The 144,179-nt window shown below is 45.8% G+C and overlaps 1 protein-coding gene across 2 annotated transcripts; it reads left to right on the top strand.

Moving 5' to 3' along the window:
* Window positions 1-71,913: 71,913 nt before the first annotated feature.
* On the top strand, window positions 71,914-143,001 carry JAG1 (jagged canonical Notch ligand 1). Of its 2 annotated transcripts, XM_033142863.1 has the most exons (26): window positions 71,914-72,232; window positions 73,020-73,325; window positions 90,424-90,475; window positions 101,140-101,394; window positions 102,661-102,721; window positions 109,818-109,948; window positions 110,169-110,288; window positions 111,178-111,291; window positions 112,148-112,261; window positions 115,096-115,209; window positions 115,695-115,741; window positions 118,164-118,337; window positions 119,867-120,020; window positions 121,907-122,071; window positions 125,781-125,894; window positions 127,924-128,037; window positions 129,884-129,997; window positions 130,885-131,001; window positions 131,992-132,019; window positions 133,533-133,618; window positions 135,128-135,241; window positions 135,635-135,744; window positions 135,830-136,066; window positions 139,339-139,470; window positions 140,544-140,694; window positions 141,962-143,001. In XM_033142863.1, exons 1-26 carry the CDS (start codon window positions 72,155-72,157, stop codon window positions 142,417-142,419), a joined length of 3,660 nt encoding a protein of 1,219 aa, XP_032998754.1. In that variant the 5' UTR covers window positions 71,914-72,154; the 3' UTR covers window positions 142,420-143,001. The 2 variants fall into 2 exon arrangements, with proteins under 2 accessions (XP_032998754.1, XP_032998756.1); XM_033142865.1 differs by lacking the exon at window positions 111,178-111,291.
* Window positions 143,002-144,179: the final 1,178 nt, after the last annotated feature.

The following is a 144,179-nucleotide window of genomic DNA, read 5'->3' as shown; positions in this document are numbered from 1 at the left end:
GTTCATTGGTTCATTGCTGAGCCATACTGCATGGGGAAAGGAGGCCCAATGCTCTTACCACAGGGTGCTAGCAGTTGGAAGCAGAGATGCTACTTCCCCAGTACTGTGCAATCACATAAAGTGTTCTGCCCGGACACTGAGGTTCAGCGCCGAGGGCCTTCTGGCGGTTCCCTCGCTGCAAGAAGCCAAGTTGCAGGGAACCAGGCAGAGGGCCTTCTTGGTGGTGGCACCTGCCCTGTGGAACACCCTCCCACCAGATGTCAAAGAGAAAAATAACTGCCAGACTTTTAGAAGACGTCTGAAGGCAGCCCTGTTTAGGGAAGCTTTTAATGTTTGACGGACTATTGTATTTTAATATTTTGTTGGAAGCCGCCCAGAGTGGCTAGGGAAACCCAGCCAGATGGGCAGGGGGTACATAATAAATTACTACTACTACTACTACTACTACTACTACTACTACAGCTTTCCCCACCCACTCTGGCACCACCCTGGCCTCATGATCCAGTAAAGACATTGAGCATCTCCCATGCACAACAGCACTTAGGGCTTATCTTTCCTCTTCTCTTTCCACACCCTGTCTGCACTTTAAAGCTCGGTGTCCAATGAATCTTCCCCCCACCCCCTCTGGAGCTTTCCCCATGAATAGCCACTCTTTAAAGCTCAATTGGAGCAAACAGCAATCGGCAGAAAACCCAAATTGACATTTGCTCCAATTAAGCGCTAAGTAACAGATTGGGCACAGAGCTTTTAAGTAAGGACCTGTGCCTGGAAAAAGCAGAGCAATATTTCTGGTGTGCTTGGTAAAAGCATTTATTTTTGCAGGTAACATTAGGTAGGTATATGTTCTGTTTAATTTGTGAGTGTGTTTGTGTCACCAAATAGATATTGTAGGTTCTTTTGACCAAACTTTTTAGAGAAGCAAGATATTTTAAAAGGGTATTCAATGCAACTGCATGTTGGGGGACTTTAAAAAATACACTCCAAGCCTAAGATTCTTATTCCTCAGCTGAGTCATGTGTTGATCAGAAAAAAGGTCAAATGTCCCTATGTAACTCCTGCCAGTAGCAGCTGGAAATTATGACATTACTTCCTTTTCTTGTCACTTATTTTAGTGGCAGTGCTGTTTTGTATCAAAGCTGAAGCCTCTAGCAGTCAGAATACCCAAAAGATTTTCTCAGCTCCATCTAGTCTCTCAAAAAGGATTTTTGAAAAATGGCATGAATCTTTCTATTCATAGTTTCGCACAGACATTATCTCAAACAGATAATTGGGGAGCCATTTGAGAGTCGATTGAAACAATAATCTGTCAGGCATTATGCTTACCCCTCAGTGACAAAATCAGACATTCTCTAGTTATTGCAGAGTGAATGGTTTGGGGAGATTAGCCAAAATCTACTCTGTGTGTGTGTGTGTGTGTGTGTGTGTGTGTGTGTGTGTGTGTACACATACATATACAGATAATTTCCCACAGGTTTCATATCTGGCATGTTTTTTTTTTTTAAATGATGTTTTACACATGAGCAAAACAACCAGAAGAGTGACACGAAGATGACTCAGAATTTCTCCATTCCCATCCCCCTAAAGTTCAGAAAATAGACAATGGATTGATGGCCCTTTATAGTGACGATAGTTTTTGTTTTTTGTTTTCATTTGGTGAACTGACAAGAGATGTTATAGTAGGAACAAAATCAGATGATCTTAGGACAGTAAATAAATCATGGGCTCAATTAAAAGAAAATCAGATCAGTTTCCAATCTGTTAGCTGCTGAAAAGCCCAAAATGCAAGAGCCTCTTACAGCACTGGGTGCTGTTTGGCAGGTACCAAGTTGCACATTCTCTTACTTTTAACCGCATTCTGGTTTGATAAATGTGACTAACTTCAGAACAGAGGCAAGTGACAGGAGCATCTCGGGAGAAGTGATTGTGTAAACAAGTCTCCTGGAAAAAGAACAATTTTCTCTATCTAAGAACTGTCAACGCCAAGGATGGTCATGAAATACACTGTGTCATCTTGTTCTTGGCAGTTATTTTTTCTTGAGATGTACACTATCCAGTATATCTCCTTCCTGTGCCTAGGAATATTTTTGAAGTTCCAAGATGGATAATTCTGGAGTTAGTTTTCCTCTTCAGTTTACCTACCTGCAGTTCCTTTTTTGCTCTTTGAAAACACCGAGGCCATTTGTTTGGGAATCTTTGCTTTCCCCTGTTTCCCTTTAAAATGTTGCAAACTAATTTCCTCAAAAACGTATACAGTCATACCTTGGAAGTCAAACTAAATCCGTTTCGGAAATCTGTTCGACTTCCAAAACGTTTGGAAACCAAAGTGCAGCTTCCGATTGGCTGCAGGAAGCTCCTGCAGCCAATCGGAAGCTGTGGAAGCCCCATCGGATGTTCAGCTTCCAAAAATAGTTCGCAAACTGGAACAGTCACTTCCGGGTTTGCGGTGTTCAGGAGCCAAAACGTCCGAGAACTAAGCTGTTCGAAAACCAAGGTACAACTGTATTGGGCATCTGGCTCAATAGCCGTAAATCACCCACCCTCACTTCAACCATCTTAATTAAACTTGGAAGCATTATTTTAACTATTTTGGCATTAAGTGGTATGTATATAACTTAATCAATTTATCAGTTAATAATAAACCAGAGTTCAGTTTCTCAGCTGGCAAAAGCAGAATAGAAATGCGGCTAAAAATTGACCAGCAATGCATTTGGTTACTGGTGTGTAGCAAATTCTGTTTCAGGTATGTACAAGGAAAATACCTGGCAATCCCTTTGCTGAAATGGCGGCTTTTTTAAATTTACTTTTGTCATGCAAAGTATACTGGTGAGACATTCCTATCCTTCCATATACCCTGAAAATATCATGAGTCCCTGAAAGACCAATGACTCAGCTGGCAGTCCGTGCATTTCCTGGGCAAGAAGCCAGCCCTGACTTTCACACTACAGGTGAGAGAGATCCTGAGGATCAAATTTCAGGTAGCAAATAGGCCTAAGGCATTTCCCTTTTGGAGATAGTGGAAATGCTAAGGCTGAAGTCCTTTGCATGCTGCGGTGGGAACAAGTGCCACCAAGCTGACTTGGATGGCTGCAAAGAGTTGCATGCAGTTCATAGCAAATGCAACCTGGAAGAGAATGGGCCCCATTCTGTTTTGTTTGTATTTGTGACAAAATGAACATTATGGACATCACATGAATAAATAGGTGCTGCAGTGGGAACAAGTCCTTATCCATTTGTCAATCATTTGGGGAGGTGAAAGGTTACCCACCATCGGAAGCATTGGGTGGCAGGGATGGCAGTCACCAGTGGAGGTCACCATTTTTTCCCTCAGGTGGTCACCCTCAGTGGCGTAGCATGGGTTGCTGGTGCCTGGGGCTTTGTGGATGTGTAGATGGGAGGGAGAGAAATGGACAGAGTACACATGCGCATTCAACCGCCTAACAGTGTCCACATCACCCAGGAGATCACAGCTGCAGAAATAAGAAGCGTTCTTCCATTATCTGGAGAGGTCATTCCTGGTTCACTGGGAGAAGCCATTTTCTTCTTTTTTTAAATATGATTTTTATTAAATCTTCTGTTTTACAATTTCAGATAAACATTTTACATCCTTAAGATATCAATGACTTCCCTTCTTCTCTTTCCATGGTTCATTTTACATGTCTTATATCCCTGCATATTGTACAAAAATTATAACTATCGGTTTTCCATTACAGTGGTACCTCAGGTTACAGACGCTTCAGGTTACAGACTCTGCAGCAGCGGGAGGCCCCATTAGCTAAAGTGGTACCTCAGGTTAAGAACATTTTCAGGTTAAGAATGGACCTCCAGAACGAATTAAGTTCTTAAACCGAGGTACCACTGTATTACAACTATCAAAACTTATTTACACTGTTGACCTTATCTTAATGCTGCCAGCGTTTTTACCTGTACACAATTATTTTCCAGATGTTCAATAAAAAAATTCAAAACTTCTTTAGATTTATGTTCTTCTTGTTCCCTTATTCTATATGTTAAGTTTGCAAGTTGTGCATATTCTGTCAACTTAACTTGCCAATCTTCTTTGGTTGGGACCTCGCTCATTTTCCATTTGGGGGCTAACAAAACACGGGCTGCAGTTGTTGCATACATAAATAACCTTTTCTGACACCTGGGAATTTCAGTCTAAGTTATCCCCAACAGAAAGGACTCTGTTTTTTTGGGGGGGGGGGAGTAATTTTAAACATTTTTTTTCAATTCATTATAGATCATTTCCCAAAACTCCTTTACCCTTTTACAAGTCCACCACATATGAAATAATGTTCCCCCTACCTCTTTACACTTCCAGCATGGGGAGAAGCCATTTTCAACTGAGCCCAGTGACAGAAGTGTGCAGTTGTATTGAGGTAGCACTGGGAGTTGAATGTTATGCCGCTAAAAATTTTGTGCCTCGGGCAACCGTTTCTGTGACGCGTCTGATGCTATGCCACTGGTCACCCTCCCCATGCAGAAAACTTTTGAACTACAAAAAAAAGTGGTCGTGAGGATGTAACCATTGAAAAAAGCTTTGTTGCTGGACAAGCAGCAGCAAAAATACACATGATAAAACAAAGACAGACGAACGAGCCAAGAAATCACTTCATCATCTACATACACTAAGCTTGTTGCAGGCATGCAAAAGTATCAAGAGTTGATTATAATCTATTGCTAGGAAAGAACCCAAGACCCTTGTGTTTGTGGCAGATGAATTGATCCAGAATAAATCCAATATTTTGAGAAAAAAATCATTTCAAATGCTGAGAGACTGGGCAGGGTTTTAAGGAAAAGCAATTCTAGAAGACAAAACAACTTCAAAACATAAAAATAATCTGGTCTCTTTCTCACAACACATGACATTTGAGATGTGTGGGTTCTTGGGTTTTTTTGTGTTTGGAATAAGCAGTAACTACGACATAGCCGCAAAGATTATTTCATGAAATTAAAGGCAAAACCTGTGAGTTTTATTAAACACTTGCAGATGTCAGAATGGCAGTTTGCAGCGAAGAAATGGTTTCCAGTGATATTGCTGGGAAAGTGGCAAATGGGTTTTTGATTTGCATCATTTCAGCAATATTTCAAAAATCTGGAGCACAGGACTGATGGCATGGCATTGACTAAGCTTCTTCCATTAAAGTGTGTGTGTGTGTGTGTGTGTGTGTGTGTGTGTGTACACAGAGAGAGAGTGTGTGTTAAAAAGTTTTCACAAACTGGCAAAATGGAGAGGTGAGAGGAAAAGAGAGCTCACCCCTCTTCACCCCTCTGTTGCAGTCCCTATGAAAATTGATCCCTCGACAATGAAGCTTCATACTATATATTAGGGAAAAGATAAACGTAAAGGACCGCTTGACAGAAGTCCAGTCATAGGCAAATAGGGAGTGCAGCGCTCATCTTGTTGGTCCACAGACAGCATTCTGGGTCATGTGGCAACTTACAACATGTGCATTTAATGTGTGTGAAGGTTTGCACGCTTGGCCAAGAACATTTTCAAAAACTTTAAAGTGAGTGGGCATCTGGGAAGGGTGGGAGTTTGATAATGCCACCCAGCTTTGCAATCACCTTGGGAGACCATTTGGAGAGTGTACAGTGGCCCTGGGAGAGCATTCGGATGTGTGAGGCTCATGTGCTTTGACTAGTAGCAATTTTGGCTTTCTGTGCTGTCCCCAGAACACAACCGCAGTGTAAGTTGGGAATCAACTGTACCTGAAATCGTTCAGCAGTTGCCGTGCTGGATTTACGTATAAGCTAAACAAGCTATAGCTTAGGGCCCCACTCTCTTGTGGGCCACCAAAAAAAAATCGCTATTAATATACTTCTTCTTAACTGTATTTCAGTCCAACAATTACTTTGATAAAATACATATTTTGTTATGTGCAAATGGCTTTAGATACCTATTAGGTCCATAAATTACCATATAGCATATATTCAACACAAAAAACAGTGACAATTTGTTGTTGACAAAGGACAGCCGGACATATAAAGGGCCCCCCATTACCTTCAGTAGCTTAGGGCCTCATCAAACCTGAATCCGGCCCTGAGCGTGTGTCAGCTTTTCAGTTTAGGGTTTGAATTCTGAAACATGAATTGGGGAAGAAACAGAGTGAGTGGCATTGATTCTGTGGCTGCTGGTGTCCCAATAGCCTTTAACCGCCACAGCTCCCATGGACTCCCCAAACACGGCCTATTTATTCCCTTTCCATTCCTCTCAGCTTTCCTTCCTCGCCTCTTTTACTCGCACGGGTAAAGCAGTTCAGCAGGAGGAGACCGGCCGACAAACGCACTCGCTCGCAGGCAACTGGAATGCGATTACAGCCGCTGTTTGGGAACCACTGTTTTGTTTGATCCTCTGCGCATTTGTCAAAAGAGGCAGGTCAATTTGTGATACCGCTTCAGGTCTACACACTATTAGATTAAGAGTGGGAGAGGGGTTGAGATAAGGTTTCTCCGGAATGCTTTTACGGCGACAGGTGCAGGCTGGCCATGTGTCCTACTTTACGGAGGACAATCCTCCTTTTGAAGGAGTCCTCTATTTGAAGGGCCGTCTGGTCAAACAATTAAGAAGTGAAAGCTGGGGCTGAGGGACTTTGAAGGTGCCCAACCAGCAGTTAGTACCTGAGAATCAAACTGGGCAGGCACATAGGCCAGCTAGTCTCAGTGTGGCCAGGGGCGGAGGAAGGGGGTGCGATGGGGGTGGGCTGCCCTGGGTGTCATCACTGAGGGGGGGTGATAAAATGCCGGGCGGCACTCACCGCAGGGCCTGCAGCGTGCCCGAGCCACGCATCTCTCCTGGGAGTGACACAGTGGCTTGGGCACCCTCAGGCTCCGCACTGCCCCCAAACAATCCGCCCACCGCCTCTCCCTCAGCTGTAGGGCAGCTGAGTGGAAGGAAGCAGGTAGACTCCTCGGAGCGTCCATGGAGCATCCTGCCCCAACTCGCCCCGCCCCCGTGGGTGGCGGGGTGCAGGGCACGTCTGCCGCCTCAGGCGCCTGATCGTCTTGCTCTGCCGCTGAGTGTGGTCCACTGTGGTGAATTTAAATTACAGCAGTTGTTTCTAAATTTGCATCTATACGTATTAAATAAGCATATCCACATTTATTCAAATCTCCGCCCCCTTTTGTTCCCTTTCACTTTGGGGTAGGGGTGATGCATTTTCTCTCTTCTTCTTTTTTGTAAAATGTAACTGGCTCGCTTTCTGGAGTGGGTACAGTGGGACCTCTAGTTCCGAACTTAATTCGTTCCGGAGGTCCGTTCTTAACCTGAAACTGTTCTTAACCAGAGGCGTGCTTTCGCTAATGGGGCCTCTTGCTGCCGCTGCGCCGCCGGCACACGATTTCCGTTCTCATCCTGGGGCAAAGTCCTCAACTCGAGGTAACTCTTCCAGGTCAGCGGAGTTTGTAACCTGAAGCGTTTGTAACCTGAGGTGTTTGTAACTCGAGGTACCACTGTATCAGGAAACTAACAAACGCTTCTCACTGGCCCTCAAAGGATGCAGAATTGCAACCCAGGGTACCATTTATTGCAGAAATTGCTTTACAACACCTAGGCTGCAATCCAGCACACATGTTCCTGGGATTAAGACTCACCAAACACAGTGAGAATTACTTCTATATCTATGTATGATTGTGCTAGGTTGTTTTTTAAAATCTCTCTTACCCCTTAGCCATTTTCACCACCAATAGTTTCAGCTCCAAGTTTATCCACATGTAATAACAAGAGCATATATTTATATTACGAATCTCATGAAGGCATTATAGCGGGTGATTTCTGAACTATGCACTTGTAAGGAGACATGGGAGTATACACAACTGGGAATCTGTATCGGATTGTTTGGTCTATATTTCCCATTTAAAAGCAAAGGAATAAACACTGCCTACAGGAAAGCGAATCTTTCAACAAAACTGTCACTCATTGTTAAATAACATGGAGGAGATATCGAGCTAGTTAAGCTACGGTGTATGGGGGTGGGGAGGGGCCCACAAATATCTTAAATTCTCCCAAAATATTTCTTTAAGGCTCCGTAGTGAGCATCAACTGAGTTATCCCATCACAATATATTTCAGAGACGCCCATCAAAACATCATAGAATGTCTGTGCAGCAAAACACATATTTCCTTTATATTTAACAAACGTTTTAACTAGACCTCTGAAAAAATAAACCCAAAGCTAACCAAATCCACTGGTGTTGGTCTACAAAAAGAGATAAAAGTTATACCATGAGCACCAAACAGGAATCAGCTGGATAAATAGTTTACCTGCCTGAGATAGCAATAGCTAATGAAATAATCTCCCCGATGATTGCAATCAAAGCAGGACTACAGAGGGGGGAAGTTGATGGGGATTCGGGTTCCAAAAAATGGTTAAAAGGCAGAATTCTACCATTAAGAAACAAACAGGACAAACCTTTTTTTTTACCACTAAAGAGGATTTAAAAAGAAAATCCATCAGAACCATATATGTAACCAAATGCATCAAACTATTTTGATCAAGGGCAGAATCATATCCTGGTCAAACAAACCCATTAGTCACTTCGGCATAAATACATGCATTCATTGGAACATATCTGATGGACTATTGATTTTGATTTTGCAAATACAGTAGCAGGAGAGAGATAATCTGTGGGTGAACGTTCTTGGGCTACTGTCAGAGTTATGCACATGAATTTAGCAGGTGATGCTCCCCACTCCCAACTATGCCTCTGAATCATTTATCTCCCCTGCCATTACAAGAGGCAACGATTTGTCAGGCTGCTGTTAAAAGCCACCGGCCTGATGCAGGGCAGTATCAATGAACGCTGCTTTTTGTTTAGGTTCTGCTCTGGTTCGCCAGAAGCGGCTTTGTCATGCTGGCCACATGACCCGGAAGCTGTACACCGGCTCCCTCGGCCAGTAACGCGAGATGAGCGCCGCAACCCCAGAGTCGGACATGACTGGACCTAATGGTCAGGGGTCCCTTTACCTTTACCTAGTGTTCTTCCACGCAGAGAAATGTTTTTTCCTGTCTTGGCACAAGGTCTGTCTTTATATGAGAAAAGAGAACGGAAATCCAAAGGTGTGTTTCTGTTTGCATACAAGGCGTTGCACAATGTCTCAAGAACGCACAAGGTCTTTCTAGATACGTGCTAGCCCAAGGCCAGGGAAGTTTTTAACATTGGACGTTTTATTATGCTTTTATGTGTGTGGGAAGCCGCCCAGAGTGGCTGGGGCAAATTTTACTATTTACTGTGCATCACACCCATCTGACTGGGTTGCCCCAGCCACTCTGGGTGTCTTCCAACATATATAAAAACCATAATAAAACATTAGACATTTTTTTTAAAAAAAACCAACCTTCACTATACATGGCTGCCTTCAGATGGCTTGGGGGGGGGCAGATAATTCCATACCATCCAACATTTCTCTGATGATAATAGGGATGTTCTAAGGAAAAGCAGTGGGGACGTGGGTGGCGCTGTGGGTTAAATCACAGAGCCTGTGGCTTGCCGATCAGAAGGTCGGTGGTTCGAATCCCCGCGATGGAGTGAGCTCCCGTTGCTTGGTCCTGCTCATGCCCACCTAGCAGTTCGAAAGCATGTCAAAGTGCAGGTAGATAAATAGGTACCACTCCGGCAGGAAGGTAAATGCCGTTTCTGTGCGCTGCTCTGGTTCACCAGAAGCGGCTTAGTCATGCTGGCCACATGACCTGGAAGCTGTATGCCGGCTCCCTCGGCCAGTAAAGTGAGATGAGCACCACAAACCCAGAGTCGTCTGCAACTGGACCTAATGGTCAGGGGTCCCTTTACCTTTACCTGAAGGCCATATCCACCACTGGGTTTTGTACCAGGCCCTGATTCACTAGCCTTGGATCTCACTCTGTGTATCTACATCTGTTCCCTTTCTCTACCTCCTCAGATCTCAGCCTTACAGAATTGAACACTTCATTCCTTCGCAGGGATCCTGTTCTGTGTCACTTAAGCTGCCCCAATCTGGAAGGCCACCGAGGTCAAGGAAGTACTGCGAGTTAAGTTTCTTAAGTGCAATGTGTGAGACACTATCTGACACTGTTTATAGAAAGAGGTTTGCCTCTGATTGACCACAGGATAGAAGTTAAAAGCATCGGTCCGGGAGTTCAAACACGTTAACCTCTGAAGTGATGTTTGAATTAGTGCAATAAAAGGCTGAGCCGGCGACGGGAGGGGGTGTTGATATGATACCCAAAAAAGGAAGGCTGGACGAAAAAGGTTGGAAAATATTTTCGGAGGTGATGAGAGTGTCTAAAGGTGATGGTGCCAAATGCTACATTATCATGGACTCCGGGGTGGAATTTATTTATCAGTTTTGTGAATTATGAGACAAGGCTCCGGCAGTGACGGAATAACACAGCTGACAAAATACAGAGGGCACATTTTCGCAGGCTGTTGTAGGCCTCTAAAGGAGTCGGTAGCAAACATGTTTGGCAATTCCAGAGATCAGTCAGCCCTAAGAAGGGCAGTGTACATTGGATAATCTCCCAAATAATTCACTATTAGTTGCCAACACAAAGCAGAGAGGAAGACAGAGAGGTCTGATTCCGAAGGTTTGTTCACTCCTTGGCAGCCTGCTGCATCCCATAGATTAATGGATTGGCAAGGCAGGCCAATTTAAGAGCACTGGATCTAGTCAGCAACATACTTTGAAATGTTTTCAGATGACAGCACCCAAGATGTAACACACAGGCCAGCCAAAGGTGCGAGCTTGGAGCTTGGAGTTCAAGTGTTAACACAGCGAGACTCTGCTAGGCACCAGGAATCTCCCACCATTGAAAATCCACACTGATTTTCCCTTGGTGCTGAGGTCATTTGCAGACCGATCCCTTGCATGTTGTGTGTGTGGGGGGGAGGTCATTTACATATTGCCAATCATGCATCACAAAAAGAGGGCACAGATTTGCATTAAAATGTATATATGTGAAATTTGTGCAGTGGTGCAAATTTAGAAATAATCGCAATAGTTTAAATGGAAATGCAATATAACCCACTTTAATGAGGAGGACTGTGTCCTTGTTCACTTAGCTGTCCAGCTGCTAACTGCTGATGGGCAGATTCAAGACCCCTGCTTTCCATTCTTGTTTTATCCTTAGAACCAGACAGCCCTTAAAATACAGAATGCCTTCAGAGGACTGTCCTCTGTAAAGTTAGGGCACATGGTCACCCTGCTATGGATGCGGAGGCAGAAGCCACAAAGCCTTGAGGCTGACATCATTTGCAGTCTGATCCTATGCATGTTTACTCAGAAATAGTGACATCGACTCCAATGGCACTTGAACCCTGATCTGTGTGCTACAGCTTAGCAAAGCAAACAGAATCCTACACATCTTTGGCCTGCTTCGCAAGATCTTGGACTAATCCCCATTAAGACCGCTAACAACACCAACATCCGTTAACGTAAAAGGAAAAATTTTGCCTCACATGTTTCTGATGCCACTATCAGGCTAATGTTGAAATCTCAAGGTGCAGCTCCACTTGGACTGTAGCTGGAGAAAGGGGAGACAGAAAGGAAACTCCACACTTCCTGGTGTGTCTTTCTTGTGCTGATCTATCAATCTTCCTCCTGATACTCTTAAGGTTCCTGACATAACTGCACTTCCTTCTCCTCCCTCTGCTCCATGCCTCCCTCACGAGAGGAAACGTTTTGACATGCATGGCTTGTTCATCTTTACTTTAGCTAAGATAGAATTAGGATCTTTCCTACCAAGCATGCATTTCCTTTAATAAAGATAGTGTTCTTCTTTTGCTAACCCCAGTGTGATTATATTAGTGGCAGGCCTTGGGACCTCAAATTTCAGCCTTGTGAGATGCCAAATATTGGCATGCACAAACACACTTCTCTTTCCATCTGGAGGCTGTTGGAGGGTAGATGGCAGCTAACAGATTGAGGTTGAATCCTGACAAGACAGAAGTACTGTTTTGGGGGGACATGGGGCGGGCAGGTATGGGGGACTCCCTGGTCCTGAATGCGGTAACTGTGCCCCTGAAGGACCAGGTGCACAGCCGTTGAGTCATTTTGGACTCACAGCTGTCGATGGAAGTGCAGGTTAATTCTGTGTCCAGGGCGGCTGTCTACCAGCTCCATCTGGTACGCAGGCTGAGACCCTACCTGCCCGCGGACTGTCTCACCAGCGTGGTGCATGCTCTGGTTATCTCCCGCTTGGATTACTGCAATGCGCTCTACGTGGGGCTACCTTTGAAGGTGACCCGGAAACTACAACTAATCCAGAATGCGGCAGCTAGACTGGTGACTGGGAGTGGCTGCTGGGACCACATAACACCGGTCCTGAGAGATCTACATTGGCTCCCAGTACATTTCCGAGCACAATTCAAAGTGTTGGTGTTGACCTTTAAAGCCCTAAATGGCTTCGGTCCTGTATACCTGAAGGAGCGTCTCCAACCCCAGCCCGGACACTGAGATCCAGCACCTAGGGCCTTCTGGCGGTTCCCTCATTACGAGAGGTGAGGTTACAGGGAACCAGACAGAGAGCCTTTTCGGTAGTGGCACCCACCCTGTGGAACACCCTTCCATCAGATGTCAAGGAAATAAGCAGCTATGCTATTTTTAAGAGACACCTGAAGGCTGCCCTGTTTAGGGACATTTTAAATATCTAATGCTGTATTGTTTTAACATTCGTTTGGGAGCCGCCCAGAGTTGCTGGGGAAGCTCAGCCAGATGGGCGGGGTACAAATATATTATTATTATTATTATTATTATTATTATTATTATTATTATTATTATTATCATCATCATCATAGTTGCAGCGTCCCCCGAAGTGCCCCCAAGGCTCTGCGCCCAGTGAGACCAAATTGATTGCTCTTCCCTAAACCCGCCTCTGATGCTCCAGGAGGGGTTCAGTTCATATTCTGCTACGCATTTAACTCCAAATGCCATCACTTAATTCTGTGACATTAGAATAAACAGGCAGAGACTGGTGGTGCCATTATCACCAATCAGAATAATCTAGTACTCGAAGTATCAAAGATCTTTCTACCGTGGCCATTTTGTACTGAAGGGTGGCCTGGAAATTATACTTTAAACAAGACCTAATTATATTTTAAATAGGTTTAATGCCCTTTCCATGCATCTAGAGTACTTCTCTGTAAAACGGCATCCCATTTACTCCCTTCCCCCAGTTATTTTATTGGCCTTCTCATTATACCTTTCCATCTTGTAACCACTGGATGGAAGGCGAACCGCACCCTTCATCACAACCAAGATGAAGGGTTCTCCGTGACCCCCAAGCAACCGTTACTTGCGAATCCATTTTCCTCCAAAATAGTTTGGTGCTGCAAGTGGCACAATCCTGGAAGTGTCTCCAAAGGAGGATCCCTCATAGTCATGATTCCAGTCAAGCCAGTTCTTTCTTTCCCACCTAGCTTATCCAAAGAGCCATGAAGGAAGATTGCACTCTCTGTTTTATGAAATCACAGGAATTCCTTAGAACACGGGTGAGCTGGAGGTACAGAGGAATCCACTGGTAGACCTCCGGGTGATTTCCAGCACTTCAAACAGAGATTTCTGACTCACAGTTCTTTGGCAATAGCAGCAATGACATGACTCTCTGTGGGATGTAAAAGGACAGGGGCAGTCAAACCCAACTTCCTTATATGGAACTCTACAGTTGGGGGTGAACTCTACAGTTGGGAGCTTCCAACTGTAGTGTGTATGCCGAGTCTCTATGTCGCTGGTCAGTTGTGTTAATCTCTAAGACAGTTTAAAAGTAGCATTATTAAAATGCACCGTTGGCACTAGGCCAAAAGTATAAAGAGGGACTTTCTCTCAAAAGGAGAAAGTCACCATATGTATGTTATTTAGTAACTTTTAAGCCTGCCTCTAGGATCCTTATGTGACTAGATGATGATTACTTGTAAGTAAACGTTATACACTTTACCAAACACTGTGAAGTGTCTTATTGAAAGAGGGATAAAAAGGGGAAGACACCAGGACAATATTTTTAAGACTCTAGCGAGTCTATGCAAACTTTCTGCTGCGCATATGAAGTAAAAAGGGAATGTTAGCTCTGCTGATATTATCAAGCTTGTAAACGCAAGTTGGGATAGGATATCTAAAACAATATATCCTCTCCCACATCCCTCAACATTCCCACAAAGGGTTAGCGGGCCCAGAATTGCATATTTTTGTGTATTTTTAAAGGATTGCATCGGATTGCAATTTTGAGTTGAGTGGATTTTCCTGGTGAGCACAAGGCCTAAAGCATCCATTGTGCTGAAAAGGGGAATTAACTACCCCTCCCCTCCCTCAGTGTTCACAGTAATCCAAGGCAGTGAAGATTTGTTTAGAGATTTTTGCATTTTAAGATTTTTGAACATTTTTCAAAAATTTTGGATTTTAAGATGGCTAGTGCAAATTTTGATAGTGATACAAAACTAGGGATGATTGTGCTGAGTGAGAATAATTTTATGCACTGGAAGCAGCGCTTAATAGCATATCTAGATGCAAAGCATGTTTTGGAGGCTGTTGAAGATCCCATGCCTACTGGCACAAGTAGAGAGGATTTAGCCAAGATAGCAGCTTGGAAGCGCAAGAACAGTGAAGCTAGGCATATAATTCTATGTGCACTTCGCAATGAGCATCTATCATTAATAAATAGTAAAGATGATGCATCTCAGATCCTAAAAGACATTGAACGCATGTATGGAGAATCTTCCAGGAACTCCTACAGAAGCTTGATGTATAAATTAACCAGATTGAGAATGAATTCTAAAGAAGAATTCACAGCGCACATCAGCAAATTTACTGAGATTATTCAAAAGATTGACCTCACTCCTAAGCCTTTTGATGAAGAAACAAAGGTATCATTTTTGCTAGCATCCCTAGGACCGTGTTTTGATCCATTTGTCAGTCTAATGGACCATAGAGAAGGTCTAACTTTCAAAGACCTGACCAGTCATTTAAGAGAAGAGTGTAGAGAGAGAGCAGAGTCTCCAGTAAGAAATGCAAGAAGCAAGGACAGTAATTATGCGTCCAGGCAATTTACAAAGTCCAGAGAAATGCCCAAGAAAATAATTTGCTACAATTGCAACAAGGAAGGCCATATTTCTAGGAACTGTAAAGCTCCTCCTAAAGCAAAGAATTCCCAAACCTCTCAGCCAAAATGGCAAAAGAAGGGGAAATTTGAACGTACCATGCTACTTCAAGAAAGGAATTTAGCTGTTCATAACCGTGAAAATAAACGTAATATGTGGATTTTAGATTCAGGAGCCAGTTCACATTATTCATTTAAAAGAGAAAATTTTAATGAGATAAATGAAGATGAAGAATCTGAAATAGAGATAGCAGATGGCAGAGTTATTAAAGCAAAAGGTGCAGGTTCCATGGACTTGAAATTCAATATAAACAATGAACCTGTTAAGACCAAAGTGCTTAAAGTTTTGTACGTTCCAGAACTAAGTTGCAATTTACTCAGTGTGTCCAGTTTGGACAAGAAAGGTTTCCAAATCACATTTGGAAATGGAGAGTGTAATGTGACTAAAGATGGTGAACTGTATATTCAAGCAAAATTAATTAATGGTGTTTATGAGATTGATATTTCAGAGACCCAGTCTGCAAACGTAGCGCATTCTAGCCAGAAAGATGAAGCTGATATGCAACTATGGCATAGGAGACTAGGACACAGAGACACCACCACCATTATGAACCTACAAAAAGGTGATCTTGTAAGAGGTTTACAGGTAAAAGAAAGCAAAGAGGCTCTGACAAAATGCATAAGCTGCATTACTGAGAAGGCTGTGAAACCTTCTTTTCCACGTTGTGCAGAACAAAGAAGCACTAAAGTGCTTGATATCATATATTCGGATCTATGTGGTCCAATTAATGTTCCATCACTTGGCAACAACAAGTATATTCTAATTTTTATTGATGATTTTTCAAGATATTGTGTTGCATATTTCATCAGAGAGAAAAGTGAAACAGTGGAAATGTTCAAAGAATACATTGCCATGGTCAGAAACAAGTTCCAACGTGCTCCAGCTGTGTTGATGACTGACAATGGAGGTGAGTACTGCTCACGTGAAATGCAGACTCTCATGGCCAAGGAAGGAATTGTACACGTAACTACAATCGCTTTCACGCCTCAGCAGAACTCCATTGCAGAGAGAAAATTTAGATCCATTATGGAAATGACAAGGTGCATGCTAAAGGAAGCATCCTTGCCACAGAAGCTGTGGGGAAATGCAGCTGACACAGCAGTTTATTTGCAGAATAGATTGCCAACAAAAGGAGCAGAGCGCACACCATTTGAACTTTGGCATGGCAAAGTGCCTAATTTGTCACACATACGTGTGTTTGGAAGTCTGTGCTACTATCACGTGCCCAAAGAACACAGACAGAAGCTAGACTCCAGAGCACAAGCAGGTGTCTTTGTTGGATATGCATCTGGAGGGAAAGGCTACAGAGTAATGGACTTACAAAGTGGTAAAACCAGTGCGTACCATGCAATTTATTTTGATGAGCACGCGATGGTTAACACAAAGAATACAGTTATTGACTGTTCCAAGGAGTCAGAATGGACTCAAGAACTTATTGACTTTCCTTCTGAAACCCCAAGAAGTGCTAATCTGCGTTCTAATGTCATAGCACCCCCTACAGGGAATGCACCAGAACACGCAGAGGATCAAATTCCTACTGGCTTCAGAGATGAAGAGGACGACTTAGACATGCCACCATTGGAGGAGGATGAGGATGTTGATGCGGTTCCAGAACCAGAGATCAGACGCTCATCCAGAACCAACAGGGGTGTTCCAGCATCACGACTGTCCTATTTTGCAGGGTCGGCATCTCCACAGGAACCTTCCACATGGGAAGAGATACAGAAAATGCCACCTAAGGAAGCTAATCTCTGGAGGAAAGCCACGCAGGACGAAATGGATGCATTGCATCAAAACAAGACTTGGACCCTCACGGAACTACCTCTGGGTAAGAAAGCCATTGGCTGTAAATGGGTTTTCAAGATTAAGAAGGGGTCAGAAGGGGAAGTTCAACGCTACAAAGCTAGACTTGTGGCACAAGGATTTTCACAGAAATATGGTGAAGATTATGATGAAACGTTTGCACCAACTGTAAGATACAGTAGCGTGAGAATGCTTTTAAGCATTGCAGCATCCAAGCAGCTGAATGTAAAGCACATCGATATTGCCACTGCATTTTTGCATGGACAGATTTCCGAGGAAATTTATATGAGACAACCCAAAGGTTTTGTGAAACCACATGAGGAACATTTAGTGTGCAAGTTGCAGAAGGGACTGTATGGTTTGAGACAGGCTGCTAGAGCCTGGAACCAGAAATTGCACAAAATGTTAACGCAACTTGGCTACAAGCAAGGAAACGCTGACAAATGCTTGTACAGTAAGTCAGGTAATGGACAATTCTCATATATTTTGGCTTTTGTTGATGACTTGATTATCGCGACATCAAATAACAGAGAATATGTGCAGATTGTGAAACACCTCAGCAAAGAGGTGGGAGTCAAAGAACTAGGAGATGTCAAGTACTACCTAGGAATCCAGGTGGAAAGAGAGGAAGACGGATCGTTCCTTCTCAGCCAGCGACAGAAAATAAATGAACTGATTGAATGCATGCAGATGCAAGACGCAAACCCAGTTGCAACGCCCATGGCCACAGACTTTCTGAAGAATCAGCAGGATTCGAAGCTGTTGCCAGATAACAGTGAATATAGGTCGGTAATTGGTAAACTTTTGTATTTAGTTACCACATGTAGACCTGACATAGCCAATGCAGTGGGGATTCTTAGCAGGAAAGTGAGTTCTCCCACTGAGCATGATTGGGCTGGTGTGAAGAGGGTGGTGCGTTATCTGAAGGGTACAGTGAACTGTAAATTAAGGTTGCCAGCTGTCAGTGACCCTAAGTTGGTGGGCTACACTGATGCAGATTGGGCTGGGGATAATGCAGACTATAAGTCAACAAGTGGTTATGTTTTTATGTTTGGGGATGGACCTGTTGTATGGGGCAGTTATAAACAGAACTGTGTAGCATTATCTTCCACAGAAGCTGAATATATTTCTGCATCGGAAGCATGCCGAGAGATTGCCTGGCTCGATGAACTCATCAAGGACTTTGGTTTGGTGAGAAAGCAAGCTGTCAGTTTGCTGGAGGACAATCAGAGTTGCATAAAACTGACACAGAGTGAAAAGTTTCTTGCCAGGACAAAACATATAGGTGTGAGATACCATTTTATACGTCAGGCAGTTCAGGATGGACTTGTGGAACTGTCGTACTGCTGCACCAATGAGATGGCTGCGGACATCCTGACAAAACCCTTGCCTAGAGAGAGTTTCCAGAATCTACGAGTCAAGCTGGGACTCTGGGTGGTTGAATAAAGTTGAATTTGCCTGAGAAGGGGTATGTGGGATGTAAAAGGACAGGGGCAGTCAAACCCAACTTCCTTATATGGAACTCTACAGTTGGGGGTGAACTCTACAGTTGGGAGCTTCCAACTGTAGTGTGTATGCCGAGTCTCTATGTCGCTGGTCAGTTGTGTTAATCTCTAAGACAGTTTAAAAGTAGCATTATTAAAATGCACCGTTGGCACTAGGCCAAAAGTATAAAGAGGGACTTTCTCTCAAAAGGAGAAAGTCACCATATGTATGTTATTTAGTAACTTTTAAGCCTGCCTCTAGGATCCTTATGTGACTAGATGATGATTACTTGTAAGTAAACGTTATACACTTTACCAAACACTGTGAAGTGTCTTATTGAAAGAGGGATAAAAAGGGGAAGACACCAGGACAATATTTTTAAGACTCTAGCGAGTCTATGCAAACTTTCTGCTGCGCATATGAAGTAAAAAGGGAATGTTAGCTCTGCTGATATTATCAAGCTTGTAAACGCAAGTTGGGATAGGATATCTAAAACAATATATCCTCTCCCACATCCCTCAACATTCCCACACTCTCCACACACACACACACACACACACACACTTGACAGCTGAAAGAAGAACCAAGACTTGAGTTTTTCAGTTTTTCAGCTCTATTTAATTTCTGATATGCAAAACTAATCCTTAGGTTCTTCATTCTTTAAGTACGTCTTGCACCAGGCTCCGGTAGGTGGATCCTGGAGTCTTATCAACGAAACGAAAGTTGATCCCACAAGCCTGAATTGTGCCTACCTCTGCCTTAGGAAGTATGATATGACGACTTTGCATAATGGAACAGCATCTGCAGGGTTTATTGTAGGCACATCTGAATTTGGAAGGGCCAAAGATCAGCGGTAGAGCATCTGCTCCCAGGTTCGTTCCCCGGCATCTCCAGGTACGGCGGGGAATTACCTCTGTCTGAAATCCTGGAGAGCACCTGCCAATCAGTGTAGAAAATACTGAGCTAGGTGGACCAATCCTCTGACTTGGTTAGGGCAGCTTCCCGTCTTCCTTTGTGTGTCTTGGGGACCAACATCAATGTGGTAAGGAGCAACATTTGAAAGAGAAAAAGGGAAACTGGTCGATCTGACTGGGTTTTTCAGCAAAGTTTTACCTTCCAGGGGAAAATGGCTGACCGGAGCCAGTAGTTTTATCTCTCCATTCGAGACAATTTATTCCTTACTTGTACTAATAACCTTTTATGGTGATTTTGCTGTTGGAATCTGAGCTCAGTTTTGTTTTGTTTTGTTTTGGCAGTATATTTGCTTATCTCTCTAAGGAGAAACAAACCATTACTCTGTTTTGGATACCAGTGGGATAAGTTCACCGGAGAATCTTTATATCAATTTATATTAAAAAAGGGATACACGAATGTGAGACTTGAATGGGAGCTGGAGGCCTAGTTCCCACTGAACCGATAGGGTTTCACCTCGTCAGCCTGCAAGAAGGGGCTGACATGACTGAATGCTCCTCCATAATAAAAAAAAATATATAGACAAAAAAACACAACCATTTGTGTGCAAGCATGTCAGGAAGAAAGCTAGCCTAGAACCTTTCTCTCTGAATTACTTGCTTTCAGTGTCAAGGGATGAGAACGAGGATGATTTTGGATAGGGGAGCAGTACATCAACTGTGCCTCTCGCCACTACCAAGAAGGCCCTCCGCCTGGTTCCCTTTAACCTCACTTCTCGCAGTTCCCCTCCAACATTTCTCTGATGGAAATAGGGGTGGCAGCATGTTGGAGCTGTTTAAAAATGGCAATAGTAAATGCCTCAGAGGGTATGCAAGGCACAGCATTCTTCCAGACATTGGTGACATGCTTGTTTGTAATCGTAGTAGTTCCCGGAGCTCAAGGATCTCTAACCATCTTGGCTCAAGGTGCGAGAACTGCAGAAAATTCACAATGTATTGCTTATCCAGGGGTCAGCAAACTTTTTCAGCAGGGGGCCGCTCCACTGTCCCTCAGACCTTGTGGGGGGCCAGACTATATTTTTGGGGGGGGGGGATGAATGAATTCCTATGCCCCACAAATAACCCAGAGATGCATTTTAAATAAAAGCACACATTCTACTCGTGTAAAAACACCAGGCAGGCCCCACAAATAACCCAGAGATGCATTTTAAATAAAAGGGCACATTCTACTCATGTAAAAACATGCTGATTCCTGGACCGTCCGCGGGCTGGATTTAGAAGGCGATTGGGCCGGATCTGGCCCCCAGGCCTTAGTTTGCCTATCCATGGCTTATAATGCAGGATCCTTTGAGTTTAAAATGTCGTTTCTCTCTCTCTCTCTCTCTCTCTCTCTCTCTCTCTCTCTCTCTCTCACTCTTATGAGGAAGGGTGGGGGAATTAAACATGTGTTTAATTCTAAATGTGTTTCTCCAAGGCAGAGGCAGGTACCGCCTGTCAAGACCTCAGACAGAGCTTGGCTGCTGGTTCCCATGCAAGCCACGTTAATCTTTCTCCTAACTGCCCGTCTGTGCCTGCGTAATAAAAATATTGAGGCCAGGAAAGGCAAAGGGTAAACTGAGGGGAATGTTGTATGTCAAACAGCATTAAAAAAAATACCTGTGTATGTGTATAATAATAGGTTTATAATTTATTTTATCAGACAGCTTGCATCAAATTCAATGAATATCACTTGGCCTGAAGTGTCAAATGCATGTCAGTCATCCTAGTTCTTGCGCTCTTGTTGGCTAGAATCAAGCAGGAGTGTGTTTTATGCCGACTAAGCAATGGGACAGAATGCTGCCTGCACATTGTTCTTTATCAGAGTACAGACTTAGAGGAAGTCCAGTCCTTCACCACATCCCTTCCCCTCCTGCAAAACAAAATCATCTACATGTGACACCCCCCCCATTCCTTCCCCTCACAAACCAACACAGCCCATCACCAGAACATTGCTGTGTGTGAGTGTTGCCATGCGCAGGGAAAGCCAATGTTTGCCCTGATACCCAATCGCTTGTTTTTGCAAATATAAAACCCCCCTGAAAATTCAGGGAAGGAGCCTGTAATACAAGCCTGTGTGCATCAGGTTATTCTCTGATTGGGCAGTTTGACAGGAAATATACAAGGGAGAGGAAAGCTGCCCATAGCTTTTGGTCCCTTAAAATGGTCGCTCACCTTAAGGCTGGGGTCCAAAGTACCGCAACAAAGAGCTTGCCATATCTACCCACAGAGATTTTGGGCAGCACACCTTGCCTTATGGCAAACCTCTTTTGGAACTGGAGGAGAACTTCCCAAGCAACTGGCAACATGACCAGGAGTGGTGGTGAAAGCAGTGGCAACACTGAAGTGACCTCTCTGCCTGGGCTGCCCAGATGACAAAACACCCCCCTCAGCCTCACTGATGTGGTCCCAAAGCAAGGCAGAGTGATATGCTTGGCATCAGCTTGGCTATGGAATTGCTGGAAGGAGGCTTCAAGGCACTGTGCAGCCACCTTAGGAAGAAGAAGAGTTTGGATTTGATATCCCGCTTTATCACTACCTGAAGGAGTCTCAAAGCGGCTAACATTCTCCTTTCCCTTCCTCCCCCCCACAACAAACACTCTGTGAGGTGAGTGGGGCTGAGAGACTTCAAAGAAGTGTGACTAGCCCAAGGTCACCCAGCAGCTGCATGTGGAGGAGCGGAGACGCGAACCCGGTTCCCCAGATTACGAGTCTACCGCTCTTAACCACTACACCACACTGGCTCTCGCAGAGGGACTCTTCTCCTGAGGGACTCTTCTCCTGACTCTTCTCCAGAGGGACTATTCTCCTGATTTGTGTAGGGTTTACTCCTTAGCCTTTTCTTCAGCAGCAAGGCAGTGGGTAGGGATTCTTCCTCAGGGTTTACTCCTGAAGCCTTTCTCACAAATGAGCACAGCTGCAAGGAAGCAGAGGTTTAAGATCAGAGGTTTTCCTTCTAGCGTACAATAGTGAATCACTTGGGCCCAGGATACCTTAAGGAACACCATATCTTGTACAATCCAAATCGTTCACCGAGATCATCAGAGGAAGCACTGTTAGTGGTTTTCTATGGTCCAGAAGCAGGACTCGTGTCCAGTGGCGGAGCTTCATGCTCCAGCACCAGGGGGCGGAGAGCAGGCGGGGGTGGGGGGCACCTCCTGCAGGGGCATGGCGCATGTCCTGGGGCACCCAGCATGGGGGGGAGCCGCCATGGCACCCTGCCGGGAACGCGCTGATGGGGGCAGTGCACTCCCCCCGCACTCCTCTTCCTCCGCCAGTGCTCGTGTCAACAAGAGAAACCAGAAGCTTTTCTTTTAGGACCAGAGATCCTGAAGGACCGTACAATTCCAACCAAAGCAAAGTGGCAGACAAAATTGATGAACTCTGCTGAGATGGCAAAACTTACAGGAAGAGTTATAAACCAGGGAGAGTAGGTCTTTAATAAATAATGGGGAAAGTTTCTAATTTATTTGAGAAGCAATGGTAAACAATTATATACATTGGTAGGATTGACAGAAAACTTGTAAAATTTGAAACTATGGATTGACAAAGGATTTATAAAAATAGAGTTATGATAGAGATGCCGAGGGGAAAATCATTACATTAAGATCCACAAGGGGGGGAGGGAAGTCAGAAGGGATTATATGTTTGTGTATTTAATTCATTTGTTTATGTAAAATGGAAAATGCAAAAAATAAAATTTATTAATTTTTTTAAAAATAAGGATTCATGTCCACGAGAAGTCATGCTTTCGATGTGGGCCCAGCTCTGTGGAATTTTCTCCTGCAAGAATTAGGTGGACACCACCCCTACTGAGTTTTGGAGATGTGATCCAAACTGTTTTATTTAAGGAGGGCTTTGCACATCTGAATGCTTCTCAGATGATTCGCTTTAAAAAAAACAACTATTGGACGTTTTGAATTTTGTATACCACTTATTTTACTCTTGCCAGCTGCTTTTAGATCTACATGGTGAAAAGTGGGGTCTAAATTTTTCAACAAGTAAATAAAAACATTGCTGCTAGCAGTTATTTTTCAGCTGCCTGTGTCTGCATCTCCCCTGTGCAGCATATAACTATTAACCTCATATTAACGGCTGTCGGAAACCATTATCCCTTTTCTTTGCAGATGTTAGCAGAAAGATAATGACTTGCTCAAAAGCAAATCCAGCCAAGCACAGAATTAAACTCAGGTGTGATGTTGCTGCTCCTACTTCTACATTGGCCATTGCTTGCATCAAAGTGATCACCTCTGTTTGGGATCACCCAACTCTAAGATTGCTTCCTTTAATTATTTATTCATTCATTCATTCATTCATTCATTCCCACCCATCTGGCTGGGTTTCCCAAGCCACAATGGGCCGTTTCCAACAAAATATTAAAAATACAATAAAACACCAAACATTAAAAGCTTCCCTAAACAAGGCTGCCTTCAGATGTCTTCTAAAAGTCAGATAGTTGTTTATTTCCTTGATATCTGATGGGAGGGCGTTCCACAAGGCTGCCACTACCGAGAAGGCCCTCTGCCTGGTTTCCTGTAACCTCGCAGTGAGGGAAACGCCAGAAGGCCCTCAGAGCTGGACCTCAGCCACCGGGCTGAACGATGGGGGTGGAGACACTCCTTCAAGTTTACTGGGCTGAGGCTGTTTAGGGCTTTCAAGGTCAGCACCAACACTTTGAATTGTGCTCAGAAACGTACTGGGAGCCAATGTAGGTCATTCAAGACTGGTGTTATGTGGTCTTCCAAGCATTCATCCTGATTCATTTGCACAACGTTTGTGGGGAGGTTAGACAATGCCAGCCACTTATTGGGTATTCATTCTGATTTGTTTGTGGGGAGGTGAGATGACATTGCATCAGTGCCTTTTCCCACCCATTTACTTATCACATGAAAGTTGCGGGGCTTGTGGGCAGGGACTTGTTTCTCTCACAAGAGCTCAAAACCAACTTTAATTGCACGACCTGAATTTGCCAGTACTGTATGTGATTAAATCCCACCCGAAAACAGACAGTCTAGAAGTGCCCTAATATGCAGTGAGAAGGCTGGTCCTGTTCTAAGGCATTTCCTGAGCTTGTGTTTTCATAATCCTTCTCTCAAGGAACTGGGAATTGGATGGTTGTGCAGGGTTCCCGTGTGAATGCCTCTCTCTCCCACTAGCTTTGTAAAGCCAAAGGAATTCTTCAAAGGCTGGAAATATTCTCAATATAATAAGATAAAAATACAGCTTATTTTTGTTGTTCTATTTTAACTCTGCAGCTGGGTTTTAAATCAAGTGGAATGTTTCTTTACTTGAGCATACTACCCAAAATACTACCTTAACATTGAACGAGAATGACCAAAGCACTCTCAGTCCCACAATTGGGACTGAAGAGGGGTTGGAATGAGTCTAGACCAGGCATCCCCAAACTCGGCACTCCAGCTGTTTTGGGACTACAACTCCCATCATCCCTAGCTAACAGGACCAGTGGTCAGGGATGATGGGAGTTGTAGTCCAAAAACAGCTGGAGGGCCGAGTTTGGGGGTGCCTGGTCTAGATCATCTGTTTCGCCCAGGACTCTTGAAGCTGAGCGGCCACTACATGCTCAAGCGACTTGTCCCCAATTGGAAGATTTTAGACAGGTTGGAAATCATCCAGCACAGTGGGATAGAGAGAGAGGTCTGTATATTGCCCTGCCCTGCAACAAAGGTCTCACCGGAAACCATCTTCAGGATGTATAGAAGGAACTATGCCTTCCTTTAATGAGGCATATACTTTGCCCACTTGCCCAAACCTGCTCTGACTGTTTTAATGAGCCAGAAAGGACAAGAGGAAGTGTGACTGACTTCCCACTTCCAAGAAACCTATCTACAACTTCAGGCCATGCAAAAGGGAAATTATCGATTTCAAAAGGGATCAACAGCTGCCAAAGGTTGCTCCCTAGGACCTGCTATAATCATGGTATCCAAGTGAGATCAGTTGTAGGCAACTTTATCCACAAGTGTTTAGCAAAGGTGTCACAGCAGGTCACAGACTCCTTTTCCAGCAAGTTTTCCAGGCTCTTGGTGGTGATAGGCCTTTAACTTCTCAGAACAGCTCCACTGAATGGCTCTCTGTGGATGCAATGATGGTGCAAAAAATAAGATTTCTTGGCCATTATCACTGTCACAGATTGGACTCCCACACCAGAGCTTTCCACCATGGTTGCTCTTGTTTTCAGCTTTGCCACCATGTTATGTAGCGAACCTGGGGCCTTGGGAGCCAATGTGGTTACATATAATAAAATTTAAGTGCATCAGGAGGGTGAACAATAACAGCTTTTGGCCGTCACGTGAAATCAAGAGAGATTTTGCTGGGGGAGGGCTTACCTTAAAAGACAATGATACTGAAGGTTTTCTTTTCAAACATGGAAAAAAAGCCTTGCCATGGATTCAAGTAGCAACTAGGCAGCCCAGTGGTGCTGCCTTTGAATTTTGAGATGGAACGAAGCTACATCATGCTATGCCCAGGAATATTTGGGGGTTGGCAGATGGCTGCCCGCATTGGCCTTCTTCGTCTAGCAGCAGCTAGACTGGTGACTGGGAATGGCTGCCAAGACCACATAACACCAGTCCTGAAAGACCTACATTGTCTCCCAGTACGTTTCCAAGCACAATTCAAAGTGTTGGTGCTGATCTTTAAAGCCCTAAACTGCCTCGGCCCAGTATACCTGAAGGAGTGTCTCCACCCCCATCGTTCAGCCCGGTGGCTGAGGTCCAGCTCTGAGGGCCTTCTGGCGGTTTCCTCACTGCGAGAAGTGAAACTACAGGCAGAGGGCCTTCTCGGTAGTGGCACCCGCCCTGTGGAACGCCCTCCCATCAGATGCCAACGAAATAAACAACTACCTGACTTTTAGAAAACATCTGAAGGCAGCCCTGTTTAGGGAAGCTTTTTGATGTTTAATAGATTATTCTATTTTAATATTATGTTGGAAGCAGCCCAGAGTGGCTGGGGAAACCCAGCCAGATGGGCGGGGTATAAACAAACAAACAAACAAATAAGCAATCTTAGTTTTGGGTGATCCCAAACAGAGGCTATCACTTTGATGCAAGCAATGGCCATGGTAGAAGTAGGAGCAGCAACACTACACCTGGGTAAAAGAAGGCAACCTTGTTTCGGGAAGTTTTTAATGTTGATGTTCTATCACTTTAGTAGTAGTAGTAGTAGTAGTAGTAGTAGTAGTAATATTCTGCTTGGAGCTGCCCAGAGTGGCTGGGGAAATCCAGCCAGATGAGTGGGGTATAAATAAATGTTATTGATGATGATGATGATGGAGGGCAGAGAAAAGTAACAGGGAGAGTTTCATTGCCAGGATCCCATTGACACAAGAATCCCAAGGAAGAAAACAATTCAGGAAATAATTCTGCTCCTTCATCTGGAATGGAGGGATTTTGCCAGCTATGACAGCTAAGCTACTGACTCCAAAGATTGTCCAAAGGCGTCATGATTGGAGGAGCAACCAGCGATGCCCGAGGCATTGACACGCTGCTGAAACAAGTGAACATTACTGAAGACGTTTGGATGAATATTCATGGCGCACCCTTCGCAGCAACCTACCCTTGCCGAAATATCACGCGCGCGTCGCTTGAACTTTTGCTCGCGGAGAAAGATCTCCAGTTTTGAATGGTTCCTTTGCGGCTCAGTCTGTTTGTTTTAGTGTTGTGGACACAAACTTCTAAGCGAGCTGCGAAGAGTGGAAGGCCTCTCATGTCAATGTATTCGACTTCAGGGCGTTCGTCGCTACAGGACAAGAGGCAATTAAAAGACCTGGTGGAAAAGGGAAAGGGAACTTAATGGCCAGCTGTCCTTGTGTTTTGGAGTGTGAGTCTGTAGCAACTAATAATAGATGGAGTTTGACATGTTTTTCTTGTGTTTCGACTGGACCTGCTGTGCCATTTAATTCAGCTTGTGTCGGGATACTTGCAGCAAGTGATCCCTTTGTGGCCAATTCTACATGTGACCACATGTAAATGTGTCTTTTCTTTTTAATGGCCCTGTAATCTAGGGCTTTTAAAATTCTCCATCGCTTGAAGGCATACAGTGAGCCGGAGCCACACAAGCTAGTTAGTTCGGTGTGGAGTGCTTGAATTTTCGAGCCTTGTTCAAATTCTTGCCCAGGTTTTCGCCTTCTTTTTCAGCGAATGTAATACAGCGAAGATAAGATCTTTGCACTCAATTAACCCTGCAGGGCCTGCGAGCAAGCCTCATTAAGAAAACAGTCAAACACATTTATATTTAAGTGCCTTATTTATTTGGAATTTAGATCATATTTCTGAAAAAGAGATTTGTGTTCTTCCCATTCATTCTTTTAGCAATGCAAAACATGGCTATAAATATAATTGTATGGGGCTCTTCCATTTTTCAATCCACTGAATTATTTGGGGTCAACTTTCCCTATAGTCCTTCTTTTGCTTAAGAACAGGATGCTCTGTAGTTAAATGTCAATATTGTTCTTTCATTTCAAACCAGCCCTAATAAAATCCATAAGCTCCACCCCTTTGCTCTCCTCCGGCAGGTTCTCTCCTTTCTGGTTTATTTTTTCAAGTGCCTTGAGAATTTTCTGTCAAATATTTTTGACACCTTTAAACATTTATGGTGGTAACTAGCATAGCTGTTTCTCCTGAGCTCAATCCTGCAGGAAGATTCTACATCCCCAGTCAGTAAAGCCAGCCTGATACATTCTCACACTTTTATACAGCTTGCCTTCTTTAAAAATAAGACGTAAACTAAACTAAAATAATATAAAATGGGCTAACAAATAAGACTACGAGCATACTAAGTGGGAAGATTCTATATCTGACTAAAACAGGGTGAGTTGAGTTTCTCAGTGGTTTGGCCACCCTCTCATTGTATGCATGTGTACACGAACTCCTAATGCCTCTGAACCTGCTAAATCAGAGTCAAGTCCGAAAACAATCTGCCTGCAGCTGATGTATTTTTTGAGGACCCCGCAGAGTAAATGTGTTTTAATTTTCAGCCTCAAAATGTGTTTACCTTCCTTTTAAAATAAGCTTGTTTCTGCATGCACCAGCAGATACTGTTTCTGCACCCACCAGCAGATACTGCTTTTAAGATGTGCAATTTTTTTTGGGGGGGGTATCTTTAATTACCTGTTCTGTAACCTCTGAAATCCAAATATTTGCCTTGAATGTCAGGCTGGATCCAACGCCTTTTACCTGGCGTACTTTAGGATTGGCTAGAGGGACAGCTTGCCCCAACCATCGCTGGTGCCAGCCCACCCATTTCCACATGTATGCAGATTCTGATCAAATGTTTGCCCTGACCCTTATTTTTTCGCACTTCCAGCGGTATAGAAGTCATTCTATATATTCATAGGGAACTGACACACACCTAACTTTTTTTTTAAAGGCACAAACATCTTACTATTAATCTCGAGATCCAAGCCCATAAACAATGCTTAACTTAATAAGAAGCAGAACCGTTGCCTCAGCAGTGACAGAATCCATCCTCCAAGATCCCGTTCTCAGAAATGCAGCAGGGTTACTTGTTTATTCGTTTTTTTTTCTCATCGGCATGAATTGTTTCACATTTTCCTTCTTCCTACCCTACCCTTCCCTCCCTCCCTCCCTCCCTCCCTCCCTGCATTCGCTCCCTCCATTTCTATTTTATTTTTTTATTTTTGCATCCAAAGCCATCGCAACGAGGAAATGCGCGCAGGACAGAAGCCTCTCTGTGAGATCAAGTCTCAACGTGATACCCAAATATTTCGCTTGCAAGTCTTGGCGGCCGGACAGTATGTAGCAAAGCAGGGCCAATTTCCCTAGCCCAGGATTAGTCAAACAGCATGTCTAGCATTTCAGAAAAATATTTTCCCACATTTGTCCGCCTGCAGTTTGAAAGGTGGAGCTGACAACATAAATGTGCCCTAAGGTGCAAATCCTGATCCATTTCTCTCGGGGATTTTTCAGCCCGTCCATTACATATGCAGATGCTTGCAATCAAGAGATCTCTGTGGGCCCTGGTAATTATTCCCTATACTTTGCCACTAGCAATAAAAATCCCACTTGCCGCAGCTTGTTTGCAGCCCAGCTCTCATTTCCACCGCGGTGGCATTAATTAGCAAAAACTTGTGAAAATGCTTGCAATTTATGAGCTTGGAACAACAACAACACTCCACAGCATAGGAAGGGACTCCCTCGTACGCCGAGTGACACAGTTCCCCCAACAACCGAAGCCCCCCCCCCACAAACAAAACTCTCCAGGCTCCCAGCAATAAGCAGGAAATAATTGGAGCAGGGTGGGAGGCTATCTCAGTTTCCCATTAAGGGAGCTACTTCAATGAAGTTCCTATGCAGATGGATGGGAAGCTTCTCAGATAATAAATCAAATTCTCCTGACGGCCAAGTGGCATCACTTGTTGGGGCCTGGAGAGGTACTGCTTGCCCCCTATTTGAAGGCAGCAAGCCTCAGCCCCAAAGGATGCTGGCCGAACTAGTCTTCCGTGAAAGACCGGGAGCTATTAGAACAGCTATAAACTTTCCAGGCACTTTGGATTGCTGTCCTGCTGTGGAGAGAGCACTTTTCATCATCAATGACATCTGCCACCCACATAAAGAATAGAGACGGGGGGGGGGGAGAGAAGCAACTCCTGTGAGTTTTCTTACATCAGGAGCTAGCTTCAGACTTTGTGTTTCTAACAGAGCTTTTGGGGGTTCCATGGCTGCAGGCTTCAAAAAAACACATTTCTATCCTCCTTCCTGTTCCTTTGCTGGGGTTTGATGTCTGCTTCAGATTTGTTTTTTTGGCATCTTAAGCAAAACAAAACACATGTCAACTTCCCGCTTTGCAACTTTTATTCGTTTTCTTCGGCAACATTTCCAGCAAGCAGGAGCCGCACTTATTTTATTCTAGCAAATATTTATTTTAAGCAAACAGCCCTGCCTTTGCGTACCAGCGTGTGCGTGTGTTGGATTTTCCTCGCCATGCCCCTGAGAAAGATGGTATTATGAGTGCGGCGAACAGTTTAAAGCTTGCACATTCTGGTGTGTTTTACACCAGTGTGAGCTTGCTTATTGATCCACTTGTCCTTGACCCATGCTTCATCTTAGCATGGGAAAGGTTGCGTGGTTAAGGGCACTATGTGAATATCGCCTCATTCCGAATCGTTTACATAGTACCGTATTGGCCGCATCTTTAAAATTCAAGGCTTATTTGCGGGTGTGGCCCACCTCCCAGTACTACCACCCTGAACAGGGGACGGGGCAGCCGGCATTCGGTGTCCCCTCTCCCCAAGCCAGCTCCGGTGCTCAGCTCCATTTATTTTATTTTATTATAATAATATTTATTAAAATTTTACAACATAACTACATAAAACTACATAAACAACAAATAGAAACAAAACATACTAACACACATAATTCTTATACCTAATATTACTTCCTCACATTGTGATGGGACTTCCTCCTGCCTCCTCCTCCTGCGTCCCTTGCGAATACCTTTTCGTAACTTCTTAAATCCCAAACACTCATAATCTACCTTCTAATTACTAAAATTCCTTAATATCTTATACCTCTTAACCTATATTATAACATTGCCTAAATAATTAAACTTAATCTTATCTGTTAGATAGATGTTTATTCGGCATTTGCGCCCATCTTACAATACAAAACAGAACAAACAAAGAGAATCAAATAAAACAACAGCACCGTACAAGCCGCAAATAAAAACACAACTCACAAGGACCAATATTAACATTTCCATAAAAGCATATCTCAGAGAAATTTTAAAGTTAAAATTTAAGCATAAAACTAAAATCAGTGACTAATTTCGTTTTGGAAAACATATTTATAATTTCATTAATCAGCTAACATCCCCTTTCGTCTCTTATACGAAATAACGGCTGTTAGGAATCTAGCAACCTGTAGGGTTATGTAAGGGTCCACATCTTGTAGAACCCAAGCAAGACGTAGGTCAACTGGCTTATCAGCAATAGACTGAATTATCGGATTTAATATACTGGCATGGATCGAACTGTACATAGGGCAATTGAACATTACCTGCTATAGAGATTCAGTTGATTTATTTTCACAGGCACACATGGGGGAAACTTGGCCCTTAGTAAATCTGTGACTCAGCACGTAATCTTATCTTACTCCTATCATCTTAAAACTTAATCATCTACCTTCTACTCACCAGCCTATTTTATCCTCAAATTATATCTAACTTTCAATCATACAATGATCTTTTAAATACAGTTTAAAATTCTTCCATTCTTTCTCCACCGCGTCGTCCCTCTGGTCACGAAGTTTCCCGGTCATTTCTGCGAGCTCCATATAGTCCACCATTTTCATCTGCCATTCTTCTATCGTTGGTAATTCTTCTGTCTTCCAATTCTTTGCTATCAAAATTCTAGCTGCTGTTGTGGCATACAAAAATAAATTTCTATCACTTCTACAAATGTCCTGGCCTAGGATGCCCAGCAAAAAGGCTTCTGGTTTCTTCTTGAAGGTGTTTTTCAACACTTTTCTCATTTCATTATATATCTTTTCCCAGAAGTCTTTTACCTTGGGGCACGTCCACCACATATGGAAGAAGGTTCCTTCTATTTGTTTACATTTCCAGCATTTATTACGTTGTCCATGGTACATTTTTGCCAATTTCACAGGGGTTAAATACCACCTGTACATCATCTTCATAATATTCTCTCTCAGTAAACTGCATGCTGAAAATTTTATATTTGTATTCCATAGCTTTTTCCCAATCTTCCATCATGATGTTGTGCCCCACATCCTTTGCCCATTCAATCATTGTTGATTTTACCATTTCATCTTTTGTATGCCACTCCAACAACAAATTGTACATTCTAGAAAGATTTTTAATCTTAGGCTCAATCAGTTCAGTCTCCAACTTGGATTTTTTCTATCTGAAAACCAATTTTCCTATCTGACTTGAATGTCCGGTGCTCAGCTCCATTTATAAGCCGCAGTTTAACTTTTTATAGTCAGAACATTTTGGGGGGGGGTGGCTTAAACCAGTACTGTTCACAGTCTTTCTTGCTGAATGTCTTTGGCCAACTCAGCCTCTTAGGCTGCAATCCTGTAACCATTTACCTGGAAGGAATCTCCAGCAGGGGCATAGTGGGAGTGGCACAGGGGCCCATAGCCCCGGGCACACAATTTTAAGGGGGCATGAACCAAGCACTCCTACACAGGGATCCCCATCCCACTCTGCCTACTGTTGGGGGTCTCTGCACCCAGGAGCCTGGCCTGGCCTTGCTGCCACATCCCTGGCCCCATCACTGAATGGCTGTTTGGCCAGCGTCAGGGGGATTTGCCCACATCTCCCTGAGATGTGCCTCAGGTGCTGACAAATGCCACAACGCAGCTGATTCCCAGTGCAACACTGGATCCAGGTTGGGTGGACCCTTGGCATAGTGCCATCAATGGGCAGCCGCCCCAACACACACATGTGGCAGTGGCAGACTTTGGGCTTTCAAATTTCAGCAGCCCCATGTCTCTTGCCTTCCGGTCTAAATCATTGTCGATGTGCCCACTCAGCTTAGTGGCCAGTTTTGGTGAACCAATTGTGCTCCCCCAAATCCACCTCTGCACACACACACAATGTGGCCACACACACACATATATATTCTGACACAATCTATAGCCCAGGGCATTGAATTTTGGGTACATTGAAATGGGCAGCCACCGTGGCTCCTGCTCAAAAACAGTACCACCACCCTTCCACCGTAAAAGTGGCCGGGAGGATGATAATAAGCTTTCTTCAGCACTGGTGATAAGATGGCATCTTCCACTGCACCTGAGGGCAGCAGCATTGCTAAGAGGGCTTAGACCACAACGCCACCCTCTTGGGCTTGCCGATCGGAAGGTCGGCGGTTCGAATCCATGTGACGGGGGAAATCTCATTGCTCTGTCCCAGCTCCTGCCAACCTAGCAGTTCAAAAGCTTGCCAGTACAAGTAGATAAATAGGTACCGCTGTGGCAGGAAGGTAAACGGTGTTTCCATTAGCTCTGGCTTCCATCACGGTGTCCCATTGCGTCAGAAGCTGTTTAGTCATGCTGGCCACATGACCTGGAAAGCAGTCTGTGGACAAAGGCCGACTCCCTCGGCCTGAAAACAAGATGAGCGCTGCACCCCATAGTCGCCTTTGACTGGATTTAACCATCCAGGGGTCCTTTACCTTTTACCTTTACCTACCTTTTGTGTACAAATAAATGTGGTTGATTCATTACCTTGTTATTATAGACCTCTGGTAAGGGAACCTAATATGCAGGAACAGGAGAGTAAAAGCAAGTTAAGAAACCCCAGTCTGGTCCAAGGTGCAAAGGACATAATTCTCATGAACATGGTGAGCAATGTGCTGGCATGCCAGGCAGTGTCTCCTTGTTATTCAGGTGAACAGCGGTTGTGGGCTGTTACATTGGACAGTTTCTCTCTCCTTCAGCATCAGCATGACATCACAATGGCCTGTGTCTCTCCTTCTGGTTGGACACATCCGTGTGAGAACACAGTGGCCAGTCTGTGACATAGGCAGCATCAGCACAAGATCACAGTGGCCAGTTTTTCTCCCTCAGGTGGCTAGCATGGGCCACAGTGGCCAGTCCCTGTCCTTCAGGCTGGGAGCATCATCTTGTGGGGAGAGGCATTCATTCGTCTTCGTTCCTCTTCCACTCAGGCAGGCAGTAGAATGTGGGCAGAATATTTATTTCTCTTGCAGAAGCTGCCAAAAGCAGGTACATGTCAGCACAATCTCTTTCTCAGTGAGGCGGACTTAGTTGGGAGCAGATGGTGGGCCCTGTATGTTCTTCTCTCAGTGAGGTGGCCAGCAGAAGCATGACTGTAGTGGTCATCTCACCGAAATGGGCAGTATCATGCGGACAGAGAAGCAGCAGACAAGACAAAGAGCTGGCAAGTAGGCAATCCATCTATTACAGGGCCTCTTTACTTACAGGAAGTGGATGCAGATGGCACTGTGGTCTAAACCACTGAGACTCTCATGCTTGCTGATTGTGAGGTTGGCAGTTCAAGTCCGCGTGAAGGGGTGAGCTCCTGTTGCTTTGTCCCTGCTCCTGCCAACCTAGCAGTTCGAAAACATGCCAGTACAAGTAGATAAATAGGTACCGCTGGGGCAGGAAGGTAAACTGTGTTTCCATGAGCTCTGGCTTCCGTCACGGTGTCCCGTTGCACCAGAAGCGGTTTAGTTATACTGGCCACATGACCCAGAAAGCTGTCTGTGGACAAAGGCCGACTCCCTCGGCCTGAAAGCGAGATGAGCGCTGTTCCCCATAGTTGCCTTTGACTGGACTTAGCCGTCCAGGTGTCCTTTGCCTTTAAGAGGGCACACACAACTCTGTCCTCCAACATCTTTCCACTGCTCCCTGCTACCCCTATATCTGCCTGACGCTTCGTAATGGTAGGGCTGGCCCTGTCCCAGATAGGATTGCTCTCTGAGACGATGCTAGCACCAAAAGGTTCAGTGGGCTGGGGTCAATATGGCTTGAAGTGAAGTTGGGAAGAATCAGGCCATGTTCACATGTTTCTGCCAATTAAAATTAATGAGAACCACCTTGGAGTTACAGGACAAGGTCTGTGGCTGAAACCTTTGTACACTAATAACCTTGTCAACAGTCCAGGGTGAAATGCAGCTGAACTCAGTTATGCAGAGGCCCTTATTAGCTGCCTTTCCTATTCTCCTCTAAGCAAATTCTCCTTGGGTGCATTTTAACCTTCTCTTATTGGTAGTGTCAAAGCAAGAGTAACCTCTTTAGAAAGAGGGGGCAGGCGGTGTAGATGATCACAAACATATTGAGGATTGCTTCATATGGAGCCAGGATTGCTTCCCTGGAGCTAAGTGACTACAGTCATACTTCCTCAATGCCTTGTAGTAGTAGATATGTGTGTGTGTGTGTGTGTGTGTGTGTGTATTCTGTTTTACAATCTAAAGTACTCATTTTTACATCCTTAAAGTATCAGTGACTTCCCTTCTTCTCTTTCCATGGTTGATTTTACATTTTTACATATAATTGTTGTTGTTGTTCAGTCGTTCAGTCGTGTCTGACTCTTCGTGACCCCATGGACCAGAGCACGCCAGGCACGCCTATCCTTCACTGCCTCCCGCAGTTTGGCCAAACTCATGTTAGTAGCTTCGAGAACACTGTCCAACCATCTCATCCTCTGTCGTCCCCTTCTTCGATTTCCTTGAGAATGGAATATAATATAATAATGGAATAATGGAATATAATATAATAACATATAATAAATCCCTGCATATTTTACATAAACGATACCATTCAGTATTCCATTATCACATCCATCAAAACTTATTTACACTGTTGAATTTATCTTAATGCTGCCAGCGTTTTCAGCCGTACACAGTTATTTCCCATATATTCAATAAATGTTTTCCAATCTTCTCCAAACTTACCTATGTTCTTCTTATTCTATATGTTAAGTCTGCAAGCTGTGCATATTCTGTCAACTTGAGTTGCCATTCTTCTTTGGTTGGGACTCGCTCGTTTTACATTTTTAGGCCATGGTAGTAGCTTCAAGAACCCGCATAGACAAGCATTAGAATGATAGGGCTCTTTACTAGGCAGAGTTTCTCCCAAGCTTTATTTCCACCTTACTTCACTTCTTATGCTTCATTATCCATCCATCAATGTCATTTTATTCTTCTGAAACACATTAGACTGTGATCCTGTAGGAGTTCTAGTTTCTTCATGGGTGAGATGTAGTCTATTTTTCTCCATTTTATATCTTTGCAATGTGACAGTAACTGTTGTGGTCTTGTGGGAATCCCTTGCAGGCAACCACGGAGCCTGGAGAAAAACAGTCCAGTTGTGTATCCACAGCAGTGACCAGAGGAGGAATGACCGCCGGCAGAAGCGCAGAGAGAAAAAACACCATGCTGCATCTGCAGCAGCACAACCAGACACCTCCATCTGCCGCTGCTGCAACAAAACAGGTCTCTCCCATGTTCCCGTGCAACCTTCCAACAGTTTGATGTCACCCCTTATCATATGTGGTGGTCTTGTAGTAAGGTTAAAGCTTATTGGGAAATGATATATAATGAATTGAAAAAGATGTTTAAAATAACCAGTGGTTTTTTTCTGCGGGTACTCAGGGGTATGCATACCCCTAAACATTTTGTGAATCTTTATACTTTTGTCCATTTACTGTATTTATTTTCCCTGATTTAAACTATAAAATGGTGATTTTCTTAAGTCAAAATGAGAGTACCCCAAAACATTTGTTTAGAAAAAAAGCACTGAAAATAATGTTTGTTAAAAAATAATAATACCCAGAAGCTTTCCTTTTGGGAATTATAGGGACAGAACTACCCAAACTGTATAGAAATTAATTCATGTATGCAACTACAGTGGCAAGAATGTTACTTGCCCAAAAATGAAAAGAAGAAGAAGGTCCAGCAAAAGAAGAATGGATAAAAAAAACTTATGGAATATGCAGACTTGGGAGTCTCTGATTTGACTTGAGACATCTTGTTAATGGTGCCGTCTGACCCCTTCCCCTTTCGTTGCTACAGGTGTCCCAGAAAGTTAATTTTCATTGTTTGGGGTTGAGGTTCATGAGTTGCCTTATGACTATGGGTGACTGTCACAGGGGAAAGTACTGGTGAGCATTGCTAGGTAAAGGTAAAGGGACCCCTGACCATTAGGTCCAGTCGCGGACGACTCGGGTTGCGGAGCTCGTCTTGCTTTATTGGCCGAGGAAGCTGGCGTACAGTTTCCAGGTCATGACTAAGCTGGTTCTGGCGAACCAGAGCAGCGCACGGAAATGCCGTTTACCTTCCTCCCGGAGTGGTACCTATTTATCTACTTGACTTTGAAGTGCTTTCAAACTGCTAGGTTGGCAGGAGCAGGGACCAAGCAATGGGAGCTCACCCCGTTATGGGGATTCGAACCACCGACCTTCTGATCGACAAGCCCTAGGCTCTGTGGTTTAACCCACAGTGCCACCCGCATCCCTATCCAAATTACTCTGTCCCTTCAACTGCTATCCAAATTACCTTCTCTCTTCCTCTCCAAATGCTGGGTGTTTCCTCCTATCCTTCCTCTCTTCTTCTGGAGTCTCCTCTCAGCTGTTCTACTGCTGCTTTGCCCATCAGTTGCTGCCTAGTCCATCTCTTCTCTCTACTCTGCCCTCTACCTGTGACGGCTACTGCACCTTGAAGGCTCACCATTGAATTTGGGGTGCCAGGCAACACTTGCATCTACCATCTGCACATACACAAACAGCTGTGATCTGGTTTTTTCTGACCCTCTCCTGGCCATTGTGACCTCATGAGGATGCTGCCTCCCTGAAGGAGAGAGAGAGACTGGCCATTGTGACCTCATGTTGATAGTGGCCAATGAAGGAGAGAGACTGGTCATTGTGTCCTCATGCTGATGTTGTCCACCTGAAGGAGAGAGACTGGTCATTGTGTCCTCGTGCTAATGTTGTCCACTTGAAGGAGAGAGATTGGCCATTAGGATCTCATTCTGGTGCTGATAACAATGTGAATGATTGGCATTATTTGGGAATTATGAGAGTACCCCCAAACATTTGTTTAGAAAAAAAAAGCACTGAAAATGTTTGTCTGCCCAAACTGTATAGAAATTTATTCATGTATGCAACTACAGAAACAAGAATGTTACTTGCCCAAAAATGGAAAGAAGAAGAAGGTCCAGCAAAAGAAGAATGGATAAAACAAAAACTTATGGAATATGCAGAAATGGTGAAATTTACCAGAAAAATAAGAAATCAAGGTAACAAACTTTTTTTAATAAAAGAATGGAAATGGTTTATTGAATATTTACAAACAAACTCTAAACAGGTAAGAACATTGGCAGGATTATTGTAATAACCTGCAGTTTCCTAAGAGTATATATTTAAAGTAGATGAATAAATGAGCAAATTAAGTTAATGTGGATATGCAGAAAATATTAAAAATAAATTTAAGGAACTGCAGAAAGTGGGGGAAGGAAGTCAAGTTAAATGATTTTAAAATTATTGAAATGTATAAAATTGGAAATCATAAATAAAATTAAAAATTAAAAAAAAACAGTTTGACGTCACCCCAAAGGTGCACTCCCCTGTGGTCTCCCAAGATAGAGGGATGCCAATCAGTAGTAGTAAATGTGTAAGTGACCATTGTAAGTACAGTGGTGCCCCACTAGACTAATGCCTCGCTAGACGAAAAACTCGCTAGACGAAAGGCATTCGCTAGCGGAAGGCTGTCTCGCAAGACGAATTTGTCAATGGGCTTGCCTCACAAGATGAAAAAATTTCCGATCCCCCCCCCCGTCAAACTGCTCTTCCCCCGTTGGTGCTTCGCAAGACGAAATTTTCGCTATACGACAGCACTCGCAGAACGAATTAATTTCGTCTTGCGAGGCACCACTGTATTACTATTTGACCTTATGGATCTGTATTTTATTAGTTATAATCTAGTGCTGCAAGTTACCAGGGTCATTATTTATTTTAATCGTGTAGAGGTAGCAAATCTGTGACCCTCCCAAATGCTTGCTAGACTGCAACTCCCACCAGCCCTGATGATTTTCTATAATGGCTGGAGGATCATAGATCCTTCATCGCTGCTTTATAACCTTCCCGGTTCATTTTGGCTTTATATCATTTCCAAAGTCGGCAAGCATACTTCCTGTATCTTCACCACATCATCAGGAAGATTATTGGACAATACTTGAACCAGATTATAATAGCTCATTGTTTCACAACGTTATTCCAGCTTGATCCATTACTACTGCCTGGATTTGAGGTTCAGCTCACAGTGCCTTGCAATGCATGTTTCTCAACTTACTAATGGAAATGTCATGTGGAACTCATTGAAATCAAAATATATTGCATCTGCTCAATCTTCTTATTTACTAAGACAATCCCATTGTCCCCCCCCCCAAAAAAAAGCTGTAATCTGCTCATAATTACTTGGGAGGTAAAGTAAACATGTTTTAGTCTGATTCTCTCTCAGCATCCTTAGGGATATGAAAATTCCACTACATCCTTGAGAATGCTTGAACGAGCCCTGAGTTTTGTATTTAAACCTACTGGAAGTTCATGCTTAGTTCAGGTTCAGCTGTGTGAGAGAAGAGTCTGCTCACTGGCCGTTCTAAGTGATGATTAACTAAAACATATTTCTGGGTTAAACATTGATTTTTATTCATGTCTCAAATTGCCTTTTAAGTGGCATTGTTGCAACAGAAAAAGAGCACCTATCGCTAGCTTTAGCATTCCCAGAAAAGAATGGCAATCATGCCAAACAAATTGGCTCCTGTGGTTATTATAAGCTTTTTTAAAAAATTGACAATATAAATATATTCATTCTATGGTAGGTCTTTGGCTACAAATTTGTGCAACAACAAACAACAGAGCCATTTAAAATGAAAGGAATTATACAGAGGCCTTGACAAAATTCTATTTGCGTGGCCAGGCAGAGTCCCCCGAACCCCAGGCAGCCCCTGAAAGAAATAATGACACGTGACAACGTTCTATGGGATTAAATTGGCCACAACTTAATTAATATTCAGATGTTGGGAGACCTTGGCTCAGGCATTGGGCGTTTATCCTTCCCAGCCCCCCAGCCGGGGTTCTGGGTAACTTCAGGGTTATCCAGCATGAGTGGGGAGTGGGCTAGCTCTGGAGAACATATGTTCAAGCAGATAGCCCCCCCATTCGCCGCCGCTGGAGAGGGAGGGCAGTGACGACCTCATGGCGTATGGTCAAAGCCTCCCCCTGAGACCCCTTTAACGGGAACCCTGTTATCGACGCCACAATGGGGGCGGGGGTCACTGCTCCACACACACCCTAATTTTGTAGATGACTAAAGGATTCCACCAAGGCCTGTAACCGCCAAGGTTGTGACGAATTGCTACGGGAAAGGCGAAACCTGCCAATGCAGGGAAAGTCCTTTCCGGCCCTTCAACAGCGACCTTGTCATGGCAGCGCCTGCGTGCCTGTGTGGCTGTGGAAAAAGAATGTAGTTAACCTGCAACATAAACGCCAATTGAGGGAGTGGAGGGTGGGGAAGCTCTGAATCCAATGGCCGCTTCCCAGGTATGACTCGAGCTCTATTGTGTGTGCTGAATAATCCCTCCTTCTACCTGGCCAATCCCCCCGGCAACACCTCCCCAGCCAGGATTGGGCGGCTGCTAAGTAGGTGGAGTTCACAGGTATCCAACCTGGGAAGGTGGTGCCAGACCCCAACTGCCAGGAGCTGCACCGTGATCCAAGGGGGTTACTCGCGACCACGCAAAAGGCGCACCCCATTTGATGTGGGGAATGCTCCTCCTCCTTCTTTACATATCAGAGGTGTTATCTTTGATATATTCTGCTTCCCCTGTCCATAATTATGTTTTTACTATAAAATCATGAATCATGACTGCCACCTACATATTTTCCTCTCTGATCCGTCCTGTTTTAAAATAATAATTTACCAAATGCTTGGGATTCCTCGACTCAGGCATGCATGAAGGGATACAGTGCGAGAGAAAGCCCAGGGTCTTCGGCTACCTTACCAAACCATGGTTCATGCCACACCTACTCTAGAACCCAAACTATGGCTTCAGCTTCCAAACAATTAATTTGCTTTTTCAGATTAAAGTTTTACAATCACATATCAAACATGCAACATAAAAAAACATAATTCCAAAGAATCTCCTGAACTTCCCTCCTCCCTTTTGTGTGTCCTATCGGTAATCATTTTCTCCTGTATCTTTTATGATCATCCAAATCTATTACATCTCCATTATGTCCAAAATTCACCATTAAACTACTAGTGCTATTCCAATCCTACTAACGATTTTAACTGTTTACAATGGTTTTTAAGATAAATTATAAATTTTCCCCGTTCCTTATTAAAATTTTGGTCTTCCTGATTTCTGATTCTTCCAGTCATTTTAGCTATTTCAGCATAATCCATCAACTTAATCTGCCATTCTTCTCTGGTAGGGACTTTATCTTCTTTCCATCTCTGGGCCAATAACATCCGTGTAGCCGTGGTCGCATACATAAATAGTCTTTTCTGCTCCCTTGGGATTTCGGCACCTAGAATTCCTAAAAGAAAGGCTTTGGATTTTTTAAGAAAAAGTTACTTTAAACATTTTTTTCAACTCATTATATATCATTTACCAAAATTCTTTTACTACCTTACATTTCCACCACATGTGATGAAAGGTGCCTTTTATCTTACTTTCTCACATTTCATGACTTCGGGCACTTTCCCTGCTCTCTTCTTATTGCCAGAATTGAAGCCAGGCTGGGAAAATGCTACATGAGAATGTGATGAGTTGTCAGGTGAAGTCCAGTTTCCCTCACCCACACACCCCTTTCTCTGTTAGACACCCCATCACTTTATACGTAAATAGAGAATACACTTATTTCCCCCCTGCAGTTTGGAGCACCTACTCAATTTGGAAGTTGTACAGCAATAGCATAGTAGAAATTGCCCTCCCAATGCTATTAGACCCCCAGCTCCTATGAGCTCTAGACATCCTGGCCAGTGATCAGGGATTATGGGATCTGGAATCCTGTAATATTCAGTTGCATGAATAGTTGCATTTTCATTTACAGCATTCTCATCAGTCATAGGGTTTTGTGTTGTTTTGGTTTTGGTTTTTTTATGTTATAAGCCTTTACCTCCCCAAATTCATTCTGTGCACTAGTATGCTGAAATTGTCTTGCAGGCTTTTTATGGCAACTGGCATTCTGTAACTGCTATTACAGTCAAGCGCAACATTTGACCTGTAATACAGCGAGCCAACCGTTTTAAATACAAATTGAGATAGCCAGCTTACAGCAGTCTCCATTTCTCATTCCAGTCGAGGTTCTCAACAGGCCGCAAACGGATGGCAGATTTGCCAGTATTTCGTTTCTCTCTCCCTCCCTCTAGAAAACCTGTAAAGCATCCGTGCAGATTTCTAGATTGATTGGGCTTTGCAACGATGACCCTTGCTTATTTTCGCTGCAGGTTTGGTTCCTGGATCCCAATGCTTATGCAAGAGAAAAGTCCTCGCCTACAGAAAACCTTCTCATTAGAGCCCTAATCTGCTCCTCTGCGTTCTTGTGAGATGGAATTATCCCACTTTAAGAGCATACCTCGGCCGTGAGCAGCAATAAGACCGATAAAAACAGCTTAAGTAATTGGATTGCTATATGGTATTGAGTTTCTGACAACAAACGATATCAATCTATTTAGCAATGCACTTGCAGGGAGACAGTCTCTGTAGGGGGAGAGAGGGTGGGGGACACACAAAGACAGAGCCATCTGATGAGTACAGAGAAAGCCACTGTGGCCTTCCAAGAAGTTAATTACAGGGAACAAAAGCAGCAGACTATGACTTGTTGATCATTACCATAATCACATTACTACACTCATTGCTCGTTCCCAGCAGCAGTGCGCCTGTTCTTCCTTTTGTTTGACACTTCTGCATGTCATTAATTGCATCGGAGAAGCATGGGGAGTGGGCGAGATTCCTGGTGGGAGAAACCATTGCAAAATATATGTGGGAATCCACTGGGCATTTTAACTAAATCAGTCTCTCTCTCTCTCTCTCTCTTCCCCCCCCCCTCTCTCCCTCCCTCCCCCCACCTGCCTCTGCCCACCACACGCTTCCTTCTGAAGAATCGAGAAGAAAATAAAGAGGAGCCTTTCGCTTTTACAGCTGGCCGTCATAGTTTTCACTCTTTCTGCCAAGAAAAGGGAGAGATTTATATGGAGAAAGGGAAACACCCATAAAATTGTCAGATCCTTTTATGGCGCAGACTTTCTAGGTTACAATAATAATATATGTAACCTTTGCTTTCATGAGAGCAATGTTCTTCTGAGGCAAGTTCTACCTTCGGCAATGGCAATCTCGTGCCAGTAGATCTTTGATAGCTGAGGTGATCTCACGTCAAGAATCCGGTGCTCTCTTCTTTTATTGTTTTCACACCGCTGTACTTCAAAGAAAGGAGCGATATGCATGCTTCCTGCACCTTTTCAGCTATGTTGACTTGGAGATGGTTGGTGCGTTTTTAGTCATATACTTCCTACTTTCTTGGAGTGCCCGTGTTTCCTGAGTCATACGTTTGTCCCGCTTGCGGATTAAGCAGGAAGTGGGATGTAATTTTTATATGAAAGGGGGAGAGCTGAACCTCTTTGCTCATTTTTATTTATTAAAGAAATTTCTTACCCGCCCTTCCCCATGAGGTCCCAAGGCAAGTTACAACCATGTAATCATATGACATTAAAATCCAATGAAACAATTTAAAACAAGCCAAATAAGGTACATCAAACAACAGAGGGGGTCCCACAAAAAATGGAAAACATCATAAATGTCAACAGCCTGGGTACAAAGTGTGTTTTCGGGAGGGGGAAGGGAAAGGAAGCCATATAATGAGGATCCTTGGTGCAACTTCATGGGGAAAGAGTTCCACATTTTGGGAGCTGCCATCTCTATATCACAACATCTGAGACACTTTTTTCTCCATATGTTGTTGTTCAGTCGTTCAGTCGTGTCTGACTCTTCGTGACCCTATGGACCAGAGCACGCCAGGCACGCCTATCTTTCACTGCCTCCCGCAGTTGGGCCAAACTCATGCTAGTCGCTTCGAGAACACTGTCCAACCATCTCATCCTCTGTCGTCCCCTTCTCCTTGTGCCCTCCTTCTTTCCCAACATCAGGGTCTTTTCTAGGGAGTCTTCTCTTCTCATGAGGTGGCCAAAATACTGGAGCCTCAACTTCAGGATCTGCCCTTCCAGTGAGCACTCAGGACTGATTTCCTTCATAATGGATAGGTTTGATCTTCTTGCAGTCCATGGGACTCTCAAGAGTCTCCTCCAGCATCATAATTCAAAAGCATCAATTCTTTGCCAATCAGCCTTCTTTATGGTCCAGCTCTCACTTCCATACATTACTACTGGGGAAACCATAGCTGTAACTATACGGACCTTTGTCTGCAAGGTGATGTGTCTGCTTTTTAAGATGCTGTCTAGGTTTGTCATTGCTTTCCTCCCAAGAAGCAGGCGTCTTTTAATTTTGTGACTGCTGTCACCATCTGCAGTGATCATGGAGCCCACTCCATATATGGGCTACTTATAGCATTTGAGCCAAGCTTGGGGGGGGGGAGTGTCTTAACCAATGGAATGAGAGGAGGTCAGGTTGAGGAGGGATCAGTTCCCCTCACTCATACTCCCCTTTTGGTATAAAACCCAATCATGAATGAAATAGACATGTGAACGCTATATGTGATTCACCCTTGGAAGGCTCGTATTCATGCCATAAACAGGCAGAGGGAGGAACATTTGTATAAGCTTCACTTATAAAATTCACAAGCAGTACTTGAGATGCTTCCCCATGATTTCCTCTCACCCCAACAAAATAATGGAAAGAGGTTGACCAACTGGTTGATCATTTTCTGATCTGAATGATGATTAAAATGCTCAACCTATGTAGGAATCAAGAGGAAGCCTTTGTCTAACTACTCTGTAAGTGGCAAGAAAAATGAAGCTGTTAAATGAACTGGGATAAAATGGTTGGATAAAAAAATAGTAAGAAACACACGTACATAAAGAGGCAGTAAGAATGGAGGAGAAAGTTGGTTCAGTTTCCATTTAAAAGCAAAACAAAAGTAAAAATTAAAAATTAAAAAAAATCCTTCCAGTAGCACCTTAGAGACCAGCAAACTCACTTCACACTTAAAGAAACCAAAGGCGAACTGAAACACAACCATACTTGGAAATTTTCACTTCTCTGAATATTGCAGTGCAGTTCTCCAGCTAAACAACATGTAGAAAATTGCATATACTAGGGTAAGGTGTGAATAAAAATGCATGGATTGGTGGAAACAAGACACCAAAAATATATTCTATTAGGGGAAATTGCTTTACAAAAAAAATGTGTACATTTTGCAAAATTGCAACTGCATATAAGCATATTATGTTAGCAGATTTTTTTGTACTAAAATGCTGAGAACATTTTTAAAGGTTGCGAACTCGTGGGGAAACATGATGAACTGAATTTAAGGTTGGAAAAAAACGTAAGAGAAATTGACAGATCTGCCCTACCCTAGGAGGTGCATGGTCTCTTGTACCCTCTGGGTCCCATGGAAAGTTTATACCAGCTGCAGACAGCAATGTCTGGGACTCTCCTGGAGAATGCCCCGATTCAGAAGATCGATGTGGCATAGACTCTCTGTGTTACTGCCCCGCTTCCCATCCCCACCACTTAAAGCTACAGCCACCAGAATTGCTTCATGGCAGCATCCATGTGGCTTCTGCAATGTGTAAGCCAGTCCACGGTCAGAAGGTTTTAATCACTTGAGCAAGCTTTTGGGTTTGGGCAAGCCATGCTTAACATCCAGTGTTAACCTGGGTGTCCACAAATCATTCCAAATGAATTGATACCACATGGGAAACCAACACAGAACAATTTATACAGCTTGCTTGGAGAGAAGATGCCGTTCTTGTGTACAGAGCCATTATTCAGTATTTCTGTCCCTTGTCTTTCCGCCACTCCACTTATTTCTATTCTTCTCATTTTCAACTTTTGCTCTCACGTCCCATTCAATTTTACAGCTCTGAGTCCACAAACAAAAAGATGGTTGTTCTGGACATACTGGAGACATTCCTGTTCTCTTCAGTAAATAAAAAAGGGACTCCCTTGAAGCGATTCATTCACTATCCCTGTCAGAGGATGTCTGGCTGCTGGCACAGATTAATAAGGGCACAGCAAAATATATGAAGGGCAGAAAAATGGGTTGCAGGATTTAAAAGACCAAATACCACACATCCTTTCCTTAATGAGACACATTAGAGCTGTTGTCATGACTTTTTCTACAGATGGAGCTGCCGGCAAGAGACCCACAAAATGCCTATGCCATTTGTACAAAGTATTGATATTACTTTTACTGTTGTTGTCAGAATCCAACCAAAGTCAAACACATTTAAGTTCCTTTGATCTCAGCTGGGGTGTGTGGGTTAAAATCCCATCTTAACTCTAGTTTCCTAGAGGTGAGTTCTGGGCCTCAAAGAATTTACTAGTTCCTATGAGGTCACTGCTCACATAATCAAGGTTTTGAGAATGACTAAGTATCTGTCTACATATTATTATTTCTGTAGATCAATGGAGACAATTTCCTTCATTCAATGACTGCAGCACTATGGAGAAACAACTTAAAATGGCGGAGTGGGCCTTTCCAGTTGGAAATCAGTGATCAGGAGAAGGGTTGTGTAGAACCTCTTCCTGCTCATCCGTTGGTTAGCCCCTACTCATGTGTAGTCCAACCTGAAGCCTACTATTTGACTTTTGGAAGACATCTGAAGGCAGTCCTGTTTGTTGTTGTTTAGTTGTTCAGTCGTGTCTGACTCTTCATGATCCCATGGACCAGAACACGCCAGGAACGCCTATCTTTCACTGCCTCCCGCAGTTTGGCGAAACTTATGCTAGTCGCTTCGAGAACACTGTCCAACCATCTCATCCACTGTTGTCCCCTTCTCCTTGTGCCCTCCATCTTTCCCAACATCAGGGTCTTTTCTAGGGAGTCTTCTCTTCTCATGAGGTGGCCAAAGTACTGGAGCCTCAACTTCAGGATCTGTCCTTCCAGTGAGCACTCGGGGCTGATTTCTTTAAGGATGGATAAGTTTGATCTTTTTGCAGTCCATGGGACTCTCAAGAGTCTCCTTTAGCACCATAATTCAAAAGCATCAATTCTTCGGCGATCAGTCTTCTTTATGGTCCTGTTTAGGGAAGCTTTTAATGTTTGATGTTTTATCGTGTTTTTAATATTCTGTTGGGAGCTGCACAGAGTGACTGGGGAGGCCTGACCAGATGGGCAGGGTATAAGTAATAAATTGTGGTGGTGGTGGTGGTGGTGGTGGTTGTTGTTGTTGTTGTTGTTGTTGTTGTTACACCAAAACCCACAAGCTGCCTAAGCATTTAAGCCTGCAAGACGCCCAGCCAAGACACATCTGGTTTTGTTTGTTATTATGGTATGTATTTTTCTGTTTTAATGTTGTAAACCACCCTGTTATCTTCAAATGAAAGGCAGCATAGAAATGTTCATCATCATCCCCAAGAAGAAAATAGGCACAGAGCCATTATTTCAAAGGAACGTAATGCACATCTACCTACCTACCTACCTACCTCTCCAAATTCCAGCAAAAGCATTAAACTCTGCTACGGCTTTGCAGAGATCACCTCCTGAATCTTCGGCGAGCTGACCTTTGGTGTAATAGGGAGACATGCCCGCTTATAGCATCTCTCCCTTCCCCGCTGGCCTTGTTTGTTGTTTTATGCATTTCGGCATCATTTAGAGTGTCCGCTTTGATGTACATTCCTCCTGGATATTCTGTTTCCTCTTCAACTAATCAAAAGAGAAACCGGTAGAGTTGGGGGGGGGAAGGAGGTTTCAAAGGTTCCTAGGGCAGAAGCATCTATTTTTAACCAGCGTCAGAACGGCTTATGACAAGCAATGCTGCCTCTCGTAGAAAAGAGGAAATCAGAGGGGCCTTTTAACATTCTGATGCATTGCCTGGTGGATTCAGCCAACTTTTCAGCTGTCGTAAATTGCGCATGAATCTCTGGTTTAAAGCGACTGTTGTGTTTCCGTTGAAAAGAAAATTGTTGCTTTTAAGGCAACGTTGTTCATACCTTCGGAGCAGGCTTCCCTGACCTGGGGTGCTCCAGATATTTTGAACCACACAGCCTGTCCATTGCCCATGCTGCCTGTAGCTGACAGCAGTTGTAGTTTTGTGGGAGGAAATTAGTTCTAGGATTACTTACAGTGGAAATTGCAGTACATTCCGAGAAAGCATTTAAATATCATAAGGGACGATTTGCATGCAATTCCAGTGGCAAATTGACCATTAGAGTGTTCATCCAGAATCCCATACATGTGGGAGGCGGAGGGACATCAAGCAAAACAATAAAAATACTTAACTAACTGACCAATTGTGTCACAGATACTCGGTTCTGCCACCCCGAACAAAAGTCCAACATAAATTCTGGCAACACCCATGTGACTGTGCAAAGCCGTCATTTCTATATATCCTATAAAGGTAAAGGGACCCCTGACCATTAGGTCCAGTCGCGGACGACTCTGGGGTTGCGGTCTCACTTTACTGGCTGAGGGAGCCAGCGTACAGCTTCCGGGTCATGTGACCAGCATGACTAAGCCGCTTCTGGCAAACCAGAGCAGCGCACGGAAACACCGTTTACCTTCCTGCTGGAGCGGTTCCTATTTATCTACTTGCACTTTGACGTGCTTTTGAACTGCTAGGGGATTCGAACCGCCGACCTTCTGATCGGCAATCCGGCAGTCTAGTGGTAAAAGGAAGCAGTAGCGAATGATTTAGTCAAATAACCCGAGAGGACGGCAAGTGGAAGTCTAACAAGTTGATAAGATTGAGTGTTGATTTGTTTTGTTGGATTAATGAGTTTTGATTTATTTCTGTTAGAATGAATGAATATGTGAGATTTGTTTTGTTATATTTTATTTATGATTTATTTGGTGTATTTGGTTACATTGTTATTTATTATTAGTTATTTTGTTTGTTTGTTTGTTTGTTTTGTTTTGTTTTTATTGTATGGTATGATATAATTTTCAATAAAGATTATTTTAAAACAATTTTAAAAAAAACCAAAATGTACACTCTTGCAAATATGATACATCACACAGAAGTCTCTGAAAGTAATGTAAGTCTTTAAGTAGCCAGCAAGACTATATTCGTCTGTCGATAAATAAATCAGTCTTGAGATGCACGTAGATACATGTGGAGTGGTGCCAAGGTGGTAGCGTGCAGGACAGTGATCCAGATAATCACACTGTTTCAAAATAATCTTCCTCAGCACAACACAACAATTAAAGAAGTGAATTTCTATGGAACAATGGTCATAAGCATACAGGGGTTAATTGTTTGTAACTTGAAATAGGCATAGCATGATTGAATTGCTTTCAGGAGGTTTACACGAACACTGAAAAAAAACGTCCTGCTCCTCATATAAATATTTCTATCATGGTAAGACCCATTCGCATTCAGCAGTCCCATCTGCTCTCAAAGTGTCGAGAGGCATGAGCAGACAGAGACCATTGTTCTGTCAATGAAGGAATATGGCAGCAGGGTTGTGTTGTGTGTGTGTGTGTGTGTGTGTGTGTGTGTGTGTGTGTGTGTATATATATATATATATATATTAAATGCAGAAAGCCTTTGAATGAATGGTACAGCAATAATTCTAAGAGAGAGCTATTCATCTTGAAACTGTGTGTTACTATTGGGGGGGGGGAACCACCTGAAACTCATGAAAGCTTAGCCAACTCTTCCTCGTTTCCTCTGTTGAAGAGGATAAAAAAAATGATAATTTAAAACCCAATATTTCAATTTAAGATTTTCATTCAGTTTTTAAGGAATGAGATGCAAAGGTTTGTTGCTCCGTTCATCTGGGCATCCTCATTCTGTTTTTCAGTCTCTCTCACTCTTGCGATTCTGCTCAGTGTGTTTTCCCTTCATTTCTTCCAATCACCTTTGGTTCCTCATGCTTCCTCTGGATCAGTCGCCATCTATTCCACGGCGTTAGGTTCGATCTCCCCCTTATATGCACTGCCTAAGATTTTGTTCTGCTTTCAGAATGCCTCGTCGGATTATGCCGTTGTGTTACTGAATATCCATTCCTTCGCTGTGTGAAACTCTTCGCTGAGAAGGTACGGGTGGCGTTTTTAACATCCTTATAATTAAAAATAGCAGGGGGCATAAACAGCTCAAAAGACAATGAGAACTCATAGGCAGGGCCACCCAAATACATTTTGGGGAACGTTTGAGGGAACTTTCTTTCATATGTGGTGGACTTGTAAAAGGGTAAAAAGGTATTGGGAAATGATCCATAACAAATTTGGGGGGGAAATGTTTAAATGTACTTCCCCCCCCAAAAAAACCAGAGTCCTTTCTGTTGGGGATAATTCAGACTTAAATTCCCAGGTGTCAAAAAAGGTTATTTATGTATGCCACTACTGTGGCCCATGTATTGTTAGCCCCAAAATGGAAAACGAGCGAGGTCCCAACTAAAGAAGAGTGGCAACTTACCGGTAAGTTGACAGAATATTCGCAGCTTGCAGACTTAACATATAGAATAAGAGAACAAGAAGAACATATGTTTAGAGAAGATTATAAAATGTTTATTGAATGTATAGGAAATAACTGTGTACAGCTGAAAATGCTGGCAGCATTAAGATACAGTGACTTCAACAGGGTAAATTATTTTTTGATGGATGTAATAATGGAAAACTGAATGGTTTAGTTTCTGTAAAATATGCAGGGTTTTATGATATGTAAAATGAACCATGAAAAGAAAAGAAGGGAAGTCACTGATATATTAAGGATGTATAAATGAGTACTTTAAATTGCAAAGCAGATAATTTAATAAAAATTATGTACATAAAAAAAAAACACAAATACATTTTGCCACCTGAGGTAAACCACAAAATGTCGTACCACCTCCCCAGCCAGGAAAGAAGGGATGAGTGAAGATCTGAATCTGGGACGGGGGTGCGGGTGCGGGTGGGGGAGGGAATAAAGATCTACATTGGGAACAGGGAGGGGATGAATCAACGTTCCTCAGTAGTAAACAGTGGGAATTAGTCCGATGGCATGATAAACCATGGCTACAAGGACACTAGAAGCTTTCGCTTTTGTTTTTAGCTGCTGTTTAGTGTTACATCTGAATCCTAAACTGTGGCTAGTCTCTCTTTTTAAAGCCATACCCCATGGTTTGAAGTCAGTTCCCCCCCCCCAAACAAGCTGCAGTTACAATTAACCACAGTTTGTTGGGTTTGAATGAAACCATTCTGAAGTAAATCTAAAATGGAAGGAGAGGTTTCTGAGTTCCTCTTCATGGCTGCCTCAGGCGACTGGGAGAATAAACAAGCCCAAGACTGAAGAAGTGTGCATGCACGCGAAAGCTCATACCAGCAACTAACTCAGTTGGTCTCTAAGGTGCTACTAGAAAGAATTTTCGATTTTGTTAAGCCCAAGACTTGTTGTGGTTCATTCTCACCGCAGTAATGTGGTTTATTGTACGTCCGAATTCAACTGATAGGTAAAGCCAAGGGAGGGGTGGGAGAAAAGGCCAGAGTTAGGAAAGACTGGTGTGGGTCAAAACTGTTACAAATATTTTAAACTTGAATGGGATTAAGGCTGAGGCAGGGAACTTTTGCCTTCTATGTGTTGATGTCGGACTACTATCACCACTGACCATTGGCCATACTGGCTGGGACTGATGGGAGAGAGTCCAACAAGATACACTGGTATCTTGACATAGTTTGATGGCTCTAGTGCCCAAAGAGGAAAACATTGTGCTGAGGAGGGAGGTTGGCCTCTCCAGTGCTTCTCCACATGTTTTAATACATGGAGATGTTTGCGTGCACCCCATCTAGAAAGGTAGCATGTCAGGGAGAAGGCTAGGCAAGAACCTTTCTCTCTAACATTCTAGTTTTCTGTGTGGAAGAGATTTGTAGTCATCGTCATATGGTGGAACGTTGCGTCGCGTAAGCCCCAGCAGAGAATCTGAAAATGGTACCACCCAGAACCGAGTTATCATCACCTCGTCTGGTGTCAACGATGCAGGTTACCTTATTGAAAAGCCCGGCAAGCGCTCGGTGTCTTGCCTCTTAATCTGTGTGTGAGAGAGATTCAGAAGCGCTGGTGTTTTCAAAGTGGATTAAGCCCTTCCAAATCTAATAGGTTTCCAATGAGCTGAGCTGGTGCTGCAACAGCTGCTCTAATTTGAGAATAAAAGAATGCAGGCTTTTGTGGCGAGGGATCCGCTATTGATAAGCCACAAGGTTAGGAGACCGGGGGGGGGGGGGCGAAGGCATTTCTCCCTCTTTTGAAGTGGTGTGTGTGTGTGTTTTCAGGCTCATTATCTAGCAACAACAACAAAGGCCATTCCCATCGTACAAGCTGCTCTCTGCAGGATTGCACTTGTTGAAGGTTAATAGCATGCATGCAGTCATCCAGATTCAGAGCCCTCCGCCATTTCTTGCAACGGGCTTCATTGTGGGCTCACAAAACAGAACAGATGGGTCTCCAGAACTTCTGCTGAAGGGGTGGACCCCTTGGCCCACACCATCTGAGTCCTACCTCGTCCAAAGCCTTGTGCACATTAGCATATCAAATGCACAGATTCCCCAGCACGTGCTTCCAATAAATAACCTGGAAGGAGGTGGGAAGGAAGAGACAGATTTGAATTGCAAACAGAAGGGTCCAAACAAGGTTGATGAACTCTTGCAACCCCCCCCCCCCAACTACAATGTAGGCTTAGGCACAATCAAAGAGAGCCAGCTGATCTAGCTATTTACTCCTTCCACCTACCGCAGGCCAACTGAATCCTGCAATTCCAAAATATGAAATAAAAACATTGGTCATAAGAGTTGCTAAGCTGGCCAGCAATGGGACAGGGTCGGGGGAGAAGTAATTGGATCAGTTTGTGTGCCGTTATCAGCAATTTGATTTGCAGGTGTTAAGCAGGTATTAAGCTATGCCTTGTTGTTGTTGTTGTTGTTGTTGTTGTTGTTGTTGTTCAGTCGTTCAGTCGTGTCCGACTCTTCGTGACCCCATGGACCAGAGCATGCCAGGCACCCCTATCTTTCACTGTCTCCCGCAGTTTGGCCAAACTCATGCCAGTCGCTTCAAGAACACTGTCCAACCATCTCATCCTCTGTCGTCTCCTTCTCCTTGTGTTGGGAAAGATGGAGGGCATAAGGAGAAGGGGATGAGATGGTTGGACAGTGTTCTCGAAGCAACTGGCATGAGTTTGGCCAAACTGCGGGAGGCAGTGAAAGATAGGGCATGACTGAATGACTGAACAACAACAACAACAACAAGCAGGTATAGCTTTTCCTTTTCACTGATTTTTGTGGCAGGAGCAGCTTCAGATTCGGAATGGATGTGAGGTTGCTAGGGGAAGACAGAGGAATAAGTCTATATGAGATAGATGGAACGAAAGGAAGGAAGGGCAGCAATGAAATTAGCTGCCATTCTAGGATATATGAGGGGGATTCACCTAATGAACCCTGTCAGCAGAAGTCCTATGCAAGCAGGGATTGTTCTGTCTGGCAAGATAATACGCTTGCGCAGAACGTTTGTAATATGGTGCAACACTAAATTGCAACCCAAATTCCGCACCCAAACTGCTGGAAGAAGATATAAGCTTGGTGTAGCTGCATGTACCACCCTCACAATAAGCTGCAAATTTTTGCTTGACAACATTGTGCAAGCTGAACAAACATGTAATATTCAGTGTTTTTCTTCTAGGAAAAAAAAGGTTCCGGTACTCACCATGAAGTTGTTACAGTAAGTGCCACACTTTTAACCAGTGTTTTTCTTCTAGAATTTTTTTTTTTTAAGCTGCTGGTGCCCCAGAAAAAAGCACTGGTAAAATTAGAGTTTAGCGTCTTATTTGTGGCGCTGGATAAGAAATGGTATGTTTATTTAATGAAAGTCAATACTTTCTAATCTCATGATGTTACGGTGCTGCTGTGTCTGTTGCAACAACTTCTAGTTTTGATTCCCAGCATTTTATTAAATTTAATGTTTGGTGTATTTTAAATTTCAACGAAAACAAAGAGAGGAGAATAAACAAGATGGATCACACAATAGGGATAACAAAATTTAAGCAACTTTCCTCATCCCACTTCCAACGGGAGCACGTTCCCTTTTCCACTGAAGCAACTGTGACGCTCTTCCCAGGCACTGCCGGGTATTTCATCAATTTATGCGCATCTCGTAGTATTTCAAGTCAAAGATGGTCAGGATTGGGTCAGAAGCATCATTGAGTGGATCAAGTCCAAGAAATGTCAGCTCAGTATAGTGCAGTCATGTGCATGTTTAGTCACAAGTAATAAGAATAAAATTTTTATTATTTATACCCTGCCCATCTTGTTGGGTTTCCCCTAGCCACTTTGAACAGTTTATAAGCAAATCCCATTGTATTCAGTGGAATTGTCTTAAATGTAAGTCTGGTTGGAGTTGCATATATTGAATGCCCCGTTCAAATGTAAATACAGCATATAGCTTAATGACAGCAGCTTAAAATATGAAAATACATAAAGTATCTAGCTTTTAATTATACATTATCCTACTTGCAATCTGCTACCTATGTCACAAAATAATTATATTGCTGTCTTGCAGCAGCCAAGACAAGGGTGACCACACTGAGTAATTTCCATAGTCCTAGCAAGCAAATATTCCATTTTTAGTTAACTAGACCCCCTGTTTCTTATCTTCTAATAAGCAGAGGGGGGCGGAACTATTCCACACATTTTCCAGAAATGGACTAGCAGGACATATAGTGCAGAATATTTTTGGTTACCTCCTCACCACAAATGCAGTGGCTTGTGTTGTAAATCATGTTACCATACCAAAAATAGCAGAAACCATTTGTCAAAATCTTAACCAAGTTCAAAATTCTCTCCAAGCAGACCCTGGCTGGGGCCAGTGAATTGACTACCGCATCCCACCCGCCAAGAAGGCTGTCAGAAATAGCTTCTTAACCATCCATGTTTTCATCAGCAGAATCAGGATTCGATATGACCTTAACAGATTGGAGAACTGGGCCCAAGCTAACAAAATGAGGGACAGGTGTAAGCTTCTGCACTTGGACAGGACTAAACGACTGGACAAATATAAGATGGGGGATACCTGGTTTGCTAATAGTACCTGTGAAAAGGATCGTGAGGTCTCAGTAGACCATAAGTTTAACATGAGTCCACAGTGTGATATAGCAGCAAAAAGAAAAAGATAAAAAAAAGCTAATGGTATTCTAGGCTGCATCAACAGAAGTATAACGTCCAGGTCAAGGGAAGTAATAGTTCCACTCTACCAATTCTGTCTTGGTCAGACCACACCTGGAATACTGTGTCCAGTTCTGGGCATCACAATCTAAGAAGAATGTTGACAAGCTGGAATGTGTGCAGAGGAGGGCAACCCAGATGTTCCAGGGTCTGGCAACCAAGCCTTATGAGGGCGTTCGGTATGTTTAGCCAGGAGAAGAGGAGAATGAGAGGAAATATGATAACCATCTTCAATATCTAAAGGACCGTCACATGGAAGATGGAGCAAGCTTGTTTTCTCCTGCTCTAGAGCAGGGGTCCCCAAACTAAGGCCCGGAAGCCGGATGCGGCCCAATCGCCTTCTAAATGCGGCCTGCGGACGACCTGGGAATCAGTGTGTTTTTACATGAGTAGAATGTGTCCTTTTATTTAAAATGCATTTCTGGGTTATTTGTGGGGCATAGGAATTCTTTCATATATATTTTTCAAAATATAGTCCGGCCCCCCACAAGGTCTGAGGGACAATGGACCGCCCCCCCCTGCTGAAAAAGTTTGCTGACCCCTGCTCTAGAGGGTAGGACCCAAAACAATGGATTCAAATTACAAGAAAGAAGATTCTGACTGAACATCAGGAAGAACTTTCTGGTGGTAAGAACTGTTCAACTGTGGAACAGACTCCCTCAGGAGGTGGTGGACTCTCCTTCCTTGGAGGTTTTTAAGCAGAAGTTGGATGGCCATCTGTCATGGATGCTTTAGTTGAGATTCCTGCATTGCAGGGGTTGGACTAGATAACTCTTGGGGTCCCTTCCAACTCTACAATTCTACGATTCTATGATAGTATGTGTGTGGCTAATTCTTCAATCTGAGTTCAGTGGTTTGGGATTATTCTGTTGTGTAGATCAAGAGTACAATACTTTTTTTAAAAAAAAATTATTTGCTGTGTACAGGTACGTCACTGGTATCCATTGTAGGTAAGTAATGCAAAGGAACATGCAGAGGTAAACAATGCAAAAAAATGGTAATCCAACACCTATAAGCAGAAAATAACTAGTAACAAATATGAAAAATGGCCAGATTTGAGAATTACAGAAACGCTGTATTTGTTGTCATCTTTTTCTGTTGGTCACAGTCCCAAAGAAAAGAAAAGTCTTGCAACCCAAGTAATTCTTCAGCTAAGTGTAAATTTTATCATTGAGAACCAGGCTGCTATTTTAGTATTTGCTGATAAAGATAAATCCCTCTCTTCAAATATATCTCGCGGACAATTTTCATTTCAATTTGGCAGCTGTCAGCTTAGTTCCAATGAAATAAATTCTGGAGAAACCATGTAACTGGCTCAAATGAAGCCAATTTCTGGGATCCGGCAATCAGTTTGGAGGAGTGTGACTGAAATTGCTCATATAAGCATATCCTTGGGAGCCTAACCTCTGGCATATGCATTAATTTAAGCCAGTAGCCAGCACAGACAGGTTCCCTTTTCTGCTGGAGGCATTTCAGTCCAAGTTCTTAATACAACTGAAGGTGTGATCCCTGGGAGTCTCCAAAATAGCATTTAGCATTTTATTCCCGAAGCACTTCCTGATTGGTTTCTCCCTGGAATCCCAAAACTCAAGGATATAGCTTTTGTCCTACAACAGCTTTTCCCAACCTTCGAACCCCCAAAATTTTGGACCACAAGTCCCATCCGACCAATGGCTATGCTAAGCTATGATTTTGGCCTCAACACCGAGCAATTGCAAATGCTGCGTTTTTAATTACCTAGATCTCCTTTATTGCAACAAATATTTCCCATATATCCACCTGTTGTTGTTCAGTCGTTCAGTCGTGTCCGACTCTTCGTGACCCCATGGACCAGAGCACGCCAGGCACGCCTATCCTTCACTGCCTCTCGCAGTTTGGCCAAACTCATGTTAGTAGCTTCGAGAACACTGTCCAACCATCTCATCCTCTGTCGTCCCCTTCTCCTTGTGCCCTCCATCTTTCCCAACCTCAGGGTCTTTTCTAGGGAGTCTTCTCTTCTCATGAGGTGGTCAAAGTACTGGAGCCTCAACTTCAGGATCTGTCCTTCTAGTGAGCACTCAGGGCTGATTTCTTTGAGAATGGATAGGTTTGATCTTCTTGCAGTCCATGGGACTCTCAAGAGTCTCCTCCAGCACCACCTAGTACCTTACAGTTATGGGGACTTTTTGTGGTTCAGGATGCAAAGGCATAGCCGTGTTCATATATGTTGAAGGATTCGTCTATGCCAGATTTTATGAGGTGATTACGTCCATGCCAGATTTTATGAGGAGTCAGATTCCCCACCCCTTCCACGCCCATTCTTATGCTCATGGTTTGCAACGCCTCACTTCTCATTAGTGACAAGTGTTTCAACTGTTTGATTCAGCACCAAAACATAGTGAACTCTACTGCCTCTCTGCTGGGCACATAAAAGGATATTGTTACTTCCTTGCCCCAGTGGCGGAGGAAGAGGAGTGAGGGGGGAGCGCACCGCCCCTGGCAGCACGATCCTGGTGGGGTGCCATCGTGGCTGCCCCCCCGCCTGCGTTGGGCACCACGCCCCTGCAGGTGGCGTGCCACACCCCCAGGACTCTCGCCATAGCCCTACCTGAAGTTCGCAGGGTCGGGCCAGTTCAAATCTCGAACAAAACACCTGGACATAGGTTTCAGAAACGTTTGTGAGAGTATTAGGACAGGCATGGTTAGGTTGCGTTACTGTCCTAGCCAGGAGAACCTGGCCGATGGGTTCACCAAACCTCTGGGTATTATCAAGGACAAGGTGTTCTGTGATGGGATTGGTTTGGGCTGAACCTTTATGCCTATTGGCATCCAGTGCTACGAACGAGAGGGGGTGTTGTAGAATCAGGTTAACACAGGGTTAACTCTGCACAGGAAGTGACGTTCTGAACTCTGGATGCTTTGCTGTTTTCTGTATTGTTATTGTACCTGTGTCGCAGTTTGATTTTGTGTGTGCTGTAATGGCAAGATGGAGGAGTCGATGTGCTCTCGGCTGATGTATATATTTCTGCAATAAATGATGACTTAGAAAGGAATTATCGTGTTCAGAAGCCTTAATTGGACTTGCACTTCAGGGGCACGCTGTGCTATCTCTGCTAAGACTGTTAATTGCACACGTCGTTTGGAAGCGCGCTGGACCAAGAATGGCTGCCTGGCAATCCGCCAAGAGATCTCGTTATCCACTTGGCTTGCAGTCGCCTTATCTCCTTTAGCGCCACACCCCTGTGGGCAGCGCGCCACGCCCCTGGGACGCGCGCCTGTCCCACCCCGCCTGCTCTCCGCCCCCCGGTGCTGGAGCATGAAGCTCCGCCACTGCCTTGCCCACCTCTGAAAAAGACACATTTTGTGCAATCAATAACCTCGGGAAACAGAGCTGGATTTTATGCACAACGTGTCAAAGAAATTCAGTTACGAGCTCTGTGGTGTTCATAGCAAGTGCCATTCAGCACGTCCTTTGGAGCTTCGGTTTTTGAATATCCCAAACTGTGTGCCACATTTTGGGCATCTTGTGCTATTTCAAAAAAGAAGACGTCTCTTAAACTCTATTCCCTTGTGAAAGTTTTGCCACAGCAATAAGAAAAGGACCTGCCATCCTCATATGAGGCAGGGGGTGCATGTGTTGTGTTTTAAGCTCTACAGTTTAGAGTGAACTGCGGCAAGAATAAGGAAAAGGAAAAGAAAAAGAATAATTTATTTGTACACTGCCCATCTGGCTGGGTTTCTTCAGCCACTCTGGGCGGCTCACAATAGAATATTAAAAACATGATAAGACATCAAACATTAAAAACTTCCCTTAACAGGGCAGCCTTCAGAAGTTTTCTAAAAGTCAGGTAGTTGTTTATTGCCTTGACATCTGATGGCAGGGCCTTCCACAGAGCGGGTGCCACAACAGAGAAGGCCCTCTGCCTGGTTCTCTGTAACCTCACTTCTCGCAGTGAGGGAACCACCAGAAGGCCCTTGGAGCTGGACCTCAGTGTGCGGGCTGAACGATGGGGGTGGAGACACTCCTTCAGGTATACTGGGCCGAGGCTGTTTAAGGCTTCAAAGGTGAGCACCAACAGTTTGAATTGTGCTCAGAAATGTACTGGGAGCCAATGTAGGTCTTTCAGGACCGGTGTTATGTGGTCTCGGCGGCCACTCCCAGTCACCAGTCTAGCTGCCGCATTCTGGATGAGTTGTCATTTCCGGGTCACCTTCAAAGGTAGCTCCACGCAGAGCGCATTGCAGGAGTCCAAGCAGGAGATAACCAGAGCATGCACCACTCTGCCCAAATGGTCTGCAGGCAGGTAGGGTCTCAGCCTGTGTACCAGATGGAGCTGGTAGACAGCTGCCCTGGACACAGAATTGACCTGCACCTCCATGGACAGCTGTGAAAATGACTCCCAGGTTGTGCACCTGGTCCTTCAGGGGCACAGTTACCCCATTCAGGACCAGGGAGTCCTCCATACCAGCCCGCTCCCTGTCCCCCAAGAACAGTTTTTCTGTCTTGTCAGGATTAAACCTCAATCTGTTAGCTGCCATCTACCCTCCAACAGCCTCCAGACACTCACACAAGGCATTCACCACCTTCACTGGTTCTGATTTAAAAGAGAGGTAGAGCTGGGTATCATCCGCATACTGATCAACACCCAGCCCAAACCCCCTGATGATCTCTCCCGTTTGGCACACCCCTTTCCTTCCTGCGAAAGCTTCAACAATTCATTTGACTTTCTAATTGTGGATTCTGATTTCCCCGTTTGTTCAAGATGTAGTTAAGGGGATTGGGACCCACCGGTTAAATCCCTTCCAATTACTTCCTCCCCACAAGTGCAAGGTGGCAGCGGCGGCGATGGAGGCAAAATCCCACACAGGTGATGAAAACTTTTTGCCTGAGTTCAATCACACTTGGTAATTACAGAAATTAGCTTTCAAGTTTAGATCACTCGGCTGTGCAAATGGGCTCCTCGGGTGGAATGTGCTGCTCTGAAACGCACGTCAGTCAACCATGAAGCTGGATAAGGCACTATCATTATATTTGACACCGTCACATTCATTCGAGTGAAGGGGGATCGGTTTCAGCAGAAGAGCTAGATAAAAGTGGCCCCGGGGCACTTAGGGAGGCCTCTTGAACTAAAAAGGAAGCCTTGCTCATCATGTTCCTCATGAAAGCACACCTTGACATACAGTAGCTTTAACTCCTTGTAAAGGGATTAGATGCATGGCTGCCATTTACTTCCCTGCTAGGATCTGCACCACAGGCAGAAAATCCTAACTGTGCCTCTTGGGTGTCTGCCTCTCATAATAAAGGCCCACTGGGGCAAAAAACAAACAAACAAACAAACCCATGGCAACCTCATCCAATTCAGAACTTAAGAGTCTTGGTCCAGCATCCTGTTCTCACAGCAGCCAACCCAATGCCCGTGTGGACCCAAGCCATTCAAGTGCCCCTATTTTCCAGGACCATCCCAGATTAGGATGACCTTTGCCTTTTTCATCTTTAGGTAAAGGTAAAAGGACACCTGACCATTAGGTCCAGTCGCGAACGACTCTGGGGTTGCGGTGCTCATCTCGCTTTGTTGGCCAAAGGAGCCGGCATACAGCTTCCGGGTCATGTGGCCAGCATGACTAAGCCGCTTCTGGCGAACCAGAGCCGTTTACCTTCCCACCACAGTGGTAGCTATTTACCTACTTGCATTTTGACGTGTTTTCGAACTGCTAGGTTGGCAGGAGTTGGGACCGAGCAACAGGAGCTCACCCCGCCGTGGGGATTCGAACCGCCGACCTTCTGATCAGCAAGCCCTAGGCTCCGTGGTTTAACCCACAGCGCCATCCGTGTCCCTTTTCATCTTTAGCTTTTAGGATAAGCCACTGCCTTCTCTCAAGTCAGGCAAAAGAAAAACCCTCTATCCGACTTGCAGTTGCTATTTAAGATTCCACTTTCGCACTCCCAGGTCATAGGAACATTTAGCATCTTCAGACAATGAAGAGTTGACAGGGGGGAAACCCCTACCACCCTATACTGTCAGTGTCGCATTTACGTATAAGCTGAACAAGCTATTGCTTAGGGCCCCACTCTTCTGGGGGGGGGCCAAAAAAAATTAAAGGGGAAAAAAACTGGATGTACATTTCCAAAATATAAGATAAAAAACAAAATAAAACCTACATACAGTAACAGTGTTTTGTGTTGTGTAGGCTCCTGTGATGTAAGCAATGGGCCCTGCCTGCTAGCCCGCTCCCTAAAATATCACTGGTTTGCTCATTTCTATATATAGGGTGCCTACATTCTGCATGGACTGGTTGCGTGGCAACATCTGCAAATGGCTTTAGATACCTATAAGGTCCATAAATTACCATATAGCATATATTCAACACAAAAAACAGTGACAATTTGTTGTTGACAAAGGACAGCTGGACATATAAAGGGCCCCATTACCTTCAGTAGCTTAGGGCCTCGTCAAACCTAAATCTGGCCCTGTATATTGTTAGCAATCACATACAGGGCTCGAACTATTGAGCCAAGGTAGGGGAAGGATTTAATGAACTCTACAAGCCCCACTTCCTGATTTTTTGCCTCCCCCATTTTAGCCAGATTGTGTCTCCTTTGCCCCACAGGGCTAGTCCAAGATACTTCGCTTCCTGAAAACGTGTCCCTTCACCACAAAGCAAAGAGTATGGCATCCCAGACCCTCCAACTGCCGCAATTTTCCAAGGATTGTCCTGGATTTACAGAAGCCAACCCAGTTACAGATTTGATCCCAGAATGTCCTGCTTTTCCATGGGACGTCCCTATTTTCATCGGAGAAAAGTTGGAAGGTGTGGAGTTATGTGACCCCCAAGCCAAGGAGATAAGTTAACTATACGATCTTTAGAAGACATCTGAAGGCAGATCTGTATAGGGAAGCTTTTAAATGTTTAATGTTTTACAGTATTGTGTTTTTATATATGCCGGAAGCCGCCCAGAGTGGCTGGGGCAACCAGTCAGATGGGTGGAGGATTATTATCATTATTACTGTTATTGAATAGAACATCCCTATTTTCATTGGAGAAATGAAGCAGGATCTCAGCACAAGAGCGTCTCCCTCCTGAAACCAGAAACTGGTATTCAGATGCATTCATCATCATCATCATCATCATCATTTATACCCTGACCATCTGGGCGGCTTCCAACAGAATGTTAAAATACAATAATCTATTAAACATTAAAAGCTTCCCTAAACAGGGCTGCCTTTAGATGTCTCCTAAAAGTCTGGTAGTTGTTTTTCTCTTCTGGTGGGAGGGCATTCCACAGGGTGGGCGCCACTACCGAGAAGGCCCTCTGCCTGGTTCCCTGTAACTTGGCTTCACGCAGCGAGGGAACCGCCAGAATGACCTCGGTACTGGACCTCAGTGTCCGGGCAGAATGATGGGGGTGGAGACGCTCCTTCAGGTATACTGGGCCGAGGCTGTTTAGGCCTTTAAAGCATAGCTGTCAACCCTCCCTGCTGTTTCCCAATGCTATAATAAGGGAATTTCCTGCAAAAAAAGGGGGAAGGTCAGCACCAACACTTCAAATTGTGCTCGGAAACGTACTGGGAGCTAATGTAGGTCTCTGATTACTGCCTCTGACCATGGAGAAAGTGCATTGATAGCCTTGATCCCCATAAATCTGTCTATTGCTGGTTACCTCTGTTCTCTAGCACAGCCCCATACCTCCAGGAACCTGAGTCAACTTGACACCATACGAAGAAAAAGAAGAAAAGCAATCTAATGTGTATATGTGTCTGAAGTTATCATGATATTCACAGAGCCAGGTTACAGCTGTAACCCAAATGACTCACAGAACCTGCAAAGGAAATTACACATTTCCCTAGCGCACAGAAGAATGCCCTGGCTTTTTTTATAGCACCTGATCTTCAGAGTGCAGACTTTCTGTCTCTCTCTCTCTCATAAGTCTGAGCTTGATTCCTTTCACATCCTGAACCTATACGGCATCTCTGATTTGGGAACTAGAAAACCTCGGGTGAACCTTTTGCGTTCAAATTACTGCATGATGCCATGTTGGCCGATGACCCATGCAACCTGTTTAAAAATCTAAATCCTCCTAATATTAGCGTTATCTACCCAAAGAAGATGAAGGCATGCAAGACCTGAAGGGGAGAGGAGGAGGAGGAGGAGGAGGAGGAGGAGGAGAAGAAGAAGAAGAAGAAGAAGAAGAAGAAGAAGAAGAAGAAGAAGAAGAGGAGGAGGAGGAGGAGTTTGGATTTGATACCCCGCTTTATCACTACCCGAAGGAGTCTCAAAGCGGCTAACATTCTCCTTTCCCTTCCTCCCCCACAACAAACACTCTGTGAGGTGAGTGGGGCTGAGAGACTTCAGAGAAGTGTGACTAGCCCAAGGTCACCCAGCAGCTGCATGTGGAGGAGCGGAGACGCGAACCCGGTTCCCCAGATTACGAGTCTAAGCACTCTTAACCACTACACCACACTGGCTGAGCCCTATTTTGAACATTTAAATTTAACATTTAACTGGCTGAGAGAGACTGGAAGCTGAGCCCTATTTTGAACATTTAAATTGGATGGACATCATAGCCTGGAATACTGGTTTTGAGGGGTTCAGGCCAATTTCCTGACTGCCAAAGCTCATATTGACCTGGTTTGCAACATTAATTTACAGCTGCATCATAGGAATCGAGCATCATTTCCATAAGTATGCGACTACAACAACAAGAATGTTACTTCCCCAAAAATGGAAAGAAGAAGAAGTCCAAACAAAAGAAGAATGGATACAAAAACTTATGGAATATGCAGAAATGGCGGAACTTACTGGGAAAATGTGAAATCAAGATAAACTTTTTATAAAAGAATGGAAATGGTTTATCGAATATTTACAAATAAACTGTAAACAGATCAGAACATTGGCAGGATTATTGTAAGAACCTGCAGTTTTAAATATTTAAAGTAGATGAATAAATGAGTAATTTAAGTTAATTAGGATATGCAGGAAAATATTAAAAATAAATTTAAGGAACCGCAGAAAGAGGGGGAAGGAAGTCGAGTTCTAAAATCTTAAAATGATTGTAAAATTATTGAAATGTATAAAACGGAAAATCATAAATAAAATAAAAAAATTATAATTATAATGATAGCATCTCATTAGCCAATGTTATGAAATACAATCCACCGAGTCTCTCAAGTTCACATAAGGATAAATGAAATGTGAGGCACTTCAAATACGGGAAAGAGCTACAGGCATGATGAGTGTAATGGCCTTCTGAAATTAAAATGCCCATTACTTACCTGGTCAAGGGTACAATTAAAATCTATGCATTAGCCACCTGCCCTCCAGGTGAAACTGGATGGCAACTCCCATTCTACCAGCCATCCTGTGGCTGACGAGAGCTAAGTCCAGCAATATCTCCAGGGGACCTTGCTGGCTATCCCATCCTAAACTGCTTTCAGACTGCAGCCCCAAATTCACTTTCATAACCACACCCGATTTCACTTCTGGACTTGTTTTAGGAATGTGGCCTCATATCTGTGCCCAAATGGCAACCTACTGTTATCGTTTGCTAGTTGAAAACCGGTCAAGTTTGGCGGCAAGGGAGCCAACTCCTAGGGGCTGAGGTCTCTTTGGACCCCAATGAAGTATTTGAGGGGGCTGCCCCCCCCAATTTGATGGGCATTGCCATTCAAATGGCGTGCATGCACCATGTCTTGTGACTGATTATATGGGGTAGGGCTTACCTGGGATCCCCCAATATTTTATTCAAGTTGGCACCCCTGTTTGGCAAGCAGAGGATAGAAAAAGGTAGAAACTCCCAGTTTTTCCTCTATTCACCCCATTGTCTTCCTTTGCCACCCCCAATATCGCCATCTGCCATTGCCTCAAGAGGTAAATCAGTATACAATAAGCAGCACAAAAACGGCGCACACAAATCTACCAAACCATTCCACCTATTGAATTCTATATTGGTAGTCCAATCAAGGGTGTTTAAATGAGTATTCGAAATTGTAAAACAGAAACAATTTCATAGAAGGCAGAATTTCAAAAACTGCCACACCATGGTTGCACTACAATCATGGGGTGTTAATCCGATGTAGGGCCGGAGAAGACCTTTAAAAGCCATCTCCTGCAGGCCCTTTTATAGAGACAATCTGGAATTCGAAGCTTCTCCATTCGGCAGGATGATGAACGAGCTTTTCCTGGACCTTCTTGCCATCAAGCAATTTAAGGTGCAAGAACTGGCAACCACAATAGAATCCACTCGTTTGAAAGGTAATAAGAACAGGAAAGAATTCATAGAAAGTCTGGCAGGTCAAATACCCTTTTCCCTGGAAGTTCAACCCACTTAACCCTGCATAGTATAAACCTGCATGAAATCCGAAGCTGCTGGCAAAATGAGTGATGTTTACAATCTACCAGGCTCATGCTGCCGTCAATTCCTCCAGTGCTGAAACAAACTTATTTCCTGGGCGAACTACGAAGCATGCTTACTAATGCCAGCAATGTCCCAGCAGTGCTTAGAACCAGAACAAGAAAGATGAGCAGATAAGTAGAACATTAGCGGTGATCCAAAAGCTGCCGGTTGTAATAAACCTTGGGCCATGATGGTTTACCTCTGCCCTTTGACACACAGGCATAGTAAGTAAGTAAGTATAACTTTAATACGGTCAAAGACCAGCAGAAATACACAGGCATAATCTCTGGCTGATCTTTATGGAATGGGATCTGATGGGCCAGAGGTCTTATAGACAACGAAAACCTTGCTGAGCAGCAATGAGATCCTCATTTAGTTTATCTGAGCTAAAATCAACTGAGGTCAGGAGGAACATGGTAAAGGTTCACCAGTGACAAAATGCATGTGGACACAGAGGGTTACTTTTTCGGCCAGGTTATGCCATTCTGTTTCCTCCTAGTTCCCAGTGGTCGGTCGGCGTTCTGTGCTTACACAGGGACTGTCACCTGGTAGCTGACTTTGCTATGGTTTATACGCCTGGTTTAGGAAACGTGTAGCCGTCTCCATGTCTCGGACTCCAACTCCCATCAGCCCCAACCCGCATTTCCTGTAGTAATCTAACATAGAGGTTACCAGAGTATAGACAACCAAAGTTAGGCTATGCCTGTCCAGATAGGAGTTCAGCTGGGCCATAAGTCATAGCGGATGGAAGGCACTCTGCACCACTGAGGCCACCCGAACCTTCAAGAGACAGCAACTGATCTAGAAGGACCCCCAAGCTAAGTACCCACTCTTTAGAGCAGTGTTTTTCAACCACTGTTCCGCGGCACACTAGTGTGCCGCGAGATGTTGCCTGGTGTGCCGTGGGAAAAATTGAAAAATTACTGTATATATAGTCAATATAGGCAGAGTTAAATTTTTTAACATTTTCTAATGGTGGTGTGCCTCGTGATTTTTTTCATGAAACAAGTGTGCCTTTGCCCAAAAAAGGTTGAAAAACACTGCTTTAGAGGAAGCATAGCTCCATCAAGAGCAGGCAACCTCCCATCCATCTGATCTAGGGAACCACTCACTAACTCTGCGTCCAGGATGTCTTAAGGACTACCTGATCCCTTATATCTCAGCCAGTCGCTGAGATTTTTGAGGGAATCCCTGCTGCTCAGATGCACAGCTTTCAGAAGCAAGCCACACATTCATTGTAGTGGACCCAAGCCTGTTGAACTGTCTCCCCATGGAGATTAGACTTGTGCTGAACTTCAACACCAGGACTTTGACTTTCTTCTTCTGGTAGGCATGTTAAGGTGGCGTTTGGTTTTATGATGAATTTGTACAGTTTCATTGTTCCGTTTTCTGTGAATTGCTTTTGAGTGCACCGCTTAGAAATGTGAACGATTAAGTGGCATATAAAGCTCTTAAATGAATACATGGTTATAATTATTATAACACAAGGAGTGTATTATTTTATAATAAAGACACACATTACAAGAATGTCACACTTTACGGGGTGTTTTTTTAAATTATAATACTGCCACGCATTACCAGAGATCACAGGGCATTCGTTTTTCTGTCTGTTTCCCCTTTTCATCATCATCACAAACTCGTGGGAGATGGTGACTGGGGCTACATCAGCACCATAGATTTAAAGAACTCTTAAATTACTTTTAAATACCATGGCTTCCTTCTCCCTGAGAATCCTGGGAAGTGTAGTTTGTTCAAGGGCTGTTAGGAGACCCCTATTCCCCCTGCAGAGCTACAATTCTCAGAATGGTTTCTTTCACAATCAATCCTTCTTTGAATGGAATTAAACTACACTTCCCATGATTCTTTTGGAGGATGCCATGACTTGCTGTTGTTGTTCAGTCGTTCAGTCATGTCCGACTCTTCGTGACCCCATGGACCAGGCACGCCTATCCTTCACTGCCTCCCGCAGTTTGGCCAAACCCATGCTAGTCGCTTCGAGAACACTGTCCAACCATCTCATCCTCTGTCGTCCCCTTCTCCTTGTGCCCTCCATCTTTCCCAACATCAGGGTCTTTTCCAGGGAGTCTTCTCTTCTCATGAGGTGGCCAAAATACTGGAGCCTCAACTTCAGGATCTGTGGGACTTGTTGGAGTGGTATAATTGAGGTTTAAACGTATGGTATGGATGTGGCCTGGGTCTCAAGTCACCTAGCAGATAGCAAGCTTCATGGGGAATTTGAACCCATGCCTCTCTGGTCTAGTTCCCATAGAACCATAGAATTGCAGAGTTGGAAGGGCCCAAGAGCGTCATCTAGTCCAACCCCCTGCAATGCAGGAATCTTTGGATTCGAACCCACGACCCTGGGATTAAGAGTCTCATGCCCTACTGACCAGGCTATCCCAGCTGTGTATCCAGGCTGTGTCATTTCAGATTGCAGGCGGGCGCTTAAATGACTGCATATCCCCACCCCACCCCCGTCCTTCTTTTAACCCAGCAATGCCTGGGCTACGTTTTACTGACAGCTATTATATATATATATATATATATATATATATATATATATATATATATATATGGCTACCGAACCCCTCCCGCACCAGTGCACCATTGGTACAGCCCAGACTACATCAGCAGGAACCAGGTCTGCCTTTCCACCACAGCTCCATCTGGAGAATGGGGATGATTCTATTAGCCTGCTTTACAGGGTCATAGTAAGGATTAACTGAGACATGACACAGTTTGAGCACTTAAAAGGAAGCTTAACTGCTATTACTAATGACTGCAACTCATACGCCAGAAAATAAAAGCATGGCTGACAGGTGCGAACAGGCTTGGATTTTGTTCTCCTTGCCCGGAATCCTTGTTCTTAAATCATCGTTTGGATGCAGCAGATGTTCTCTCGGAAGTCCCACGGAAGCCCATCCGACTCACTTCCTAATAAGTGTTATTTAGGGCTACAGATCGAAAGCTGATTGCCACCTACTTAACCAGCCACCACGCTTGGAGCCGCCGCAGAGCAGCGCTCCCCTAGAGGTGCAATTGCGCAGCAGCTGAACTTTTGGAAACAGGAAAACCAGGCTGCGGAGCGAGCGCAGGGAATGCAGCTACTCAGAAGTAAGCCTGCCTCCAGGCGCTTGACTGTTTTCATGGGTGTGTGTGAGCGCACCACGTTGGCTCAGGTGATCAGCTTCTCGGTTTCCTGGAGCAGTTTCTCCCGTTGCCAAAAAGGATTTCCTCTCCTGCTGCCTACCCATCAAATCTTGCCAGATCTCAGGAAGCGAAGCTATCTGCTGCCGCGCGATCGCCTTGACGGCAGAAGTAACCCTTAACTCACGCCCTTTTCTCCCCAGGGTGACGATTTGTCTCGAGACACTGATTTCCAACACACGCCTCCTTTTCCCAGCGTGATTATCTTCCTCTCTCGCATTCACACACAAAACACTCGCACAACCTGTCCAAAGCGATTGCCATCCACTGCGGACCATGGGCAACCAACCTCCGCCAAGTAAAAAAAAAGGCGCGCAGGAGGGCAACCTTTGAATCATGGCTTTTCAGATGTGCCCCACCCCACTCCGTGTTACCATAGTATCTTGGAGTTACAAGAGACCAAAGGGTCATCTAGTCTAACCCCCTGCAATGCAGGAATCTTTCTAAACACAGGCTGCATACACGCATCCAAGCACATTCGAAGCGCTCCACCCCCCCCCTAAAAATAAATTATGGGCACTGTCGTTTGGTAAAGGGAATTGTCATCCTGAGGCTGTCAAACTCCAGTTCCCAAAACTCCTATGAGGAAAAGATGCTTTCAAGTGTACAGGATCCGGCCCAAGGGAGTTTCCGCTGGGACTCTAAAGCCACCCTCTCCTCGGCTCTTGGGGTGACTGATGCACGTGGGGAAGGCAATCCTGATGTGCTCAGAGGCTGTTCTTTCAGTAACAGGTTCGGGAGCAAAGCTTCATGACTTCGGTGTTTTGTGTGTGCGTGTTTTTTTTACTTCATACCGTCCCAAACACTCAAGGCGAACCTCTTTCCCCTTCCCAAACGCTTACAGCTGCCCCCAATGTAGAAAATGGTGTTTGCGCGCATCACTGTATTCACTCCGGCAGGCTTTTATCTAAAATTCTGCGCTCACCGATCAAAAGTGCAGGGAACAAACAAGCCCAAAGCCACGTCGCCCCCGCACCATTTTTAAAGTAGTGTCAGCCCCTGTAGAACCCACACAGGTATGTGCGACAGTTATTTAGTGTCAAAGGCATAGGAAGGAAAACCTATGCCTGGTCTGCCTCCCCAAAGAGTTGGGGTAGGAGTGGGGGCGGGGTAGAGCTATTCCACGTGATTTCATAGCTTTCCATATAAAATCCTCCACACTAAAAAAAACTAGCACGTCAGGGAAAAGGACTCCAGCCTAGCCGTTTCCCTGACATACTAGCTTTCTGTGTGCAGGGAGGGACTCTTACTTTAGTTCGATGTTCAATCAGGCGAGTCCTCACCTGGACCGCTCAGAGGCAGGTTGATCGAGAACTATGGAGTAAGTAGCTCCATTTGACCACCTTAAGACTTAACAGTGCGAGTCTGCGCGTTTGCTCTGAAGTCAAAAGAGTCTCCCGTCGAATTCCACAGCCCGAGCACAGCACCGAGGCATTCAGGCTGCGTTTGCCACTGTGGTTTGGGAGGGAAGCTCCTCCCGAGACGGCTCGATCATGCGACGTTCACGCGTCGTCCAGGTTTTCTCGATATACTAAAAGCTGGTGAACTTTGCAATCTTGCGCCAAAGAGCTGTTCCTCCTTGCGAGCGCGTAATTAAGTTTCTCTTTGCAGCTTTCCCACGTGTGATCGGGGAGCGTGGGGCATTTCTGAAGCCTCCCCCCCCTCCAACTTAATCCATTTCCCCTTCCCATGCCCTGAGAAAGGGGCTCAGCTTGTGTGGCCCCCCCGAGTGGAAGGGAGAGAATGAGAAGAGAGCGCGCTCGCTTCCTTACGAAGGAAGAACAACAAAGCGCCTTTAAGACTAGCAGATTTATTGCAACACGAGCGATCGTGCACCGGATCCCACGTTTGGCACAGGCATATGGAATGCTCTCCGGGGCTGGCGGATCACCCAGGCACACGATTCCAGCGGCGGGTGGGCCTGGAGGGGGGAGGGAAGAGAAGGAACGGACGGGCAACGAACTAAGACCCTCCAAAGCCTTGAAACGCTAGTAGGTCCGGGGCGTTTCTGCGCAAAGCCAACCCCCCCCCCCAACCTCCGTGCACGCGCGTTTGGGTGGCAGCCAGCTTCTTCCGTGAAGGCTTTCCAAAACACGCCCATCTTAGGAGGGGTGCACACCTGACGGGCACCTCCGCCCTCCCCTCCCGTTTTAATTTAATTTAATTTAATTTTTTTTTTTTTTTTAAAAAAAAACCCAATTCTTGTCTTCAGCTCAGCAAACACGATCAGCAAAACCAAACGTGCTCTCCCATATTTGCAACAGCAATGATCGAAGACTTGCTATTAGCCGTCATGGAAGTACTGTGCAAAGGGATCCCCGAGGGTCATCTAGCGCAACCCCCTGCCATCCAAACCCTCCTATTGGCATCACCATCACAGAACCTAGAGTGGGGGGGAGGGACACCCCCCCAAGGCCGTGCAGTCCAACGTCTTCCACCCGCGCGGTTCCCGGCCCCATCCCGTCTGAAACCATCGCTGACCCTGCTTAGCTTTGCAAACAGACGCACGGTTTTCTTGCCGCGCACCAACCGTTATTATTAATTCTCCCGCCTCTCTCAAGGCTCCTTGCCCACCTGCTGCGCTTTGCTCCTCACCTCCTGCAACCCTCGCCCCCCCCCGCCCAGTCCTGCCTTCCCAGGGTTGCTCCACCTCTTGTCACCCTTCCAAGGAAAAAAGGCAAGCCTCTCCAGGGACCCGAGGCGGGGCTGCGGCTTGCCCTTCCACCCTCCCCCTTAATGCATATTAATAGCAACGCATGCGCTGCCTGACGTTTCCACCCCCCCTTCTCCTCCTCCCTCTCCTGCTGTAGCCATGGGCTAGCAAGCAGCAGCAGAAGCAAGCAGTCAGTTCAGTGGGGCTTGCAGCACGGGCGATCGGCTCCCTCCTCCTCTGGCTTCCTTTTTTTCTTTTGGAGGGGGCTCGTTGCGCGCGTGCAAATAGCCGTGGGCCCCCTCCTTTTTCTCCGGAGGGGTGTCGTCTATGTGCGTGTGGCGGGGGGTGGGGAGGGGGGCTCAGCCCGGGTTATTGTGCTGGCCGGGCTGGAGAGAGAGAGAGGGGTTGGCCGGCGAGCTCTGCAAAAGAGAGAAAAGCGAGCGCGCGAGGGGGGTGGGTGGGGGCGCGCGGAATAACCATCGCTAATAAGAAAGGAAGAAAGGAAGAAAGGGTGGGGGGTTTAAGAGACAAGAGGCCAAGGAGAATAAAAGGAGGCTGGGCTGCTTTGCATTGAAGATCGGGGCGCTATTGAAAAGCTTTTGAGAAGTGGCGTCTTCCACCCGCGCGCGCTTCCACTGGGAGAGCATATATATATCTGGGAGCAGCCGGGCAGCGCCTGCAAGAGCGGCAGCGAGCCGGGGAGCGTCTCTGCGCGACGGGCACTCTGCAAGCAAGAGGCATGCTTGGCTCAAAGGGACCGCAGCTCACGGACTTCTCCTTACGGCTTCTCCTTGCCCTGTTATGCTTGCGAGTCAAGGTACGTTTTTTTTTTTTTTTGGCAAAGGCTCGGGCGTTGCTTCCCACAGCGCAGCTCCGCGCAGAAGCTCGCTTTTCGCAGATTTCGGGGTTTGTTTTTTTTTCACCCCAAGGATTGCAGAGCTCCTGCCCGCCAACCCAACCCAACCCCCAAGATATTCGCTTTGACCGATTTCCCCACCGCCCCCCTCTAGCTGCATTTTTATAAAAATGCTTCTACTATAGGCCTACGTATTTGAATTCGGGGTGAGGATTTCTAGGGGAAAGCCAGGTTTCCCCGAGGACTTTTTACCTTTTTTTCTCCCCCCCCCCCAATACCGTCAGCGTTCCATTTCTTTTCTTCAGAGGGTTTTGCTTTCTGAAAGGCTCGTAGCAAGCGGACTTCTCCGTGATTGTTTTCAGGAGTGCGTCTGACTTGATTAGAGTTATTCGTTTGGGCTGTGCAAAAATTTTGCTGTGTGGTGTTCCCTTGCTTGAAGCTACGACCCTTTAACTATTTTTGAGCGCCGGGAGGCAAATAAGCTACACGATTTCCCTCTGGGAATTGTTCCTAACATCAGAATTGGGGGTGGGGGGTGGAGGTGGATGGTAGATGAGTGTTCCTGCTCGCTTTTTACCTGTTGAATCAAGGAGCAGTAGAAGCCTCCCCTCTCATTTTTGCTAAACTTGTTAGTGATTTGTTGTTGTTTTTTTAAAAAAATATTTATTTACAAGCAACGTGCTAACACTTCCTTCTCCTTTCTGCTTTCTTTGGGGGGAACTTTAAAAAAAATGAAAAAACAAAACAGGTGACCCTAACATCAGGCCAGTTCGAGTTTGAGATCATATCCATGCAAAATGTCAATGGCGAATTGCAGAACGGGAATTGCTGTGACGGGACCCGAAACCCAGCTGATAAGAAATGCACCAGAGATGAATGCGATACTTATTTCAAAGTTTGCCTGAAGGAGTATCAGTCGAGGGTTTCCTCTGGGGGCCCTTGCAGCTTTGGGTCCGGATCTACCCCAGTCGTCGGTGGGAATACCTTCAGTTTGAAATACAATCGGAATAACGAAAGGAACCGGATTGTCCTCCCTTTCAGCTTTGCCTGGCCGGTGAGTGACACGACTTTTTTTTCTTTCCTGAGCATCTTCTTCCTTGCCTCCTGTGCATGGGAGCCGGCTGCCTTGCGGTCGCAGGCTTAGAGCCGCATACTCCTCCGGTGCGGCTAAGCTGCAACGCAGCTAGGTGGAAAAAACTAAGTAGATTGCCGGGGGGGGGGGCGGACCTGTGTGTTACGTGTGCCTGGCTTTTAAAGTATATGCAAGTCTTCCCATGTCCCCCCCTGGAGAATTTAAAAGGTCAGAAGTTCATGCAATTTATTTATTTTGTTGCTTACCCCCCAATTAGTTCTCGTGCCTAGGCGGAGGGTCGGGGGGGGGGACACAGGATGGCAGGCCGTGGGTTGGAGATCCCCTTGGTGGAATGCTATGGGGACCCCTCTCGCCCTACCCAGTGGCATCTCTGGTGCCGTGGGTGCTGCTAGCTGTTCCCGGTCGCCAGCTTCCCCGGGAATCCTGTTAGCGTGCTTCATTCCCCAGCCCAGACCCTGGAGAATCTCTGGGAGCTCAGTCGAGAGGAGAGGCATAATGCCCTCCTGCCTTATGCCCATGCCGCCACCTCCGTCCTTTGCTTGTTTCCCCTTCCCCTATGAGAGCTTTACGTTTCTGCCCGGCGAGGCAAGATAGCTCCAGAGAGCTGGAACTATCTTTCCTTGGCTTGGGTAGCAGTTCCGGACCCTCCACCTGGAAACCAAGGGCGTGCACTCGTGAAAGGCGTTGGTCCTTAATCCAGTTGGCTGCAAACGACCCAGTCTTCAAATGGGTCGCTCTTTCACCAAATGCATGTATTAAGAAGCCATTGCTTAAGTTACTGTCGAGCTCTTTGCAATGCTGAAGGGGCCGTGCTGTTTGTCTATGTCTGCCTGCCTGCCAGAATCTGCCGTCTCTCTTCAGGGGCGTAGCTGGACAGCATCCTTTTAAACTCCGGACCAGACATGTGGAATCCATCTAAGATCCCTCTTTATGGGTGCTGAGCAGGTCCTAGTTGTGTGAATGGGCAGGGAGAGCTTTTGAAAGAACAGCGATGGGAGCCCTGCCTCCCTCCTCCTCCTCTTGAAATAGAAGTCTCCTCCTTTATTGGTCTTCTGGAAGAGGTGCAACTGTTGTCTCCCAAGTGAATATTCACGCACTAGGTTGCATTTTTCTGATTGGCTCGCGAAGGGAGATCTCAGGAGGATTCAGTGGGAGGGACAGCCAAGTCCCTCCTCCCTTTTCTCTCTTGTGATCCCAGCAATTCGGAGCACAACACACAAAATGCTAACCATGTGCTCTTGTGCTGCCTCCTATCTGTCTCTGCTGCAATTATCAGCACACACACACATCCTTTGAGTCTTTCTTTCTCTTTTCTTTAAAAAAAAAAATCATTATGATTTTAGGGTGAAACTAAGTGCACATATTTAAGAAGATTGCATTACAAAGTACAATAGCGGAGCTCACAAAAGTATTCTCTGTTCGATACTCTGAGCCTTGCTAGTTCGGTTTTGCTTGCAGGCAGATAAAACTGTTATCAAATATGCCATCAAAGGGATAAAAAAAGCTTAGTGAAAATGTGTGGTATCTGAAGTGCTGCCAATGGCTGTCAACCTTCTTTTAAGAATTCGGCCTCCTTTCTTTCTCTTTTCTCTCTCTCTCTCTCTCTGTCTTTGTTGAGGAGCAGGTTCATCTAGGACCCTTTTGGATAGACAAATCTTTCTTGTGTGTGTCATGAAACTGATCTCTTTCCCCCGCTCCGCTGCCACCACCACATAATCCTAAAAGTGATCTGTGCTTCTGTGAAAGCAGGCAGCAGATCTGATCCGCAAACGCTGAGACTTGACTCGAGTAAAGATGCAGTCCCTGTGCACAGAGCGACCCTAGGCGTGTTTACTTGGGAGTAAGTCGCGGGTGGCGCTGTGGTCTAAACCACTGAGCCTAGGGCTTGCCGATCAGAAGGTCGGCGGTTCAAATCCCCGCGACGGGGTGAGCTCCCGTTGTTTGGTCCCTGCTCCTGCCAACCTATCAGTTTGAAAGCACGTCAAAGTGCAAGTAGATAAACAGGTACCGCTCTGGTGGGAAGGTAAACGGCGTTTCTGTACGCTGCTCTGGTTCGCCAGAAGCGGCTTAGTCATGCTGGCCACATGACCCGGAAGCTGTACGCCGGCTCCCTCGGCCAGTAAAGCGAAATGAGCGCTGCAACCCCAGAGTCGTCTGCAACTGGACCTAACGGTCAGGGTTCCCTTTACCTTTGCCTTTAAGTCACACTAAGCAATGGGCTCGTGCCCCAGTCCTACGCCCTCATCGAGCCCTGTAGGATTTGCTTCACAAACCATGCATGTGATTAGGCAGCAGATGTCTTCTCCCTTACAGCATCCTACCTCTCTCCTTCCCAAAACATTCCCACCCACCCCCCCAACACCCGTCTGCTTTTTTTATGGCATGTCTGCATATCCTGTGAGTCAGGCATGAGTAAATCCTATGGTGATCTTGTCTTGCCAGGTAATTCCACCAGGTGTGCTTCTCAGGCTGCTACCTATTGATTCACACATAATCTCCTGCCATCTGCAGCACTGGGATCCTAACTCTTGTGTGTGTGCGTGTGTCAGAGAGAGAGAGAGAGAGAGAGAGAAAAATGGAATAATACTATAAGCAGCTGTAGGTTAGCAGAAGACTCCTTCAAGGAATCTGGTTCCAATAAAAAGCTGTGTTTTGAGTGTGGACAAGCCCTGCACTTTCCGTAGGACTATATCGTGCCTTGAGGGGGTGTGGGTTTCTTTCTCACCTTTGTGCACAAAAAAAAAAAATCCACCTGGCTGGACCCAAGGTGCTTTTTCCATTAGCTCAATTGGTTTGGAGTGATCTGCCTCCTGCCTTCTTCCTCAAGGTTCTCATGGCATCTTTTGTTCGTCGTTTTGTGGTAGGAATGACACACACCAGATCCGATGCAAGCATACATTCCAGGCAGCGTATCTCCAAAGGCAATCCTGAGCTCCCTAGCTAAGCAGTCGCTGCTGAGACTTGGGTTAATTCTCCGTTCTGGTCTGCTTTCAACTGAGGGCGAGCTAGTTGGTCCTCAGCTTTTTCTTGTTTGGTGCAAACTGAGCGGCCCCGTTGGAAGCTGTTAGGAGCTGGTGTCAGTTTCAGATTTGCCTCCTACCTTAACAGTTGGCAATTGGCAAAAATAAAAATAAAAATCTGGCTAGCTGTAAACTTTTTAAGCCTTTGTGATTTAGGAGAGAAGGCTGTCTTTTAAAAATAAAATAAAAAAATACAGGCCCACATTTAAAAGGGCCCTGCATCTTCTCTTTGCCAGGAAGTGTTACCCACATGGTTTCTGTCAAGAAATAGCTCTGAAACATTATCGTTTCACGAGTGAAAAGGCATTAGGGTCTCTTCCTTCTACATACCCTGTAATCCATTCAGGATAGAATCTATACTTCCTCAAGTAAATCAAAACGTGTATATATATATCCATCTCAAGTGTAGATTCTAACTTGCACACAGTTAACTACGTATAGTACATGTGTGATTAAATGAAGTAGAGACTAGGATTTAGAGTTGTGTTATTAAAACTTTTCCCCTGCCCAGCCTAGGTTTTTTTTTTTTTTAATGTAACCCTTGTGAGTAATGGCTGTGGCGATGGAGGGCTGTAAATTTCCTTAAAAAAAAAAAAAGAGGTTGGAGGTTTGAATAGGTTGCTAGGAAACGGGGCAGCGAACCAGCATGAAGGAAATAAAGGAGCCATCATCCACAAAGCTGCACCTGCAACTAACTGCTAAAATGATACAGAAAAATGCAATTGCATATTTTTGAAAGAAGTGTGACCTGCGCTTTAGCCAATGGATATTTGTGGAATAAGGCTGTGTGTGTGTTTCCCATAAGGAGGCCTGCTCCACACACCTCAGGGAACCCCTTGTTTTATTGCTGGTTCATGCATTGGCATGCCTTTGTTTAAAGCCCTCTCCCACACAATGCCAATGGCTTAATCTATGATCTGTTTTGATACCCTGAAATGCTTTCCAGTGTGTGACTTTTCTTTGTGTCAACTTAAGTCAGCCTCCATTATTCATTAAAGGACGGTGAGAGAGTTTCATGTTTTCTCCCTTCGTAAGACTTGTCCCGTCCCCTCGTCCCCCCCAGTGTTCAGGCAAGCCGGGAACATTGTATAGGTCAAAGCCGGCAATCCCCCCCCCCAAAATGTATAATCAAAATTCAACACGCCCCCTCCCAAAATCCCCACGTTTACATGGTGACCTTGCAGTTTGAAAACATAAGGCACCTTATTTGTTTATTTATGAGTCACGTTTATTGGTTGTCTACTGAAGTGCTAAAATATCTTAAGTGCTTTGTTGCAAATGGTGGTTGTTGTTGTTTTTTTAATACAAGTTTTGAATCTGCTGGTTGTGTGTTTTACACCCATGGGCTGGAAAAGTGCTAGCAGCAGCAGCAGCAGCCAGCTCTTTAACTAAACCATACTCCCGTTCCAAAGATGTTTGCTGGCTCGCTGCTAAGGCTGACTTTTGTTCTAGGATCTTGCTGTTGAGGAGAAGCAAAAGAAAAAAGGAAAAAAAAATCTTGCTGAGTTATGCCAGGCCTTTCTTTGTAGACAGCCTTTCCCCGAAAGGCCTTTTGTCTGGATCTATCAAAGGGTCTCTGACCCGAGGAGGCAAAAAAAAAAAACCTGCTATCAGATTATCCGTTGAGCCTGTGAGAGGACTTTAACTTTCCGAAAGTGAAATCTGTGACAACAAACAAAGAATTAGAGGAAACTTCTTGCATTCGGTAGAAGGACTGAGTGCATCTTGGGAAAAGGACGTGAAATGTGTGGTATTTTTAATGAGAGAGAGAGACTACAGTGGAGCAGATAATTGTTTGCATTAAGTGTTTGAAAAGTAACCAATTCTCCCAGTGTTGGGTTGCAGCCCATCTGGTGAGGCTGGTATTCCAATGTGGAGTGCATATACTTCAAGCGATCGCACTGTGACAATATTTTTACTTCCATTGCCATGAGCTTGCATTGGAATATATGAGTCTTTAAGTTGGCTCCTTTCTCAGTTCCTTCCGCAGCAAAAGCCGAGGGCCGAATTGTGCCAATCCTAAATGGGCTTATTGGGAGCAAAAATCCCACTTTGTCCAGTGGGGTTTGCTCCCTTGCAAGTGTGTTTTGTTTAGGATTGCGGCCTAAGTGTACCCAACTCTGCGTAGGATCCGCCTTCCTGTTAGCTTGGGAGCAGCTTCCAAGTAACTCTCTTGAATTACGGGGCAAGGCTGTGATTCTGTTAACTTTAAAAGAGTCGATTCCAGGGGACGTTTCTGTTTGATCAGGCAGAAGTCCCATAAATCTTCTCGTTCCTGATTGCTCCAGTGGTGACTCACCGTCTTAGTGAAATAAAGCCATGCATTTTTAGACTTGCTGCTTTGTTCCATGACCAGGATAACACTCGCCATACCAGAGACTTTTATTTCCCCAAAGAAGGTGTTTATCTGCTTTCTTGCAACTGGGTGGATTGAGGAGCTGGGACATGTATTTGGGGATAGATCTAGGCGAAGCTGCAGTACAGGAATCTTAACAGTAGCGTGCCCCAGAAGGGCACAGCATTCCCTGAAATGGTTAAAGGGGCTCAAGTGAATCGGGACATTGTCCCTTCCCAGTTCAGCTCTTCTCCAGGTAAATGAGTCTAGAGAAGAAGAAGAAGAAGAAGAAACTTCTTGTTCAGGCTTGCTGGGTGCAAACCTGACTCTCTGCTTGACTGACTGCTAGGTATTCTGTCTATTAACCTTGTCACCTTGTTGTAACTGGTGCATTTAATTATCAAAAGCGATGCTTTAAACAGGTAGAGAGGCTAAATGCTGAGAATAGCAGGTAATCTCCTTGCTGCTGTGAGGGGTTTAAACTGCCCACTGACATCCTGGTCTGCTTGCAGCATTTTCTCTGGGCGGCGAGGGGGGTGGGTGGGAGCGAAGCTTCTGGAGGAGAAGGCCGTCTGGCAACGGGATAAGGGGAGATGGTATTTCGTTGTTTTGTTTTTTTAAAACAGTGATCAGCTATTGAGCCCCTTTGCAGCTATTGGGCTTCTTTGCAAGAACTGATTAAAAGCTGATTAAAAACGAGGCACCCCAATTCCTTCTTAAAATTAAAGCCTTTCCCCCCCGGGGGGGGGGAGACCCCACCCTCTTCCTTTTTGTTCGGAACATACCAGTTTGGTCATTGGAGTAATTGTAGTCCGACCACCCAGACGGAGGCAGTGGTGGCTAATATTAACCAATGACAATAATGTGGCCATCCTGACTGCAGGCAGGATTACAGAGCATAATGGGGCCTGTCCAAAAATAATGCTGGGACAGGGCAAGCAACAGGAAGCAGCAGTAGACTCGGCGTAGCTTGGCTCCCGGACAAACCATGGACTCGCTTTGCACAATGGCTGCTTCAGCACATCGTGCGTTCGCAAGATAGTCATTATTCCAGCAGGCTTGCCAGGGCACTCATCGGCTCGGTTTCTGAGAGGCAGCGAGCATGCGCACTCAGAAATAATTCTTTAAAAAAAAAAAAAGTGGTGTCCTCTTTCTCCAGTTTCAGTGAGTGCTTGCTCCTAAGGGCAAGGGGTTGGCGAAGGGGGAAGCCTCTCTTCTGAAGCGGGGTAGGGAAAAGCACACTTAGGTTGCCCTCTTCCTTGGACGACGCGCAGCACCATAAGGATCCGTTCTTTTAAATACAGTGGTACCTCGGTTCTCAAACGTAGTCCGTTCCAAAACCAAAGCGTTCCAAAACCAAGGCGCGCTTTCCCATAGAAAGTAATGCAAAACGGATTAATCCGTTCCAGACTTTTAAAAACAACCCCTAAAACAGCAATTTAACACAAATTTTGCTACAGTATCTTAACAAGACAATTGGTCCATAAAATGAAAGCAATAATCCAGGTAAAGGGACCCCTGACCATTAGGTCCAGTCTTTCCGACTCTGGGGTTGCTGCGCTCATCTCGTGTTAATGGCCGAGGGAGCCGGCGTACAGCTTCCGGATCATGTGGCCAGCATGACTAAGCCGCTTCTGGCAAACCAGAGCAGCGCACGGAAACGCCGTTTACCTTCTGGAGCGGTACCTATTTATCTACTTGCACTTTTGACACGCTTTCAAACTGCTAGGTGGGCAGGAAATAATCAATGTACCGTATCATAAAATAAATAAGACAGTATTGTAGATGATCAAAATCCCTTCCAACTCGGCAGTTCTGTAATGCCATGGGGCAAAGTGTTCAGCAGAGGGTGTGCTTTCTCTCCTTGTTCTCAAGGCCCGAGGGACCTGGAGGATTGCCACCCGCACTGTGTTTTAACCAGGATGGTTGCCACATCCTCCCCCCTCCCCCCCTCCAAAATGTCTTCACCCAGGGACTATGGGAAGCTGAGCGAGAACCGGTCTGAACGCAGGCTGCTCTGGGTTGAGGGCAACGGGCCAAGAATCTGAAGCTGTCCTGCAGCCAGATTTCCATTGGGACCTTCAGATCCTTGTAGGTGCTGAAGCAGAGGGTCGTGGGTGTAGGAGAGAGCTTCTTTTCCCTCAGTCTTTTCCAGGTTATTACGTTCAAGTAGTCCTCCACGTGGGGCAGTAGCACAACAGGTTTCAACTCACTGGCTCGCTTTTCTGTCCCCGAACGAGGAAACGGATGCTCTCGTGATTTGGCACACGGCCCTAACAGTAGGCACGAGGCAGAAGGAAAGGGGCTCTGCTTCAGCTGCTTACGGCACTCTTGGATCGGCTAGGACCGCAGTTAACCCTTTGCGGCTTCCCTTTGCCGGAGATGCGTTCAAGGTCAAAAGAGGCGCTCCGTATTGTCCTTGTCAGGGAACGGGCTTCTGCACATGACTCTTATTTCCTTCCTCCCTGTGAGAGCAGGTGTGCAAGATTCCGTCAAACGAAAACCTTATAGCGGTAGCCAACCTATGGATATCTTGCCTCCACCCAAGAAGTTTGGGCAAATCCATTTTTGGCCCCTTAAGATTCCTTCCCTCTCTCAGAATAGAGGCCCAAACTGGATATTAATAACGTGGTTTCTAACCACCTAGGGTTGTGGGTTTTTTTAAAAAAATTAAATATGGGGCACAGCCCCATTTCAATTGGGGCTACACTGAATCAGGAGGTCTTCAGCCCTGATCCCAACATACACACAGAGCACTTCTATGAAGCTTGGGATGGGGTCGAAGTTCTCATTGGCGCCATGGGAGACTTTTTCCTTAGGGTTCGGAAATCTGTGCCCCCCCCCCAATTCCAGGTTTTTGGACTCCATCTTCCATCGGCACAAGCCAGCATGGCCAGGGGTCTGTTGTGATGGGAGTTCTTGTACTCCAGCAACGCCCGGAAGATTCCCCCATCCGTGACCTCAGCCTTATAGGGGAGGATCCTCATCGAGGTTGCGGCTGGGGAAGGAAGGCTTAAAACTCCCCATGTAGTGTGGCCCTGTGGAAATGCCCCCTCCCCACAAACGCCTGGTATGTCATTAAAAATAAAAAATAGATGTGGATAGCAGCCGAGTGATAACCTGGCTTGGTCCAGAGGTGGCACCAGGAGGGGAAGAATTGATCACCATGCCTGACCTTGCTCCTTTCTCCCAAGGATGGGGGAGAGAGGGCCTGGTGCACATAGCGGACGTGTGTGTTTTTTATATGACACACTTGTGCTCTAAAACAACAACAACGAAACCCTCCTGTACTCCTTTTCGTTCAAGAAGCCCAATTTAAAGAGTGCAACATGTTGTCTCCACTGGAAAAGGGTTTTGGCTCATGATTGCGGATTGCTTTAGCTGGTTATTCAGGGTCCCATCTGCACGATACCTTCAAAGCAGGATCGTGCCGTAAACGGTCACGACTTGCCCCGAAGCATATTGGGAACTGTTGTTTCCCGAGGGGGGCTGTCGGGAGACCCCTATTCTCCTTGCAGAGCTGCGGTTCCCAGCGCTCCAGAAGAGGGATCGATCCTTAAATCCCGATGGGAATTCTCGGTCCGTGAAGGGAATGGGGTTCTCCTTAAAGCTCTCGGCATCCGTAGGAAACCCATAGCGAACCACTTTCTAGAATTCTTGGGGGGGGGGTCATGCTGGTTGGTGGCTGATGGGAGTTTGGCAAGGAGGGATACGAAACCCTTTAAATACAGGGAAGCCTCGGAAGCTGAACGCCTTGGAACTCGAACGTTCTGGCTCCCGAACAATCAAAACCCGGAAGTGATTGTTCTGATTTTCGGGAGCCGGACATCCGCCATGGCTTCCGCGGCTTCTGATTGGCTGCAGGATGGAGCCAATCAGAAGCCGCTCCTTGGTTTTCAGACTGTTCTGGGAGTTGAACTGACTCCCGAAATGGATTAAATTTGAAAAACCAAGGTATAGGGGTTTCCTGCTGCATTGAGTGTTGCAGCAGAATGCGTTTGCCAGCCGTGTTTCTGAGGCGCTTTTAAATGCTCGGTCCCAAGTCGTGGGAGAGCCGATCTGGCTGAGAGCTAGTAAATCCAGACTTGCCGCATGTTGATGCTGCGTCACCCAGCGTGAGCCAGACTTGAACTCGGGACCTTCAGATAAAATCTTGAGTCACAAAGTACAGTAAGGCATTCTGGCTCTTTGCTGAGGGGAAACAAAACAAGGGTGAGGTGCGTGGGAATGCGAACCACAGCCGGCGAGAGTTGGAGTCGAGTCTTCTCATTTCCCAGGCTTGTGGAATGCAGTTTGGGCCACAGAGATCTCTTTACCAGTTGCGGAAAGGGGGAATGCTGCAAAATGGCTTGAGAAAGGGAGGTTTTGGATTTGAGCAGGTGCGCTGAGCTTGTTTCCTGCGGGGAGTCCTAAAACCTTTCAATTTGAAGGGAATTCTGGTGCAACTGGGTGTATGTATGGATCAATATAATAGCCTTTTGTTTTCAAATGGGACCCAACTTAATTTTGTTTCTAACATTTTGGGCAGGGAGCAGGGGCACCCCTTTCTGAAATGCCTCCACAATTACTTGGCCAGAATTTTCAACTCCTCTTAAATTTCTGCCTCTTTAGGTTTGCCTAGGTTTGGCACGGCCAGTGATCAGGAATTATGGGAGTTGTAGTCCAAGCACATCTGTAGATTCGCAGATTTTCCCCACTCCTAGCCTGGGGCCTGAAAGTTCTCACCTGTAATCTGATCACATGCTTAACATAATCCTTTCCTTTTCCCCACACCTGGGAGTGTGTGGTTAGCTACCAGCAATGCCCGTGAAAACCCAATGAGCATATCAGTGTGTGGGAGAGACTAGGATTGTGTCGTTAAAAAAACAACCTGTTACCACTTTAACAGCCATACTTTGCTCTTTTAAAAGAGATCTTATCAGTAGTGTGTTGGGTTTTTGTTTCAGTATTGTGCTGGACTCCATTAGTCCTGCTCTACTGTGGCCAGCTTTTACATCTGAGATGGGGGACCTGTTTTCCTCCAGATTCTTCTGAACTACAAGTTCCATCATGTCAGCTCATTTGCCATGCTGGCTGGGGCTGCTGGGCATTGGAGTCCAACAACATATGGAGGGCCACAGACTAGCTGTCTCATTCCTATGCTGCCCCTGTATTGCTGTGTCCAGCATGAATAATAATAATTATTATTATTATTATTATTATTATTGATATATTTCTACCCTGCCCATCTGGCTGTGTTGCCACTCTGGGCAGCTTCCAACATACACAGTAATAATAATAACAACAACAACAGGTAGGTAGCCGTGTTGGTCTGCCATAGTCAAAACAAAATATAAAATCAAAAAATCCTTCCAGTAGCACCTTAAGAGACCAACTAAGTTTGTTCTGGCTTTGAGCTTTCGTGTGCATGCACACTTCTTCGGCACGAAAGCTCATACCAAGAACAAACTTAGTTTGTCTTTAAGGTGCTACTGGAAGGATTTTTTGATTTTATATTTTGTTTTGAATAATAATAATAAATCATCAAACATTAATAGTAACAATCAAATCCTACTGTATATAAAAAGTCACAGTAACTTTAAAATAAACAACATATCAAATAAAGCAATATTCAGTAATCCATTAGAATCCAATAGTAAACAGCAACAGAAGTGCAGCTGCTTCTGTGATTTTCACCAATGCCCTTTTCTGCACATCTTGTCCTAGCAAACACATTTTGCATCACATTTTGAATTAGCAACATGGGGCCAGGTCTGCTGGTGATATGGGGCTGATGCAGTGATGTGCTGGTGGTGGTTTGGCAGAAGCGAGCAGTGTTGCAAGGGGAGCGCGGTGCTGCCTGCCTCACGATCCGTTATCATATCATAACTGTCGCTGTGCAGTTCATCTGGAGGCTGTTGCTTCTTGATCCAGCTTAAACCTGCCCTGCCATGAAAGGGGATGCAGAGAGGATTGGAGAAACGGGTCCCTGGTGGCCCTCCATAGATTTTATCACCCGTTCCTTAACCAATATGTGCGCGAAGGCAGCAGTTCTTGGCTCTGACTAGGTTGCTCTGTCTCTGCTACTGGTGTGAGCTCATATGCAACACATACACCTTCCCAGCATTGGAAATTCGCCAGGCGCATTTTGCACCTCGCTTTTGCGACCAAGCGAAGATGCTCGGCTGCCCGGATGGTGCCTGATGTCTCCACCATCTCAAGGTCTGTGCCTTAAGATCCTGGGATCTTGCCTGTTTTCACGCACAAGCTACGCTTCCTGTAAAGTTGGATCCGTTGTAGTTTTATCTGCACAGTCGGAATGAATTTCGGGAAGCAGAGAAAGTCGTATTGACAACTTTTGAGCTGTCTGGGCTTTCTGTTTTGGCGACTGCATCTCTGGTTTAAGGAGCCATTTGGCACCCAGATTGCATATCTGGGATCTGCTGCCCCTATGGATCCTACAGCCTGAGGTGGTTGCCTCACCTTGCCACTGGCTCTGACTGGGTTGCTCCATCCATGCTCATGTGTGTAAGTTGACATGTCATGCACAGATCCTCCACATGGAAAGCAGCAAGTTGGAGAGAGGGATTCTCCCCGAGATCTAGTCTGCTATGTGGAAGTTATTTTTGTTGGTGATTCTTTCGACCATTCGCAGCCTAAAGTGTTGCAGCTTAGACAGAGGTTGGCATGCCTTTTGGGAATGTCATATCAAGATATAATTTGGAACCCTGTGCACGCACAGACAGTGAAAGGATGGGGGCGCTTGTGGCCCTCCTGGGGCCGTTGGACTCCGGTCAGCCCCAGCCAGCATGACCAATGACCAGAGATGATGGGAGATGTTGCCCAGTAACACCAGGAGGGCCACATGATGGTGAGCTGCTTTGAACTCGAAGTACGTTGTCGGAAAGACATAATTAAATTTAATCAAATAGAAAAATCAAGTTCCCCGCCCATGGTTTTACAGCATGCAAAAATAAACCGGTGCAGATGTAACCATCCATTGCATGAACTCCTTTATGCCACATGCGTTCTTGCTAGTGTTAGGAACTAGGATATAAAAGCTAGGTGCCAAATGGCTTCTTAGCCCAAGGGTACAGTCCACAGAATGGAATATCTAGTTGTCATTTTTCAGGTAAGACGGCTCCAAAGCCTTATTTTTCCAAGCATGGCCTGACTTTGAACGATTGCTAGTTCAGATGACAACCTTGAGCTCAGTTAAGAGCTTTGAGAATTTAAATAAGTAAAGCCACTTGATCCCGGGTCAGTCCTTATAGGCCTATACACACACACATATATTGCACAGAAAAAGCAATTTGGTTCCGGAAACTCATTCCGATTGTGCAGATAAAATATAACAGATAGAATTCTGCAGGATGGGGTATTTGTGTGTGAAAACAGTCCAGATCCAATGATCCCCAGGCATACACCTCCAGGCGGTGGAGATGTCAGGTGGCACCCAGGCACCTTCACTTGGTCACAAGTGGTTGGTAGCCGGATGCCCAAAAATGCGCCTGGCGCCTGGCTAATTTCGAACACTGATTGTTGCTCTATGGCCAGTGGTCAGGGGTAATGAGGGTTGTGGTCCATCAGATTCTGGAGGGTCGCCCGCTCCCCATTCCCTGGTCTTCATTGTGCATCAAGTTCGATGACGTGACACATGTGCATTTTTGATACCGGGCAAAGCACAGAGGTCTGGTCTCCCGCACTAAAATGTTCCCATAACCTAAACTTCAAGGTAGGCTGTTTACTTAACTTGTGTTGAGCCCTCTTATATTCTTTCATTAGCCTCCTGCCGTCTGGTCCCCAGTTTTACTAGTTAATTGGGTGTCCCTCTGTCTCCTAGCTCAGTGCCGACTCGTTGCCTAGTACCTTGGTTTGATGGGATAAGATTCAGGATGTGGAATTCTTGTGCCTGACTGGTGTATTTATTCAGAGATGTGCAAGGGTCAGACATGGCATGGGAAAAATTAAGCCTCTGTGCCGTGTGCATGCATTCCTTGGCTATCTTAATTGCTGATCTGTAGAGTGGGGATTGATATACACCTCTTAACTCTCTATCATCTCTGAGGTGCATGGCTTTGAAAGCAAGGAGGTTGTATTTGGGTGCTAGCAGAATTCCACACACACACACACACACACACACACACACCCACGCCGGTTCCTGCCAACAGGAACAGAACCCAGAACGCAAATTGGGTACCTGTTTGAATTGTGAAAGGGACTGGTCTACAAGAACAGGAGAACTTGCTGTGCGAAAAATGATTTTTTCGCTCTTTCGCTTGTTGCTACAAAGCGTGGACAGGTTTCTGAGTCGAAACAGAGCTGTTAATTTGAGCTGCAATTAACGGCTACCGGACCCTTTCCGATATCGTTGAGGGTGGACACTCGCCGCTAGAGAAGAAGCGATTAGCATTGTTGTCTGGTGAAGTAGACTTTGGTTCGCAAATGCCATGATGAGTTTGGCGGACCTTTGAGGTGTCTGGAGATTCTGTTTCAGTGCAGAAAGTGACTTTCTTGAGTGTGTGTTTGTCGGGTGGTTGTTTTACAGGTGAAACTCAAAAAATTAGAATATCGTGGAAAGGTTCGTTTCTTTCAGTAATTCAACTTAAAAGGTGAAACCAATATGTGAGATAGACTCATGACATGCAAAGCGAGATATGTCAAGCCTTTATTTGTTATAATTGTGATGATTATGGGGTACAGCTGATGAGAACCCCAAATTAACAATTTCAACTTTGGGGTTTTCATCAGCTGCATGCCATAATCATCACAATTATAACAAGCAAAGGCTTGACATATCTCACTTTGCATGTCATGAGTCTATCTCATATATTAAACTCATATATTAAATGAAAACAGTTGCTTACATAAATGGACTTTTCCACGATATTCTAATTTTTCGAGTTTCACCTGTATTTCAAAACTAAAAAAAAACAACAACCCACCCCAAAATAAATTTGCAACACCAGATCTGTGCCGTATTGGCATGTGGCAATGCCGGGTATGAAGTAACAGTAGCACTTTCAGCGAAAATATTCTGCTTTTCCTCCCTCCCCATATGCCCGGGGTGGGGCAGGCTAGTAAACAATACAGTACTAAGAATGAGCAGGGACTGTTGCTATGCCTTAAAACAGAACATCTTCCCAAACAATTATGCAAGGCTGCAGTGAAAACATCCTCTTAACCGAAGGTAGCAGGAGTGACCATAATTGGCTCTTTGTTTTTTGGTGTGGTATGCTTCCAACTTGCTCTAACATGTTTTGGCTCTGTGCATTGACTCAGGAGGAGTGTTGCTGCAATTAATCTGAGGCGGAAGGCTGCCTTGACAGATAGAACTGCCTCCAAGTTAAGCTGAATGTATATTTATGTGTTCTGGCTCTGGCATCTTGTGCTGTGTGTGTGTCTGTGTGTGTACACACTTGATGAAGGGAGAGTCCTCGAGTGTGTGCTTTTTTTAAAAAAAAAAAAGTCTGCATGTTGCGTTGCGACACGGGGAGAAAAGCCTGTACAGTGTGTGGCGCTAATGAAATACGAATGCAATAATAAATAATGATAATAAAAAAAAAAGTTTGGCCACTCATTGCCAGATGGGGCACATGTCTCTACTTGCCCAACTTTTGCTTACTTTTCCTAGCATTTTCCCACAGTTATCAGTGAACGAAATGGAATCCTCGTCTGCTTTCAATATGAAACATATTTAGGCTGCAATCCAACACTGTCTATTTAAAAAGCGAGCTGGACTCCCCCCCCTCCCCCCAATTCAGAGGCTGCATGCTGAGCTAAGTCCTGAGAAATGAATTTTCTTTTAATTCTTTTCTCTCTCTCTCTCTCTCTCTCTCTCTCTCTCTCTTTTTAAAGTCAGCCTTATGCCTTACACCTTGCAGTTGTTTACTTTTCTTTCAGGGAAGCTGTTTGTCTCTGCAAAAAAAACAACCTAATTCCCTTCTGCCACCCTTGCAAATGGATTGATAGCCAGTGCTAACAGTGTCATTAGTCAGAAGGCAAACTTTAAGCTCATGAGTCACAACTTTCTTTTCTGTTGCCTGAGTTAGAGTCTTAAGTCTAATTTCCCTCCGCCCACGTCCCGCGAAGCTAAGGTGACTGAACACTGACACCTGGTCACCGGAATATTTTGGCACACTCCCCATTGTGTAGGCTTGTGGAATCGTCCGGCTGAGAAACCAAGCTTGTTCATTGTGTGTGTGTGTGTGTGTGCGCGCGCGCCTAAATTTTTATCCCTCATGGTCATTGTAAAAACTTCAGATTTTCCAACCACAACAACTTCAGTCTTTGCATGACTACAGGACTCTTGGTATATTTCTTTCTCTCTCTCTCTCTCTCTCTCTCTCTCTCTCTCTCTCTCTCTCTTAAAAAAATACCATTTAAAACACAAGACTACCACTCCAGATGTGTCAGCGGAAGGATAGTGAGTGAAAGCGCCACACACCGGTTCCATTTTAATGTGCCGAAAGATGAACCGGGCCATCGTACACCTGCGTGTCCCACAATTCTCACCAACATTTTACAGCGGGTTGTAGCTTGCCGTCTCGTAAAATACGTCACTCAAGGCCTGTAGCATTTTGATGGCAGGCTGAGTAGAAAACATCCCTGTCCCTGAATTGATTGTGAGTTGGTGTCTTGGGTGTCCTTCCTCCTGGCCTGCCCCTCCGCAAGCCACACTTTTAAATGAAGTTTTCTGAAGGAGGAGGGATGCACGAAGAAAGTGTGATTAACTCTTGAAGATTCCTTTATCTTTCTCTGCTCCAGGCTAGGGATAAAAGCTCCTTTGGTTTAGTTAGCATCCTTCCTGCCTGAATGTGTTTTGGCTTGGGTACATCCCAAGTGCGCAGGTGGCAGTTAGCCTTTTTATTTCTTCCCTCTTACTCCAAATCGGTTTAGGGTTGGGTTGTGGAGTCCCCCACCCCCTTCCTTTTTCTTTTTAAGACTGCATTATGCGGTTCTCTCCCTCCTCCTCCTCCTCCTCCTCCTCCTCCTCCTCCTCCTCCTCCCCCTCCCTCGCCTTCCCAGATTCACCCGTCCTTTCCTTTAGTTACCTGATACTTGTGGGAGCAGCGATGGCTTTGGCGCAGACAAAGCGTTCAAAGAGGTGCTGAAAAGCAGAGTCTCTGGAGATTACGGTTCTGAACCTTGACAGTACAATCCTTAGCAACCTGGCATTTGGCATGCAGAATGGGGAAATGTTGGGATCTTACACACACACACACACACACACACACACAAACACACAGTTTACCCCCCATTTTTAAAAAATAAATAAATCCTCCTTTTGGGGCCACTTTCCTTCCTTTACAGCGTGCTTAAGAAATAACAACAACAACATCTCAGCTGTGCAAGGCCCTCCAAGGTGGATGCTGCAGAACTTCCTGGTTAAGAATGTGAGATGCATTAGCGATGACAAAGATAAGGAGACCTTTCACCTTAAATTGCTCGAGTCCGTCTGGATAAGGTAGCTTAGTCGGACTGGATAAGGTAGTTTAAGCAGCTGCAAGAGGATCACATTTGTCTCGGCTGTAATCTATTGCCTATTTATGTTTAGAGGAGCATAAGATGGTCAGGAAGACACATGCAGGGTCGTCCCCCCCAAAGCACGCTCTAATAAAAAGACGGCAGCGGCTCCAGTGAACTTCATTACCATTATTTCTAATATATATATGTATATATAAAATTTTAAATACTAACGTGGTGTCTTTTGCTCTCTTTACAGAGATCTTACACGTTGCTCGTTGAAGCCTGGGATTACAGTAACGACAGTGTTAGTAAGTATGCGCCTGGCCTTTTTTGTGTCTCCTCCCTTCGCCACGGAGTTGTCTAAAAGCAAGCAGCAAGGACAGCTTAAATAGAGGAAGGGGCTGAATCTTTGCAGAGATTCTGGGACAGAAGAAGTATGCACTGATACTTTATGTAGTTGTTGTTGTTCAGTCGTTCAGTTGTGTCCGACTCTTCGTGACCCCATGGACCAGAGCACGCCAGGAACGCCTATCTTTCACTGCCTCCCGCAGTTTGGCCAAACTCATGTTAGTAGCTTCAAGAACACTGTCCAACCATCTCATCCTCTGTCGTCCCCTTCTCCTTGTGCCCTCCATCTTTCTCAACATCAGGGTCTTTTCTAGGGAGTCTTCTCTTCTCATGAGGTGGCCAAAGTACTGGAGCCTCAACTTCAGGATCTGTCCTTCTAGTGAGCACTCGGGGCTGATTTCTTTAAGAATGGATAGGTTTGATCTTCTTGCAGTCTATGGGACTCTCAAGAGTCTCCTCCAGCACCATAATTCAAAAGCATCAATTCTTCGGCGATCAGCTTAGAGACTCCTTTGGGTAGTGATAAAGCGGGATATCAAATCCAAACTCCTCCTCCTCCCTCCTCCTCCTCCTCCTCCTCTTCTTCTTCTTCTTCTTCTTCTTCTTCTTCTTCTTCTTCTTCTTCTTCTTCTTCCCTTTACCTTTATGAAGTGCTTAGAGTAATTGTGCTTGACCTTAAGAGAGTCATGTAAGTCTGGTGCTGCTACTATTCATATACCATAGATGTGGATCATTTTATGCCCCCCCCCATAAAATGATCCACATCTATGGTATATGAATAGACTCAACCAATATGCTCATTGTAAAACTCTTCTCTCCTATCCATGCAATCTTGGTCTTTCTCTTACCCAAATCTTTTTGCAAAATTATCTTCCATGGAAAGCTGTCTTAGCAGCACCTGTCCAAATGGGTCTTGTTAGAGGCAGCTTATTAAGGTATCGCCGTAAAGATAAAAACTAAACAAAAGACGTTGTTAGGGTACTGCAGAAAGAGACACCCAAACACTTTGGTTCCAGAAGCAAGTGTGTCTTATAAAGGACACTGGTGACATTAGATGATTGATTGCACACAGATATACATGCTTATGTTAAACTCATGTTATGGAAAACAGGAGAAATCTTTTACAGGTGTTTCTGCATTGACCCTTGTGAGGAAATGCCTGCGTTTGAAAGACACTGTTGTTTGCCGGAGGATCCCAGTTCTTTTCATTCAGAGCCTTTACTATCTCTCCTTTGAATAGATCTCATCTTTATTTCATGAAACCGAAATTTCCAAAGCTTCACAATGAGCCCTTTATTCCGTCTTAACATTCTGGAGGCAAAAGATGTCCTCCAACCAAAATGTCAAAATGCATTTTCTGAACCAGAAATGTTTGACCCGGTTCAGATGTGGCCCTGCATATTGTTTGCAATTTAAACTTGCAATAGATTGACCATTGTGTATTTTAACAGGATCACACTAGAGATCCCTTACACTGAAGAACGCCGCCTCTCTCTTTTCGTTTTGTCTCTTATTTACTATTGGCAAACATTTACCATGTCTCGTAGAACTTGGTGGTGAATAGAGTACAATTTTCATGCTTTTTGCTCTTTTTTTTTTAAATAAAATAAGCTAGCTCAATTTCTAGAGCATTTTACAGAAATAGAGATCCCTGGTGTGCTCTGATTTGCAATGCGTGCTTTGCCCCATCCTGAGAGGGATTAACTTGGATAACCCTTTTTTTTGAATCGCAAACTTCAAACTTTGCTAGTTAAAGAATCGCAGAACTGTAGGGTTGTAAGAAAGGGACCACAGGAGCCATCTAGTCCAACCCCCTGCAATGCAAGAATCTTTTGCCCAACGTGAGGCTCGAACCCATGGCCCTGCGATTAAGAGCCTCGTGCTCTACTGACTGAGCTCTCCCAGGTGAGATGGCGAACACCAGTCTCCTAAAGCAAATCCATAGGAACAGCTGGAAAAAGTTAAGGGTGTGTCTTGAGGATGGGGGTCCTGTGGCCCTCCCAGATGTTTTGGGACAACAATGCCTGTTTTCATTGAACATTGGCCATGTTGCCTGGGGCTGTTCAGAACTGGAGTCCAGTAATATCCGAAGAGCTGCAGATTCTCCATTTAGCATGTCTGTCTAGTCTTGCATCCTGTTTACACCAGCGTCCGGCCAGTTACTTCTGGGAAGCCCTCTAGCAGGCATGGAGTCAACAGCCGTCCCCAAACAAAGATGCCCTCTTATTCAACGCCTGTCGAATCTCAAAAAGGCCAGAAAGATCTGTTCTCGCCAGGATAGCCAGTGAGAAAGCATCTGTGTGCCATTGCTGTGGTTTTCAGCTGTGCCATCCTTGTCCTTTGAGAACGTAACTAGACCACCGCTGCTGAGATGTCAATGACCCAGAGATGGAAAGCAGACAAGAGTCCCTATCAGAGAAGAGCGGCAGATTAAGTTGATGGACTATGCCGTATTGGCAAAAACAACAACCAGAAGAATCAGAAACTGGGATGACCAAAATTTTAATAAGGAATGGGGAAAACGCATAATGTACCTTTCATTGTAAACAATGAAAATCATTAGTAGGATTGGAATAACACTTGTGGTTCAATGTTGAATTTCGGGTATAATGGAGATTTAAAAGATTTGGGTTAATAGAAAAGATGCGTGAGGAAAAGGTTAATATAAGGACCAACAAAGGAGAGGAGGGAAGTTCTTTGGAATTCCTTTTTTATGTTGGTTGTTGGATAATTGTAAATTTCTAAAATCTACAAAGCTAAATTATAAAGAAGAAAGAGACCATAACCGGATGTAGGGTGGACCACCCTATTAAGAACGGTACACAAATATGTGTGTGTGTCGATTTGGGGGCTGAAGTGAGGCAATAATCAATAGCAATTAATGGATGAGAGCTCGGGAGGGCTTTCTTCAGATGCTTTCCGGCCATCGTCTTCAAGCAGAAACTGCCGGATGTGCTCACAAAGTTTGGTTTGGATTTGATATCCCGTTTTATCACCACCCGAAGGAGTCTCAAAGCGGCTAACATTCTCCTTTCCCTTCCTCCCCCACAACAAACACTCAGTGAGGTGAGTGAGGCTGAGAGATTTCAGAGAAGTGTGACTAGCCCAAGGTCACCCAGCAGCTGCATGTGGAGGAGCGGGGACGCAAACCTGGTTCACCGGATTACGAGTCTACCGCTCCTAACCACTACACCACACTGGCTCTGGTTGAAGTCTTGCCTTTCCTGATGGACTCTTCTGCATCATCATCATCATCATCACCACCACCACCTCCTCTGGCATTTGGCAGCTTTTCTTAGCTGACCAGGGCAGTGGTCATTGGTCTGCTGCTGGTAAACAGCATGACCAGAGAGCTTCCTCCAGTGTTTTACTTGTTGCTGCTATGTCTGGGAAACCATTGTGAAGATGGGATTCGTCTGAAGGACTAACTCCAAGCTCTCTTGTTCTGCCTTCTGATTCTGTAGCGGAGGGAAAAATGTGTTGTCAGGATTTCTCTGTAAATTGAGGTTGAGGCGCTATGCCCTGAAGATTCGTAGGTTTTTAGTGCGGCGCATTGGTTTGTCCTCTGTAAGAGCAAAACTTTCAGGAGTCGGTACATTTGTTCTCCATCTTGAGGCATGTGCTTGAGGCATGTCGTGACGCGGTCAAGTGTCTTTCTTAACCGCCGTTTTCTCCTCCTTACGGAGGTGTTTGGAGATAAACGGACTGGTTGGTTGCCGCCATATTGAACCCAGGCAGCATTTTAGATGCAGGTGTGTGCAGACCCACATATCTGAAACCTGTTGTGAGGGGTAATAAAGGGGAAATGGCAGACAGATTTCTGAAAGCCAGTTCCTGATGAGACCCAACTAAAGAGCCCATTTACAGTATGCTGAGGGCTAGGTTTCAGCATGGAAGATGTGAAGTCGCATCGGGTCTTTAAAGCAGGTTAAAAAGTACCCATTTCACAACTGAGAGACTATTCTTAAAACTTACGCATGCATGCTACGAGGGGGAGGAGCTTCCAAGCTACCAGAGTCCCAGGATAGCTTTTTAAAAAAACAAAATAAATTGACCACCCAAGAATTTTGAGTGCTGGAAGGGAGCTGTGGCAGAGCATTTGCTTAGCTTGCCAAAAGATCCTGGTTCCATCTGTAGCATCCACAGGGCTATTTTGAAGGATCTTGAATAGCCAGGCTGGAGAAGGCTGCTCTCTGAGGCCTGAAAGAGCTGCTGCCAGCCAGGGGAAGCAATATCGGGCTATGTTGGACCAGTGTATTATCTAAATTGGCTTCCTGTGAGCCTAGGGCTTGCTGATCAGAAGGTCGGCGGTTCGAATCCCCGCGACAGGGTGAGCTCCTGTTGCTCAGTCCCTGCTCCTGCCAACCTAGCAGTTTGAAAGCACGTCAAAGTGCAAGTAGATAAATAGGTACCGCTCCAGCGGGAAGGTAAACGGCGTTTCCGTGCGCGGCTCTGGTTCACCAGAAGCGGCTTTGTCATGCTGGCCACATGACACAGAAGCTGTACGCCGGCTCCCTCGGCCAGTAATGCAATATGAGCGCCGCAACCCCAGAGTCGGACATGACTGGACCTAATGGTCAGGGGTCCCTTTACCTTTACGGTTGCAGCCAGTCACTTTAACTGCATTATCTTATTCGGGCTCCCCACCCCACCGGTTTGCCAGTAGCTCCTCCCAAAAGCCTGACATGACTCACCTAGTTTGTTCATTCATATATTGGATTAATTTATATGCCACCTTCCCTCTGAGGAGATTAAAGTAGCGCACGTGGTTTTTCCTCCCCCATTTACCATCCCTGCAACCCCGTGAGGTAGGTTTTAGGCCGATGGACTGTGCCTGGTCCAAGGCCAAGGCCACCTAGTGAGTTTCCTGGCTGAATAGGGATCTGAATCCCGGTCTCTCAGCTCTAACCAGTGTACCACACTGCACCGAGTTGCATGAGCTTGCTCCCTGTTAACATCCACTCTTCCAGCGGAGTGGAGCTGAAACTGGATCACATGGACAAGAGCCTTACTGTGGTTTCTGTGATTCTTGCACAGGCTGTTCAGGGTTTGAAAAGCGAAGCCAAAAGCGTATTCCTGGGAATGTGAATCCTTCCCCTCCCCCTTCATTCAGCTCCTAATTGCTGCAGTTCCTCCTTATTTTTTTAACCCCTTTGATTCAAATCATATGATTCCTGTGCGCGGAACAATGAGAACTGTAAGGATTGCTTTCTCTCCAGGCTGGCTGACTTGACTCTTTGCTCCGTCTGCCGCCATGGGATTGCTAGTCCTTAACCTTCCATCCTTGCGGCCCGGTAATGGCAGGTTTGTACAACTCTGAACTAATTTCCTTTTGGTTTCGTGCACGCTGCCAAGCGGGGAGAGGGAGCGAGGAATATGTGGAAAATCCTACCAAAGCTGCTTACGAGAGTGTCCTCGGTGGTTGTTGTTGTTTCCCCCTGTGTGGTTGCTAATAATTGGCCAGCAATGCCGCATCCCAGGAGCCACTTTTTCTCTGTGATCCCACTTAGCTTTCCCTGGGCAGAGAATTGTGCGAAGAAGCATCGGTGTGAACTGGTCCATATGGACGCGGGTGGCGCTGTGGCCTAAACCACTGAGCCTCTTTGGGCTTGCCGATCGGAAGGTCGGCGGTTCGAATCCCCGCGACGGGGTGAGCTCCCGTTGCTCTGTCCCAGCTCCTGCCAACCTAGCAGTTCGAAAGCACACCAGTGCAAGTAGATCAATAGGTACCGCTGTGGCGGGAAGGTAAACGCCGTTTCCGTGCGCTCTGGTTTCCGTCACGGTGTCCCGTTGCGCCAGAAGCTGTCTGTGGGCAAACGCTGGCTCCCTCGGCCTGAAAGTGTGATGAGCGCCGCAACCCCATAGTCGCCTTTGACTGGGCTTAACCGTCCAGGGGTCCTTTACCTTTTTACCTTTGCTAATGAGTATGCTGAGTCAGGCCATTGGTTCAGCCTAGCTCAGTATTGTCAGCACTGGCTAGCAGCAGCTCTCCGGTTCAGACAGGGGATTCTCCCAGTGCTACTGGGAGATGGCAGGGATTGAATGCAGGAACATGGGGGTACTCTGCCCCTACCCCAATAGAGTCAGCAGTGGCCTTTGGTTGACAGCAGGAGCTAGAACACAAGGTGTGGTGCTTGCTGAAAATGCATACTACTTATTTCGTGCTGGGTTTGCAAATAGCCTGTGACTGGCGCTAATTTGGGAGTGGGGGGGGAACCATTTATGTCTTGCATGGTGATTTGCACCAGCACACAGATTTTTTCTGTGGAACCTGAAGGGCAAGCAAGACAAATGGTTTCATATATTGTTGTTGTAAACTGTCTTGGAGGAAATTTATTTTGCAGGCCGGCATAGAAATACCTTAAGTAAAAGAGTGTCCTATCCCGGACGATCCTTCTTTGAAAAGTGGGATGTATAGTATCTGTTCTCCTTTTTCTCCCCCATACCCTTCAACATTTCTCCGATGAAAATAGGGACGTCCTAAGGGAAAGCGGGACATATCGGAAACTGGGGCGGCTTCTGTAAATCTGGGGCTGTCCGTGGAAAATAGAGACACTTTGGGGCACTGCTCTCCCCCCCCCACTGCCCTGCTTCTCGAAACAGAGGTTGTCTCGGTGGTGGGTTACATTTAAAAAGCCCTGGGTTCAGGTCCTGCTCCTGACACCTCGTCCTATTGAAAGGTTCTCAGCTAGCCAAGCTGGGAAAGATCTTGGCTTTGCGATGCTGGAAAGCCAGCACAGTCTTACGGAGCAGAAAACGCAGTGAACGAGAACAACAGCCCGAGTCCTTCTGTGTCATGGGGGGGGGGACTTGACTTCATGGGCATTCCTCATTTTGTTTAATATTTTGGATACTGCCCTGCTGCCCACCTTAATTATACCTAAGCAGCGTTGCCAGCCAGCATGGATGTTTTCTCCCTCTTATCTTCTCCCTCCTCCCTTAGTCTACAGAGGCAGCTCTTGGCTGTTTTACGATAGATTTTCGGTCTGCAATCAAGCAGGTTGTAAGGTGCTGTCAGATCATTGAAGTCTCGAGGCCGGGCTAGCAAGCGAAATACCACAGATACGTACCAGGTCCCAGGCGCGTGTGAAATATTAGGGTTTTTGCTGATCTGTCGCGTAGCTGTTTCGGGTTTTCTTGAAAAGTCTGGGAGTCTGTCCCAGAACCAGAGAGTCCTTGAAGGAGATGCCAGTGGGAATCTTTGCTTCCTTGCCCAGAGCGACGTAAAGAATTTTGAGCCCCGGCTACTACGGCTAAAGGGGGGAGGGGGGCGTAATTTAACACGGCGGCTTGATTTCGCAGAGGGGGGGGGGCAGAGAAAACCTGAAAACCAGGTGAACTTCTGAAAATGGAGTGTCAATGTCACCGCTTGGCTCAGAAGGGAAAGTGTTTCCAGCTTATACCTGCCTGGCAGGAAATCTCCAGCATGAATCTGCCCAGAGCAAATAGGGTTTTGCAACACTTCTACTGTAGTTGGCCTGAGGGCGTTTATAAGTCAGATGTGAAAGGATATCTTGCAGATGGGTGAATAATCGGAACAAAGTTCAGGGCATTAGCAAGCAGGGAGTTTTGCATAGTACAGCCTCTCCTACCTTTTGCCTTCCTCTGGTTGTGAAGAAGCCATTTCTCTCCTGGGCTTTGCATCGGTGCTCCGGCTTGAAGGTTTTACGGCGATCATTTCCACAAGGGGCCATATTCCTTTTGCTGTATTCCTTTGGATTTGGGAGAAGTCTGGATCCCTCTGTCAGGGCGTCTGCTTGGCATCTCAGTATTGCTGGGCAATAAATTCGTGCCTCTTGTTACGAATGCTTTAGGATGCGTACAACACGGGTTACGAATGCGCCGAACCCGGAAATAATGGAACGCGTTACTTCCGGGTTCGACAATTCACGCATGCGCAGACGCATCAAATGATGGCATGCGCAGAAGCACCGAATCGCGTCGCGCACATGTGCAGACGCGGCGCTTCAGGTTACGCACGTCACGGGTTACGAACGGGGCTCCGGAACAGATCCCGTTCATAACCAGAGGTACCACTGTACAGTGGTGCCCTGCTAGACGAATGCCTCGCTAGACGAAAAACTCGCTAGACGAACGGTATTCGTCTAGCGGAAGCTGCCCCGCAAGACGAAAAAGTCAATGGGGCTGCTTCGCAAGAGGAAAATTTTTCATCTTTTTTTTTGTTTAGCGGAGCGCGGCTGTCATTGCCGCTTCGCTAGACGAAAAAACCGCTAGACGAAAAGATTCGCAGAACGAATTATTTTCGTCTAGCGGGGCACCACTGTATCTGGTTTTTGACATTGCGATATATCACCAGCCAAACACAACAATATATTGTGATGTCTGAAATAAGGATGGAGTTATGTAGAGGGACTGAGTGGCTGACTTCACGTTTTCCCCCACGTTGTGATTTTTGTATGGCGCACACAGTATATTGCCAGGTCAAAAATTATGAAACCGATATCACGATATGGACTTCAGTCTGGTTTTGGACAATATATCGCCCACCCCTATATGAGAGAGCCACAACCAGTCTCTGTGGATACAGTTCAGGGCTAAATAGACTTGTGAAACATGGACCACTTATAAATGTCATCTCCAACTCCTTAAAAGACACCATAATCAATGGTGTCTCCAAAATATTTTACACATCACTTGGGAAGATTGGCAAACCAATGCCAGTGTACGAGAAGAAGCAAAGATCGCCAGTGTCGAAGCAATGATTCTTCAACATCAACATCGTTGGACTGGTCATGTTTGGATGCCTGATTATCGTCTTCCAAAGCAACTACTCTATTCCAAACTCAAGAATGGAAAGCATAATGCTGGTGGTCAACAAAAGAGGTTTAAAGACTCTCTCAAGGCAAATCTTTAAAAAGTAGTATAAACACCGACAACTGGGAAACACTAGCCTGCGAGTGCTCCAATTGGAGAACAGCCTTTAGCAAAGGTGTCATGGGCTTTGAAGACAATCGAACTCAGGACGAAAGGGAGAAACATGCTAAGAGGAAGGCACGCTTGGCAAATCCACACCGTGATCAACTCCTGCCTGGAAACCTATGTCCCCACTGTGGAAAGACGTGTGGATCCAGAATTGGCCTCCGCAGTCACTTACGGACTCACTGTTAAAACTGTGTTCATGGAAGACAATCTTACTTGGCTACAAGCAATTGCCAAAGAAGAAGATGATAAGGGCAGCTTCCCATGTGCTTATGGCTTCAGTCTGTGTGTGTGCATCATGGGAATCGGCATAGCTAGTAAAAGGGAAAAAAAGGAAGTATGTTTAAAAAGATGAAACGTTTAATATCCTCCACTCATTAGATTGTTATGCCTTCAGGCAGGGCCTGCATCTTACTTTGATAGTGGTGCCTAAATCTTCAAGACAGTTGATAATGTGGAGTTTAAATATTAATAAGTGCTATCCCACAGTCAGATTAATCTTGTGTAAATAGTCCTCATAGTGGTTTTGGCGATGTTGGGTGAATGAGGCGCTGCTGTGTGCAGAAACCATGCAAGGTGTGTGCATGTGTGTGCTTGTTGCACAGGGTTGTGTATACCCATTTTGTGTACAAGAAAACCTACATACAGTCGTACCTTGGAAGTCAAACGGAATCCGTTTCCGGAAGTCCATTCGCATTCCATAACGTTCGGAAACCAAAACGTGGCTTCTGATTGGCTGCAGGAAGCTCCTGCAGCCAACCAGAAACCACAGAGGCCCCGTCAGATGTTTGGGTTCCAAAGAACGTTCGCAAACCGGAACATTCGCAAACCCAAAATGTCTGAGTACCAAGGCATTTGGGATCCAAGGTACGACTGTACTGGCATCCATGGGGGGCATAGCTGTCAAGTTTTGGATTTGAAAATAAGGGATCAGCAGTCTCACCTATCCCGGGGACAGTCACATGTCAGTGGTGGGAGGAGTTAGAAGCAAAAGTGGGCGGAGCATCAATGTAAACTCCAAGCGGCCTCGGGCTCGGAGCGGAGCAAATAGGAGAGCAGCCATGTGCTCTGCACGATGCAGCCCCATCGTTTTCTTGTCTGATCCCATCAAAACAGGACAGGAAGCAGCAGCTGCTCTAAGGCAGCCAGGCTCCGCCCACCAGCTAACCCTATTGGCCGGCTGAGGGGCTCGGTGGCAACGGATAGGGGCTGATGCAGGGGGAGGAATACACCCCCTGTAAGCACAGGAAACGGCTCCCACTTGCTTTGAGGGTTGAGGCTTTTCTCTCCAAGTAGGCGAGGTCTTCCCACCCAGTCCCTGGCCAGCAGGGGAGGAGCTGCTTCCATTAAAAACGGGAAATTTAAGGGAAATAAAAAATAAGGGAGAGCAGTGGGAAACTGCTTGAAATAAGGGAGAATCCCGGGGAAAACGGGATACTTGACAGCACTGATGGGGGGACATGTGGGTGAAGCAGCCCTGAGCTTTGAAGGAAAGCCATCTCTCCAGGCTTCTCTGCTCAGCGGTGAAGCACTTTGGTGGGGATATTTCTGTGTCTCCTGGCTTAACCTCGCTGACTCTTCCTCCCTTTGAGGGGGGGGGTCCATTCGTATGAAAAGGAGTGCCGCAATAGAGACCCGCAGGCTGCTCTTTCCCTTCTGATTTCTGTTTTCTTTCTCCCTTAAGACGCCGATAGCATCATCGAAAAGGCATCTCACTCTGGGATGATCAACCCGAGCCGCCAGTGGCAGATATTGAAGCAGAACGCAGGTGTGGCTCACTTCGAATACCAGATCCGGGTCACTTGCGACGAGCACTACTACGGCTTTGGCTGCAACAAGTTTTGCCGGCCGAGAGATGACTTTTTTGGGCACTACACCTGCGATCAGAACGGCAACAAAACATGCTTGGAAGGCTGGATGGGTCTGGACTGTGACAAAGGTTTGTGATGCCCGTGTTAACGGTTCCCTGGGTGTTGTGTGGCTCTAGAAGTCAGGGAGCACCAGAGATAATTTCCGTTCCCTTTAATTTCAGGCAAGCTAAGGGCAAACAGGTCAGCTACTTAACCGAGAGTCTCGCACCATCCCAAGCAAAGTTGGAGGGTTCTTATGCCTCGTTTAACGATGCGCGGTAATGGGTCTTGTAACCTCAATTTAGTTCAGTGTTTCTCAGATTTGGGTCTCCAGCTTTTGTTGGACTACAGCTCCCATCATTCCTACCTAGCAGAAACCAGTTGTCAGGGATGATGGGGATTGTAGTCCAAAAACAACAGAAGACTCAAGTTTGGGGAATACTGATTTTGTGGCTCAATATAACAGAGGTTTTTTGAATGGTGGAGACTGAGCTGGAAGTATTCAGGAACACAGGAATCCCGTCTTCTACCGAGACAGGCAATTGGTCCATGTAGCTTAGTAGTCATCTTCTACCTGCTGCCGGTCAAAATTGAAAATGAGATGCAGGTTGGCCAATGGCCTCAAGTAAGAATGGAGGCCCAGCCGAAGAACTCCCATCATCCCTGGCCATGCAGCGGGGGCTGATGGGATCTGTAGTCCCAGCAGTATCCCATGGGCCACAGATTTCCCATCCCTGGTATAAGCCAGCTTCATAAGTCTACGCACATGACAGTAAATCAGATAGGTTTCATAGTATGAAGAAGCAAAGTTTCTTCTTTTCTGGTCGTGAAGCTTCAAGAGAAAGCTGCTTTTTAGGTTATGCGTCTGCATCCTAAATAATACTCAGCTGCAGGGCTGTGCCTTTTCACTTTCAAATGCAAACCGGCTTGCCATGATGAGAAGTAGCAGTGGATCTGCACAGAACATATTGCCTCTTTTGAAAGGGAACGGACTCTCTTCCTGAGAAAACGTGGAGACTTACAATATATATGTTGGAAAGAGAGTGCGTTGCATGCCACGGGAGGCTTTTGAAAGCGGCACTTAAATTTCTGCTCCTGGGATGGTGGGCCGAGTCTTTCTTTTGTCGCTGGCTGGAGTTGCTGTCATGAGACATAACCTACCTCAGTTTCTCTTCCAGTAGACTTGATCCAAGGGACCTGTTTAAACCCTTGGATTTGGTGGGATTACAGTACTAGCGGGAGATTAAAACGTTCCCACGAGGGGCGAGAGTCCAGGGAAAGGGTCTCTTGTGCTGTTCAAGGGGGGGGGGACACCTGAACCCACCCTTCTAATCCCCCACTTCTTCTCTCCACAGCCATCTGTCGTCAGGGCTGCAGCCCCAAACACGGTTCTTGCAAAATTCCCGGAGAGTGCAGGTAACCCAAACAAATCTTCCTTTGGCTAAGCGATCGTAACTTTTCAAATTAAACATGGGGCTGTCTAGCGGGGGGGGGGGAGGGAGGGAGCAGGAAGACACTCTACCCCTTCTCTCCGCTGCATTATGAAATGTTTAAGTGCGTGTTCTCCATTCCCGGCGTCAGTGAGGTAAACCGTTTCCCTCGCTCGAAATGCCCGGCGTCTATCTGTGTTGGGCACGGAGGCGAAAGGACGAATGGCATTTGTGGATGTTTCGCAATGAGCTGCGGCCCAAATTCTTCGCAAACTTATTTTTCCTGTGTGCAAAATCTGCTGATCGGGGCATTTTCCTCTACGGTGTGTTTAATTACATTGCTTGCTTTCATCCCTCCCTCCCTCCCGCCCTCCTCCTCCTCCCCATTTCCTCAACTTTGTCCCCCATCAATAGGCAAAAAGTTGAGCATTCTTTAGGATAGGATTAAGGTTCCTCTGGTCTTGGGAGCCAGACTTGGGAGTGATGAGAGGTTAATAGCTTGGATGGAATCTTGTCCGTAGATACCAATGAAGGCAGAGTCTTTAGCCGTAGCCTTTTGAAGTCTCTTCTGTTTTGGCCAGCAGACAAGGAGAAAGGGAGGGAGAGAGAAGCAGAGCTTGCATATAGCCAGACAGTATAAGGGATCCAGCTAGAAAGCCAAGAATCTCATTTGCATGTATTTCTAATAATCGCTTTTCACTTTCGTATCCAGGTAGGGTTTCAAGGGTGATGTTGGGGTTATGTAATCCTTGTTTGTATAAGGTCACTGCTTTATTTTTATTTTTTTAAGTCTAGCACAAACACCTGTCTCTTGCATAAGCATCAACTCTGTTAGCTCACGCAGCCTGCTATGGTGTCGCAGATCCCACGGGGTAGAATTGAATTCCCAGGGGGTCGGTTTTCCCACTTTGCACCACCCAAATATAAACTGGACCAAGCTTTCTCCAGTCCTTTGCGCCCAGTTCCGGCGTCTGCTTCTTCTCCTGCATCCTGCGACGCTGAGTTCCGCAGATCCACAGTGGTGGATCCACCCGGTGTCGTACGGTGAAAATAGAGTCGGTGGGTGTGGGAAGGAGGGGAGTTTTCCAGCCCTTGGAGCAATGCAGATCAGTAAATAATAATAAAAAAACAAGGTATCTACAGAGCTTATTGGAGAGACAGAGAGACCAATGAACAACAGCTGGCAGCTGGAGCACATAGCTCCTAGAAGGAGATGCGCCGTAAATGTTAGGGACCGGGTGCAAGAGGGAACAGTGCCCCCCAAGTGCTCTGACCGGAGAGGGGAAATCTACAGCAGCTGTGAGCATGCTACCCACCTTGGCAGTTGTGGTGGAAAACTTATGTCAGAGGTTTTCAACCTTTTTTTGAGTCCAGAGCTCCCTTGACCAACTGCATTCTTTCTGCGGCACCCCTGTGGGGCTGAAGGAGCCCGGTTACGTCACCCCTTGCCTGCAGAGCTGGCAGCCTCTCGCCCTTTTTTGAACACCCTCCCTTGTGGAGTGTTCCCTCAGTCTCCTCACCCTTCCCCTCTCCTTGGGAGTCCTCCGGGCAGCTGCTGCCACCACCCCACGTCTCTGAACTGCCCCACCTGTCCCGAAGAGCGGTGCCTCCTCACACTGCCCCACAGGGGCCAGGGAAACACACCCCCACCCGGCCAGCCCCAGAGGCACCATTCACCTGGGGAGCTTGTAGCCAGGGCTGCTGCAACAAACAGCCATGCAGAGACACGGGGCGGGCATCAGAGGAGGGAGGGAAGAAAAGAAGGACAGAGGCCAGGGTTGCCCGCAGCCCCCCCCCCCGACCATCATTCACGGCACCCCAGGGTTGGAAGCCACTGTGTTATGTGCCTTGGTCGTGCATGCTGCTGCAGGCTACGATTCTGCCCGGAAGAAATGCTCATGAAGTCTGTGCAGTATTTGGGGTGTCCGAGCACTTGCCTGCATGGACGAGGGGGTGTTCCCCCCGTGACGCTGCCGCTCCCTGTGGCCGGATGTTTCGAGCAATGGCTTAGACGAGATGCAGTATTTGCATATAGCAAAGGGGGGGGGTCGGGGAGAGACATCGTTGCGGCAATCATGTGCCGCAGCACCTGTGTCCCCCATCCCTGGGGTTGTGGTTGTGCCACAGGGTCACAGCTTGGTGGCACAGCATCTCCTTGGTCTTGGGTTCATTCCCCAGCTTCTCCAGGTATTTCTGGGAGAACGATTCCCGGTCTAAACTTCCGGAGAGCTTCTGTAAGTCAGGGTAGACTGTGACCCAAGCCCACCCAGAATTGGCTGTGTCACAGGGGGTTGGACTTACATGACCCTCCCCCCCCTACAATTCTATGAGCTAACTGGAGCGATGCTCTGACTTGTGTATATGTTCGAATATGGAGTTTGGTGTTGGTTGGTTGTCTGCAGTCCTAAGAGGACTAATGAGTCCTTGGGTCCAAGGCAGGGAAGTATTACCAACGTTCCTAAGTTTTTGTGTGTGTGTGTGTGTGTTTTGTGCAAAAAGCCTTTCCCCCATAGTTCCCAGCCCATCCCGGTAGCATTCACTCCTTTGAGTGTGCCTCACCTGAAGCCAGATTGCCGTAGCCCCATGCCCTACCACCAAAATTACGGTCTTCGCATGGGTTCCTACACCGGTGGCAATGCATACAGATTTTTGATCTCCCTCTCTCAGCTGGAGGAAGATCAGGCCATTTTCGTACGCTGGTTCTGGGGCTGGCAAAAAGCTGGCTTGTCGAGGGTTTCCCATAGCACCTGGAGGCGGCCTCCCTGTCTTGTGCCACACTCGGACGGCTGTGCCCCGTTTCTGTTGCTCCCCTGGCATATCTCTGCTGCGTTTGTGGCACTCTGCCCAAATCCAAATGGCACCCCAGGCGACGGCTCAAGTTACGTGCTTTGAAACGGAGCATGTTTGGGGGCACGCATGTTGTGTGCGCAACTCGAGCACGCCAAAGGAGATGGGATCCGCTTGAACCCTTACGGCGTGCCGTTCCAAAATGGATTGGCTGGGCCTCTTGAGAACATACATGACTCACTCCTAGATAAGGGCGATGTAAAAATCTGACCAGCCCTGATAACATAAGAGAGGCTTGTGTGTGTGTGTGTTGTGTGTTTCGGTTGGGCTGCAGTGTTTTGTTCTCCCCCATTTTTGTCTGGGCCGGAGACCAGCTTGCTGCATGAGCCGGAGCCAGAGCTCCCAGAGATTTGTGCTTCTGTCATCCATCTGAAAGTGCCTTATGGGGTTTGCCCACATTCCTCGCTAGCCAGAACAACAGGCTTTGTTTCTAGAGTTCAAGCCTTCCTCTGTCTCTCACCTCCCACTTGCTGCCCAGACATGCTCTAGTGCCCTTATTTACTTAAGGTGCAATTTTCCCACACTTCCTTTGCAAAGTTCTCCAGCGATGTTGCTGTCCTTCCTGATACCCCAGCCTCAATTATATTCTTGGACTCGGAGAGAAACAAGATTATAACTCTTTTTCCATTAAGTTTGGGGCGGGGGGGGGAGGACGGGGGAGTTCAGGGAATGAGTCACAGTCTCTTTAATGTTGCGATCGTTTTAAAAATAAGAATTTTCAAAACTGGCTAGAGCTGCTCCTCTTAAGATCTGAAACAAGAACGCATAGAAGAGTCTGACTCCCTCCCAACCCCTGCCCCAAATTTCGTTTTGGAAGCAACTCGCAGCAGCAGAAGACGGTCTGGTAAAGAAAAATGAAGCCCTGTATGTGAGCCAGGCTTCTCCGCATGAGAATGAGATTGTGTTATGTTGTTAACGCAGACAAGACTTAATAAATGCTTCGGGCTAAAATTAGCACCGCTTTGGGGTTTGTTTGTTTTTTTTTGCTTTCTTTCTTAAATTGGCTGGTGTTTGCTTCTTTGGAATGGATCTATCAAGATGGGCTGTGCCTAGCATTTAAAAGAAGAATTTCGGGGGGGGGGTTGGTTGGAGACCCTGTAAGGCAGTGGTGTCCAAACTTTTTTTCAAAGAGGGCGCTAGATTTGATGAAGTGAACATGCGTGAGGGCTGGCCAAAGTTGTAGGGCTTTTTTTAGGATTGAAGTCGTTGGTGGACTTATTCTTTTTTTGGGGGGGGGAATGGCGGTAGAGCGAGCAGCATGGCGAGCTGCTGCAGGACCCTGCAGAAAGGCGGGAGAGTGAGCCGTACGCCCAGGCGCACAGCGGTCACAATAGAGAGCCGCACACAGGGTGCCTGCGTGAGCCGGCCAGGGTGCCTGCAGCTCTCCATCAATGCATTGGCTCCTGGGCAAAACAAGCCGAACAGCAGGACTTCGGGGGCCGCAACAGATTCATTTCACAAAATTTCTTAGTGGGGCCAGATTAAATGGACCAGGGGCCGGATTTGGGCCCCGGACCGGACATTGGACATGCCTGCTGTAAAGAAATTATTGCTCCTCCATCTCTGAGCATAGCTGTCAACTTTGCCTTTTTTTGCGGGAAATTCCCTTATTCCAGCGCCGTTTCCCAATGCAAAAAAAAAAAGGGGGAAGGTTGACAGCTGTCTCTCTGAGCAGGCTACTGACTCTCTGCTTGTCCACACTCCTGTTTAATGCTTGCGGAGTTCAGTGGAAGTTTGCCAGGCTTAGAAAAGAATCTGTAATTTTTGTATTCTTCATGGCTTCCATATCAAAAAAGGTGTGTGTGTGGGGGGGGGTCATTCCCCTTTGCTCTGTATTGCTCACAGAGAAGACTCTGCCAATAGATATATTTTAATATTTCTCTTTTATTGAATATATCCAGAGGCTTTGAATTGCTTGCTTTCTCTCTCTCTCTCGCTCTCTCCCCCTCCCCTGTTCTGTAAAATTAATTAGGGGAGTGGCTTGCTGTCTGAGGTTTTTAGATGGAGAGTTAGATTTGGAAAGATCCCTATCGCTTTTCCCATGACAAGGATTTGCCGGGCAGAGTCTTTGAAAACTGAAAGCCCAACTGGCTTGGATGGAAAGGTTTATTTTAATAAGTTAGGGCCAGCTTAGCGAGTAATTGTCGGTGATCGCTTCTTCCCAGGTCCCAGTAATGAAGTGAACTTTGCAGTTAACCCACAATTTCATGCTTTCAACCTTTCTTGCCTATTCCCCCACCCCACCCTCCCCTAAATATTCTTAGCTTCAATTGAAAATGGCAGTGTCTCAGTGTGGAATGCATTTAAACTGGAGATTTTCCTTAGTGCCCTGTGTTTGCATTCGAGGAGGGGAGCTTTTCGGATAGCAGATTACTTCCCTTGCTTTGTTACACCAGCCTGGCTTCTTGAGCTTAAAGTAATAACGTTCAGAACATAAACACAGGCACTTGAGCCAAACTTTGGATAAAAAAATTGCTTTGGATCTGGGTTCGCTAGGTTGAAATTAACTGGTGGCGAAAAAATGTCACATGAATACATATATGTATATGTGTATATGTATATACATGTATACACACACACACACACACACACACACACACACACACACACACACATATAGTCTTTAAGCAAATAAGTGATTTATTATGTATGCAGCTATATGTTATCAAAGTGGAAACATCAGTGGACTTTTAACTATCTTCTGACTGCTTCCAGATTAATATCTCTCTTGAAAGAAGCTGTTTCCTGCCCTGCTAATTCGAACATGTGATTCCCCCCCACTCCCCCCCCAAAACCCCCAAGCAAACTGAGTTGCGGTCCAAGAGGAAATTCTCTAGTAACTTTGCTGTTCTATTTTGGTTGGTTTGTTTTTCTTTCTCCCCAAGTATCCTTAAGCCCTTGTATTCATGAGCATCCTTGGGAGAATCCTTGTTCTTCCTGACTCTCCCCCCCCCCCGCTCCCCGCCCCTGTTTTATTAATTCATTTGTCAAACCCCAGGGATTGATCTATAGCGTGCCTGCACCCATTCTCCCTTCACTCCCATTTGTGTGAATTTCAGAACAGTATTGTCTTCCATGGCACCACACTGGGGCTCCCAGAACAGTTATTCTTTTCCGAGAATAGGCTGCGTCTTGAGAGACCTTGGAGGGGAAACAAAAAAACTTGGTTTGTTTACAAGAAACCACCAAATACCCCCCCCCTTTTTTTGAGCAGGGAGTGGGGGAGGCTTCTCTTTAAATTTTAAAATAAAAATCAGGATTTGTACATGGATGCTACCAGCCCAGAGATGGAAAGAAGATAAAGTCCCTACCAGAGAAGAATGGCTAATTAAACTGTTGGATTATGCCAAAATTACAAAACTGACCGGAAAGCTCAGGAACCAAGAAGACCAAAGCTTTTAACAAAGAATGGGGGATGGGAGGAATTGTAATTTATCTTGGAGACCACTGTAAGCAGATGAAAACATCGGGCAGGGTTGCAATAAACGCATGCAAGTACTATGGAGACGGTGGAGTCATATAAAATAGAGATTGTTGGGGAAATAATGCAGCAGAAATGGTTTAAAAATAGGAACCACGGAAGGGAGGTGGGAAGTCCAGAGATTTGGAGGAATCTGTAAATGTGGGTGTGGATGGTTGTACAGTGGTACCTCTGGTTACGTACTTAATTCATTCCGGAGGTCTGTTCTTAACCTGAAACTGTTCTTAACCTGAAGCACCACTTTAGCTAATGGGGCCTCCCGCTGCCGCTGTGCCGCCAGAGCACGATTTCTGTTCTTATCCTGAAGCAAAGTGTGGTGTAGTGGTTAAGAGCGGTGGACTTGTAATCTGGGGAACCGGGTTCGCGTCTCCGCTCCTCTACATGCAGCTGCTGGGTGACCTTGGGCTAGTCACACTTCTCTGAAGTCTCTCAGCCCCACTCACCTCACAGAGTGTTTGTTGTGGGGGAGGAAGGGAAAGGAGATTTTTAGCTGCTTTGAGACTCCTTCGGGTAGTGATAAAGCGGGATATCAAATCCAAACTCTTCTTCTTCTTCTTAACCTGAAGCGTTATTTCTGGGTTAGCGGAGCCTGTAACCTGAAGCGTATGTAACCCGAGGTACCACTGTATTGTTATAATTTTATACTTGTAAAATCAAATAACCCCCCCCCCCCAAATAAATAAATAAGGATTTGTAGGCCCTGTTTCTTTCTTTCCGAGCGACTAATTCCCCTCTCCCCTTTCTCTCTTTGAAGGTGTCAGTACGGTTGGCAAGGTCAGTACTGTGACAAGTGCATTCCTCACCCGGGCTGTGTTCATGGAACTTGCAACGAACCGTGGCAGTGTCTCTGCGAAACCAACTGGGGTGGCCAGTTCTGCAATAAAGGTACACTCGAGGCGGCTTTGAAATGCTAGTTAAACATGATGGAGGTTGGGGCGGCGGAGGGGGGTGGGAGCTGCGGGTCAAGGATGCACCGCCGGGGGGGCATCCTCTCCTTTTGTAACGCCGGCCTCTGGCTCGGTTGTGGGGCGGCGGTCGAAGCGCTCCGCAAAGCCCCACCCCGAAAGGCAGCTCCTTTTTCATTTTCCCGGACGGTTCCTTTCAGATCTCAACTATTGCGGGACTCACCCGCCTTGCTTGAACGGGGGAACGTGCAGCAACACCGGACCCGACAAGTACCAGTGCTCCTGCCCAGAGGGTTACTCGGGACAGAACTGTGAAATCGGTAAGGGTCTCGATCGGTTTGACGGCTTTTGGGGGCTGCGCTCCCTGGGCTGTGCTGGAGAGAGATGGCCAGGAGAGAGCGAGAATTGGGAAGCGAGCAGTAACAAGGACGTCCTTGGGGGCTGAATTGTTGCATCGGACCAAGTGCGTTTTGGAGAGAGGGTGAATAGGTTGGAACAAAATAGAAAATTCTTTTCCAGTAGCACCTTAGAGACCAACTGTGTTTGTTCTTGGTATGAGCTTTCGTGTGCATGCACACTTCTTCAGATACATGCACACATGCATGCACACGAAAGCTCATACCAAGAAGAAACACAGTTGGTCTCTAAGGTGCTACTGGAAAGAATTTTCTATTTTGTTTCGACTATGGCAGACCAACACGGCTACCCACCTGTTAATAGGTTGGAGTTACAGCTGGCACACATAGTTCTGCCACTGAGCTGTGGTCCTCCCCGAGTCCAGGCCCTCGGATGTGTCTTTGGGTCTGCCAACGATATCTGGCATGTACGAGTTTACTTTGCCAGAGAAAGGTTTGCATTGTGACTCATGGGCATCCCCAATGTGTCCTGCCCTGGATATGTTTTATCTCTGTCTGGTAGGGGATAATACAGTCGCCGTGAGATCCGGCAGCTCTGCCTTAAGCAGGTATGAGCTGCTTGCTGGAAAGGGAAACAGTGGGCCTGCAGATGGCTTAGCCTTCAAATTGATGCTTTTCCCATCTAAATCTAGCCGTTGTCGGGTGTTTTAGGCACTGTGTTCCTCACCAGCTCAGTGCCCAAGAGATGGAGGAGACAGGGAAAGTAGGACAGGTGGATTTTTTTTAAAAAAAATGAGGGTTGTCCATGTCACTGGCATTGGCCAAGCTGAAGAGGATTCTGTTCTTGCTGCAGCGGAACATGCCTGCCTCTCGGATCCTTGCCACAACGGAGGAAGCTGCCACGAAACTTCGACGGGATTTGAGTGTGTCTGTGCTCCAGGCTGGGGAGCACCAACCTGCACACTCAGTAAGTGGACAAGAGTTTCCCAGCTTAGCAGAAGCTTCGAACCTTGCCGGACCCAAACCGCCGTGCTGGCTTTTCTCGGGGCTTTCTAACGGCCCGATAAAATTCTGCCTGGGCTTGTAACACGCTGCAGCTTTCTGCTCTCTCCTTGAAATTCGCACGCTGGAGCTCCAGATCTTTGGCAATCCTAGTTCGCTACCCCGTATGTCTTGCCCCTCGAATCTGGAAATGTGAACGTCTGCAAATGGATATTTTATGTGGATTTCCTTGCCGGGCGGAAATTTGAGGGCAAGGGCAAAAATGGCTTGGCTGGCATCTTTTCTCTAAAAGCCGCGTTTCCCAAACTTGGGTCTCCAGCTGTTTTTGCACTTCAACTCCCATCATCCCCAGCTTAGCGGGAACAGTGGCCAGGGATGATGGGAATTGTAGTCCAAAAACAACGGAAGACCCAAGTTTGGGAAATACTGCTTTAAAGGCTGCTCAGTTGTGAAAGTGCTGTCTTATCTGTGCATGAACGCTTTTCAGATGATCAAAGCGTGTCTGCAAGGGGTAAGCATTGCCGGAGCTGCAACTGCAGGGGGGTTGGGGAGTAGCATGAAAACTGGGAGCCATGGTTTCATATTGGATAGGGCCAGGGAAACTTTTCCCCCTGCCCGAAGTACTGCAGGCCCTTGTGGTTAACCTCCTCGGAGTTGGAACATTGGAGGTGGCTCGCTCTTCTGCATCCTCTACAGCGTTCGTCTCACTTTTCCTGAATATAGCAATGGCTTTGGGTATGTGCCTTGTGTCTGCCAGCCTGGCTGCTTTTGATGGTGCTGAGCCTAGACTACCAGTACTAAAGCGAAATCTCTCTCGGCAGATATCGACGACTGCTCTCCAAACCCCTGCGGCCATGGAGGGACCTGCCAGGATCTGGTCGATGGGTTTAAATGTATTTGCCCGCCTCAGTGGACTGGCAAAACGTGTCAGATTGGTAAGTGTTGGACCGTAGATTCACGGGAGGGAAAATGAGGAATTGGAGAACTTGCTCCAGACACCTGTCGCTTCATGCTTCATGCCGAGGAACGTTTTGTGTCGGAATTGAATGGGGGTAACGTGGGGCTTGTGAGTGTTGGGGTCGTCTTTCCCTTTGAATAAGTTGGCCTCGCGGAAGTTCGTAAGAATCATAGAGGCGGAAGGGACCCTGCGGATCATCTGTTACAACCTCCTGCAATGCAGGAATATGCATTTGTTATGTTTTAAATATGAAATTTATTAAATTTTCCAATAAAACCAACAATACAACAATTTGTCTCTGATGGGGATCGAACCTGCGACCTTGACGTTATTCAGGCTCAGCCCGTGCTTTTGAAGCCGCTGGGGACGCTTCCACCGGGAGTGGAATAACTGGGATCTTTTAAAGAATGACAGTGATGTCCTTCCCTCTCTCTCCCTCTCAGCGCATGGGATTCTAATTGACATTATTAAGATTTGCCGTAAATGGTATAAAGGAGCTTATAGCTGCCTGTTCCAGCGTGCTTCAAATGTGTGATCTCGAGCGTATGACGCATGGGAGTCCCTGGGCTTCTTCTTGCCTTTCTGTGTCTAAATCACAGCAATCATCTCTATTGCTCTTAATAATAACCATGATTTTATTAAAAAAATTCCTTCCAGTAGCACCTTAGAGACCAACTAAGTTTGTTCTTGGTATGAGCTTTCGTGTGCATGCACACTTCTTCAGATACACTGAAACGGAAGTCACCAGACCCTTAAATATAGTGAGGGAGTGGGGAGGGGTATTACTCAGAAGGGTGGTGGGAATGGGTGATTTTATTATTTCTACCCCACCCATCTGACTGGGTTGCCCCAGCCACTTTGGGTAGCTCTCTGGAGAGCCACTGTGGTGTAGTGGTTAAGAGCGGTAGACTTGTAATCCGGGGAACCGGGTTTGTGTCCCTGCTCCTCCACATGCAGCTGCTGGGTGACCTTGGGCTAGTCACACTTCTCTGAAGTCTCTCAGCCCCACTCACCTCACAGAGTGTTTGTTGTGGGGGAGGAAGGGAAAGGAGAATGGTAGCCGCTTTGAGACTCCTTCGGTTAGTGATAAAGCGGGATATCAAATCCAAACTCTTCTTCTTTTTCTTCTTCTTCTTCTTCTTCTTCTTCTTCTTCTTCTTCTTCTTCTTCTTCTTCCTCTTCTTCTCCTCTTGTATGGGGACAATGGGCAAAAGTTTCTGTAGACCCTCCCACATTTTCTTTCCCTCATCCCGATTGTCCCCAAAGGAGCATTGTGCAGAGAACCCAGTGCATGAACCTGCTCTTTCCACGACTGCAGTTTCAGCCTCCCGTAAGCTGTTTCGGTGACTATGCTGGACTCGCCCCATGGCTTTGCTTCTCCATTCCCCCCCCCCCCAAAGCTGCTATAACAGGAGACACTGGCCGTATGTCATTGGAGGGGCTGCATAGCATAACACAACAAGAGTGTGTTTGTTGAGAGCTGGGTGCATGTGCAAAGAAACTTCTGAAGAACCTTAGCCAAATCTTGTACAAACCTTCTGATCAAAGACCATCTCCACAGCTACCCGCCATCAACTTTCAGACTGCAGAGTAATTTCTGCAGCGAGCCTTTGCCGTTCATGTGGGACCACGATCCACGAAGGCTTACGCCACAAATTTAGGTCACAGCTCACATTTAAGTCGCTCTCAAACTACAGTCATACCTTGGAAGTTGAACGGAATCCGCTCTGGAAGTCCGTTTGACTTCCAAAACCTTCGGAAACCAAAGTGTGGCTTCCGATCGGCTGCAGGAAGTTCCTGCAGCCAATCGGAAGCCCCATCGGGTTCCAAAGAACGTTCGGAAACCAGACTTCCGGGTTGGCGGGTTCCAAAGAACGTTCGTAAACCGGACTTCCGGGTTTGCGGTGTTCGGGAGCCAAAACATTTGACCTGCAAGGCGTTCAGGATCCAAGGTACGACTGTGCTTCCATGCCTTCCCCACCCAGAAGTATCCTGGGAGCTGTAGTTTAAGGGTGCTGGGAATTGTAGCTCTCCTAACAGCTCTCGGCACCCTTAACAAACTGCTGTTCTCGGGACTCTTTGGGGGAGCAGGGGGAAGCCCTGACTCTTGAAGTTGGTGCGAGAGCGCTTTGAACGTAGGGTGTGGATCTGAAATAAGTAGTTTTAAGATTCCACAAGGCTCTTTGCTGCAGCAGAGCTTATCCGCCCCAGAACTTATCTTTCCAGGATCTGCTGTGATGAGTGTTCCTATGACTCCTGCTGACATTTCTTCTTCTTAAGACAGGGTGTCCTTTTGCTGCCTCTCCCACCTCCCTCCCCCCCTCCACCTCCCTTTCAGCCTGGTGGGAAAGCGATTCTCATCCCTCTGTTCACATTAACTCTAGAGGAGAGGGAGAATTTGCAGCTGCATTCCGAGCTGTGGATGATCTCATGAAGAATGAGCTGTCTGCATTCTTCATCCAACAGTATTAATCCCAATGACTGGGGATGGTGCTCTGTCCTTTTGAAACTCTCCAACTCCCTCGCCTCCCTGTGTTTCTCTCCCCCACCCTCTCCCCCCCTTTTATCATTAAAAAAGTTGCTCTTAATTAAAGCCAAGGACTCCGTGATTGCCAACGCACCGTAATTGGGGAAATAAAACCTGAAAGGCCCCCTGTACTATTGCCTCTCCTCCATCGTTTTTTAAAGTCTTGCGAATCCACTTAAAAACGAGAAGGAACTGTTTTGTCTTTGAATGAACTGTGGAAACGAGAGTGCATGGTCTGTGCCGCTCCCTTTGACAGCACCCCCTCTTCTCTTCTCTTTTTTCAGATGCCAACGAATGCGAGGGCAAACCTTGCCTGAATGCCAATTCCTGCAGGAACTTGATTGGCAACTACTATTGCAACTGTGTCGCTGGCTGGACTGGCCAAAATTGCGATATAAGTAGGCATCTTTCCCCCTCCGTGTGCCGATACGTAATGGTTGCTGCATTTGTTGCTTGGGTTTCTGCGGGCGAGAGGTGACCTGTGTTCTGAGTTTTGAGGCTCAGCCGTTGGCATTAGCCTGCAAAGGCAAGGGTGGTGATTGGCAGCCGATGTTATTAGAAAGGGAGTAGCCCGTCTGGCATGAGTAAGAGGCCCTTTTCTCAAACCCATTAGTCCACGGCACCGGCTATATGCCAATAAGGTGGCTTGAAACAATGATGTGAAGTTTTCCGCTTAACTCCACTGTAAGAATGGCTCGGGGTTCCCACCCATTATCCCGGCCTTATCCGGAGGAAAGCATGCAGGAAGCTTGACAAAGGGGTTTATCTGGCATAGAGTTATCGGAGCCCACTTGAATTCTTTCTCGTGCCTTTCCTACGCGTGCTGCCTTTCTGAAGGCTCGCCTAACTCTCATATGTGATTGTTGCTATTTTCTGACTGCAGATATCGACGACTGCATTGGACAATGTCAGAATGGAGGGACTTGCAGGGTAAGTGGCAGATCAGTTGCGGAGAGCTGGGGCTGCGAATCGCAGCGGCGAGAACGCTGTCGGGCTTGCGTCTTGCTTGCAGGCTTCCCACGGGTGGCCGCGGCAAGAACAGGGTGCTGGGTGGGCCGGCAGCCTGAATCAGCAAGGCTCCTCTTAACGTAGTTAAGCGGGAGGGGACCAAGTTTTATGTCTTCCACTCACGCAGGAGCGCGTCCCTATTGAACTCAACAGGACTTGCCCTCGCGGTAGAAATGTATATGATCTGATCCAAGAAATGTATTGGGTTGCAATGTATGTTTTCAACAGAAGTTAGTACTGCAGAATAGGGAACAGCCACATCTCGCCAGTCTTGCGTCCGATCCATGTTGCTTTTGAATGCGTTTGCCCAGAAACCCACCCCATTCCGTCTTCTGTGTTTAATCTGCTGGTCTGAGCTCTTGGAAAATCCTGGTTGGAAGTTCGCCTTTAAAATACGCATTTCGAAATGAACGGGGTTTCCCCTCCCCCCCTTGTCGGAATGCACATTTTAAAAATGGTTTCTGAGCTGAGAACTACAGCAGAGAACTGCGATGTGTAAAAATTGACAGATAACTTACTATACGTTGAGATTGGGAGTTGCGGATTGGGTCGGTCTGAATCATGGATGTAGCCAGGATTTTTTTTGGGGGGGGGGGACAGAATCTCATTTAGCTATGTATTTTATTGATTTGTATTGATTTGGGGGGGGGCAGCTGCTCCCCCCGGCTACGCCCATAGTCTGCATTGAAATGCATAGAAGGTCGGATTTCTTGAGCGCTCCTATAGCAGAGAACCAATTCTAATGTTGTGGCACTGATTCCTCCCTGAATAAGCTTCTGGGACTTGAGGGCAAGGAGACAGGGAGGTTTCACAATTTGATCCCTTGAAGGTTTTAAAACAAACATGAGTGTGTATTTGAGACTCAACAGGCACAGTGTAGACTCTTCCAAAGGCTTACCAGGGGTGTGGCCTTCCTCACAGTGATTTAGGATGATCTGTTAAATTATTTTGTATGATGCAAAGTGAGAATTGTCAAATCATTGGGTTTTTCCCCTCTTTGGAACACTGTGAATTACTATCTTCCGTTATTTGCATATTGCTTACCTGCCAGAATCATAGTTGTCAATCCTCCCAGCTGTTTCCCAATGCTATAATAAGGGAATTTCCTGCAAAAAAGGGGAAAAGGTTGACAGCTATGGCCAGAATGGCTTCATTTTCTTCCACCTTTCCTCCGGGGTGGGGGGCATACTCCCCTCCCCTTTTTATTCTCCCAACAATCTTGTGAGGTAGGCTAGGCTGAGAGGAGAGCAACTTCCACCAAGCCTCGTGGAGGGTCAAGCTAGGTGTAATGGGAATAGCCGTGTTTATTGCTCACACACGACGTGTGTGTCGGGTGTGTGTGTGTGTGTCTGTTTTTAACACTGAGAGATGCACCAAGTTAGGGGACCAAAACCACCCCAGCTTTTTATCAAGATGAGATCATTAGAGCTCCCTCCCCCCCCCCCCCAGCACCACTGAAAATCACATGAAATGGCCAGGGAGAAAAATGGCTAGAAGCCACAGAGTATTAGGAAAATAGACATGGGGCAGGGGTTACATCTCCCCTTGCCCTTTTCGCTTTAAAAATCAGCTGCCCGCCCCCCTTTGCTTTATGTCTGAATCGGGCCGATAACCTGGACCAATGTGCTTCGACCTGTCTAATTCTGGGCTCAGTTCTGCAACTGATACTTTCTCATTCTGGGCTCCAGCCGAGGCTTCAAATCTAAATCCCGACGCCCCCCTCGCAAATCTGTGTCTGTATTCAGTATGCTATGCACATGTAAAACAAAATCATTTTTGTGTGTGTGTATCTGTTGGATGCTTGTGATGGGCCAAGCGAACTGCTTTGCTATTTTTTTCTTTTTTTATAAATATTTTTTACTGAGTTTTACATAACCAATTTGAATTCAAACATCCTCGTTTAGGATCCCCTGAATCCTTTGACTTTCCTCTGCCCCTTCCATGGTTACCATTATCAACCTTTTTTTTTCAACTGGCTCCCTTATTTTCTTAAAACAAATAATCCATTTTTTACCATAGTTCTTTGTATATTGCAAGCGTTACTCAAATCCTGCCAAAGTTTTTACTTGTCTACGCTGTTCTCTTAAGTGCATTGTCAATTTTCCCCATTCCTCCTTAAAGTTCTTCTCTTCCTGTTTTCTGGTTTTCCTGGTGGAGTTTCACCATTTCATCATCATCATCATCAGCCATTCTTCGCTGGTCGGAACATTTTATCGTCTTTACATCTCTGGGACAGTGGTATTTGTGCTGCTGTCGCCACGTACATAAATAGTTGTTTCTGCTCCTTCAGAACCTTGCGAACAGTTTTTTCTTTATCTTCTTCCTCTCTGTGCCCTTTTTCCAGGACTTGGTTAATGGCTATCGATGCTCCTGCCCACTTGGCTACGCAGGGGATCACTGTGAGAGAGACATCGATGAATGTGCAAGCAATCCTTGTTTGAACGGGGGCCACTGCCAAGATGAAATCAATGGATTCCAATGTCTCTGCCCTGCTGGATTCTCCGGAAATGTCTGTCAGGTGAGGGCTGCTGAAACGCAGGCTTCAGATAAGAGCCCCAAGCCTGGACCGCTGTCCTGAATACCTGTATTCACCAACTAGCGCTGTGGACCCCTCTCCCTCTTTTTTTTTTTAATAGCTGTGGGGCAGAGAAACCCATGACTCCGTAAAGCACACTGAAAAATTGCAGTAACACACTCTCTCTCGGTTTTCCAAGTTATTACAAATCAGTCCAAATTGTTTAAATTTAATACAATTTCCTAAAATAATCAGGTTTCCCGCTCCTGTTGCAAACCTATGTCCATTACTTCCTCGGGTAGCTGCTTCATTCTTCTTTAATCTCCTCATAATCCTTCTCTTATGGGACACGGGCGGTGCTGTGGGTTAAACCACTGAGCCTAGGGCTTGCTGATCAGAAGGTCGGCGGTTCGAATCCCTGTGACGGGGTGAGCTCCCGTTGCTCGGTCCCTGCTCCTTCCCACCTAGCAGTTCGAAAGCACGTCAAAGTGCAAGTAGATAAATAGGTACCGCTCCAGTGGGAAGGTAAACGGCGTTTCCGTGCGCTGCTCTGGTTCGCCAGAAGCGGATTAGTCATGCTGGCCACATGACCCGGAAGCTGTATGCCGGTTCCCTTGGCCAGTAAAGCGAGATGAGCGCCGCAACCCCAGAGTCGTCCACGACTGGACCTAATGGTCAGGGGTCCCTTTATTTTTACCTAATCCTTCTCTTGATGTTAGTCCATTCTCACAGCGGACCTTTATAGTTTCCTTACATGCATCTGTTGTTTTTCATGAATATAAAATCCATTTTACGTGTGCGTAGTCCTTCCTAAACGTTGTTCTCAGACCTGGTGTGTTGAGAAAGTTAATTGCCATTAAAAATTGCAGTTACAGGTGGGTAGCCGTGTTGGTCTGCCATAGTCGAAACAAAATAGGAAACAAAATAGGAAATTCTTTCCAGTAGCACCTTAGAGACCAACTGAGTTTGTTCTTGGTATGAGCTTTCGTGTGCATGCACACTTCTTCAGATAAAAATTGCAGTAACTCTTGCGTGTTAGACCTTTGCCCATTCCTTGAGAGAGCCAGTGTGGTGTAGTGGTTAAGAGCGGTAGACTTGTAATCTGGTGAACCGGGTTCACGTCCCCGCTCCTCCACTTACAGCTGCTGGGTGACCTTGGGCTAGTCACACTTCTGAAGTCTCTCAGCCCCACTCACCTCACAGAGTGTTTGTTGTGGGGCAGGAAGGGAAAGGAGAATGTTAGCCACTTTGAGACTCCTTTGGGTAGTGATAAAGCGGGATATCAAATCCACACTCTTCTTCCTCTTCTTCTTCTTCTTGATAAACTCTTCGTTTTAGTGCAGTTGGCAAGTGTTGTTTTGTATGCTGTACACAAGCGATCAGGGACGCGGAATAATAATAATAATAATAATAATAATAAATAAGGTCGGATTCCATAGCCACTTCCTGCTTGTGGCAGTGTGGAGGGTAATGATAACGAACCCTATGTCTCAAGGTGGGCTCTTTTCTTCTGCTTCCCCTTTTCCTCCTAGTTGGACATAGATTATTGCGAGCCCAACCCTTGCCAGAACGGGGCGCAGTGCTTCAATTACGAAAACGACTACTTCTGCAGCAACTGCCCCGAAGACTACGAGGGAAAGAACTGCTCGCACCTCAAGGATCACTGCCGCTCGACTCCTTGCGAAGGTAGGCGTTACATCCGGCCAGCCCACTATGTCGCGGCTTGCTATTTCTCCCGGGAGGTTGGCGGGACGTGATGCTTCGTTCTCCAAAGGTCTCGGGTTCGATTCCTGGCGCTTTCCGTCAGGACTGGGAAAACGCCTTTAAAAAATAATAATAATCCTGGAGAGAACGCCAACTGGCACCTACTGGGCAAATGGTCCAATACGGCAGAGGTGAGGAACCTTTGGCCCTCGGGTGCTTCTGCACTACAAATCCCATCAGCCAGTTTTCAAGGATGATAGGAATTGCTGTTAAGCAACACCTGGAAGGCCAAGGGCCCCCAACCCCCGCTATAAGGCAAGGGTGTGGGGAACCTCAGGCGGGCGACCCTCTTGTAAAGATTTCACCTGGCTTGACTGTTCTTGATCTGTGATCAAGGGACGTGGGTGGTGCTGTGGTCTAAACCACTGAGCCTTTTGGGCTTTTGCATATCGGAAGGTCGGCGGTTTGAATCCCCACAACAGAGTGAGCTCCCATTGCTCTGTCCCAGCTCCTGCCAGCCTAGCAGTTTGAAAGCACGCCAGTGCAAGTAGATAAATAAGTAACGCTGCGACGGGAAGGTAAACGGCATTTCCGTGCGCTCTGGTTTCCATCACGGCGTTCCATTGTGCCGGAAGCGTGGACAAATGCAGGATCCCTTGTCCTGAGATGAGCGCCACAACCCCACAGTCGCCTTTGACTGGACTTAACTACATTTTTTATTACTATTACCTGCAGCCACCTTTTGGTATGTGGCCCCTGAAACACAGTCCACAAGGGATGGTGGCTTCAAGGACCATTTTCTAACTCTGTTTTAGGGCATCTTTTTTTAAAACTACCATATTCCTAGCTCTGTTGTACAGAAGGCAAAAACAGCAGAGTGTTGGCTTTCAGGGTGTGTGTGTGTGTGGCAGGGAGTAATTTTGCAGCACTATATGTCACTATATGAGAGTCCCGTGGACTGCAAAAAGATCAAACTTATCCATCCTTAAAGAAATCAGCCCTGAGTGCTCACTGGAAGGGCAGATCCTGAAGTTGAGGCTCCAGTACTTTGGCCACCTCATGAGAAGAGAAGACTCCCTGGAAAAGACCCTGATGTTGGGAAAGATGGAGGGCACAAGGAGAAGGGGACGACAGAGGATGAGATGGTGTTCTCGAAGTGACTGGCATGAGTTTGGCCAAACTGTGGGAGGCAGTGGAGGATAGGGGTGCCTGGCGTGCTCTGGTCCATGGAGTCACGAAGAGTTGGACACAACTGAACAACTGAACAACAACAATATGTCACCCTTGTTAGGCCAAGGCTTGTATGCATGGCTCGGAATGGGACTTCCACACGTGGCTCAGCTGTCTCATCATGGTGTATTGTGGTTCCTTGGTACAAGTCGCTCTGGCCCTGAGGTTTTTGGGTTCTTGGAAAAGGCTTGTTTTAGACCTCAGGTGGCTAACCTCAGCCCCCCGCCCCATCAATTTTTCCAGGGCCTTTCAAGACCCCAACGAATTTTGACAGGGGGAAGTAAACACAGCTTGGGGGGCAGGTGGGGAATTTTAAACCTCCCTGCCTAGCCCACGGGACAATACAACTGTGCCCCCCCATCATCATATTGATAATTTGAGTTGGGAGGAGCAAGAGCTGATCTTCGTGGCTTAGCTGAGAGGGGCAGTTGCATGTGACAGTGCCCCCCCCCCCCGCTGCCGCCGCCACCACCACCACTGGGATACGGCTCCCGTTGGTGAAGAAATCTGGCCCCGCTGTTTTCTAGGGCCTGCTTGTTTTTAAGAGAAAGCACGGAGCCCTCGACCCGCAGGAGGTCGGGGGCGGCGTGGGTCTTTCGAGAGCTCATGTTGGGTCCGTGTCTCCCCTCCCTCTGTAGTCATTGACAGCTGCACGGTTGCCGTGGCGTCCAACAGCACCCCGGAAGGTGTTCGCTACATCTCTTCCAACGTCTGCGGTCCCCACGGGAAGTGCAAGAGCCAGGCGGGAGGCAAATTCACGTGCGAATGCAGCAAAGGCTTCACCGGCACCTACTGCCACGAAAGTAAGTTTCTCCTCGGCCTGCTTTTGCGGCGAACCCGCCTCTCCCTTTCTCCGCAGCCACCTGTGTAAATGCCTTGCGCGGCGCAGCTTGTTAATAATAATAATAATAATAATAATAATAATAATAATAATAATAATAATAATAAATTTTTATTTATACCCCGCCCTTCCCAGCCAAAAACCGGGCTCAGGGTGGCTAACACTAATTAAAATCACAGCAAAAAATAAAATAAAATGGTATAAGTGGAATCCTAATGGCAGATGCTGACTGAACCTTTAAAGTAAATAAATAGAGACTTAAGGATGGAGAATTATGATTTGTAAATGAAATATATAACTGTACGCATTATAAGTATAATAGTTTAAAATGCTATGAGGATAATTGGAGGTACAAGAATTTGTTTGTAAATAAGAAAAGAAAAGGATAGCAGTATGTTTATGTTTATGTTTATTTTGTTATGTTTGTATATGTATATAAGTGTATTTGTATTTGTATGTGTAATTTTAAATAATAAAGAGAGATATATTAAAAAAAAATCACAGCAAAAACATAAACACAGTCAATTTAAAATAACAGATTAAAATACAAATTTAAAATTCAATATTAAAACTGCAGTCTCATTTTCAAATAACCCACCAATAAAAGATGAAGCATAAATATCAAACAGAAAGCAACCCAAAGGCCACGTGGAACAGCCCCGTCTTGCAGGCCCTGCGGAAAGATGCCAAATCCCGCAGGGCCCTGGTCTCTTGTAATAGACTGTTCCACCAAGTCGGGGCCAATACTGAGAAAGCCCTGGCATTGGGAGCCAGGGGTTGGCTGCAGTCGACCCTTGGGGACTTTGGCTCCGAGTTCTTTCGTACCTCCTTGGGGGGCCAGTTGAGGCTGGCGTTGGGGAAGCTCGTTTTAAAAGGCTCCCAGCCTCCAAACACACAACCATGTTGCTGTTTTTGCAAACGCCAACTTTTTTTTTTTGCAAATGCCGCAGCCTGTTTGGCCTTGGGAGCCAGGGGTTGACTGCAGTCACCAAGGACACTTTTGAACTTTTGCTCCGAATTCTTTCCTTCCTCCTTGGTGGGCCACTTGATGCTGGCATTCCCTTGGCCTCAGGGAAGCTCGTTTTAAGAGGCCCCTAGCCTCAAACGTGCACCTTGGGTTGTTTTTTTTTTTTAAATATATAAATGCCAACTTTATAAACATACAAAAGGCCTCTGGCAGTAGATGGCAAATTTTACGCTGGGGTTTTTATGCGCCATATTTCAAATTCAAATTCAAATTTATTGCAGCTATAAGCCCATAAAAACATAAAATATGGAATATATGACATAAAGTTACAGCAAACCATAGACCCTGGAGTCATAGGGAAACAAACCACAGCACAAATACAAGTTTTAAAATTGCAACCAGGGAGCAGAAAACAAAAGAATTAGTGGTCGTGTAGTTGGCCACAGCGCCTTTTTTGAGATATGACAGAGTTTGGAAACCTTGCCACCTGCAAGGTTGTATAGGAGTCGTTGTCTTGCAGGAGTAAGGCAAGGTGTGACTCAGCTGGTGCACCTGTAAGTTTCTGAGTTATTGGTCTTAGTAATTTTGCCCGAGCCTCACTATGCAGGGAACAGATAAAGATTATATGATGGAGAGATTCCGTCGACTTTTTATCACAATCACAAAAGGCGGAAACTAGGCCCTTGGAAAATCTATGTCTCAGGACATTAGAAGGAAAAACATTAAACCTCGCTTTGGTGAAAGCGAATCGGCACCATATTAAAGGAATGTTTTCAAACCTTTTAAGATATGGGGAGCTGGCTTGGGGTTTTTTTAGGCGCTCTCCTTGGTCTTCTTAAGTTTAGGTTCAGTGCAGGGTGGCTTCCTTCAACCTGTAGCGTATTGTGCGTGAAGAATAAGCAAGGTTGTATTCCTGGCCTCCTCTCTCGTTTAAAGGATCTTGAGTTGCAGGACTTGGGAAGACCACTGGGCTAGATGGGCTGGCTCGGCAAAAGGCAGATTGGGATGTTTGTTTGCCTGCAACACCGTTCGGTGACCTGGTGCCCGCCGTTCGGTGACTACAACTCCCAGCAATTCCAGCCAGCAGCGCGGCCAGTGGTTGGACACGATGGGAGTTGTAGTCCAGCAGCATAGCTGTCAAGTTTCGGATTTGAAAATAAGGGATCAGCAGTCTCACCTATCCCCGGGGACAGTCACATGTCAGTGGTGGGCGGAGCCAGAAGCAAAAGTGGGCGGAGCAGCAATGTAAACTCCAAGCGGCCTCGGGCTCGGAGCGGAGCAAAGAGGAGGGCAGCCAGCAAAGAGGAGGGCAGCCATGTGCTCCGCGCAATGGAGCCCCATCGTCTTCTTGTCTGATCCCATCAAAACAGGACAGGAAGCAGCGGGAAACTGCTTGAAATAAGGGAGAATCCCGGGGAAAACGGGATACTTGACAGCACTGTCCAGCAGTATCTGGAGGAGGCAGCAGGTTGGCAAAGGCTTGCGTACAGCTTTAGTAGAAATAACTTTGTCCCAGGAAGCTGTGCTTTATAGCTTCAGGCGGGGTGGGGCAGGAATTGGATTGGGAACCGCTTCATAAGCTTCTAGGGCTTTTGCGGTAGGTGAGTCTGCATTTGACTCCCAGTTGCTTAACCATGGCAATGATTTCTCCCACCCAAATGAGGCGGTTGAAATGGCGAAAGCCTAACTTTGAGTCCAGTTTGGTGCCAAAAACAAATCCCTAGGCTCCCAGTGTCCTTGGAGGTGCCCTGTTCCTTAAATCTCAATGTGTGTCTTCTCAGTTCGCTTGTCTTTTTTATTTTTGCACTGGGTTGCAGTTAGATAGATAGATACTTTATTGTCATTGTACGCAGTACAACGAAACTGAATGCCATCCCACATTTACAGCCACATACAGGTGAAACTCGAAAAATTAGAATATGGTGGAAAAGTCCATTTATGTAAGCAATTGTTTTCATTAGCTACTGGAGTTTAATATATGAGATAGACTCATGACATGCAAAGCGAGATGTGTCGAGCCTTTGTTTGTTATAATTGTGATGATTATGGCGTACAGCTGATGAGAACCCCAAAGTTGAAATTGTTAATTTGGGGTTCTCATTGGCTGTATGCCATAATCATCACAGTTATAACAAATAAAGGCTTGACATATCTCACTTGAGTCTATCTCATATATTAGTTTCACCTTTTAAGTTGAATTACTGAAAGAAAGTAATGTTGGGAAAGATGGAGGGCACAAGGAGAAGGGGACGACAGAGGATGAGATGGTTGGACAGTGTTCTCGAAGCTACTAACATGAGTTTGGCCAAACTGCAGGAGGCAGTGAAGGATAGGCGTGCCTGGCGTGCTCTGGTCCATGGGGTCACGAAGAGTCGGACACGACTGAACAACAACAACAACTGAAAGAAATGAACCTTTCCGTGATATTCTAATTTTTTGAGTTTCATCTGTATACGCATTTATACATTTACAACCACATATACACATACATACCATCCACCACGACTCCCCAAAGATCATATCATTTGGTTACAGCATTTAAAAGAGTTATAGCTCTTGGATAAGAGCTTGGGTCCAGACCGAGTAAGCTCCAGCAGGCCTGCTCCCTCCTGGGTCCAATGGTTAACCCGCCTCCACCCAGCCCCAGTTAGGTTTTCTAAACTTCCTTTTTGTGTGTGTTTCATCTCTTTCAATTTTGTTGCAGACATCAACGATTGCGAGAGCAACCCATGTAATAATGGCGGCACGTGCATTGACGGCATCAATTCCTACAAGTGCATTTGTAGCGATGGATGGGAAGGCACCTTTTGCGAAGCCAGTAAGCAGATCTTTGTTTCTCTACTGGAAGGGAGGTGGTTGACGGATGGGAAGAAGAGGAAGAAGAAGAAGAGTTTGGATTTGATATCCCGCTTTATCACTACCCGAAGGAGTCTCAAAGCGGCTCACATTCTCCTTTCCCTTCCTCCCCCACAACAAACACTCTGTGAGGTGAGTGGGGCTGAGAGACTTCAGAGAAGTGTGACTAGCCCAAGGTCACCCAGCAGCTGCATGCGGAGGAGTGGAGACACGAACCTGGTTCCCCAGATTACAAGTCTACCACTCTTAACCACTACACCACACTGGCTCTGTCGTTCTTCGTGTTGACACGTTTCACATCCTCTGTCTGGACTGCAGTCCTGAAAAGAACTTCTTAAGGAGCAATGGGTGTTTTTTTGTTCTTAAAAGAAAGACGCTACCCTAATATTCATTCATTCATTCATTCATTCATATTCATTTCATTTTGATACTGCTTGTGAGCCAGTGTGGTGTAGTGGTTAAGAGTGGTAGACTTGTAATCTGGTGAACCGGGTTCACTTCCCCGCTCCTCCACATGCAGCTGCTGGGTGACCTTGGGCTAGTCGCACTTCTTTGAAGTCTCTCAGCCCCACTCACCTCACAGAGTGTTTGTTGTGGGGGAGGAAGGGAAAGGAGAATGGTAGCCGCTTTGAGACTCCTCCGGGTAGTGATAAAGCGGGATATCAAATCCAAACTCTTCTTTATATTTTTAAGAGAAAAAATCTCAAAAGTAGTAAGACTTCAGATAAAACAATCCAGAATAAAAGATTGCTAGTAATTTTTATTAGTTTTCAGTTACAATAATCCAATAATAGCCTCATTATATCAAAGCCAAATTACAACACAGTTCCCAATATCAGTCATTCGAATACCAATGAGGCGGTCCCCACATGCTAGAATTGATGGTTTGATTATTTACTTTATTTCTGCATTCCAAAATCTTACTTGATTTCAATTACATTCCAGTCATAATAGACCGGTCTGCCGGTCTGCTTGCGTGTAACATGCTCGGCACAAGATGCTTTCCTTCTAGGGAGCCAGTGTGGTGTAGTGGTTAAGAGCGGTAGACTCGTAATCTGGGGGACCGGGTTCGTGTCTCCGCTCCTCCACATGCAGCTGCTGGGTGACCTTGGGCTAGTCACACTTCTCTGAAGTCTCTCAGCCCCACTCACCTCACAGAGTGTTTGTTGTGGGGGAGGAAGGGAAAGGAGAATGTTAGCCGCTTTGAGACTCCTTCGGGTAGTGAAAAGCGGGATATCAAATCCAAACTCTTCTTCTTCTTCTTCTTCCTTGTTCATGGAGCCATTTGATCTACTTAAACGATCTGGCTGCTTCCTTTGACTCTGGAGTTTAAGTGCCTCTGGAGTTGCTTAAACTATATTCTTGCCTTGTTATAAACCGGAGAAGTTTCGAAATCCCCAACTTTGTGCCTTCGAGATGTTGGGACTCCAATTCCCATCAGCCCCAGCCAGCATGGGCAGTGGTTGAGGACGATGGGTGTTGTAGTCCAACAATTTCTTGAGTCCAAACATCCCCCCAGCCCTGGTTTATGAGGCTTCTGTCAGTAGAAACATTTACTTGTAAGCGTTTCTCATGCTGTCATTTAGTTTTGAGATGATGACTAGCTTCTAATCCAAACCCAGAGTTTCCCATCTCTGGAATAATCTCTCTTTTCCTCTGCGCTGCTTCGGGAAGGCGGAGGAGGGGCTGAACTGCTAGCCTTTGGCCTCAACACAGAATCATTATGTAATAAGGCCTCATTTGCTTCTAGCTTAACTGTTATATTTGATTCGAGGGAGCCAGAGTGGTGTGTGTTGGCAGGGAAAGTTGAAAGTGAGCGGTGGGGTATGGTGCAGAATAAACACGATAACGTCAGCGGTGGCATTAAGGAGCTTAATCCAGACTTGGGGATGGGAGGCCAAAAGGAGGGCTGCAACACGCCTCAGGATAAAAACAATCTCCTTTGCACAACGCTTCTTTTTCTCCCTTTAACTCCCCCCTCTTCCTTCCAGATATCAACGACTGCAGCAAAAACCCCTGCCACAATGGAGGAACTTGCCGAGACTTGGTGAACGATTTCTTCTGCGAGTGCAAAAATGGCTGGAAAGGGAAAACCTGCCACTCGCGTGAGTGCCTTTTGGGAGGTACCCCGGATCGGTGCCACCACTAAAGTTTGCCGTTGCCTAGTTTGGTGTATGAATGGACGCGGGTGGCGCTATGGGTTAAACCACTGAGCCTCGGGCTTGCCGATCAGAAGGTTGGCGGTTCGAATCCCCGCGACGGGGTGAGCTCCCGTTGCTCGGTCCCTGCTCCTGCCCACCAAGCAGTTCAAAAGCACGTCAAAGTGCAAGTAGATAAATAGGTACCGCTCCGGGGGGAAGGTAAACGGCGTTTCCGTGCGCTGCTCTGGTTCGCCAGAAGCGGCTTAGTCATGCTGGCCACATGACCCGGAAGCTGTACACCGGCTCCCTCGGCCAGTAAAGCGAGATGAGCGCTGCAACCCCATAGTTGTCTGAGACTGGACCTAATGGTAAGGGGTCTCTTTACCTTTACCTTTAGTTTGGTGTATGAATGGGGCCAGCTTATTATAATAGCCTTATTGGCCGATCATTGCCGTAAGCTGTGGCTCACGGTGAAAATACAGCCTCTCCACTCGCTCCCGTGTCTCATTCCTCCCCTAATGGGAACGACAAACCACAAGGTTTGGCTTACCTTGATGTCGGAACCTGAGATTGTGGTTTTGTTACCCCCCCCCCCTTCCCCATAAACAAGCTGCGATCAACAAGCCAAGATTTGTACTTGGCTCGGCGATCTTGCTTCGTTGGGGAGAAACAAACCACAATCTTGGGTTTGGGACATCGCGATGAGCCAAGCTTTGTGGTTTGTTTCCTTGAGCTGGGCAGGGGAGCGAAGCTGGAGTCATTGTTTACAGCAAGCCGTGGCTGAATGCGTTGTGCAATGAGGTGTCATTTTTCCTGTCCCCCAAAGTACATTGAGTTTTGTTTTGTTTTTAAATCAGATCAGGAGCTCGAAACTAGATGTGTTATGGGCACACATGCCAAAGTTCTTCCTTCAGACTAATCTCTTTTATTTCCTGGGTGCCATACATGGACAGATAAACTGGGGGAATGTCAAAGCTGCCCCACAGGGCTCATTGTACCTCCAGTTCTCGAATACACATACATTTTTGCAGTTGGCATTCACGTTCTAAGACCATGGGCTGGAAAGGGTAAAAGAGTACAGTATTGGGAAATGGTACATAATGAATGTTCAAAAGTACTTTCCAAATAAAAAATAAATAAATAAATCCGGTCCTTTCTGTTGGGGATAATTCAGACTGAAATTCCCAGTTGTCAAAAAATACATATTTATGTATGCCACTACTACGGCCTATGTTTTGTTAGCCCCAAAATGGAAAACGAACGAGGTCCCAGCCAATGAAGAATGGCAACTTAAGTTGACAGAATATGCACAACTTGCAGATTAAACATGTAGAATAAGAGAAGAAGAACAACATATCTTTAGAGAAGATTGGAAAATGTTTATTGAATATAGGGAAAATAATTGTGTACAGCTGAAAACGCTAGTAGCATGAAGGATAATTTCAACAGTGTTATTTACACTGTTTTGATGGATGTAATAATGGAATACTGAATGGTATAGTTTCTGTAAAATATGCAGGGATTTATGATACATAAAATGAACCATGGAAAGAGAAGAAGGGAAGTCATTGATATCTTAAGGATGTACAGATGAGTACTCTAAATGGTAAAACAGAAAATTTAATAAAAGTTATATATATAAGACGATGAGCTGGAAGGTGGGATGCAATAACTCTCAGGGAAACGGGCGAGCTGTTTCTGCAATGATTTCCTGGAGAGCCTGTCTGCCCTGAGCCCGTTCCCCATCTGGCTTGAGGGGGAGTGTGTTCGCTTCTAACTAATCCTGCTTTTTCCATTTGAACGCCTGCAGGCGACAGTCAGTGTGACGAAGCCACATGCAACAACGGAGGGACCTGCTATGACGAGGGAGATGCCTTCAAGTGCATGTGTCCCGCAGGGTGGGAAGGAGCCACCTGCAACATTGGTGAGTAAATGGTCGTGGACTCTGCTCATCACAATATATTTCTACAGGGGTAGGGGGACCTGCGGTCCTCTGGATGTGACTGGACTCCCATTCCCTGTCCTGGCTGACCAGTGGCTGTACTAGCTGGGGGCTTGCGAGTGTTTGGAGTTCAGCATCATTATTTATTTCTTTGTAACATTTGTACATGGCCTTGGCCCAATATACCTGAAGGAGCATCGCCACCCCCATTGTTCAGCCCAGACACTGAGGTCCAGCTCCGAGGGCCTTCTGGTGGTTCCCTCACTGCAAGAAGGGAAGTTACAGGGAACCAGGAAGAGGGCCTTCTCGGTGGTGGCGCCCGCCCTGTGGAACGCCCTCCCATCAGATGTCAAGGAAATAAACAATGACCTGGCTTTTAGAAGACATCTGAAGGCAGCCCTGTTTAGGGAAGTTTTTAATGTCTGGTTACAGGTAGGCAGCCGTGTTGGTCTGCCGTAGTCGAAACAAAATATAAAAATATAAAAAAATCCTTCCAGTAGCAACTTAGAGACCAACTAAGTGTATCTGAAGAAGTGTGCATGCACACGAAAGCTCATACCAAGAAGAAACTTAGTTGGTCTCTAAGGTGCTACTGGAAGGAATTTATTATTATTATTATTTTGTTTTAATGTCTGTATTTTTGATATTTTGTTGGAAGCCGCCCAGAGTGGCTGGGGAAACCAAGCCAGATGGGTGGGGTGTAAATAATGAAATTATAATAATTATAATAATATTTATTACACAGCCCTTCCTCCGTACATCACAGGGCGGTTCACATTCAGAGGTTCAGCATCCCTGATTTAAAAACCTGTGCCGTTTTTGGGGGACTTTGCAAGAAACTCCTTTTTGCTTCTTCTTCTTTTTTCCAGCAAGGAACAGCAGCTGCCTCCCGAACCCTTGTCATAATGGCGGGACTTGTGTTGTCAGTGGAGACTCCTTCACCTGTGTGTGCAAAGAGGGCTGGGAAGGACCGACTTGCACTCAGAGTAAGCGCTTACTCTCTCTCTCTCTCTCTCTCTCTCTCTCTCTCTCTCGTTTCCCTTCTCTCTCTCATATACCCAAACCCTTTCAGAAGTGGCGGTGGCTGAGGATGAGAAAACTGGCTCATCTCATTGCCCTCGGGGGATTTGTGATTAAAACCAGGAGGGGGGGAAGCCGTTTGATGTGGGGCTTTCGCATCACCTGAATCATTGGGCTTTAATGACATTGTGGGACTGCAGCTTTGACCTGGGCCTGAGAAAGTTGCAAATGAGATAAGTGGAGACAGATGTTTTCGTGTTCACACGGCTGCTTCCCTTCAACCCACCCACCACCCTGGAAAAAAAAAAAACATTAACCCCCCCCCCCCCTCTGGTTCGTTCTCATCTGTTCCTTGGTTGCAGCAGCCTGGCCACTTTTGAATCTGTTGATGTTTCTTCCTGACAATACTTTGCAAAGAATCCTGTGTTCATTTGTTTAGTGTGTGTGCTTTAGCAATGTACTTCAAAACTGTTTTGGAAGGGGACACCTGTAGACAGTGTTGTTTTTTTTTCCTGGGGGCACGAAGGGGTACGCAAACCCCTAAACATTTTGTGGCTCTGTTTGGCCTCATTGAGGGGCAGTATTTCAATGCTGTTGTTGTTCAGTCGTTCAGTCGTGTCCGACTCTTTGTGACCCCATGGACCAGAGCACGCCAGGCATGCCTATCCTTCACTGCCTCCCGCAATTTGGCCAAACTCATGTTAGTAGCTTCGAGAACACTGTCCAACCATCTCATCCTCTGTCGTCCCCTTCTCCATCTTTCCCAACATCAGGGTCTTTTCCAGGGAGTCTTCTCTTCTCATGAGGTGGCTAAAGTACTGGAGCCTCAATTCAGGAATTGTCCTTCGAGTAGGAAAATGAGAGTACCCCTAAACATTTTTTTAATAGAAAAAAAGCACTGCCTGTAGAAATCCAGGGTGCTAATTGTGCATCTTTGTCTCTTTATCTCTTTGCAGATACCAACGATTGCAGTCCACATCCTTGGTAAGCAGATGGGCCTGGGAATGAATCGCACTTTTATTTGCATATGCCCACCCTGATCATCTTTCCTTCGAAAGACCCCTTTTTATTTCGCCTTGGGGGACCTCTGGGTGGAAACTGGGGCGGAGGTTGGAAGGGAACAGGGCAGAAATAAGCGGAGTGCCTCAGGTCCTCCGCCCGAATCTCTCTCTTTTTGAAAAATAAATTTTATTAGTTTTCAGTTACAATAATCCAATAAAAGCCTCCTTGTAACAATGCCAAATTATAATACTGTTAAGAATGCCAATCATTCAAAACCCAAATTATACAGTTTAGGTGCCGCCCCCCACCCCCAGCATGCTAGAATGGATGGTTTGATTATTTGCTTTGTTCCTGCTTTCCAAAATCTGGAGTGTAAGGGGGATTTTTTAGGTTTTGGAACCAGGCATGTCCAAAGTCCGTTTCAGGGGCCTAATCCGGCCCGCCGGCTGGTACAAAAAGCTCAACGACTTCAATGCTTTGGTTGGTCCTTTGCTCGGCCTTCACGGCCCTTCACTTCATCAAATCTGGCCCTCTTTGAGAAAAGTTTGGACACCACTGCCGAATCTCTTTTTAACTGCACCCGGCTGCCGGCTGTCACGCTCCCTCAAACTTGAGCGCCTTCTGTTTACCTTCCTCCCTGCCCCCTTTGCCCCCCCCCCCGACTAAGCAGCATCTCCCAAGTACCGGTAGTTATTTTGTGTAATTAAATGGATTGTCGCATGTGCTAATTCCTGTCTCGGTAGAGAAGGGGAAGAAATGCACGAGACCAGGTGCGAAGGAGAATCATAGAATTATGGAGGTGGAAGGGGGACCCCATTTGTCATCTAGTCCAACCCTCCCCCCCCCAACAATGCAGGAATCCTGCCGCCAGCCGTCTCTGGGTGGGCTCAAACCACCAGCCTTCTGGTTAACAGCCAAATGCCACTGGCTCACTGCACCACTTGAAGGGAAGGGAATGGAGTATCTTGAAAAAGGGCGGCGGAGGAAGAGAGAGATAAATATAAAAGGGGCAGAGAAGCAATTTGTCATCCGGGTAGGGCATTTCCTGGTCCACTTTTAAAACCTGCTTTTAAATGATCTAAAGGATGGAAGTTGAAGGCTGCCCATAGAAATAAATGGGGGAATCCATGATTTTAATGGAGCTGGGATTTGGCCTCAGTGTGTCTACCCCCTGCACCTTAGAAACATGCCCAGTGGACACTGATAATTTTCATTGGACCCAGAATAGGGGACTTCTTGGCTAGGGGAACCAGGTGGGAGGAAAGGACTGGAGTGCCCAGAAGCTTAAATACAGAAGCAGTCCGTGCTGCAACATTTTGTCGCAGGTCCCATTTGTGCAACAGTATTCTCTCCTTACTTTAAAATCAGAATGGGCCGGTGTTGCTTATGTTACAATTGTGTAAGTTGCCTTTTGCTAAAGGGCTTAAAGAACATGCGTTTGTGAAAGTGAGGGAGCGTCAGTTAAGCAAAGTTGTTTCTCGTTCTCCCCAAACAGCTACAATAGTGGGACGTGTGTGGATGGAGACAATTGGTACCGTTGCGAATGTGCTCCAGGCTTTGCGGGTCCCGACTGCAGGATAAGTATGTGTTTGCAATCCTTCAGTTCTAACTTTGGCCTAAAGTTCCATTAGAACAGGAGGTGCAATACATGTTGCTGTTTGTTTGTTTGTGTTTTTGCTAAATTACGGTTTGCACATTTGGCCGTTTCTGTGTCGCTTGGCAAGAGACTCCAGTGGTGGTTCCTTAAATCAAATATAATGTCCCTGGGAGATCTGTGCCCCTGTTTGCAGGAGAAAATGAGTCACGCTAAAAGTCTCCTGGAAAAACAGTAGGGTGAGTTGGTTCTAACTTGCCCGGAGTCCCGTGGGTTCCAGTGACCGCTGGCAATCTGTGTATTGGAAACCTCCAGTGTCGAGAGTGTCAATGCATTTCATGGGGCTTCAAAGCCTTCCTTAGACTGTGCCCTTTCAGAGCTCCTGTGATGAGGAATTCTGCCCAATAAAAATGTCCCCTAAATTCGTAGCAGATGGTTTTCTTTTGCCTGCAGAATCAGAGGTTGCGTATGTGTTAAAAGCAAGAGGCCAGCTCTGGATTTAAAAAGAAGTGCAAAAGTCAAAACAAGAAAACAAGAAATAGTTTGTGCCAATAATGCAAATTGGAGATGGAGGCCACATTGGAAGGGCATTTATGTTGAGCGGAGAAAATGCCTGGCTGGTCCCAGGCCCCTTAGCTTCTCTAGCAGTGTTAGAAACTCAGATGTATTAAGCTAGGCGCCAAATAGCTCCTTAAACCAAGGTTGTAGTCGCCAAAGTGAAATGTCTGGTTGCCATTTGGGGGGCAAGGTGTCTCTAAAGTCTTATTTTTCAAATGATGGACTGGCTGTAATTGATTGATCAGTTACACAGCTAGATTAAGAACTTTGAGAACTTAAAGAAGAAGAGTCAAGGACAGTCCACATATATATTGGCCTATTCCTGCCTCTTTTTTCTGAATGGTGACCGTTTATGATGTAAGAATATTCTTCACAACTGTGAGCAGGTCAGTAGGAGGGGGTTAGGCGGAGACAAGCGACAACAAGCGACTATAACATTGTTTGTTGCTCCTGCTCAGGCTACACAGAAAAAGCCTTTCGGTTCCCGAAATTGATTCCGACCGTGCAGATAAAATATAACTGGTAGAATTCTACAGGATGCGTTGCTAGTGTGTGGAAAAAGTCGAGATCCGAGGATCCCCTGGCATGCACCTCCAGGTGGTGATGTCAGGTGCCATCCTGGTGCCCGGGCATCTTTACTTGGTTGCAAATGTGCAAAATGCGCACTTGACTCTAGCTTGGCGAGAAACCCCAGAGAGCTAGCCTGGTGCTGTAAAAGGCAGCTTTGTAGGTTAGCATATGAGCTTTGCTGAAAATTATGAAGTAGCTACTTGTGTCCTGATTTTCCTTTGAAATCTTTTTTTTAAAAAAATTTGAGCAAGTTTCACAGCTTTACAACTCTTCATTTGGGTGGATGGGGGTTGATCTATGCAGCCCATATTAATTAATTACACCATCATTATTCCCACTAATCTTCTTTCCCCCCTCCGCCTTACCAGATATCAACGAATGCCAGTCCTCGCCCTGTGCTTTTGGAGCAACGTGTGTCGATGAAATCAATGGGTACCGTTGTATCTGCCCAGCCGGTCGCATTGGCCCCAGATGCCAAGAAGGTATTGGAGATATATATATATATGTTCATTGCTTGTAAAGTAAAACAAACCCTCCTTTCCTTCCCGGTAGTTAATATGGATGGTCAAACAATCGCAAGAGGCATTGAAATTTTGGGAGGTTGAATAGTTAGGATGGAATGGTCTCGGTGGCGGGGTGCACATTTTTATTCTTATTTATTTATGATCATTACTTTGTCAAAATAAAATAATGATAATAATATAATAAATACCAAAAAAACCCAGCTCGTTGAAAAAAATTCTACATATGTACACACCTATTAAAAAAAACAAACACAATACTTGGGTTCCTTTACTTAAAGTATCTCATAATTCATAAAATGTTGAGTCGAAGGCATCTCTGTGAGTCAATCCCTGAACTGCTTTGCCTCTCAGTTTCAGGAAGGCCTTGCATCGGCAGTGGGCACATTATTCCAGATGGAACTAAATGGGACGACGAGTGTAATAGCTGTCAGTGTGTGAACGGGAAAGTCACATGCTCTAAGGTACTGTCCTGGGACTCCTGGCTGCCTCGTTCTGCCTCCTTTCTCATGCATCTGGCTGCCAACTGAATGGTCTTTTCCGTTTTAGGTGTGGTGCGGTCCGAAGCCTTGCTTGATGAGCGCCAAAGGGCAAAGCGAGTGTCCCACAGGCCATACCTGCCACCCTGTCAAAGAGGACCACTGCTTCGTAGGTCCCTGCGACAACATAGGCGAATGCTGGCCTTCCAATCAGCAGCCTGTGAAAAGCACGTGCAACTCCGACTCTTACTATCACGACAACTGTGCCAACATCACTTTCACCTTCAACAAAAAGATGATGACTCCAGTAAGTTGGTCTCACAACGAGCAGCTACACAAATGCCTTTGCGAGCAACTCCAAAGTATAAGCTGACAGCTCCATCTGGTACGCAGGCTCAGACCCTACCTGCCTGCAGACTGTCCTGCCAGAGTGGTGCATGCTCTAGTTATCTCCCACTTGGACTACTGCAATGCGCTCTACAGGTGAAACTCAGAAAATTATAATATTGTGGAAAGGTTCATTTATTTCAGTAATGCAACTTAAAAGGTGAAACTAATATATGATTCAGTTACAGGTAGGTAGCCGTGTTGGTCTGCCATAGTCAAAACAAAATAAAATAATTTTTTTTCTCTTTTGCTCCTGGAAGGAATTTTTTATTTTATTTTGTTTTGACTAATATATGAGATAGACTCATGACATGCAAAGCGAGATATGTCAAGCCTTTATTTGTTACAATTGTGATGATTATGGTGTACAGCTGGTGAGAACCCCAAATTAACAATTTCAGCTTTGGGGTTTTCATCAGCTGTATGCCATAATCATCACAATTATAACAAATAAAGGCTTGACATATCTCGCTTTGCATGTATCTCATATATTAAACTCCAGTAGCTAATGAAAACAGTTGCTTACATAAAAGGACTTTTCCACGATATTCTAATTTTTCGAGTTTCACCTGTACGTGGGGCTACCTTTGAAGGTGGCCCGGTAACTACAACTAATCCAGAATGCGGCGGCTAGACTGGTGACTGGGAGTTGCCGCCGGGGCTGTATAACACCGGTGCTGAAAGACCTACATTGGCTCCCAGTACGTTTCCGAGCACAATTCAAAGTGTTGGTGCTGACCTTTAAAGCCCTAAACGGTCTTGGCCCAGTATACCTGAAGGAGCGTCTCCACCCCCATCGTTCTGCCCGGACACTGAGGTCCAGCTCCGAGGGCCTTCTGGCAGTTCCCTCCCTGCGAGAAGTGAGGTTACAGGAAACCAGGCAGAGGGCCTTCTCGGTAGTGGCGCCCGCCCTGTGGAACACCCTCCCGTCAGATGTCAAGGAAATACAACATGTACAACCTTCTGGGATGCTCCATGGGGAGGACCAGAGGTAGATAAGTGGGAGCAGCAGCCGATGTGACTCGTAACTTTGGTAATCAGGTTTACATTCGAACCACGGGAAAGTTGGAAGGACGCCCCCCCCCCCCGGCTCTCGCTCTAAACCCAGGCGAGCAAGAGGCACCGCCATAGACCAGTGATACAATTCAGCCAGGCAAAAGCACTTGAGGAGAGTGTGGAACGAGGCCAGTATGGGATATACAGCCTGGGGAAAGTCTCAAGGCCTAGATGGGCCTCATTCAGCCCTGAGCCCTGAAGTTCCTTCGCCCCTGAGGTTAAAAAAAAGCCATCTACCACACAAACTACTGTAGCATACCTTTTCCCTCCCGTTCCTCTAGGCCAGGGGTGGCCAACTGCCAAGACACTCCGATCTGCTCACAGAGATTAAAACTGCCAGTGATCTACGAGCTTTTTTTAGGGAGAAGAAACCCCCCGCTTTTTGGGGGTGCAGGGCAAAATGTTGAGCTTTTTTCAGGGGAGCCAAAGTTGCTGAGCTTCTTTGGGGAGAGCCAGTGATCTATCAGTGATCTACCACAGACATCCAGTGATCTACCGGTAGATCACGATCTACCTGTTGGACGTGCCTGCTCTAGGCTGCCTGTACATCTTCTTGTATTCTGGCATCCACCCTTTGCCCAAGGAGTTTGATTTGCTCACGGCAACTCGGTTTGAACTTTTTAAATTTCATACTCTTTATTGAAAAATTAAAAAGTACAAGTGCACAGAGTGAGACACGAAGAAACGAGAAATAGTACCCGTGTAGAAAACAAAACAGAAACATGTTATTGTGTACATTACCAAAGGGGGGGGGGCTTGTTATTGTAGTTAACCAGACCTTAATTTAAAGGGGTATTTATAAAGCAAGGGATGAAATTTGGCTTTCCCAAAGCAAAGCCTAACTAGCTACCTGGGGGCCACTTCACATTCGACATGTTATAAAGGTGTGCATTTAGAAAAGTATGAATGCTAAAAACATGTCCCATCCAGGTGTACTCATCAGGGAGTTGAGATCAGTCTGAAGTTCCCTATGGAGTCCACACTTGGCGTTGGACAGTCACCAGCAGCAGATCTCCAGGATTTCAAATGGGGGGGGGGTTGTCTACCTGGAAATGCTAGGAACTGAACCAAGGACCTCCTAAATGCAAAACATGTGTTCTACCACTCAGCAAAGGCCCTTCCCTGGGCAATGACCATTGTTCCTTGCCAGTGACCCAATTGGCAATTGTGGATATTATGGCTTCTGCTATAATGTAGATCAGGGATGGGGAACTTTTTCGCTCCATAAGACACACTTTTTTCCTCCTGGAAAGTAAGGGAAAATACATGTGCGTCTTATGGAGCGAATGGTGGTCCCTGGAGCTGACTTGCCCAGGGGCCAAAAGAGGATCATGCTTTTTATTTTACAAAGAGAAAAGGGGGTGTTGAAAGGACCGCGCTGAGCAGCAAGAGATCGGGAGAGAGATAAGAGTCCTGGCTCCCTTTCAGCCCCGCCCTCTTGCCACGCCCTCCTTTGTTGAATGTGCTGCAGAGGGAGGTTGTTTGTTTCCCCAGCAACATGTGATTGGCTGATTAGATTATCTGTCTGGAAACTGCAGAAAAGGCTCCCTTTCCTTTAGAAGCTGCAGAAATGTGAGTTGAACCCCATAAAAACGGGGCTTTTCCTCTTTGCTTTTCCCCCTTTGCAAAAAAAGCTGCAAAACTTTAAGCTGATCCTCAAAAAACCAGGGCTTTTCCCTTTGCAAAAAAGCTGCAAAACTTTAAGCTGATCCTCAGAAAAACAAGGCTTTTCCCTTTGCAAAAAGAAAGCTGCAAAACTTTTAGCTGATCTTCAAAAAAACAGGCCTTTTAGAGGAGGAAAACCAGAAAAATATTTTTTTCCTTGTTTCCTCCTCTAAAAACGAGGTGCGCCCTATGGTCCGGTGCGCCTTATGGAGCAAAAAATACGGCAGGTAGTTGAACAACCTTTGGAGGGACACCCAACTCTCATCATTGCTGACCATTGGCCACGTTGCCTGGGACGGATGGGACAGAGTTGACCACTGGTTCCCCACTCTTGATCTAAGAGGCAACTTTCTCTGTGGAGTTGTAGCCAGGCGCAAATAGCAATGAGAGATGTGCCATTGATTTAGGTTCTTGCCATGTTTCCTCTTGTGTCAAAAGTTCTCATGATCCGTGTTTGCTCTTTCCCCACAGGGCCTTACAACTGAGCACATCTGTAACGAGCTGAGGAATCTAAGTATCTTGAAGAACGTGTCCGTCGAATACTCCATCTACATCACGTGTGAACCGTCGCACTTGGCGCACGATGAAATCCACGTTGCGATTGTAAGTCTGATGGTTGGTGTGCCTGACTTACCGCTCTAAACGTTGAGACTCATTGCTTTGTCTCGGTAGGAGAGAGTGGATTCTCTGTTTAACTACGATTTAATTGGATATCGCCCATAGACATAAATACATGTGATATAAACAATAAATGCAACCGACACATACAAACAAAGCTAGTGGCAGCAAGAACGTGAGCTGTTGTGCATTAAAATGAGCAACAGTGAAACTTGGATGTTAACACAGCTGGAAGATTGTGGAAGTGAATTGTTATTAATTAAATTTGTATACCTCCCTATACCTGCAGGTCTAAGGCGGTTCACAACATAAAATCACAGTATAAACACACACACACACACACACACACACACAAGGACAACCCAATAATCTGCCCCCCCCATCCCAAAACATTTTAAAAGGGTATTGGATGTCAATCAGCCGAAAGTCTGGATAAAGAGGAATGTTTTTGCCTGGGGCCTAAAGGGGTATAATGAAGACATCAGGCAAACCTCCTTGGGGAAAGCATTCCACAAATGGGGAGCCACTGCAGAAAAGGCTCTGTTCACATGCTGCCACCCTCCGGACCCCCCCATGGAGGAGGTGCACGGAGATGGGCCTCAGAAGAAGATCTCAGGGTCAGGGTAGGTTCATATGGAAAGAGACGGTATTGTGGTCCTCAGCCATCAAAATGAATGTGCCATCAGAACCTGAAGAATTTGGGGAGATTATTCCAGGATCATAGCACCACCACAAAGAAGATCATGTCTTGCAGTCACTATCTTAATCCCCAAGCAAGCCTATTGGAGGGTTCTAGAGTCCAGCTTCCCTCCCAAAGGATGTTTTGAAAGGGTTGGCATTCTACACAATTCACTGGATTGACATTGGCACTGGGTAATAACTTGATGCATGTCCTGTACTTATAGAAGCCAATGTTTCCCATATTTTGATGTTAGACCAGAGTCTCCATGCTTCTTTGGTCCTCTTGTGGATGCTGTTTCCTCCTGTTGTGAGCATTGGGTTAGAGATTCTTCCTCTTCACGTTGTCTCTTAATACGCAATCTTATTCTTTCACATAGTCTGCCGAAGATATCCAGGAGGAAGAGAACCCGATAAAGGAAATAACAGATAAAATTATTGATCTGGTGAGCAAGCGTGATGGGAATAGCACACTTATTGCAGCGGTTGCAGAAGTCCGGGTGCAGAGGCGACCAATTAAAAGCAAAACAGGTAATTTTTTAAAAAGGGGACTGGACTCATTCGTTGGTTGAGGGCTGGCATTAGGAATGGAAATTGCACGTGGATAGGGTGCCGTTTCACTCATAACCTGCTTCCCGGCAGGGCTTAATCTTACGCAAGTTTGCTTTTCGGCACAAATTCTAACATATCTCAAGTTTGCCCTAAAATAACTTTTATTCATTGCTGGACACAATCTCTAAATACTGAAGAGTACTCATTTGAGCTTTAACGAATGGCTTGAACTGACTTTTGATGCTTTATTGTGTTTTTAAAACAAGAACAATACAACATTAAAAGGCTTCCCTATACAGGGCTGCCTTCAGATGTCTTCTAAAGGTTATATAGTTACTCATCTCCTTGACATCTGAAGGGAGGGTGTTCGACAGGGCGGGTGCCACCACCGAAAAGGCCCTCTGCCTGGTTCCCTGTAACTTTGCTTCTTGCAGGGAGGGAACTGCCAGAAGGCCCACGGAGCTGGACCTCAATGTCCAGGTTGAACGATAGGGGTGGAGAGACTCCTTCAGGTATACGGGGCAGAGGACATTTAGGGCTTTTGAGGTCAGCGCCAACACTTTGAATTGTGCTCAGAAACTTACTGGGAGCCAGTGTAGGTCTTCCAGAACCAGTGCTATATGGTTCTGTTGGGAGCCACCCAGAGTAGCTGGAACAACCCAGTCAGATGGGCGGCATATAAATATTATTATTAGGTAAAATATTATTATTATTGTAGGGATGCGGGTGGCGCTGTGGTCTAAACCACTGAGCCTTTTCGGCTTGCCGACCGGAAGGTTGGCGGTTCGAATCCCCGCGATGGGAGTGAGCTCTGTCCTAGCTCCTGCCAATCTAGCAGTTTGAAAGCGCACCAGTGCAAGTAGATAAACAGATACCGCTGGCGAGAAGGTAAATGGCGTTTCCGTGCGCTCTGGTTTCCGTCGCAGTGTTCGGTTGCGCCAGAAGCGGTTTAGTCATGCTGGCCACATGACCCAGAAAGCTGTCTGTGGACAAACACCGGCTCCCTCAGCCTGAAAGTGAGATGAGCGCCACAACCCCATAGTCGCCTTTGACTGGACGTAACCGTCTGGGGTCCTTTACCTTTTTTACCTATTATTATTATTATTATTATTATTATTATTATTATTATTATCATCATCATCATTATCTGGGACCTTCTGCACACAAAGCAGATGCCCTACCATTGAGCTATTTGCACCGAGTAGTGTTGGTGGGTTTGTTGATGAGAGTCACCCTTGCGTTCTAGATTTCTTGGTCCCGCTGCTGAGCTCCGTTCTGACGGTGGCTTGGATCTGCTGCCTGGTCACGGCCTTTTACTGGTGCATCCGCAAGCGCCGGAAGCAGAGCGCGCACACGCACACGCCGTCGGACGACAACACCACCAACAACGTCCGGGAGCAGCTGAACCAGATCAAGAACCCGATCGAGAAGCACGGCGCCAACGCCATCCCCATCAAGGACTACGAGAACAAGAACTCCAAGATTGCCAAAATAAGGACACACAACTCCGAGGTGGAGGAAGACGACATGGACAAGCACCAGCAGAAGAGCCGCTTCGCCAAGCAGGCGACGTACACGCTGGTCGACAGAGACGAAAAGCCCCCCAACGGCACGCCCTCAAAGCAGCCGAACTGGACAAACAAGCAGGACAACCGGGACTTGGAAAGCGCACAGAGCTTGAACCGCATGGAGTACATTGTATAGCAGGCAGCCGGGCGCCGCCTCGTCCTCCCACCTTACCAGTTTGAGTCAACTCGGAGCTTGTAGTTCTCAAAGCGGTTGTGTAATATTTTGAGTCTAAGGCTATTATTTGCTTAGAATCCCTGTGTTAATTTAAGTTTTGACAAGCTGGCTTACACTGGCAGAGATAGTTGCTGTGGTTGGCTGGAATACCAAGCGCTGCATTCCACATCTATGCAAAACTAGTCGAAAGTGCCCCCCCCCTGTCAATTCAGCCGCAGCTGATGCATATCCTGGCAAGGTTTCATCAAGGTATCATGTAGCCTTCTATTATTTAGCCTCCCCTCCCCTAGCAAAGACTTCCTTCCTTCCTTCCTTCCTTCCTTCCTTCCTTCCTTCCTTCCTTCCTTCCTTCCTTCCTTCCTTCCTTTCTCTCTCTCTCTATGTCACGACTTACACAGTCCCTATGGGGAGGGAAGGAGATAAATTTTATTTATTTATTGAAATTAGAGTTCTTTTGTATATTGGTTTTATGACGACGTACAACTAGTTCTGTATTTGAAAGTGCCTTTGCAGCTCGGAACCACAGCAACTATCGAGGAAAAAGTTAAAAAAAAGTTTATTATTTATTTTTTTTAATTGTATTTTTTTGTGGGGGGAGGGATTGGGGGTCTGGGACTTCTTGTCAGCAGTTGCTGGTAAAAAATAATGAAGAATTGAGAGGAAATGTGTCAAAAGTAGAAGTTTGTATAGTTATGTAAATAATTCCTTTTTTTATTAATCACTGTGTATATTTGATTTATTAACTTAATAATCAAGAGCCTTAAATATCATTCCTTTTTTTATTTATATGTATATGTTTAGAGTTGAAGGTGTGTTCCCCCCCCCCAATAGCATTTGTAAGCTTTTGGCTTCTTTATCTTTTTAAAAAATCTTTTTATTCTACCCCCCACCCTTTTTGTTACATGTTTGCCTACATGCCAAAATTTAAGGTGTTCTGAAAATCAGTTTGTTTTTAAAGGATAGAGAAGGCTTTTGGGCCGTGAAACTGGCTTTCTGTACCATGTCGAGCGTGTGTTTTGTCTTTATTCTTTGAGAACACCTTTGATAGTATCACTTTAAGAATATTTGTTAAATACCAGCTGAGGCAGTTTAGAATTAGATTAGGATTTTATTTTATCCCCGCCCCTTCCTGGCTGCTTTAGAAGTTGGGGCATGGGGGAGGAGGAAGGGGGAAAGAGGATGGTTGGCAGATCATTTGCCACGAAGCAGTTTGAGGGAACGCATCTGAGCGATAACCTTCTGTAGATGAACGTGTGACTGGTTGCATGTAATTAAAGAAAAAAAAATACCGAATTAGTGTGTGGAGTTGGAAACACCGAAATCTTATTTTGTAAACTCTTGATTTCCCCCACCCCCCCACCCACCAGCACAAATAGGTGGTGCTGAACCACTTGTAGGTTGTTGTTTTTTTTAAAAAAAAAAACTTTTCTTTGTAATCTACTGCATGTAGAAAGTATTCCGATAAGCTAGTTGTTGAATACTTGAACAGTGGAGTGTCCAGTTAAGATCACTGTGTAGATTTGCCATAGATTACACTGCCCGCCTTAAGGAGTGAGGAAATCAAAGTGCTATTACAAAAAGTTGGAAGATCAGAAATCAAAATTTGCAAAAAACCCAACGACGACGAAAAGGCTTAAAACTTGGTAATCTCGATGGGTAAACCACCGAGATCACGAGGATTATCTTGTATGGTAATATTAGTGTTACACAGACATGAAAAT

Source organism: Lacerta agilis, chromosome 3 (genome assembly GCF_009819535.1).
Source record: "Lacerta agilis isolate rLacAgi1 chromosome 3, rLacAgi1.pri, whole genome shotgun sequence".
Classification (NCBI taxonomy): Eukaryota; Metazoa; Chordata; class Lepidosauria; order Squamata; family Lacertidae; genus Lacerta; species Lacerta agilis.
This window is presented reverse-complemented; position numbering and strand designations above follow the sequence as displayed.

Excerpts from the sequence above, each read along its gene's own strand:
- JAG1 (XM_033142863.1), top strand. The coding sequence starts at position 72,155 with ATGCTTGGCTCAAAGGGACCGCAGCTCACGGACTTCTCCTTACGGCTT. Across the intron at positions 101,395-102,660 it reads GGGTCTGGACTGTGACAAAG|CCATCTGTCGTCAGGGCTGC; the intron begins GTTTGTGATGCC and ends TTCTCTCCACAG. Across the intron at positions 129,998-130,884 it reads AGGAGCCACCTGCAACATTG|CAAGGAACAGCAGCTGCCTC; the intron begins GTGAGTAAATGG and ends TCTTTTTTCCAG.